Genomic DNA, 144,179 nt, shown 5'->3' with positions numbered 1-144,179 from the left:
AAGAAGACAAAGCTGCAAAGAGGAGGGCGTGTACGTTGCTCTCAGCCGGTGCACCAACGTCAACAACCTTTACCTCACCAACACTGATGGAGACTACCGATTCTACTACAGAGACGACAACATCGACAAGAACATGATTGACGAGTTTCGGCGCCTCGAGAACCACCGCCTATTCACTGTCACACAACAGTACTTGCGTGCCTTTGCCACCGGTGTGGACCCGGACGCGGAATTCCCTCTGGCGCTACTAAACACCAGATCACTCAACATAACGGCAACACAATGGAACCACACGGAACCCCCATGATGCTTCGCATCTTCATCAGGGTTCCCCACGGGAAGATGGTGTAATTTTTTCTGTATAGCCCGCCCAGAAGAACGATCCAAACTTCGTGGCGAGCTGTCGGGTGAAATGGGGCGGCGGTTTTGCTACGCGTGCTACATAAAAAAGCGCCGCCGAGACGGACGACTTAATTATGTAGCTCCGCTCTGCAAGGGAAAGCCTGAACTTTCCTGCAACTGCAAGACGCTGCTCCGCAGTCTCAAGGAGGCGCTTCCACGTACTACGCGCCACTTCACCCGAGGAATGGAAAACCACACCAAGTACTCGAACACCCGTCACCCATTCTACGTCGCCCACCAAGCCAGACGCAAATGTGCCGAAACGCACCGCCATAATTTTGGCCCTGCTTAGTCGAGCTCCAGACAGATCACCGTACTCATGAAATAGCCGCATAAACGCTTGGTAGCTGTCCTGGTCCCGAATGAACAGGGACACGTCGTCCGCATACGCGGACACTTTAACTTGGCCTATGCCTGGCAACGGCAACGGAATGCACGAGGAGAGCGAGTATAACTTCGTTGCCTTACAAATATTCCTGCTCTTCTTGCTTTTATAGCCAGCAGCGGAAAGTCCTCTGATAGAGTCAGTGGGCTTGTCTATTTTAGGGATAATTTTAGAATTATGCATTTTAATGTGAGCATATACAGTCAGCATGTGGATTTGCAAAAACTTAATCGTGATTTGGAGTGGGAAAAGTGCTGTAGTTATTATGTTAAATAATTCATAGAATTTTGTTACTCTCAGTGAAAGTCAGTATCAAACTAGCAGCAGTTACTAAGTGCACTGTCTAGACTAGTAACGATAGCATTTAGGTTCCATACTTAGTGGCAGGACCCACGTGCCGTTCTGGGGGTAGTAAAGTTCGCAATGAGTTAGTAAATGCAACCCGGTACTACCTTTTTACTGGCATTTTCGATAGTAGTGCTTGTACCCTTGGCAGCGCCGATTGTGAAGGTTACTGGGGGGAGGAGCGATCTCATCTCTTGATAGGCCTGCTTACTTGGCTGGAAGGGTGGCGTAGCGATGTGCCTAACTGTAAAGTCAATGCTGCGTCGACTCGTCCAAAGGTGCTGCGATAATAAGCAACTCGATCTTGGGTTAAACTTCATGTAAATGGAGGCTCGTTTCACATGAGTCCTGAAGTGAGTACGGAGAGATTACGAGTAAATAATAGACGAGTGTCAGTAGAAACTGTCATGTTATCGCGTAAGCCAAGGAATCCACACAGAATAGAAGACGTGAGCACAGTATAGGCTCATTTTGCGAATCAGCAAACTACCACGGCTCTTCCTGACTCAGATAACGGCCAACTCCGATTTTAACGAACAAATTCGAACATCCCCCCCCCCCTCCATCAAGCTTCCCATAGGATTAATGCTTTTTGGATTTTAGAAAGTTTCCTAATTATATAGTTAAGCTCGACGGTGAAGAGCCATCAAGTGACTGTTGTGATGGAGAAAGAAAGAGAGAGGGGTGGGGGAGGGAGGGTAGAGGAAGGGACAGAGAGAGGGAGAGAACGATCTTTAATGAAGATTGGCGGTGTTAGCAGGGCTTCAAAAATAGCGTTCGGTCTGGGAGCATTAGTTAACTAAAAAGGCCATCCCGCGTGTTCTTTTCGCTCTATTGTTTTTTTTTTCTTTTAAGGATGGGAGTGCGGGGGGAGCCAAGGGTGTACTTATATGCCTGTGTGAGTGTATGTGTGCGTGTTGGGGGGGGGGGGGGGGGGGGGCTTGTTACTATTCTGCAATTTTCTACATTTCTACATTTTGCGTAATATTGCTACATTTTATTTTTTGTGTGCGTGTAAGGGGTGTGCGGGCGAACGAAGTAGGTGCCGTGTTCATATCCTGTTTCTTTTTTAAATGCCTTACGGTCCCTTATTTTAAAGGAAAATGCGCTCATTGCGAATAATATGGATGAAAATTCTTACGCATTTGTCTTGAAGCAGAAAAACTCTGTTTTTCGGGAAAATTGATGGCGCAAGTAGCAGCTCAGAACCTCCCGTGATGTCTCACTAAATCAAAGCGTACACAGTGAACAGAGAGGGGGAGAACGATCTTTAATGAGGACTGGCGATGTTAGCCGGGCTAAAATGCCGAGCTTGCTAAGCCAGGCGAATATGGTGACAATGATAGAGATTATGGGGATGATGTTGAAAAAGTTGAATTGAACGAATGCGTTCAGTTATTACGGAGACTAGTCTAGGCCTGTGTGTTGCAGGTTCGCGATCGGAGTTTTTGTGGCCCGTGAAGCACGTTTGGGGCATGCCCACGGACTTAAAGGGGCACTGACACAAAATTTTGAAGGCGAGATAACTTCGGAGATAGATTGGTGGGAACACATATACATCATCTGCAAAATATCAGCGGCAAATACAGCCTAGAGCATATTTAAAATCAATTTTAAAGTGTGCGAAACGCAACCGAGCAACCAGCAGAGGACCACGCGCAATCGACATCCCGAGGATATTGTGTAAATAAACAACATGTAAACACGTCACGAGTTTGTGTTTGCCGCTTCCGCACTGCCGGCGTTTTTCGCCGGCTCGCCGCTCCAATCGGAGGGCCGGAGGGCGGGGCTTCTGCTACTCGAGAACGAACGACCCGATCGTTGGCGGCGGAGGCGCCGTGATTTCGTCAGCTCATCGGGCAGCTGGCCGCGACCAAAGTTCTACAGCTATTCCAGGCACTCTGTTTCTATTACTGTTTATTACCATTGGATGCGAAAACGCGCCGGAGGCACGAAAAGCCCACTGAGCTAGCCGCACGGTCGCTGTGCAGGCGGCGGCCACGGCCGCGAAGTGACCCCGGCCGGCGCAGGTAGCTCGAGTGATAGCTTGTTACCGCTGCACGAAATTGTCCCCAAGTCCCGACCATGGTGGCTTACATGAGAAAGGAGTTAATGATGCGATGGCGGGTTGCATTAAAAATTGTCATCTGCACCGCTTACGATAGCGGCACTCGAATATCCGCCTCAGTGCTAAGCCGAACACATCTGGCAGACCGGCCGGCTGCTCCCAGCGCGCGTCTTGCCACCCACCGTCTCGAGCGTCGCGCGTCGTTCTTTAGCCGCGGTAGCATTTGCACTCGCAGCGCCTGCGTCACATCTACGGTCGCTTTTTAATTAAGCGCCTCACGAGATCAGTACGTGGGGGCATTCGCAGAAACTGCCGTCGATGCGGATTCGACAGTGCTACGGCGGCTCTGCTCTGTGATATCCCTCCGACGGTCACGTGGTCAGCTTTGTTCACACAAAATCCACAAAATCCATCGTTTCGCGGCACTCGCTGAAACCGAAACTGCGACTGGCCGCATTGAAAATGCCTCTAATTAACCCTTTGTAGGGCAGGATATGTTTTTTTTTAAAAAACTAGAAAAAGGTTGTCTTATTTTACTAACCAAGCCAACAGAAGTAGTTTGCAAGAAATTTCAAGGCTGAACAATGAGTACTTTATTAAAAAAAACTGGGACGCATTCGTCCCACTCAAGCTAAATTGAAATTCAAAAAGTGGGACGCATTTGTCCCAATGCTCCTTGAGGGCTCGTGGGTTACATTCAGCCGCCATGAAAAGGTTCAAAACACGTTGAACAAAGGGGCACATTGCACACAGAACACATGAGGTTGGTGCGGGCTTCTTTCTTGGCAGTCGAGCACCAACGACACCGCCTCCTTTTTGCAATCTTCTGAGGGTGATGTCCAGCTCCCAGAAATCGGACTTCATCAGCAACCCCTACCATTTTCTGGCCATGTTTGGCACCTTTTTTGTTGACTCGATAAGGGCGATTGCTGGACCCTTTGAATGTTTGGCCGTTTATCAGCTGGCGACGGAGGACGAGCCGGAACCAAAGGTAGCTCATTTCACTGACTGCTTTCATTTGAAGAAAAGCATTTACTATTGCTGCGTCCAGCAGAAAGTAAAAAATTCGGTACCACGACTTCTTAGATCGTCGATCCACCGGGTATGCGTTCCTTCTTTGGTCAAACTTGTCGACTCCACCCATCCAGGTATTGTAGTCGGAGACTGCTTTTGGGCACTGGACGGATATGGATGAGCCATTGGAAAGCTTCCGATCAACGTCCTCAGTGTCGCTGGGGTGATGAAAGTTGGACAGCACGTGTACGTTTTTCGTGTCCCGCCACTGATAAGCTGTGATGCTCCCTTTCGCCCGCCAGATATACTCTCCCTTCTGTAGCTTGTTATCCCGTTTGATTTCGTCAGGTAAGTCCTTGCGGTTTGGGCGAACCGTTCCTGCGGCCAAAATGTTCTTTTCTTTCAAGGCCTCCATTAGGCGTGTGGACGTGAAAAAGTTATCGAAATATAGCTGCGTGCCAGCCTCTACTCCGTCAATGAGGGAGAGCACAACATGCTCGCCGAGACCTACGTTCGCAGGTCGGTCTGCACCTTTGCCTTCGTACACCTGAAATTCAATCAGGTAACCTGTCTGGGAGTCGGCTCTGCACCACACCTTGTATCCCCGCTTGATAGGTTTCATGGGAAGGTACTGCTTCAGTGAGGACCGGCCTTTGAATCGTATCATACTCTCATCAATGGCTTGGTGCGCTGATGGAGTGTATTGTCTCTTGAAACTTTCATTCAGTGCAAGGATGAGAGGACGCACTCTTGCTAATCTGTCGTACCCGTCTTCACCTTTCTTTTTTTCCTTGGTTAGGTCGGTGAGGTGCAAACAGTTCATAATGGCTTGAAAACGACGGAACGACATGACCTTTGATATTTCAGGACAATTGAAAAAAGTGTCACTGCTCCAGTACAGGTACATTTGATGCCTGGGGTTTGTGCTCATCAGCAGAAGTATGCCGAAGTATGCACGGAGTTCATCAATTGTAAGCTCTTCCCAAAGTTGTCGGCCTTTCTGTTTGGCAAAGCGGTTTGTCTCAGTCACCAGTGTCTGCATGATACCTTCGTCAAAAGAAAGAGCAAAAGCTTCACACGGCGTCGTCGGGAGGTTTGCACTGTATTGTGGGTCCCTTATTTTCGGAACACGAATGACGGCATCCGGTTCACTGCTATTCCATGCCCTAACCTCCTCCTCTTCGATTTCTGCTTCGTCGCAAATTCTAGGCACTTTCTTCTGCTTCCTTCTCTTTCTTTCATAGGTAGCCTTTCGCTTTTGTGGTTTGCTCGTTGATGCCGCCGCTTCGGCTTCACTGGTTTCCTCATCTGAATCGGGCGGAGCGAGCTCGGGTACGAAGTCTTCATCCGTATCTCTGTCGGAATCACTAGACGTTGGGTCGTCAGGAAGGCTAAAATATAATTCCAGCGCTTCCTCTCGCGTCAGCAATCGTTTACCTGCGTTTTTACGAGCAAACAGAAAACAAAAGAATCGGCGAAATGTTTCACTGCACATCGAATGCAGGCAGTGGTGGCACAAGGCTTAGCCCCTCGTCATGCAGTTTTTGCCCTGGCACCATTCGAAAACGCTTTTAGAAGTAAGTATTGCTTCTATTGTTGAAAACACCCGATTATTACAAGCTGGAACTACTTCTTTCAAAGCACAGAAAAGGGTACACTCACTTGTCATCTTGAATTATTCCTTTCCGGAGACTCACAATGCGGAAATTTGTGCCGCCGGTGAAACGGGAAACACAATTTTCAAAATAATGTTCACCTAACGCCACCTATTGTACAGCTTCTGAACCAGATTCAACGGAAGTGTAAAAACCTCAATGTAGATGGCAGCACAGAAAAAATGGGCTTGATGCGTCCCATTGCCTCTCACGAGCAATTTTGTGGGGAACAAAAAATGGGACAGATATTTCCCGTTGCCCTACAAGGGGTTAAACAACCGTCGCACGCTGAAGCAAACGAGGTTTCTACAGGTTATAAGTAGGTCACTAGCTACTTATCGCAACAACAAAAACAAGATGCAAAATTTTTGTGTCAGTGCCCTTAAAGGGACCCAGAAAAGCCTTCTGTAAAAGTTACAAAAGGCCTGTATTGTCACGTAGCACCAATATAGCGATGCAATGCCGTTGGAATTATTGATGTACATTCGGTATTAGCTGCGCCAGAAGCAATTAAATGCACCTCTCCCCACTTGCCGATCGACTCCTCCTCCCTCTCTGCCTCCTTCAAAGCAGCTAGCTACATTCCTGCGCCTAGGCTCGCGTCGCGTCAATCACTGCGGACCGCCTTTGCCGCCTTTGCCTCGGGATAGCGCATGGAAGGAGGAAGAGCAGCCGGAAGCCAATGGCAGTGACGCCGCCGGCGGCCGACCTTGCCGGCGATTGGGCGAATCAGGGGGCGCCTTCGCCGTTGCGTCAGCAGCGATCGCCGTTGCGTCCCCCGCGGTCGCCGTTGCGTCAGCCGCGGTCGGCTCGCTGCGGCGTCGCGCTCATCGGCTGAAGAGGCGATCTTCAAAAATTGTTTACAAATTATCTGTACAACGTATGGGGCTCACACTTGGCTCAAACATCCCCCGTTATGTGTTCTACCACCTGAATGCATTTGATTGCGACCTTCACAAAGCTTTTCTGGGTCCCTTTAAGAAGTCCTTGAGTTGAAAGTCCGCGGAAAGCGGCAGTCCCAAAGACACTGCGAGGGACACTCTTTGCGCACTAAATAGAGCACATTCGCAGAGCACTGTGCTGCAGGTTTTCTTGCAAATCAGAGTATCAAAGTGTCGTGAATAGAAGTATAGCGCCACAGCAGCCGCTCCTTATTAACGCAGGAAAAGCAAAATACGTGAAAACGGGTATCGCTGTCTGATCACTACGGAATTTTACGGTTATGCATAGCTTGGTGGAGCCTTCCTGAGGGTTTTTCTGAAACAAACACTGAGGCAGGGCCATGCAAATATAACAATGTGAATAAAAATACCGGTCCGCATTATTAAATTTTTACTTTAAATCTTCAAATCTTTAGTTACCTTATTTTCTCGTGCTCTTTCTTTGGAATTTTCTTGTTTCCACACACACACACACACACACACACATATATATATATATATATATATATATATATATATATATATATATATATATATATATATATATATATATATATATATATATATATATATATATATATATATATATATATATATATATATATATATATGCTGATTCACACGATGCGAACACACTGCACCACACCGTCCCACGAACTGCCTCACCGCCACACGGCTGGACGACTCGTGTCGTGGTGCGGCATGCACAATATGGTCAAGCGTGTGGCCCAAATAGTCCTTCAAGAGAATAGTTACAGACGGGCGGACAGATTTCAAGGGAAGTCGATAAGAGTGCTTACGCACTAAAAATACAGAGAGAGCAAAACAAAAGTAAAAATTTTTAAACAATCAACAATACCAAGAAATCAATTCCAACAATTCCAGAAAAAAAATAAGGGTGGCAAGCGCAAATATATATATATATATATATATATATATATATATATATATATATATGTATATATATGTGTGTGCGTGTGTGTTCGTGTGTGTGTGTGTATAAATTCCTGAAGAAGACCTGTCCCAAGTCGAAACTTTGGAAATAAAGTCTCGAAGAGCGTACTTTTACTTTGTGCGTATTCCTGCAGCAACTAAGGACTATACTTCACGACTATATATATATATATATATATATATATATATATATATATATATATATATATATATAGAAACTTTACAGTCGAAGTGAGCATTTTTGTGGTCGGGGTCTTCAGTCCAATACAACGTTGGTACGGCCGGCTGTCTTCGCCCTTTGTGCTAGCAAAAGCTGCGTTCAGGACATGAGCTTGCCAGTGTACTCCCTTACAGCTCGCGCGAGGGTTGCGGATGGGGGGAAGATCTAGGTTCAGTTGACATTCCCAGACAATATGGTTGTGATGTTATTGGTAATCACTAGACCTCGAGACTCGCGTTACACAACTGAGACAGGCGCTTGAGACGGAAGTGGTAGACGAAGACGAACAAATATCGGGACGAGACGAATAAACGAGATGGACATTACAGTTACAAATAGAAAGCTACAATGAACTCTACCCTAAGCACACAAAGTTTGGCTAGGGCGGGTAATATCAGTTCTCAGTTCCGATTAGACACTTGTCTGTAATAGATTAAAAGTTTCAGTGGCGCAGTCGATGCTGAGATGTTGAAGCCCGTAAGGCCCCTAAAGAAGCCCGTGGTTGTCAGTGCCCTCTTGGTAGTTGTCCCGGGGTGCTTCACTTTGGACAGCCGATGCCGGCGATTGAATGCGCGGCCAGCTAGAAGGCTGAAGTTCCGAGCCTCGTCCCAATGGCATCGGAAGATCCCGGCTACTGCATAGCGACAGTCTTGAAGGCAGCCTTCGGAAGCCTTACTCTCTTGATTTCCCTGTTCCTCCGTCACCAGCCTCGATTTTCTCCTTCTCTTCTTTCGACTTCCCTCTAATGCTTGAGCTATTTTGACGGTTCAGATGCAGCAACGTTCTTCATGACACATACCCCCCCCCCCCATGGGCGATTGTCCTTCTTCGGCCATCCCATGAAAATGGTACAGCGTGCCTGGGGCTTGACAGTGAGTACATAGTGGATGACAAAAAGTAGGATGGATGGCGTGCAGTCGTGTTGGGTGTGGGTAGATATTAGTCTGTAGTTGTCCCAGGATGACTTCCAGTTCTTTCGTGGGCTGATCAGGGACTGGTCGGTACAATTGCCTTGCTAGTCGGTAATGTTGAGTAATGTCGGCGTATGTGAAGAGTGGTTACCAGGTCCGCTCAGACTCTTCTTGCGGTGCTCGGTGGGCGAGTTCTCGGGCCAGGACGTGTGCCGTCTGGTTGCCGCGAAGAGCAGAGTGGGCCGGTGTCCATATGATCTTGGCTTGCTTCTGTGGGGGTCGTTGGAGAAGAACCCGAAGCGCTTGTCTCGAGATCCTACCTGCTTGGTATGCTCGGCAGGCGGCTTGACTATCCGTAATAATTACTTTGGCCTTTGTCTGGGAGAGGGCAAGGGCGATAGCCGTCTTTTCAGCCTGCTGGGTGTTTAATGACCGAAGCGTCAGACATGAAATAAGGTCGGTTCTGGAAGTAACGACCGCTGATCTTACCCCGTATCTCGCGTTTTCCTGCGCGTCTGTATAGACGACGTGGTCTTTGTCTCCATACTGTTTTTCTAACGCAGTAGCTCTTGCTAAGCGTCTTATCTCATGATGTTGAGGGGACATGGGGGCAGACTTTATTAACTTACTCGGGGAACTATACCGGGAGAACCAAGTGCAAATAGTGTGGGAGGGGGTAGCATACAATAGGCCTGTATACACCTACAAGGGTTTGAAACAAGGATGTCCTCTGTCCACTGCTGTTCATGATCACATGGCGGTGTTAGAAAGGAAGCTAGAGGGCTATACACTGGGATTCGACTTCATACATGAAAAAACGGGCAGGATGTGGAGCGAGTTCCAGGATTAATGCATGCAGACGATATACTGTTGATAGCGGACAACCGGACAGGTATGCACGGCTTGATGGCAATGCGGTGAAGAAGCGACGCACCTAGGGCTATCCTTCAGCAGAGAAAAATCGGGGGTCATGGTCTTTAACGATGACACGGAGTACAAAACAGTATCAGTGAAACAAGTAGAAATGCCACGGGTAAAAAAGTATAAATGTTATGAGTACGGCTTAACGATGGCGAAGATTACACGCATGCGCATGAGGCTCACCATAAGACGAAAGGAAGACGGAATGCGGCTATAAATGAAGCATAGGGCCCTGTGGGGCTACAACAAACACGAGGTGGTAAGGGAGTCTGGAAAGGGGTCATGACACCAGGAATGACTTTCGGAAATTAGGTTCTGTGCATAAAAATAGAGACACAAGCGGGCCTGGAGGTAAATCAGAGGGCGGTAGGCAGGCTGGCCTTAGGGCCCACAGCAAATCTACGAACGAAGCGGTACAAGGGCATCTGGGTTGGTCACCCTTTGAGGCAACGGAGGCGCAAAGCAAGGTAAAATTTGAGGAGCGATTTCCGGACATGGAGGACAAAAACTGGGCCGCGAGAGTGTTCAAGTACCTGTTTATGAAGAGCATGGACACGCGGTGGAGACGAAGGACCAGACAGCTAGCTGGCCAAACGGCATGAAAAGTCGGTAGGGAGAAGTGGACTGTACACAACAGTTAAAAAGCAGGTAAAGGCAGCAGAGATGACGAATTGAGTACAGAGGAAGAGGAGGAGGAGGACAAACATTTTATTGAGCCTTTAAAGGCCCCTTAGGGGGGTGTGGTGACCGGCGTACCGGTGACCGCAGCAGCCCTCGCCGTGACCACCCGTTGGGTAGACAGGTCGGAGCTGCCCAGCGCCTCAGCCCAGCCCACCGTCTGGTAAGGGGGGATAGGGGTTGTGGGGACAGTCACGGCCGCTGGATGAAAGGCGTACTGACACCTTGCGTGCGCTCTCATCCAGAGGCCGTGGGGCAGTTCCAAAGCAGATGGTCCAGTGTTTCCACTGCTCCGCAGGCCGGGCAGTATGAGGAGAAGTAGACGGAAGGATAAATACGGTGTAGGTAGTAGCGACAGGGGAGGGTATGGGTTTGCACCAGTCGCCATAGCCATTCTTCCCTGTTGGAGAGAGAGAGAGAGAAAGACGTACTTTATTTGAGGCCTGTGCGAGAGCACTCTTGCTGTCTGCATCAGTGCTGGCCTGTGAGGGTGGTTGAGTCGTCAGGGAGGGCGGGTGGGATGGTAGGAGTGTCTGTGGTAGGTACCCAATACGCCTCTTGGACCCTCGTCGGCATAGACAAACGCGGCAAGAGAGGTCCATAACAAAGTGAGCGTGGTGATGTTTCGTGTTAACGGTAGCACCCAGTCGAAGTACGTCGTCGGGCGAATGTTCTCGGGGAGTGTATGGAGCGTGCGAGCACGGAAGAGAGCGTAACACTGACAGTCCCACACCAAATGTTCGGCCGTTGCAGGCACGCAACACTGCAGACAGAGTCCTTCGCCGGGGTCATTGCCGTAGAATTTGTGGCGGAGCGCAGGTGAGAATGCGGTGTTGGTGGCAAGGCGGCGAACCAACGTCTGTGTGGCCCGCGGTAGCCTCTCCGGCATGGGAGGAACAGGGCGCTCATGCTCTTCGGTGCGGTCTTCCCTAACCTCACGAAGACACCGGAGTATCTATCGGCGTCGCTGTTGTGCGAGTGCTTTCCTGACAGTTACATCGGGCGGGCTTGCATTACTGATGGGCAATACTATCAGGGAGGTTCGCTGTCCAGCCGCAGCTCGCGCCTCTCTGCGAGTCCACTCATTGCCCTCAATACCCGAATGGGCGGGTACCCAAGCAATGGAGGCGGCTATGTTGAGGTTAGAATGTAACTCCAGGAAAAGTGAGACCAAGTCGGCGAGGATTCCCGGATATGAAGACGAAGCTTCGCTCACTCGCGTGCAGATTTTGTATGCGCGAGCCGGCATAGCGGTGACTTCGGTGCCTCCACGAAATGATACTGGTGAGGAGGACGAAAGAGAGCACGTTTGTGCGGTGACCTTGGGTTGACACCACCCATTGCGTTGCTAATGCGGGTCTCCTTACCAGTACCGCCAGCGCCGACACAACGTACCTTGCGTTACTTGCCCTCCTCCATGCTGCACAGTGGGCGAGGAATACTTTCGAACCGAGGGACGTACCCCACAAGCTTTTGCTCTTCACTGATTCCCTGTTGGATAAATCCGAGTGTGCGCGAGGGAGCTGGCGGCGTGAGAGGCAGAAATGTGCCGTAATGTCTTGGAAGGTTAAGAGACAGTCCCGAGCTGATAGGGCTCCGTGAAAGGGTTCGAGGCTAGGGCCTGCTCAGACGGTGAGCTCTCGGGCGGCTCTATGTGCTCCCTCATTTCCCCCCACGCTCGAGTGGGCCGGAGTCCAGATCAGCTCTATGGGTACGGTAGGAGGATTTTTGAGGAGAATTCCGGGCGCCAGGGGCGAGATCATGCCTCTGGCGTAATTTCTAATGGCCGTTTTTGAATCCAATATAGTGGTAGGGGGCGCCCTATCTGTAAGAGCTAGGGCGATTGCCACCTCTTCCGCCTCAGCGTGTAGGATGGTGCGGACTGTTCGGGAGTTAAGAGGAGGACTGTTGGGATGGTTGATTAGTGCGACAGCGTATGCGTCCTGCCGTCGATAGCAAGCTGCGTCCACGTAAACCGTAGTGGGGTGGACGGGGTATTTCTTTGTAAGCGCTCGTGCCCGTTGTTCTCTACGCTGCTTGTTGAAAACAGGGTGCATATTGCGCGGTAAAGGGCGAATGGAAGCGAAAAAAAAACCCTGGAGACATATAGGAGGCTTCTATGGCAATACGCGAGGCAGTATATTGCTCTTTGAAGCATCGAAGAAGTGTCTGAGAACCCGGGCATACACGGGTATGCTAGAACGTGGGCATAGCGCTTGACGACAGCTATGGCGCAGCGGCTGCGCGTTGGCGCACGACGCATGCGCCTGGAGTCGCGTCGAGTTTCCGTGGAGCATGTGTTGTGCCAGCTGTGGCGGTATTGGTTTCTGGGCAACATGAGGCGCTCCTAGGGGTTTTCGCAAGTATTTTTATTTTGCAAAAGCCACTGCACGAGCCGGGGACGCTCGGCGGTCACCGTGAGGCACGCGCTCACAAGCGCTCGGCATTTTTTTTTTGTAATTTTAATGCGTTACGTGCCACAAATTACAGCTAGCTACAACTGCTCCGCTGTAATTTGGCAAAAACTGGCGAAAACCCCGAGGAACGAGAAAATTCCGAGCGTGGCCGTGAGCGCGTGCTTCGCGGCGACTGCCGATCATCCAGTGGCTTTAGCAAGTGAGCGAGTGAGTGAATAAACTTTATTTAGACGAGCTTCTGGCGCTGATGGTTGGGCGCCCACCCGGTGGGGGGCCTCCTCTCGTCCGGGAAGCCCTGGTCCGCGCTGGCTGCCCCAGCCCTCTCCACCATGCTATACGCTGGAATAAGAGGTCGGAGCTGACCAGCTGGCCCGCCCACTGCTCGTACGCTAGGTGAGGATTAGGGGTAAGGGATGGGGTTTTCTGACACTCCCAATACCATGTGGTACAGGGTGCCAGGTTGGGGACAGAAATTACACGCAGCGTAGTAGAATGTGGGGTACATGACATGGAGGATAGTGGGGTGAGGATGGGAGTTTGTTTGAAGTCGGCGAAAGGCAGTCGCCTTTGCTCTGGATAAATGGGGATGTGGTGGCGGGAAGCGTCATCGTTCGTGACGGTAATAGGCGAGGATGTCCGGGCTCAAGAGAGCGAAGGGGCAGCGTGACTTCGCCTTCTTGAGAAACGGCCCGGTGGGTATGAACGCGGCAGCGGCGTGTGTCGCCTCGTTCCCCTCGAAGGACTCGTGTCCGAGGGTCCAGATGATGTGCATACCTGGGAGCTGGCGCACACTTTGAAGAATTTTTAAGGCCAAGGGTGTTATGCAACCTATCAGGAAGTTGCGGCAGGTGGCTTGTGAGTCTGTGATTATAGTGCGGTAGTCGTTTCCAGTGGTGGCGGCTAGAGCGACGGTAAGTAGTTCTGCTATACCTCAATAGATGTCGTGGGAGCTGTAGCGGCCGCCAGTTCTGCACTGTTGGCGCTGGTGACATTCACGGAATGGGCGGGTTGTTGGTGGTGCGGAGAGGAATCCGTGTAACGAGTACAGGGAGAGTTGGGGAAGCGTTTGCTAAGGGCTCGTATTCGGGCTTCTCGGCGTGCCTTGTTATAGATGGGGTGCATATTTCTATAGGAATGCATGGATGCGATTTTGATATACTGTCTGATGGCAAGATGGATGCGTTGTCTCTGTTCACATTTTGGGGGAAGCCTGTAGCCGAGCTTGCTAACTGGAGCCCTGCCGGTTGGCGTGAGCCTGAGTCGTGTGAATCGGGAGATGCGATGAGCTTCTTCCAGTTCCTCCCATGTATTAAAAAAAAAAAAAAAAAACTAGCGAAACCCCAAGGAGTGCGAGAAATTCGCTGTTCGCCCGAAGTCAAACACGATGGCTGTGTGGCTCCCGACATTGACTGGAGTGGATCGCCTGCAAATGCTCAAGTTCATAACGATCACACCTGAAGATGTGGTTCCCGTGCAAGTGTACCTAGTTGAAGGGTCTGACTTGCAACGCTACGTTGTGTACGGTGTTGACTGCAACGAAGACCAGGCGGTGCTCCAGCGTGAGCGTTACTGCCCTACATCGTATCATAGCAGCGCGCTACATGGGAAAAAAGGGCTCCTGCCTCGTAACGCTGCAAGGACCTCCTACACCCCCGCCTGCTTGTACTACTACGGGTGCATTTTGCGACCGCAACCCTACAAGCCTAGTGTTGTGTACTGTTACAAATGCTTTCGACCTGGCAACATGCAGAAGTCTTGCCCTTCCTCAGGTCAGGATGAGGAAATGGCTGACAGCAAGGCGTCTTACGAGTGTGGCCTTTGCAAAAGTAACGATCACCACATCACATCGCCTACGTGCCCGACCAAGGGGAAGGCTACCGAAACATTACGCCGCCGTCAAAAACACAGGCTCCAAGCAGTCAAAATGAACACATTTGCCGTACCGACAGCCAACCGTTTTTCGGCTCTTCAGTGGGATGAAGAAGACTGGCCAGACCTCCCTGATTTGTGTTCTGCACCTGAACAACCAGTATTGTACAGTGATGCTGCGCGCTGAGGAGGTCGTCACCGCCAAAAGAATTCCGTGCAGCATACACCTATGGCAGAACCCGATGATGTCGACACGGCGGCTGTTGATGAGCAAATTGCTCAACTCTTAGCAGAAGTCACTAAACTCCGGCGGCATCGAGAGATACTTTTACGCCGGAAGCGACCTGACCAACGCGCAGACCTGTCCTCAACACCCGAACCAACGATGCGCCAGCCGCCGCCCTTTTTCGGATCGCAAAACTCGTCCGCGATTCCCGACAACTAGACTTCGTCGCTCTTGCGTTTTATGGTAAACCAGTTATCGCACCTGACATCAGTACTCCTACAGCGCTTGGACTCTTAATCACCCTGGCGACTCCACCTGTGTCCGGCGTCTTACAGTGGAACTGCAGGGGCCTGTCATCGAAGATTGGTGAGCTAAAGGCTCGTATACTCAACAACAAGCTGCACGTCTGGGCTCTGCTTCTTCAGGAAACAAACGCTCTGCCTGCTATTTCGGGTTTCAGTGGTCATGTGTCCCCATCTATGGTCGATCGTCGTGTGCACGCTGTGGCGCCTCCGGGAAAGGCGGCCGGGTATGTGACGGCGTGTTACCCGCAAATTCAGCTCTCCCTTGAATGGTGGTGCAACTCTTATCAGGAGGTAGTGGCAGTTGCAGTTCAATTTACAAGGGCAACAGTGGTTGTCGTTTCTTGCTACGTGAGGCCCGCAGGTGGCTCACCCTCACGCATTAATTTGGGCTGGCTATTGGCTATTCGTCAGAAATACCCAGGGTGCCCAATTTTGGTGGGTGGGGACTTTAATGCACCCCATTTAGAGTGAGGTTACCCCGTATCAAGTCCCCGTGGCAGGCGTTTGCGGGATGCGTTTGCAGATGCGTCCTTTGTGCTGCTCAACCAGCCCGGCGCAGCGACACGAGCGGTGCAGTATTCCGCGGGGCGTCTTATGCACCGGACCTCACTTGGTGGTTGCGGCAAGGCACTCCTCTATGGCACCTGGAGCCCGATTGCTGGGGGAGTGATCACCACCCAATCATCATAGGACTACACCCGTCGCGGGCCCACCGGCTGCGTCGCAAGTGCTGCGTCGTGAGTTGGGACAGTTTCCGATCTAGGCTGGCTGCCCCGTCTGTGGAGGCGGCAACAGACATTGTCGACAGGATACGAAGTGCGCTCGTTAGTGCCACCACTACCACGTGGGTGGACGTGAATCGGCCTGAGCCAGACATCGGCCTCCTTAATCTGTGGGCTGCTCGCAGGCAAGCAGATCTTGCAGCATCTCGTGACCCTGCTTCTCCAAACGCCCGTGCGCGCTTGCAGTTCCTTACAGCGAAGGCACGCCGATACGAAGAAGACCTATCGCGTCGCCAATGGTATACTTGGTGTGAAGGGTTTTCCTCGAAGACCTCGAATGCCTCTCTATGGCGAACATTCCGGGCGATGAAACGTGGACGGCGCCCTCCAGATCCGGCTGCCCGTGCTTGCTTTGCGGCTGGGCTAGGTCCCGAAGATTTTGCTAAGGAAGCGGCCAGAGCGTTTTTTCCGTTCTATGATGCGACACCTGTCCGAAATCTATTGCTTCCCCTCGATTCCTCCCTGCACATGTGGACAAGCCTCCATTGCATTCTGCCATCGTAAAAGCCGTAGCAATACATCGAAGGTATTGCTACGGCTTTTACGATGGCAGAATTGCTTGCGGCAATAGACAGTTCTAAGCGGAAAACTGCGCCTGGTCCGGACTCTATTCCTTACGAAGCCTTCAAGAATTTGAACAATGATGTGCTCGCTCAGCTCCTCGATTCCATCAACGAGGTATAGCTTAGTTGAGTCGTCCCTGGCAGCTGGAAAGCAGCGCACGTCGTTCCCATACCAAAAACTGGCAAGCCAGCGATGGTGCTAGAAAACCTGCGTCCAATATCACTTATGGCGACGGTTTGCAAGCTTGCAGAGAAAATGCTAGCCACTCGCTCGTCGTGGTGGCTTGAACAGCATGGGTATTACCACCCCGCGCAAATCGGCTTTCGCCCATCACTTGGCACGGAGGACGGGCTTAGCGGTTTGGCGACATCAACACTGTCGTCAACCCGCAGTCATGCTGTTCGGACTATCCTAGCAATGGACATCCAAAAAGCGTATGACAACATCAGTCACGCTGCTATCCTGGACTCAGTTGATATGCTCCACCTTCCCATGCGGGTACGGCAGTTCGTCCAGTCATTCCTTCAAGACAGGACATTTGCCATACGCCTTCACGGACAAGCTGTTGGGTCCTTCGTTCCTGTACGTGGTGTGCCCCAAGGATCGGTATTGGCTCCGACCTTGTTTAATATGGCCTTGATACCACTGGCATGGCGCCTTCATGAGGTACCGCCTGTTAAATTTCTCCTTTACACCGATGGCATCACCGTGTGGAGCACTCACCATGACCTGGAAACTCAAGCGAGTTCGTTGCAGTCAGCCCTGGATGTCACCGCAGCCTTTGCTTCTTCGGTGGGCCTTCAGCTATAAACGAGTAAAACAACATACAGATCCGTTACCAACCACTGGGGCCGCCGAAAGCTTGCTGCTTGTCCCATCCGCCTTCATCTGTCTGGGCAACCACTGCAGGAGAGCCCAGCAATAAAAGTCCTGGGATTGCTGATACACCAGTCAGGAACGGCGACAGCTTGGCTTGCTCAGGCTAAACACCAAGCTGCTCAAACGCTGTCACTAGTACGCCGTATTGCTCCCAAAGCTGGTGGAGCCAGCTCACACGTGGCGCGACAAATAGTGAGAGCAGTTTTACAACCGCACTTGGTGTACTCTGCTCAGTTCCAGCATTTGACGGCAACACAGTGGGATCGACTGGAAGCGATTAACAGAGAGGCTATGAGAGCAATTACTGCGCTTCCACGCATCACCCCTATAGTTGCTCTCCAGGAACAAGCCCAACTGAACACGTTGGATGAACTTGTTCATCAACGTCGTGAAGCTCGGAAATTGAAGAATGCACTGTGTGATTCGGCGCGAGCATTAATAGCTTACGCAGTCTCTCATACGCTACCAGCCCTACCGCAGCGAGTACTTCCCCCGTGGCAGTTCGTGCAATTGAGTGGCAACAAACCAACTGACCTTCGTCGTCCAGATTCCAACATTTCGGCGTCTGCCCTCAAACAACGCATCGCCGACACGGATAGCCTCCTTCCACCCGGCTCTACCATATTATATACTGACGCCAGTTTACAAGAGACTGTGATTGTCACTGCCATTCATTGCACTAGCCATCCAGCCCTCAGCAAGACGTCCAGTAAGGTCCCGTAACCTTCATCATCGTTCTGTGCAGAACTTGTAGCCATTAGAGAGGCTCTGATTGCTGTAACCGGAATCACTTTGCAGCCCGGGGCGCGCATCGTAGTTCGCACCGATGCTCTACAAGCAGTCCGCCTACTACGGTTAGTTAGTCGTAGCCCTGTGCTGGCTCAGAGTATTCATCAACTTGCGGCAGGAATCGCTCACAAGATTCTGATTGAATGGGTTCCACGTGACCTACTCACAGAACACTGAAAGGCATACGTAGCAGCCCGACTGGCAGCATCCGTTCCATCTCCGACTTTTCCGTTAGAGCTGGATGATGCCACTCTCCTGGTGACGAGAAAAGAACACCTCCGGCGCCGCACACGTGCTCTCATTCCACCGTGTGCTGCCACCCTCCCCCCGGGTCTTACCCGTGCAGAGGAGGTTGCGCTCAGGAGGATTCGGGTGGGGGTGGCCTTAACTCCCGCCGTGACCCGCTACTGGCCTCAATACCGAGGTTCCTTTACAAACCCTGGTTGCCCAGTGTGCCAACGCAGCGACGTGATTGCCGACCTTCACCACTTGATGTGGTCCTGCCTCGCCTTGAGGCCGACGAGACTGCGGCACCTTGCGGCGACGGGCCTCCGCGTAGACGACGCCTCCGCATACGCCGCATGGATACATGGGCGCCACCATCGTTTACTCCTTGACTTCATCCGCGAAGAGAACATTTTCATTTTCATCTAATCACCATCACCTCATAATCCCATATATATGCCCTGTGGCAAAATAAACGTTCATAAAAAAAAACCGAGCGTGCCCGCGAGCGCATGCCTCGCGGCGGCCCCCGATCGTCCCTGGCTCGCGCAGTGGCTTTAGAAAAAAAGTTCTCGCGAAAGCCTGAAGGAGCGAGAAAATGCCGAGCGTGGCCGTGAGCGCATGCCGAGGCGACCGCCGATTGTTCCCGGCTCGTGCAGTGGCTTTGACAAAAAATACTGGCAAAACCCCGAGAAGCAAAATACCGAGCGTGACCGTGGGCGCGTGCCTCGCGGCGACCGCCGATCGTTCTCGGCTCGCGCAGTGGCTTTAGCAAAAAAAATTCTGGCAAAAACCCGCGGGAGCGAGAAAATTCCGAGCGTGCCCGCGAGCGTGTGCCGAGGCGACCGCCCATTGTTCCCGGCTCGTGCAGTGGCGCAAGAAATACTGACGAAAACCACTAGGAGCAAAATACCGAGCGTGCCCGTGCGACCGCCGATCGTCCCTGGCTCGCGCAGCGGCTTCAGCAAAAAAAATTCTGCCGAAAACCACCAAGGAGCGAGAACACGCCGAGCGTGCCCGTGCCGAGACGACCGCCGATTGTTCCCAGCTCGTGCAGTGGCTTTAGCAAAAAATATTGGTGAAAAACCCGAGGAGCAAAATACCGAGCGTGCCTGTGAGCGCGTGCCTCGCGGTGACCGCCGATCGTCCCTGGCTCGCGCAGTGGCTTTAGCAAAAAAAATTCTGGCGAAAACCCCCAGGATCGAGAAAATGCCGAACGTGCCCGTGCCTGGACGACCGCCGATTGTTCCCGGCTCGTGCAGTGGCTTTAGCAAAAAATATTGGTGAAAAACCCGAGGAGCAAAATACCGAGCGTGCCTGTGAGCGCGTGCCTCGCGGTGACCGCCGATCGTCCCTGGCTCGCGCAGTGGCTTTAGCAAAAAAAATTCTGGCGAAAACCCCCAGGATCGAGAAAATGCCGAACGTGCCCGTGCCTGGACGACCGCCGATTGTTCCCGGCTCGTGCAGTGGCTTTAGCAAAAAATACTGGCGAAAAACCCTAAGAGCAAAATACCGAGCGTGCCCGTGAGCGCATGCCTCGCGGCGACCGCCGATCGTCCCTGGCTCGCACAGTGGCTTTTAAAAAAAAATTGGCGAAAACCCCCAGGTGCGAGAAAATGCCGAGCGTGCCCGTGAGCGCATGCCTCACGGCGACCGCCGATCGTCCCTGGCTCGCGCAGTGGCTTTAAATAAAATTCTGGCGATAACCCCCAGGAGCGAGAAAATCCCGAGCGTGCCCGTGAGCGCGTGCCGAGACGGCCACCGATTGTTCCCGGCTCGTGCAGTGGCTTTAGCAACAAATACTGGCGAAAAACCCGAGGAGCAAAATACCGAGCGTGCCCGTGAGCGCATGCCTCGCGGCGACCGCCGATCGTCCCTGGCTCACGCAGTGGCTTTAAAAAAAAATTCTCGCGAAAACCCGCAGGAGCGAAAAAATACCGAGCGTGCCCGTGAGCGCGTGCGAGGCGACCACCGTTGTTCCCGGCTCGTGCAGTGGCGTTAGCAAAAAATACTGGCGAAAACCCCGAGGAGCAAAATACCGAGCGTGGCCATGAGCGCATGCCTCACGGCGACCGCCGATCGTCCCTGGCTCGCGCAGTGGCTTTAGCAAAAAAAATTCTGGCGAAAACCCCTAGGAGCGAGAAAATCCCGAGCGTGCCCGTGAGCGCGTGCCGAGATGGCCACCGATTGTTCCCGGCTCGTGCAGTGGCTTTAGCAAAAAATACTGGCGAAAAACCCGAGGAGCAAAATACCGAGCGTGTCCGTGAGCGCATGCCTCGCGGCGACCGCCGACCGTCCCTGGCTCGCACAGTGGCTTTTAAAAAATTCTGGCGAAAACCTCCAGGTGCGAGAAAATGCCGAGCGTGCCCGTGAGCGCATGCCTCACGGCAACCGCCGATCGTCCCTGGCTCGCGCAGTGGCTTTAAAAAAAATTCTGGCGAAAACCCCCAGGAGCGAGAAAATGCCGAGCGTGCCCGTGCCGAGACGGCCGCCGATTGTTCACGGCTCATCCAGTGGCTTTAGCAAAAAATACTGGCGAAAAACCCGAGAAGCAAAATACCGAGCGTGCCCGTGAGCGCATGCCTCACGGCGACCGCCGATCGTTACTGGCTCGCGCAGTGGCTTTAGCAAAAAAATTCTGGCGAAAACCCCCAGGAGCGAGAAAATGCCGAGCGTGCCCGTGCCGAGACGACCGCCGATTGTTCCCGGCTCGTGCAATGGCTTTAGCAAAAAATACTAGCGAAAAACCCGAGGAGCAAAATACCGAGCGTGCCCGTGAGCGCGTGCCTAGAAAAGCTGTTTTTTTTATCCCACTAGTTAAATAATAGACGTCTGTTAACCAAACGCTCATCCCCGTGACGTACGTTTTTCATTTTCTCTCTCTCTATATATATATATATATATACACCTGGGAGGCGGTGCTTTCTATTCAATCTAAGAAAAAAACAAATTTAGAGAAATTCATTTTTTACCATGAAAGGTCCGTATTGTTTTTTTTTAATTTCTCGCTATTTTTCAACGTATAAGGACATTTTCGAACTTGTTACCAGGGCCAGTGACGAAATTTGAGTTCTTGAAAGAATGTTTAGGTAGCACACGAATTATGCAGCACTTATAAATCAGGCACCGATTGTACGCTCCCGATTTATTTAAACGCCAGGATTAGCTTCCGTAGCGCTTTTCGCTACTCCCTGGCTGGTAGCAATGTGCTCGCAGCGTGGTCAGCCTCAAACCACATTGCCCCTTTCCTTTGAAAGCCTTTTTTGTGTGCACATACGAACTTGCCACGAGCTGTCGAAAAAAAGGAAATAAATACGTACAACGCTAACAGCAAGCTCGGGGGGCGCACTTTTGTTTATTTTGCCCGAGGCTACTGCCAAGAATAGCAGACGGGCAGCCCGCGCATGCGCAGACCGATACTGAAAAAGGTCCATACAAGGACTGACAAGAGTGAAATTTGGGGGTTCAAGGGGGGGGGGGGTCTACACACCCCCTAGGGGGGGTGTAGGGAAATCACTGGGCAGTACGAAGCCATTCAGAAGTGCCAAGGCTGATGGCAATGCAAAGCGTCTCAAGCGGTAGGATTACAATGCTCTTTGGCAATGCGAGGCAGAAGCAAGGCATTTCAAGTGTTCGACTGGACATTCCTGCTTTCGCATGAACAACCTATCAGAAGTGTTTAGTCGTCCTCAGACTTCTTTCTCGCCCCCGACTTGTAAGCACTGCTCAGCATGAGTGGCTAGGGCTAAGAGACAAGGCAGTAACAGCTAAGCATTTGAGGTCGTTGAACAAATATATGAATCCTGTTCGTGGTGCCAGCATGCATTTTTGAGGGGGGAAGGGGGGCATGTTCCCTTATTCATCAGATTCTGTGTCCTGGCCATTTTCTACCAAGAAGGAATACAAATTTTTTTCCTCTTAAAGGTTTTGTGAGAAATCGTGTAACTGGTGTCATATCTGTAGCAACCAACAAGGGGAAAGCAGAATGTGGCAACATCTTGATATAGGATCAGTGGAAAGAAGGGTGGGTGGAAAGAGGGAGGGGGGCACACAGTCTAGGCTAGACTGCTAATTCACAAGGTATCCGGGATGGGAAGGACGGTAGGAATGGGCCGGGGACCGCGCAGCCCAACAGAACGCTGGTCGACACACGGAGGGCTATACTTGACCGGACGGTAAATGACATGCATTGGACGAGAACATAACAGTGAACAACGTGACATACAGGGTTGTCTATGCGGAAGGCACAGTTCACAAATGAGCAGTTCGATGAAAGGTCCGGCAGTTCTAAAAGTTCGAGGATGGCTTGCGCAAGTGGCCAATGAGCAAATGGTCTCAAGTTCTGTTGGGACGCGTGTCTGCTTGGACATGTAAATGAACAGCGACGAAGCTTGGAGTCCGTGTATGCCGTGAACCCAGCCACATGAGGCCAGGAACTCCAGCCCCAACTAACAGGATCCGAGCCACAGGAGTCAGTGCACCAGTGCCACAATGACACGCCCAAACGCGCTCTCGAGCCTTGGCGGTGGGTAGCGACGGTCTCACCTCAAGGTGGCCTGTGGACTGTGCATCCAACGGGGTCTGCACAGCACCATGCCCTATTCGGCTGCCTGGCTCCTGCCCATCCACATCCGCGCTTCGTCGGTTGCTCCAAGTGGCGCACCTCTTCTTTGTCGTTTTTCGTGGGTCACTTGCACGACCAATCTTTTGCATGGCCATTCACCACAGAGGATAGACCCCTACACCCACCTCTGGGAAGAGGGAGGGGGCCCAACTTATGCAGTAGGCCAACAAATCCTTTAGATATTTTTCGTACAAGTCACAAAAAATTCACTTTAATAAAATGGGCGAACCCGATTACTGGATAATGTTAAACTGCACTGCTGGTATGGTGAATAAGCAAAAAGTATACAAACTTTAACAAGACCGAAACAATGCCTTTATTGGTTCCAAACAAATAACAAGCATCCAACATTGGCGAAAAACCATAACAATAACAAGGAAACAGCGTGGTGACCTTAATCTATTCATAAGATACATAACACTATTATGATGGAATGCAAAAACTCTACTTAGACACTTGCACTAACCCTTTCCAAGAGCAGCGTGGTAATATAAAAATACGCCAGGTAAAGTACGCCAGGTACTGATAAATACAGCGTGTATAAAAATATGGATAAAGCCCATGCTAAACGTAACTTACTTTGATGGTCAGCAGTAAGTTCCCTGGAGATACCTTGTTGAGTAACATTCCTGGAGCCATGGAGTAACATTCCTGGCCAACCCACATGAAATAGTACTGGGTACAGAACAACCATTTGGCGTTAGCCAGTAGAGTAGTATGGATGTGAAGCTACCTATAAGGTTTGGGTCTCACGAGTATATAGGTTAAAGAGTATTCGAAAAACTGCGAATTTTACGGTGTTTTTGCGACTGGTCTCAAGTGGGCGGTTTTTCATTTTATGTCCCACCTCGACAGAAGCACTGCAACTTCCAGATGTTAGATTCTACAGCAAACAACTGGCCTGGTAACTTTACACTCCTTCCTGTATTGCTACTTGCAGCATCCATGCTCACCTGGCCTTAAATTCTCTTTGAGACCAACCAATGTCCAGTACAGCCCAAACACACATTGGCCCAATGCCAAGACTGTACAGGTAAATGAGTATTGCAACCACATTTACGCAACGCTGAAGGATTTCCCAGAGCAAAAGCTCAGGCCTCCTTCCAAGGTTTTAACAGAGAACAGAGAATATGGAGGTCAAATGAAGTGCATGGCAGCTGTGTATTGCCTCAGATGAGCCAGCCATAAGCATTGCTACCATTGTGCAGCTGCAAAACCATTGACTATCTGGAAAGGGCATCTAAAATGACTTCCCCCCTGCTTTCAATCTGTATATTTTAACGTGAAGCTTTTTTATCATTTAGAAAGTCTTATATGTTTTTTTTTTAAATTTAGCAAGTTTTAAATGCAGCACAAACAGACTGACCACCGCACCATGTGATGAGCTTATGACCAGCATGATTTACATGTAGTTGGTGCAGTTTGGAATGCAAAGCTAGAAGTTGTAGGCAGGAAGTGGCTCTCGCAAATTTAAGGTCAACTTTCAAGCCCAATATTTATTTTCAGTTAAGAGAGCACTGTTAATTTACGCTAGGCACATATGCTTTGCCTCTGATGTGTCCAAGGTTTCTATAGCATTAAACAATGTCACCATATTAAACCATATTATAGCATTAAACCATATTATAGCATTAAATGTCACCATATTATAGCATGTCACCATATTATAGCATTAAACAATGTCACTCTCCACTGCTGCTTGTAAGGCAATCTGTCGGCCTATGTAGAAACTTTATGGGCAATCCTCGCTGCACTGATGATGAGGATCTCATCGGTGCCTGTCATCACGCAAGAGCAGCTCTCACTCGAGCTGCTTCGTCTTCATCAGTCTGCCATCTTGTAAAATAAAACACCACCGCATCACCAGGACGCCTTGGCCCTTGGTCTCTTCTCTTATTTTATAGCCTAAAAAAATGGCTCACTAGTAGGAAATAATGCTGGAAAAATATTGGCTGATATGTATGTGTATATATATATATATATGTTCATTGATATTGGCAGTTAGGTTATCTGTAGGCTTTTATGCTGTTGCACTGTATTGTGGGCATGAAATGGAAAAGTGTTGTGGGCACTCTGTGGCTACGGCTGCTGAGATATAGAGGAAGGTAGATAAGACGTATGAAAAGAGATTGAGGTAGACGATGAACAGGACTTTATGTGCACTGATGTGCACGCTGAATTGTGTAGACAAAAATTTTAATGGCTCCAAAGGCCATTGTCTCACGCAATATACACAGCTAGTTTGGTTTGTTGGAACTACCTGTTGTGCTGAGGTGCTTTTTAAACAGTGCCATGCTTTGTCCGTTCATGCATGACACCTCAGAGAAATGGCAGAGAGCTTTTGTTTTAAATTGAAGCATTGCAATTTTGTGTGCTTGATCGTTCGCTATTTGATGCCAGGTAAAATTACAAATTTCTAAGAACAAACTTAAGTGCAGAAATGTTTTAAAAGCAATTGCCACTTCAATTTGCCACTACAATTGAGACCGTCCACCGCCTCTATGTGTTTGTTGAATTAAGAGCACCTGCACTGTTTGCACAAGCATCTTAATGCAAAAGCATTAAATGGTGGCTATTGAGCACGGAAGCCGGCATTGGTGACGTGACTGCACCAGGTTACGCATCCACACACATAAAGGGGACTGCGTTGCAAGGCAACGGCTGGGTGCATGCAGAGTCACGGAGAGAATGGAGAGCGCATCAAGCATGCAGCGTCACAGGCCACAGCGAGTTAGGCCCCTCTGAACAGCAGCAGAATTCTCAGCAATATCGTCCAAATGATTATGGTCCACAGCCAACATGCTAACATTAAAACTCTAAAAAAATAACCTGCACCAATTTAATCGAAAAACTTGAAAACATAGCCTGAAGCAAAGCTACAAAGCACTACTCCCAAGTGAAAAACTCGAGAAATTACTCAGGTGTATTCAGTTGAACACCAATGCTTTTAAATTCACACTTCATACGACATGCCTTAGGCATACTCAGATACCTTGGCCAGAAGCCACATTTTAGCACATCTTATATGCCAACGAAATAGTAAGCTGAAAAATTTTCAGAGACAACTTCCATCTACTCTGAATCCAAATACAGGATAGGGTTTTAGTAGCTTGCAAGAGTGTGACTAGGAGTGGTTGCACTGCAAACTAGGAGTGTTACGGTAAACATGGCTTGACGGTAGCGTGAAAACCACTGTCGTGACCTTGAGCAGAAAAGTTGTGCCTTTTACAACAACCTTCAGTTTAAAGAACTATGAATACGAAAGGCTTAGTTGGCAACCTACTATAGCATACCTAGCAGAAACAGAAAGAAAAAAAAGCACAGGCTGGATGAAGTGCTCATGTAAAATTAGTCTGGTGTGACTCCTTCAGCTCTCCAGCAAGCTGCTTCTAATAAAAGACAAAGTTCAGAATTCAAGGCCTCCTCTTCTTCACTCCCAAGGTGATGTCCTCAGCAAGCAACAAGCCAAATGTTCTCATCATCTTCAATGGCACCTACGGAAAACAGAAAGAGAGTAGCATGCACCAAGGTCAGCATTCCAAAGGAGATTGTGAGAATCGTCTCATCATTTCTACAACTCAAGTATATCCACATCTGTGGAAAAACTTCCTTCACGTTGGCCTGCTAGTGTTGGTGTAAACGTGTTAGCATTTTTGTCAGCATTGTGCACCTGAAACAGCCTTAACACAGAAGTTTCCAAGCCAGTTGCATCATGATTAAGCTACAAGGGAACAGAACCGCATAAGGAAGAAGACGATTGAAAGACAAAACTGCAGTCAGCCATGCAAACATTTGTTCGTACGGGTCACAAGAAAACCATCCACAAGAACTAAAACAAATCGGAATCGTACGGTTTACCACCTGTGCTGCCTTTCTGGGTTCGCTTAATTAGGCAACCATACTCTCCCCCATGCATACCGTCCCTTCACATATCATCGTCACCTTGGAAGTCATTCTCTCCACCACCTTGGCCACTTCCACAGCCACGACAATTTTAAGGATAATACAGTGAACAAATAAAATGATGACAGCATTGAGAAGTTGATTTTAGTACAGCTTAGCACAAATTGGAGCAAACAATAAATTAGGCCTGAAACTTCCTGTAAGGGGACTTTCCAGGGCTGGGCAGAGATACTTCAAAACGTATTCTGGAATACAAATATTGCGATACATGCGTTGGGTGCCTAAAATACAGATACTAAGATACATTTAAGTTTGACACAATGGGATATTTCGGAGATACTTTTGCAGGCACAGAAAAAAAGTATTCCGGAATACAGAGAAAAGATAGAGATACAAATAGTGAAATGCTTTTTTCTATGTTGGCGGCCTCATGCTCTAAAATACATTTTTATGGAGCGTTACAAATTTCAAAACCAACACATGCACGAAATTGGATCACTAATGCAATTAGATCTTGAAGAGAATTAATTAACTTCACTAACCACACGAGAAAACAACATTAGTTGCACTTAAGCAAAAGTAGCTTCTCAAAAGAACCGTCTTCTAGACGATGTCGATTTGATCTGAGCGCATGGCTCGCAAATGAGAAAAGTCTCTCTACTGCAACAGCTGAGCGCAGGTTTGTGTTACAAAGAACAAACATCGCCTTGGTGGCTGGAAAGCCCTGCAGCATGGAGAAATCTCTCCTCGAGTCGTTGATGTATGAACAGACTTCCGCTTGAACATGCATCTGCTCTGACTGTCCTGATGTTGAAAGTATTCATCTTTAAAGTCGTAGAAGCCGCGGTTCATCCTTGCTGATGACAGCTCATCTCACATTGGTCCAAAACCAAAAAAGTTTATTTTTACAGTTATGATGGGGAAAACTGGGGGACTTATGCAGTTCTTCATTCTGATTGTAAATATAAAGTTTGTTTTTGTGTAAAACTACTTCATTCAAACTTATTCGGATTTCTATATTTGATTTTTTGACAGCTTTTGTAAACAACTGCTCTAGGGATGCAGCTGAACAAGGTACCAGTGAACTGTGCACAAATCAAGGAGTGCAATAAGAGTAAAATTATCATTCTATCTCATCTGTAGCAGAAGTTATCACCGCTCGAAGTTTGGGTCTGGAACGTGGGAACTACAAAAACCGGTTCTGCCTTCCAGGCTCAAACTTAAAATGGTTAAACGTCTACTACAGACCAGACAGATTGATAATTTTAGTCTCATTGCACTCTTTGATTTGTGCCCAGTTCACTGGTACCTTGTTCAGCTGTATCCCTCCTGCAGTCCTTTTACAAAAGCTGTCAGAAAATAAAATATAAAAATCAAAATAAATTTGAATATAGTCTTCTTGTGCAAAAACAAATTTTATAACTACATTCAGAATGAAAAACTACATACGTCCCCCAATTTTTATCGTCACAACTGTAAAAATAAACTTTTCGCCTCCGTTGCCAGTGTTGCAGAATTGCTAGTGTTGTCAAAATGCAGGCCCGCTGCATTTTAAAGAGTGGGTGCAAGTATGGTGCAATTACTACCTCTTCATTTCCCATTCTTAAGAGCACAGAAAACCGCTTCCGCAAACCCAAGAGGCAGCTGTCTAGCATGACTGATCTGTGCCGTACCTTGCCTTTCATCGTGATGAGCTTCTTTTCTACCATGCCCGACCGACGTGCATCCCATCGCGCTTCGGTGTAGCCGAATCCCTCGCTTTTTGTGTGTGCGACCGCCCGAACCAAGAAGAGCTAGAATACACACATGTGCCTTGTGATGGCAGTTATCTCTACCCGGCTGCCTTATCGGCACCGAGTCCAGCATTTCAAGCTAAGACTTCCGTCCACAGAAAGAAGTCAGGAGATGTAAAACTGAGAGAGGGTATAGGAAAGCAGGCGGTATGGCCCCAACCAAACCAAAAAAACATGCCCCTCTTCGTCAAACGACGATGCTGGTTGAATGCAAAGCTTTTTAGTGATGGATTATTTAGTTTTTGTCTAAGTTTTCCAAACCGCTTCGACCATGTCGAAATTGAGCAATCAGATAGACGCCAGCCTTATAACAGGTTTAATTCCCGCCACGGGAAGTGTTTTTTGTTTACTTCGTCATTTTCCCGTTACAGACGCCATCAGTGAGAACACTCTCGCTTCGCTTTAAAAAAAGGCGGATGTCTACTGTGCCACAAGAATAAAAGTAACACGATACTCATACGTGCCGGAGTATCGCGATATATTAGATACACTGTAAAAGTATTTCACTACTGAGATAGAAATACATCTCTCAAATGTATTTCGATACTGAAACACAGATACTCAGAAGTGTCTCTGAGATACTATTGCGATATCCTAGTATCGCGATACTGCCCAGCCCTGGGACTGTCTCATAATGCACACCACTCTTTGTAGGTTTCTGTAGGGCCCTCATGGCACAATTTGCCCGCCAGCGCATTTGCTTGCGTTCCAAGGCGTCATCTTCTGTAATGGTGCGGCATTTCTATTATACCAAGCATGAACAATTTGTGTGCACTGAAACCCAAGGGCACAATTAGCTCCCCCCTTTCGGGTGCCCCCTTTTCTGGTCTATTTTTGTAACAACCAATCAATGAGTATCTATTATTAAATGAACAGTGCTTGGTTATGTGCTTGTATTTTCCATTAAATGTGCCCAAAGCTGCTTGTGCCCTGTGCACGAAGCAATGTTGACATGCATCAGTTTTGCCACCAGGGTTGGTAGAGCAGTAGTTCGGAAAGGTTTTGCCTTTATGTATATGCTTCATCTTGGTGCTTGCAATTATGCAGGAAGTGTTCTATTAATGCCTCTACATTTATGCAAGCATTAATGTTCTGGTACCGGCATGCACATCGATAGCTCACAGCACAGAAAAAAGGAGAAATGCACAGGGGCAGGGAGCCAAAATTTCGGTCAATCGCCTAAAACCCTGAAAGTGGTTCTGTACCTTATAGGTCAATTTCAGCGGCGGGAACAGTCAATTGCCATGCCTAATTGCATGAAACACGTCTGATGCTCTGCAGCTCTGCCAAAACGGAAAATTTCTCACAACATGCACTGAGCTTCAGCACGTGTGTTTATACACACATGAAGAGGTGAGAAAGTGTGAGAAGGTGCACCAGCTTTTTCGTAGCCGAGCACCATCACTCTACCTGTGTGCCCTCCGTCCGCACGAATTCGAAATTGCGCACGGCGTGCACCAAGCAGAGCTTGACGACTTGCAGGGCGAACCTCATCCCAATACAGTTCCTGGGGCCGGCACCAAATGGCAGGTAGGAGTATGGCTTTATTGAGCCCACATTTTCGTCGCTGAACCTGCGTCGTTTAACACGAAAGGTAACTTTGTAGCGCAAAAGCACTATTGGCCTGCTATAGAAAATTGTTCGATCAGATAAGCCTCCTGTATTTACCAGTTTATAACTTGCCTCCACAAAGGGTAATGTGCAGCGGAGGGAAGGAGGCGACATGGGTATGTAATGGCGCAATGTTAGGCCCAACGTAATACTTTGAGGTCTAACATGGTCAACTGATACTCGCAGCTTGACGTACAATGAGCATTATGTTGTTTGGCTAATCGTCAGGCTCAACTTGAAGGTTATATAATGTACAGGTGCCATCACAAGAAATTGGAACAAGGATTTGTGAATATTGCAAAATTTTTGCCTTACTGGCTTTATGACAGCCATTACCGGTTTGCAGGAAGCTTTTTCTATTAGGAAGGACTCCTTTAAATGAACAGCAATGCAGTGAAGCAGTTTCCGGAGGAAGGAATTCCTATAAATTTGCGAGACCGTGTTGCAATTACGTTTGATGGCACCTGTACATATGCACTAGGCATAATGTACCTCCAGGTCGTGAGTCATTGGAAAAAGCACTCACTGTTTGTAAAGCTACCAGTGCTGGTTGATGTTGTAAGACCTCAAAGCTAAATGTTAGGCCTAAGCACTGGCACACATCTGTCAGTTGTTGCTGTTAGTCTAGCAAAGGGATACATATCCACTGAGTAACACATTCCCACTGTGGTGCATTGGAGAATTTTTCATACTACAGAATGCGTTACCCATCTAAAATTTACGATAGTCCAACTAACAACTTCTCAACCACCTGTACAGCTTGAAAGTAAAGCCCTGTAGTCGAGCACTTACCGAGTAAAACGCACCATACCACCGTAGTCATTTTTCCCGCTTACTCGATGGGACCCGGTTTGATACCCAGCACTGACTGCTTAGGTGTTATTTTTACCATCCAGTGTGGTGACATCTGTTCCATGCACGCAGTGAAGGCACACCTTGCCTGTGGTGAGCAGTGCTGGTCAAACATGATGCAACTGCCAGAGAACAACAGCGTCTCCGAAGAAAAACTAGGGAAGGTCGATTTCTCAATTCGTCATGAGCAATGTATGTAAAAATAAAAGTGGCAAGTTCCACAGCCCAGGCTAACATCGTGGTTGGCGTTCTGCTTAAAGGGCCAATGAAATCAATATACCGTATTTACCCGATTCTAACGCGCCCCCGATTCTAACGCGCACCCGATTTTCCTGGCAAGAAAACCGAAAAAACTTGCACCTGCGATTGTAACGCACACGGGACTTTTGTGACCCAGACAAACGAATGCGAGAAAAACGGGCGATTTATTTCCCGAAGTAATCTCACTCATCTCACTCCTCGTCGCTCTCCTCTGACCACAGCATCTCGGCCTCGGTGCCTTCAAGCGCGTTCGCGATGCCACACTTCTGAACGAACGTTCAACCATGGTCTATGAGATCATGGCCCACGCCTCGCACGCCCATCCCGAGAGCTTCTCCAGAGGTGCACGCTTCAGCCGACCGCTCGTTTTGAACGCGTGGGAGCCGCTGCTACCATTGCTGTTATCAAGCGCGCAAGTGAAACGATTTGATGATTTGTGTTAACTTCGATAGAAAAGCCTAGGCGCCTAGGCTTGCTGCGTCCGAAAAATTGTTGCTAAAAACTTTGGCGCCATCTTGAGATGGCGATGGCGATGGGTGGGACGAAATTTCCACTGTTTCGGCAGTTTCCGTTTTGTATCCGATTCTAACGCGCATGCGATTTTTCGGCCTATTTTTACGGAAAAAAAGTGCGCGTTAGAATCGGGTAAATACGGTACAAGTTGCTCTACATCAATAGATTAGCTCACCGAGAACACGAATATACCCCTATGATGTGTAGTTTCATTTAAAATAAGTTAAAAAATAGTGAGAATCTGAAGACAGCTGCTGCTGCCATTGGCAATACTGTGCAACATCTTCTCTAGCTCCTGCTGAATGGTGCTACTTGTCCACACTGGGGGCGGCGGTACCGCCCTTCGAGGAAGTGTGCGAGCTACGCACGAGCGAGTGGTTTGGCGCCAACAATCGCAGTACCTCAAAAGGACAATATGTTTTTCTTCACCAAGCATCAACAAATGTTCCTTCACGGTTCCCACGAAGGAACATTTTGCTTAGTGGTCCGGAGCTGCAAAGGATGTGGGAGTTTGGGCAAGCATGACTGATTTGACTGAAACTGATCAAACCACTCGTAGGTGGTAGAGTATTCGGTTGCTCCCATACCACTATACATCACCACTGCCTCGCTTGCTTCCGGTTCACCGTGACGCACACAGTGGCTGCACTAACTGTTTTCGCCACGTTTGATCAGTGTCTGATTAGCGATTTCTCAGCAACTAAGGCATCTTTCAGCACCAAATCAGCGCAAAAATGGCTATGGGAAGGTCACGCTCTCATTTGAAACCAACTTGCTGGTTGCCTTCAGTGTACCTTCAAAGACAAAATACATATTTGAGACATTCGAAAAATTTCCTCGTTTGAATAACACATATCACTTATAACGTAAGCTTGACTTGTATAAGTAACATAATGAGGAAAGCAGAGGATAGGCAGGCAACCCACCAGCTACTTTCCAACACTAGAGTAATGACGCATTATGGCCTGTGGGAGCAATTGGCTGAGGCTGAAAAAAATCAAACGCAAATTAAACAGATACTAAATTTTCGAAATGAGCTATTTGGGCTTAAAATTTCAGGCATATTCTTTTCATAGCAAAAAGAATAATGAGGTAAACAATACAAGTTCTGAATGAACGCACAAATATATTTGAACCACATACGAAACTACACCAGCTGACGCTTCGAAACACTTCCGTCGTACAGACAATTTCGGGCGGGATGGGTACGCCTGACACGACGCCAGCCAACCTGCATGAACGACACTGCCACCTACGTGATCCTGTCTGTTGAGTCATACCCAATGTTTCACGAAATGATTATAGTACTACATATTAAATGTAGCAAAATATGGCAGGTACAAGTAAGGTCAGAAGCAAAGTGAGTGCAAACAGTGGTCCTTGAGTGGTATCACTTTGCAATCTAGGAAGGCCGCCTGTCACCAAGTGGTTTTTGGCATTGCGATCTAGCAGTTTTCCGGTTCCTGTTGGACTACACCGTTTGGAGACAGTGTGGATTTAACATCCTAACTTTCCGTTCTAGTTACCTCCCTCGCATATGTCACTGCTGATGTCATAAATCATGCAATGCAGTGAGAGAATCGAAATTTCAGCTTTAATAGCTAAATTTCAATAAAGAATAGCTTGCTGCCGGACAAGTATACTGAGGGTATTATAAAACACCCAATATCTTAAATAAAGCAGAGTTGTATGTTGGCTTGTTTACTGCGATCTAGATGATTTCATTACACAGTTACCTTTCAGGATCAAACTTCTTTGGGTCTGGAAAGTTGTCCGGGTCATGATGCATGGCATAAACAGGGATGGTCACGACGGTGCCTTTCCGCAGCCGTAGTCCAGACTCTCCAAGGACGCAGTCTTCGCATGCTGTTCTCTCAACCCTTATTGGAAACCGTGATGGGAAAAAGGGCACAGTTTTCGTAGAGACGTCAACATGCCCCATCTGTTTCCCTGCAACTAATCTGTCGAACATGCTGTACAGAAAAAATAACAGCTGGGGCTGATGAGATATACTTGTTAACCTTGCTAATTGCTAACATCTGAAAGCCATCAGTGTACCTACTCAGAGCGAAACTTCTAACATACTGGTAAACTAAGAGGAAAAAGCAGAACAGCAGAAGCATATGTGGGGTAAATAGTGTCGTACTGCCACAGGGGGGGGCAAATAGTGAGAAGGTTCCACAACCAAAAACAATTTCTGTCCTAGGAATTTACAGTCGAGGAAAAAGTCTACAAAAAATTATAAATTATTCTCTGATTTCATGGGCCTTAAAACAGCCTGTTTTAACGTGTATGTGAAAACCTTGCAGTGCCACGCAGCTTGACTAAAAGGCACAGACAGAGTAAGCAGAGAACACCATCTATTTTTGGCTGTTTTTGATATGCTCATACAATCAAGAGCTGCCACTGTTACAGTGGCATCACTCACGGAATGTTCACCGATTGTTACAGTGCGTTCATATGTTTTAGTGCCCACTGGACTTACCGTATGGCTGGAGGGTAGAGCCTCAGGCTTTCTGATATGACGCAGTTCAGGTACTTCAACTTAGAAACAGCGTCGATACTTGGCTCTTCACCCTAAAAAGATAAAAGCAAAGCAACTGCCTTACTGTACGGCATTTACTGATGTGAATGTGTGGCAAAATGTGTATCAACAACTTTGAAAAATTCTGAAACTTAATGCACTACCCTGCAAGCACAACCAATGTTTCAGCAATTTTTTTTCACATTTCTCTATTAATGGGGGGACACTGGTCTTTGACAGCCAAAAATTTACGGAAAAGTCAATTTTCTGCATTAATTCTGCATTCATTCACGTCTGACAACACACTTGAGCAGTCAATGTACCTGGACTACATTGCAGCTATGTCTTAAAAGCATTTACAACACTAGTACTCCCTCCCCCCCACTTCCCAAAAAAAACACCATTTTTTGCCTGCTTTCTAACCATTGGGCCTGGTTTTCTCAGAACCAATCTTTTTTTTTGCATGAGGCCTACTGTTGGTAACAATACCTTGGAATATACTAAACAGGTTTGCATAATTCTTGCTGCATTTGATGGCCTATGAACTGAATAGTACAATCAAACCACACGTCTGCTGGCGCAAAATTTTGTTTAGTTCATCTTACTAAAATATTAGCATTTTGCTGACCTGATATTTGATTATTGCAGGGACATTGAAGGTAACCAACAAGTTGGTTTCAAACAAAAATCTGACCTTCCAATAGCCATTTTAGCACTGATTTGGTGCCAAAAGATGCCTTAATTGCTCAGACATCCCTAATCAAACGCTCATCAAACGTGACGCAAACAGTTTACGTCATGACAAGCCGGAAGCAAGCGAGGCAGCAGTGATATATACTGGTATAGAAGCAGCTGAATACAACGCTACCATGAATTGATCGGTTTGGTCAGTTTCAGTCAAATCAGTCGTGCTTGCCCGAACTCCCACATCCTTTGCAGCTCCAGACCACTAAGCGAAATGTACAGTCGTTGACAAAATTTTCTCGGCCAAGACTAAAGTTCACAGGCCACAACAAATTCAATGTGCAAGCTTACGCCTCGAGCGAGGCTACGACGTTTTATGCTGGATAGCTAGAGAAAACACCTTTCTTTCTTGCTCTCATAAATAATTTTGTCTAAGTTAAAGGTTAAGCTTATTCTTTAAATTCTTTGTGGTCCGGAAGGCGTAGGCTTGGCCTAAAAAATTTTGACAAAGATTGTACCTTCATGGGACCCATTATCAGAATTGACGCTTTGTTGAAGAAAATCACATTGTCATTTTTAGGCCCCGCGAATGTTGACGTCGAACTAACCGCTCGTGCGTAGCGCACACACTTCCTCGAAAAGCGGTCTTAGACAAGTAGTGCCATCCAGCAGCAGCCAGGAAAGACGTGCGGTGTAGCTAGTCACGGCGGCAGCTGTCTTCACGTTCTCACTATTTTCTAACTTAGTTTAAAAAAAAAAGCTGCACATCAGAGTGAAATATTAGTGTTCTCGGTGAGCTAATCTATCGACCTTGAGCAACTTGTGTCCCTTTTGCAGTAACAATGCTAAAACTACTGATGTGGCATAGTTGCACTTCCTGGTCCTTCTGGAGCACAAAAAGATGCAAGGTTGTCTGCTATTTAGAATGCAGAAAATAAAATATTTGGGTGAAAAATAATGGCATAGTGTGTTGAGCAGCTAAGAACTTAGGCAACACGTGGGTAAAAGCTGACTGCACATTTGTGCTCAGGATGCCAAAATACACTCAGTATATGAATTCCTAGTACTTTGGTACGTAACAAAAATGTCCTCAAGACCAGCGTCCCCCCTTAAAGTAACAACACCTGTTACCGGGCGTGTTAGTTACCATTTTAAATCATTATGGGGAGGTATGGGAAGTGTTTGCAAAACAAATATGACCCATGAAAGCAGAAGATAAGAACAAATGCATTTGTCCTCCCAAATTGATTTAAACTGTTTTGAAAACATACACAAGTTGCATCAATGCCTTTTATTGTATTGTATGTGATTGTTTCACGGTGCATACATTCAGAGAAATCTTTTTTTTTTTTTACAGTTGAGCAGCAAAAAGCTTGGATTGCAAAAGCAGTACTTCGCTATCAACAAGAACAGTCTTGGGAAGTAACTGTTACTAGAAATGCATTACCAGTAATTAGTTACTTTTTTCAGTAACTTGTAACTCTAACTAGTTACTTTTAATTTAAAGGAACTTGTAACTGTAACTGCTAATTTTTTACACAGTAACTGTGACACAAAATACCGTTACAGTTACTTCCTTTTTAATGAAAAAGTAACGCTCGTTGAAGGCTGACGTCCAGCACGTGCTTTCTACTTTTTCGAACTTTCTTCTTCCCATATCCTCCCCACCTTTTGCCTTTCCTTTGGAAAATAGCCCCATTTATAAATGTGTGTAACAGAACACAGCTGAGCAAGGGGTTGCCAAAAGGAAGTTTTTCTTCAGCCTGTTTGCAACATGGGACGGAGGAGACTTCAATTCCTGGATAGGGATGCCTTCCACACAGCGAAGCAAATAACATCAGCCTCTGCTCAACAAATAAATATTTATTCTCTCTTTCTCTCTTAAAGAGACACTGAAGTGAATTTGTCAAGCTCCCAGTTTTGCTTGCACTGTGTAGACTGGCTCAAATTACCACACTTTTGATAGTTTATCCGGTTGATAAGTCGGTAATTATTTTATAAAGCGGGAAAGAAGAAAAACTACCATGCGCGGTCTGTGGCGACCGCACCAACTAAAGGCTGTGACGTCGGGAGGAGGTGGCACCGTAATTGGATGATGTCCAAGGTTACCATTCAAACAAGTTTCGGTTTTGGTTCTGTAAAACAACATGCTTAACACCCGACGGCAGCGTTGGATGGGCATTCTCGATATCTCAGTAATCGTCGTACCGCGCTTCTGCCATGTTGTCGGCTGTAATATGCCTAAGATAAGCCTCCCAGGACGGCTTGGCATCGTAAAAATCACTAGCCGAGGCCTACGCAGTGGATGAATGCCCTCCGTGTCACCGCAGATGCTCAAATGCCGTGCGCTTTTCCCGCATATTCGGAGCTTGCCTCACTTCCGCCTGTATCGTAAAAAGCGTGTTCGCACGAGGCCAAGGGTCTGCTGATTCTGGCCTACTTATGGCAAAAAGCCAACGAGAACTCACCAACGAGAATTCAGTCTGCGCGCGTTCTGCGAACTCGCTCGTGGAGCAGTGAACGTTACGGCCCAAAAATGGCGAACTCAGTTTAGAAAACATCGGCTGCAAACGAAAAAATCAACTTACAAAAAAAAAAAAAAAAAAAAGCATGCACCCTCGGGGATTCGAACTTGCGACTTGCAAACCAAACATCTTGGCGCTTTAGACCACTCGGCCACGAGCTATTTTTTTTTTTTTTTCCTAACAAAACCAGGTTTATTTACATCATAAATATGTACAGGGCAAGACACGGGGCAAATATGTACTGGGCAAGACACACTACTATACATGCTGCTGCCTTTGTTACATTGTTGATGCCACGTTCCTGACTGGCGTGTTACGCCGTTCAATAGAAATCACACTCATACACTAAAGAGAGCGCATTTACGGGTAAAAAAGGAAAAAGGGGGAGTTGTGTTTCGTTGCAGCCTAGCCTGTTGCTGGCTTCATATCCACTTAAAGCGTTCCAGCTCCTTTGTTTTAAAAGCTACCGTCGCACGGCAGCAGCTCGCAAGGGCTTGTCCTAGTTCTGAGTCTGAGTCGGGTGCCCCGAGCGCACTGACGGTCCACTCCATCTTGTGGACGAAATGCCTCCACGCTGGCTTCGGGGTGGGGGTACACTCCACCGCATCCACTCGCGCACGCCACAGTGAGTGTAGGCCAAGTGTAATGACGCATTCGCACAGCTCCGAGTGTTCTATCGGTACGTCCAGGTAACGGAGACCTGCCCAGTCAATGTCCCAGTGGACGCCCAGAAAACACTGCACCTCGTCCCAGAAATAAAGTGCAGTGTTGCATTCTAGGAACACGTGCTCCGCCGTCTCCAACCTCCCGCACAGGAAGCAGCCCGCACCGCGCGGCAGAAAGAAGCCACGTTCTTCCTGTCGTGATCCCACCGGTAGCACCCCGAAGTGGAAACGGCAGAAAAAGTTTTTCGTCCCAGTCGGAATCGGCAGGCACATGATTCGCTTTAGTACGCCCCGCTTAGCCGCCTTGACTGGTGGCTGTCGGTACAGGGGTGGGGGAAGGAGCTTTGCGAGAAGGTCGCGGTATAGCCGGCGGGGCTTAACTGCTAGGAGGTAGTCCCATGAAAACTGCTGTTCCAGTAGGGTGATGGCGCCAGCGATTTCTCTATAGAAAGGGGCGGCTCGGGCGCCATGGTGCAGTTGGACAGTTGTGACCTGCCACTTTGATATGTGGGCAGAGCCGATTGACTGGAGGGCTCCACGGAGAAAAGGGTCGGACTGGTCTCGGAAATATATAAAACGTTGGACTGTCAGCTTAATCTCCACGTGGACCAGACCTAGGCCTCCGGCATCTAGTCCCCAAAAGAGATTTGTGCGTCTCATAGGCTCGTACGAGGAGCGCCAGACGAAGACCGCCCACTGTCGGTGCAACTTGTTCACCGATTTCTTGTCGATGGAGGTGACTCGCGCCGAGTATAGGGTAGCCGGGTACACTACGACGTTGCAGATGTGTGCTCTGGAGACCAAGGCGATGTGGCGTGTTCTCCATGGTTGCAACTTGGCCTCCGCTGCCGTTAGCCTAGGTCGCCATCTGGCTGCGTTGGCTTCCCATAGGGCCATGTTCACGCCCAGGTAGCGGTGTAATGAATCCTTCCAGCGAGCGCCGCAGAAGCTGGGGGGCTTGAGTTCCCATTCACCCAGCCAATACCCCTCCGATTTGGAGAGGTTTAGCTCCGCTCCAGAGAAGCGGCAGAAGCGACGTGCGAGCTCCGCGACCTCGCTCACCTGGGTTCGTGATGTGCAGACGACGGCGATGTCGTCCGCGTACGCTAGCACGCGGGGTTCTTCATTCCCGAGGACCAGTCCCCTGATCGAATTGGAAGTAGCGATCATTCGACAGAGCAGTTCCAGATAGAGCGCGAACAAGACAGGAGACATTGGACATCCCTGGCGGACCGACCTGCTGACCTCTATGGGTGGTCCGAGTGTTCCCCCCAACACCAAACTTGTTGTGATGTCTGCGTAACACGTTTCTAGCCATTTCATCATTGTTTCCCCTATCCCGCAGTGCTGAAGTAGAGCGAAGAGAAATGTCCGATCGACTTGATCGAAGGCCTTTCGAAGATCCAGTTGCAGTACCGCAATAGGCATCACGCCCATCTCTGCAGCCTCGCAGGCGGTCCTCATCCGATGTAAATTGGTGTTGATAGAGCGACCTTTGAACCCGCAGGTTTGATGCTCACCAACCACGCCTCGGAGGGCCATCTCGAGGCGTCGAGCTAGGATCCTAGCGAGTATCTTATAGTCGGTCGATAGGAGTGTGATTGGGCGGAAGTTGGTAACGGCCGGTAAAGCTTTGGAGCTGGTCTCTTTGGGGATCAGAACGAGGTGGCTTTGCCGCATGGAGGGAAGGAGCCGACCTTCCTGCCTGCATTTTTCAAAAACGGTCACTAGAATGGGGCCCAATTCTTTTCGAAACGCCCGATAGAATTCGGCGATGATGCCGTCCGGACCTGGAGACTTGTTCTTAGGCAGTTTTTTTATTTCGCGGTCTACCTCCCACGCGGTTATAGGCGCGTTGATTAGGTCTTTTGCGTCGTCCGGCACTGAGGGTAAGGAAGAGAGTACCTCGGTGGGCACGCCGTCTGGCGTCGGTCTAGACCGGAAAAGGTCTTTAAAATACGTAGTCGTAAAAGGCTGCCGCCACTTCCTTCTGCCCCTGCGCGACTCCGCCACCGTGGCTGACCTCGTTGATCTTTTTGCGGGCGATGCGCTCGCGCTCGAAAGCTCGGAAGATCTCGGCCACGAGCTAGCACTGCCGCTGTGGGATATATAAGGTATATAATGTACAACCAGTTTACACTTTTATTTAGTTTTAGCATTTTGAGTACGTTAGGTGACTATTTGTTGTATAGCGCTCGTGCAGTAAACGTCCCCCAAACTACCACAATATCTCACGTCTAGCAACTGCATTTCTTAGATGGAAAAGCGTTTGCAGATGTGTGGTCGTGCTGCTAACCGCAGTGCTTGTTCACCCAGCTCAAAAAAGTGCTTCCGGCTCTCTATTTTTGCGCTGTACGGTAAAAGTTTCAGTTGATTTTATTTCCTTAGTACCTATATTGACTTCGCTGACTCTTCTCCCGCCTTCAAGTGGCATTAGATTTTCCTACTAGCGTAAAGTCAGCGAAGCATCGCATGTGCACTTGTGCAGCGCTTGCGTGGAGCGACCCGGACTCGGAGCTTGATACAGTGTGCAAACTAACAAAGTGAAGAAAGGCACATTCTTCCATTCACAAACGTGTTGTGGCTTAGTTTCAACTGAGCGAGCGAATTGCGAGGACCCGTCGGCGGCCGGCGGACTAAATGCTGGGTCGACTGACTCGGTCGGAAGGTCGGCGAGCCGTGTAGTAGCGCAGCCATTTGCCAGCTCATCTCCTCCTGACGTCACATGAAAACTCCACAGAAAATGGGCGAGGGTGCAGAGAGGAGGACAGCATTTTCGACTTGATTTTTCTACTAAATAAATTCGCATAAACGCGCTCAGAGTGGTCGAAACATGGCCTATGGACTCCGGACTACAATTTGCGCTAGTAATCCCGCAATGTTTACAAATCACTTCAGTGTCCCTTTAAAATAAAACAAACCCAAGCTTTATTATAATATTGCCAGCCCCAGAAAATGCAACCTCTCTTTTCGAAATAGCCTGACCATCGTATGAAATTTTGTCCATATCCACGCATACTATATAGTAACAATACTAGGAATAAAATCGCTTTTTACCAGAAATTAAAATCAATGCAATATTGTGAGTCACTCGTTTTTTTTCATTTCTCAGTAAATAACTTTGCGAAAAGGCGCCCTTTCAACACAATTAAAGCATGTTAAGGTGCCGAAAAGTGTGGGAAGGCAAAAGTTATAATTGAGTTATAAGGTTTGCGACTACGGAAGCCCCATCCCGCAGTTTCTTCGTTTCTAGGGGGGCTGATTCCCCCTTCGTACTCCTTGTTTTGTGTGTGAAATTGTGGGTGAATGTTTTTCGGTACAGGCTTGATAATTTGGGATGATTTGGACATGTGCGTCTTTTCCACCCCTTCAAAGTTCTCCACTGAAGCCTCTTCTGACCGACAGAAGACAGTGAGGGTATAGTGTACTAGAAGGTAGAGGTTTGTTGCACGGGGGAAAAACCAATGGAGAGCATGGGTCCCTTTTGCAATAAAAAAATTGTATAGGGCGCAGGCATTCCTCAGAGAACTCCTGTTGTAGCCAGCACCCCCTAAAAGTTTTTAAATTAAACTAAACAGTTATTTGGTGGGTTTTATAAAACTTTATACCTAAAAAAAATAAGACTATTTAGGGCAATAAATAAGGTATAATTTAACAAACAAAACTTATACAACCAACTCGTAAGCAGCGGCCGCCAGGGACGCTGCTTACAACAGGAGCTCCTCAGCAGAAATTTTCATCGCAAAAGGGACCCCCCAATTGGCCCTGAATGACACACCTCTGTTCTAGTTCACTGCAGCGAGGGGGCCAGATGGAGAGGGGGAGGGAGTTCAGTGGAGATCGGCACCCCCTTCTCACTTGTGCCCTGTACGACAGCCCTGCTTGCCCACCCCTAAGACCGGCACTGTGCTTGGTGATATTCAGTGCATTATCCACATCAATTAAATTGTCAAAGTGATCGAAATAGCTTGCTTGTCATTGATAATGAAGTGCAATATGTTAAAAGCCCACATGAATTTTCAAAAGCTTGAGCCTGTTCCTGTTTTCACACAGAGGCGTCACATTAATAGATAATTTCAAGAGGAGCGAGAGAGTTGGATGGGGCGCTGCGCTCTTTGAGGGAAACCTTTACCATTGGTATGTAATGAACAACGCTGATCAAAGTGGCCACCAGTACAATCTGTGCAAGATTCTGCATAAAATTAATACATGCGTCACGAGACCCGTTCTAATCACAAGTGTAACTACTGTATTTACTCGCATAATGAACCCACTTGTGTAATGAACCCTCCCCCAACTTTTCTTTTTGAGAATTTACTTTTTTGTCAGTTTGAATAAAAAATGCAGCGGGGATGTTTTTATCTAAGCGTGGTTGCTGATGCTGTAGATGATCGCAGTAACTTGATATCACGCCACAGTACACGCAGAAATGCTAAAAACGCATTCCAACAAAAAGAAATCTCAACACTAGCCGGAGACGTGAATGGGAATGCTGTGGTTCACAATTTAAAAATTGCGCGCTTGCTCTGCGCCACCTGCTGAACACAAAACAAACCTTGCGCCATAAAAACATTTCGGCGGGCGAACAAAGCGCAAAACGCACTCCACACTCCTTCCCTGCTCTTCGCCGTTCCGGCTGGTTTTGGCGGCGTGCGAACAAAGCACTAAACATACTCCGCACTCCCCTGCTCTTGTTGTTCTGCGCTTTCGCCATGACGATCCGTGGTGTTCAACTGTGTTCCGACCTTTTTTTGTGCTCATGGTGCGTGCCGTACGATGGGCCAGTACATGAGCTGCACAGATGGTTTTAAACTGAAGGTGGTGGAGCATGCGTTGATGCACATGGAAACCGCGCGGCTGGGCGGCATTTCAGTGTTGACCCACTGCGTGTACGCTACGGGCGAAAACAAGGTTTTTGGTCGGTGAACAAGGATCGTCGTGTGTTTCGTGGGCCCAAAAAAGGAAAGTTTCGGGTGTGAGAAAATAAGTTTTGGAGTGCCTTGACGGCACAGAAGGCGGTGCAGTCCGCGGCATCTTAGCCTTCAACCCAGCGTCCCGGCTAATTGTGGTCGTAGCGCCATATCCTCCCCTGGCGAGCCTGGGCGGGCAAAAGTGAGTTCTAAATGCCATAGCAACGTCACCGCCATCTTGAGCTTGGAGGCGTACTAATTGTCATGGCAACACCACGAGGAGGCGCAAAATGGGGGAGGGTGCTGATGCTTTCCTCCTCTCCCTTCCCGCTGCTCTGCTGCTCGTCCCGCGCCCTTTGCGCCGCTCGCTAGGCCTCGCCGAGACCGGCGTGCAGTAAGACAGCAGCCGAAATCGCACTTCAACACTTTATTCATGTTACGAAAATACGACTGAGCACAAACGCAACGTGCCGCGATAAGCACTAGTGTACGACACGGCATAGCTTAAGTTGACATCAAACATGGTAGACGTTGTTGTACAGCTCTTTGCACACCAGCGCTATCGTTCAGATTAATGTCACGCTTTACGAACTAGTGTCTCACCTTTTGTTAACACGAAGCAAACTCACTTCTTGCTGCGCTTCGTCCCTGTGCATAGGGCATATAACCGCTCATCTGTGGTCTTCAGAACGCTGACACAATTTCTACTATGCCACAACGCGCACGCGAGCCCCGCGGCTTCTCAGCGCACCGCCGCCGCTGTTGCTCCGGCAGCTGCGGTGACCGTTATCCTGTTGCCGCGCATGCGGGCCTGAAGTCGCGCCGGGAAGAGGCAGAGTTGGAAAAACAGTGAGAGGAGGAGGAGTCTTTTGCTCGCCCAGCACCGCTGCGACTTGGAGCAGGTAAATCAAAGAGGAACTAGCAAAAAGACACCTCGGACTGGGCGGTGCGCTGTGGGCCGACTACGAATGTGAAGCCGCAAGCGACTTCAGTGAGGAGGACAGCTCTATGGCGAGTAGGGGGCCACTGGCATGTTCAGAATAAAAAAGAAATCCTGTTACATAATCACCCAGGTGTTTTTACGGAAATGGTAAGGCTCTGACGCGCTTCTCTTAGCAACTTTATTGTGTGGAATTTCATCTTTTAAAAAATCTGTTGCAATTTTTATCGCATAACGACAACCCTCCCCCCAAATTCATGCCGAATTTTCTGGGAAAAAAGTGGGTTCATTATGTGAGTAAATACGGTATGCTCAGCTCATGCTGGTTATGATCTCTGCCGGCATCAGTTCACAACCTGAAATTAGAGCAGTCTAGCTGAACTAACTGTTCAGAACCCTTCCTATCACTCTTACCATTGTGGTGCAAGCCTTCTTGAAGTGTAGCATCATGAATACAACACAATTATTTTTCAATAAAATGAACAATTGAACTTATTATTTGCTATTTATCTTGGTGGTCAAAGTGCTCACAAAACAGAAATGAAGGAGTAGCGCCATGTTGTCTTTCTTCCTTCGTCACCGTTCTGTGAGTGCCTTGACCACAAAGATAATTTTTTTTCAATGTCTAAATTAAATTAGAAATTAACAGAACCCGTTAAATTTAATGTCAAACCACAAGGAAGTTACACTTTTACTGCCATTAGCTTTACGTAGCAAGTACGTTTAAGCGGGTCCTAAATTTCAGTCTCCAGGCATAAGTGGCTCACATGTTCCTCAAAACAGGCGTCCACTTCGTCCCTCAGCCTCTGTTGTACGTCGGGGTGCAGAGCCAGCAGGTAGGTGGTGAAGGCAATCACCGACGAGGTGGTGTCTTGCCCACCGATGAAGAACACCACACACTGGGCCAAGGCCTCGTCTTCAGTCAGCGCTGCAGGGCACATGCAAGTGCGAAGCACATTGGTCAGTCTAGCCCACCAATGACTGAGTACTAGTTCCGTGCTACACAGTCTAGCAGCCCTGTGAAGCAAGCAAACACTGGCAAAGCTACAGCTGGCATCAGCCAATGAGGAGAGTGGGCACGTATGCACCACGCTCTTCCTAACCCCTGTATTGTGTGCTACCAAGAGCAAGGCAAGCAATGTGTAAAGAGAACACCTCTGCACGACTTCCATTAGCGATGCGCTGACGGAGTACAAAGCTCACAAAGTACAATTAAGAGTTCTCATTAAAATTAGATTAGAGAACGAAAAGGGTGTCCCATATTACAGCTTCAGTTGATGGTTAACGAGTCCCTCAGCGCCGAAGAGAATGCTGCAGCAAAGGAGAGTGGAGATCGCATGTTGGTGATGCTTAAAAGGGGACACTTAAAAATGCCCATTCTGTAGCCACCCTGAGAAATGTCGTCAAAAAAACTTCTTAATTCCGGACAATGCTTCACGGGTAAAATGAGAGTGACAGAGAGAAGGGAGGAATCCACGAACTGTGTTAAATAGAATTTACAACTAATAACTGTCCAAGGCAAGCACCATGCCCTGCCACTGTCTTTAACAGTCACAGTTGTATCCACATGCCAAGCGACTACATTTCTCGCAGAGAAGACAAGTGCTTCTGCAGTGTTTCAGAGCACTGAAGAACACAGAAAGCAGCAGGACCTGTAAGATTAGGGTAAGGATGTTCTGCCTTGGCATTGTTCTGCCTTGGCAAAAAAAAGGAAGGCTGCTACACTTAGTATCTGGATTGAAAGCAAGCAGTGCTGACCCAGCCAGCTGAGAATTTGGAGAAAATTTTGAAGAAGGAAGATGATTCGTGTAACATTAAAGGACAAGAAGAGGGCGGAGTGGGTCAGGGAACAAACGCGTGTTAAGGACATACTAGTAGAAATTAAGAAGAAGAAATGGATGGGGGCAGGGCATGTAATGCGAAGGCAAGATGACCACTGGTCATTAAGGGTAACAGAGTGGATCCCTAGAGAAGGCATGCGTGTCAGAGGGTGGCCGAAAGTTAGATGGGCAGATGAGATCAAGCAGTTTTCTGGGTTAAATTGGTCGCAGTTAGCACAGGACTGGGATAATTGGACATCTATGGAAGAGGCCTTTGCCCTGCTGTGGGCGTAGACAGGCTGATGATGATGATGAAGAAGAAGAAGCAGGATAACAGCAGTAGTTTGGAGCACAAAAAATATTTACGATAAGCAACAGGTGGGGCAGACTGGCCACTGCCTAAATGAAAGGTTGTGCAAACACAAAAATAATGTTCATAAAATGTTTCTATCCTAGCAAGTGCCATGTAGGCATTCACTTCCAGCAGTGCGGCTGTGTGTCTCAGTTCGAACAGTGCACAGTGATCAGCTGGAACAGAAACCAAACAAACTGTGAGGCCATAGAAGCGATAAATACATTAGGAGACCAGTGCAACACTATGGTGTCCATTACATAGTCATCAAAAGAACTCTACTATCTATCAGCTCATGGCTAACATGAGGAGTGTGCCACTGCGTTTCCCATCCTATCTTTTAAGTTCTTATTGTTTTGTTCCTGCTGATTACAGGGGTCATGCAAATGTTTAGACGCTGTGTGTTTTGGAATGAATACTTAGTTGTTAGTAATGCTCTGTGTTGTCATCTTCTTTCTGTTATCGTCGTTGTTAGTTCGTGCTTTGAAGAAGCTTGGAGAAGGTTGCTGGACCACAAACGAATGTATTCTAAGACAAGGGTCCCGGTACAGTCTTCGACTTTGGGACCCTTGTCTGAAAAATTTTGTACTGTTGTATTACTTGCCTACTGCATTTCAATAAACTTTCTTCTTCTTCTTCTTAAAACTTTCCAAGGACCTTAGCCCACTTTCGGTGCAGGTTAGGCACAGCAGGGGACAGGAAAATGGCATTGTAGTGACATCATGCAATTGGTGCAGCTGAATCATTACTAAAGCAGTAAATTAGTGACTGCAAAGAACTCGCTCGTTTTTCTATGCAAATGAATGCCTCCCCCTCCACCCCCAAATGGTTCAGTCAAGCAAGGCACTGCTCTCACAGCAAGCATTGTCAAGAGAGCTTATCCAGGTGAAGCCAGGAATCGCAAAATAATTCACCAAAAAAAACTGCTGGGGTTGTTCACAGCACAAGAGCGCATTTTAGTAATTTCAAGCAACCTTGTACCAGCTTAAGTCAAAGTACATATCTGGTGGGAAGAAAAAGACAAGAAGCTAAAGTGTTCCTGCACATTAGCAATTAGCAAGCACATTCAACAAATTCAAGCAATTTTTTTTACTGTGTTTAACTTTTGCCTAACTTAGTTTATCAGCACAAACAAAGTTTTGGTTACAAGCTGTAGCTTGCTCTACCTTTGTTTTGCGTAAAAGCAGGGAGTTACGCAGTGTTCCGAAGTGCCCTAAACTAAAGTGAGCTGTGAAACCCTCCCAAGATCCCAAATAATTAGTGTTCCCCACACAAAACCTATGCCTGGGCTATGAGTAGCGTGGCTGTGGGCTGGTTTTGATACTATAGACCGTTTACAGAGCAACGCCCTGGGTGCAGCCATCTTGACTAACATCACGTCATTCGCCATGGCTGGCCTTCTCGAATGCGTTTCTCACCCTGGCCTTCGGTGGTGCCCGTGGGCATCAGCAAGCGCCGGCGCCAGTGCATTCGCACGTTTCCATACATAGGACCGCTTCCGCGAACGTTCTGTTCCATGTCGCAGCGACATACATGAGCCACGACTGCATCAACAGTATTAAATTATGGCTCTTGTCATGTTTTACGAACGACACACTTCTCAGCAAACCATGGCAGTCTACAGCGGAAACCAAAACTCAAGTGCGCTGAAGGCCAGTATGGTGGCCGCGGTGCTACCACCATCTGATTCCGGCGGGCCTAACTGCTCACTGTAAATGGCCTATAGGTCGCGTGCACAGGTGAAAGTCGGTAAAGCTGCAGTAAGGGCCTTTGATGGACTACCCACACACGCAACAGCACTGCAGTGTCTGGTTGCAGTTCTAATCGTTTTTGAGATTTCCTCATATTTAAGGGGACACAACCATATAAACAATGAAAATTTAAAGTGAAAGCCCTAAAAAGAAAAAGAAAGAAAGAACTCTTGCAAGCACCTAAAGTCACCAAGCACTGCCCCAAATACAACACAATAGGTTTAGAAAATGATCAAATCAATGTAAATTAAAATACATTTTAACCAAGTTTCATTTTCATAATGAAAAAAAAAATTCCGGGGCCATCTCTACGAACATGAATTCTGGGGAGGGGCGAAGCATGCCATGTATAAGTGTATTCTTGGCGCTTTGGTGTTTTCACCAACGGAAATGAAACCGTTGGGGTTAGAAGTATACAGCTTTGCTGTAAAAGTCTCGTGTCTTTGAAGCACGGTATTTTTTATGCCGCGTTAAATTTTAGCGCAAGTCGTAAACAAGTGTCCCGGTGTTTTAGTACCACGACTACATGAGACAACGTTTACGGCGATGACATGAGACTCCAACAGCCCAAGCCCGTAAGGGGCTTAGCCCCTAAAACCCAAGCATTCCACAGCCCCACTTTTTCTTTAACCACACATGCATATTTCCTGTATCATTGCTCACTAAAATATGTGGGAGAGCTTTGCGCACACAGGAAATTCAACAAAGTGAATGGGATAAGGTGTGAGGACTGGCAAAGCAAGCACGTACTAAAAGGTTTCAACAAGAGCGCCCGCTCACCTTTTGCCACGGCAGTTTTTTCAACGGCCTGCTCTGTGCCCAGGTTGTACAACCTGTCCTCAGCATCCCGAGGTCCCTCAGTGCTTCCTCGCTGGAGTCCACAATCCTGAGCATCGACCATCAGCTGCAGGAAGTCTTGGTGTTTCTGTGGGCAGTCAAGGAGAGTCTTACTCAACCTGTGGTATTTTTCTTTCTAAACAATGTGACAGAGCTGTTAATCTAAAATTCTAATGCGAGTCTTGCATAGTGCAACTATTAAACTTGCACTAATGCTGCACTAAATGAATCGCCTTGAGCTGCTCACTTATGTTCCCATTCCTAGCCAATACGAAGTACGAAATGCTGAAATTTATACCAAGGCTTCTTTCTGCAAAGACCCAAGTACCTTTGATTGGAGTGTATGAAATAAAATTAATATAATGCCTGTAATGGGGCAACATGCCGATGGGGCAACATGCCGATGTTGAAATAACATACACCGACTTCAAAATTGTTATACTACATTGACAAAGTCAAGCAACCATTACCAACAGCTCTCAAGTCTTATAGTGCACCTTGTATTGTGAAGCTTGTGTTGTGCTAATAAGTTGATAGTTCGGAAACCGCGTTTAGTTTACGCTTCAGATTTTGCAAAAATCTGAAGCGCAAAAATGCAAGTGTAGCATTTCGAAAGCAAAGTGTAAGCATTCACATTGCTATGCAGATGATAGCTCCGAAATGAAACTCTGGCATCACATGTGTCTTCGTACGAAATGCAGTTTCGTAATGCAATTTTACACAGAGAAAATGATGGAGGGGCCACGAGCAGTGATATTTCTGATTACCTTTTTTTTTCAGAGGAAGCTCAAACACATTTAAATCATTCAGATAATTCCACTACAATGTTTAGTATGTTGCCTGTTTAGGTTCAGCTCTGCATTTATTAACACATTTGATTTGGGACCCCAAGCTGCTGGCATCCGTTCCCATGGACATACGGGGGTGCAAAAGGGGCACCTGCCCCTCCAACCCCCGCCACAACAGCACTTTCCCCCTCTACCTCTCCCCCTCCCCCCCAATGCTGCAGGGTTTACCTCCCTCAAGACAAAATCCTGTCACTGCCCATGTCCATGCCCTGTCCAAGAGCAGGAGAAAACAGAAACATTCCAATTCACAAGTGCTCCTTCCGGTACATCCTACACTTGCCCTGGTCTGCTTGGCTCGTTGGTGGCCCAAAAGAAAAAGGCTGCAAAATGCATGTGAAAACGCTGTCACTGCATTTCCTCGTGGCTATCATTATATTTGTCCCCTGGCTTTCATTCTAGGCTTGTGGGCGGCTTTTGCTAGATTCTAGTTGGCCGTGTGCTAAAGAGTCACGACCCAACGTGCGGCAGCCTAACATTAGGCCTAACACCAAGGCAGCGCATGCCCGCGTCCCCCCTCCCACTGCGTTGCCAGTAATTTGGCTGGCTTCTGAGCAACGACGACACCGTAGCACATGCGCTTTTTTGTGTTTTATTTTTATTTATCAGGGATGTCACCTGCTTGAAGTTCCAGGATGTATAGCAGCCAAAGGGAATTTTCTTGCCACTGCCTGGTCTTTCTTGCCACCAGTTGCTAACATTTCTTGCTCACTGAGCAGGAAAGCCATCATCAGCGATGGCACTGCCTAAGGCAGCGAAACAGCATCAAAATTCTCACAGGCTGCAGCGCGCATGGCTCATCGAGCACACGCCACTTGCAGTAGGAACAGGGAGGCCTCAGAAAAAAATACAAATAAAGGCACACAAATGCAAATGCTTCGTCACGGAAGCTGTGAAGCCAGCAGGTGCATAATGACTCCACAATGGGGAAGTGTGATGCCACCAACAGGGAGGGGGTGGTCGCGAGTATGTGCTGCCTCAGCCAGCAGCGCAGCAGTCATCAGCGAGACAGGGTGGCCTGTACGGCGCAGCCCCTCACTCACTGCTGGCGCTGTGGTCGCTTATACACCAAGGCGGTGCCCACAATACAGTTGGACCCTTTTATAAGAGACACGTGCCAGGGAGCAGTTTGTCTCTTATACGAGAGGTGTCTTATAAGCAAGGAACCATATTTCAACGTGGGCTCCGTGTGACTAAAATAAGCTCAAAAGAATGCTACAGCGTGTTGCAAAAGGTTTATTTTGTGTTTTGCCTCCAGAATTTATGAAATAGTTCTGAGTCTTTGTTTGCTTCATGCGCTTCATGACAGCTTCTACAAGCCTTCTCTCCTTCCACTGTTTGCATAAGATGAATCGTAGATGTTGAGTTCACAAGCCTGATGAATAGCCAGAGCGCACAGCTTGTTCTGTTGTCTGTTACCAGTGAGGTTGTTGACCAAAAGTCAAGGATAACTTGTCCTTTATAAACAACTATCTTCTACATTCGATGTCTGCTATAAAAGAGGTGAATTTAATGGGAAAGATAGGGTGGCCATTTATGCAGTTGAATAGTGTCTCTTATACTCGATTGTCTCTTACATCCATGCCTTTTATAACCAGGCTCAACTGTCCTGGCATATCCATTCTGCACCATGTCATCCATCCCCCAGCATGTTCAAATAGACATTAAAGGGACCCAGAAAAGCTTTGTGAAGGTGGCAATCAAATGCATTCAGGTGGTAGAACACATAACGGGGGATTTTTGAGCCAAGTGTGAGCCCCATACGTTGTACGGATAATTTGTAAACAATTTTCGGAGATAGCCTTTCTCAGCTAATGAGCGCGACGCCGCAGCGAGCCGATCGCTGCTGACGCAACGGTGATTGCAGCAGACGCAACGGCGAGCCGCCCCCTGATTCGCCCAATCGCCGGCAAGGTCGGCCGCCGGCAACGTCACTGCCATTGGCTTCCGGCTGCTCTTCCTCCTTCCTGTGCGATCCCGAGGCAAAGCAGCAAAGGCAGGTCCGCAGCGGTTGACGCGTGCCTAGGCGCAGGAATGTAGCTAGCGCCGAACGGAAGTCGAGCGTTGCGATGTCACATGGCTATTCCCAGTGTTTCCAGCTGCTTTGAAAGCAGTAGAGTGGGAGGTGGAATCGATCGGCAAGGGGGAAGAGGTGCACTTAATTGCTTCTGGCGCAGCTAATATTGAATGTAGATCAATAATTCCAACGGCATTGCATCGCTATATTGGTACTACGCGACAATAAAGGCCTTCTGTAACTTATACCAAAGGCTTTTCTGAGTCCCTTCAATGCTTCTGCAGTCACTACACGTAAAACACGTTGAGGTGTCCAAGCACTTTTTGGAAATACAGCTTGTGTTTGCATAAGTGAGTTCAGGGCTCAAAGGTTTACCATGTATTTCCTTTTTGCTGTCACATCATTTGCTTAGATCAATTCTTATTCTCTTATCAGTGTTATACCCCTGCTACACAGGCGTTTCGAAGGCTTTTGAATCAAATACCGTTGGACTCAAATGACACCAATGAGCTGCTACACGTTTTTTAAAGGCATTGGGTTGAAACGCCATTTGAGTAAAAGGAGCACCACCAACAACCTTTGAGGTTCTCAAAGGCCTTTGAAATGCAAACGTTTGTACTCTCGGGTGCAGTTCCTGCATGCTTAGAGCCCCTAGCTTTCCGCGATTCCGCAATTCCGCAAAAAATCGCGGAATTGAAGTTTTTCCGCGGAATTCCAAAAAAACTGTTAAAAGTGTGGCGCTACGTCCCCAAAACGATATATTTGGTGAAATGTGGCGGAAAAGTGGTGTTTTCTGTTAGCAATAGCAAAATAGTTTCTATTAATTGTCTGCAACGTTTTTACTGTTGAAATTTTAAATTTGCATCTGCGTATTCCAACCTTATCAAATAATAAAAGTGGCTAGGTGGCGCAGCCTCCACCCGAGTCAAGGGGCGTAGCCATAGCCACAGAAAGAGAACATTGCACACGACAAGGCCGGTCAGATTGCAAACAAATGAAGGATGCAATGAGTAAAGCGGCTAGCAAGGCGCTAGTATACTTGGAGAACTCTTGACACTTGGAAGTTCTTCAAGAGTGTGAGGTGCTTGGATCCCCAGCAAGTTGGGTGTCTCTCAGAGAAGAGATCAGAGTTTGGGGCCGTTCCTGGATTTATAGCCCTAGCTGCTGAATGGCAAGTGTCCTGAAGTCTGCCCAAGACCTCAAGTCTAGTGACTAGTGGCACAATTTCTAGTGGCAAAATTTCTTAATTTCTAAACAAGAAAAGCCAAGGGAAGATTTTTATGTCCTGGCTTTCTGGGCTGGGACGGAACACCTGACTCCAACACTTTCTTCCATTGCTCTTAAATACCTGTCGGTGCCAATCAACTCTGCTGACGCAGAAAAGTCATTCAGTCGCTATGGTGACATCGTGCCTCACAAGTACCATTCTCTTGGTGAAGAAAGCTCAAAGCATCACCAAATGCTCAGCCACAACAGCTTCCTTCAGTTGTAAATAAAATCTAGCATGTTAGGAGTCTGAAGTGTCTAATAAATGAACTGTTCCATGTACCTTATGCCGTTTCAATGTTATCGCGGAATTTTGCAGATTCCCCTATCTAGAATCGCAAAATTTGAAATCTTTCACCGCAAAAAGTGAGGGGCCCTATGCATGCTGCATAACAAAAATAATTATTCTCGAATAAACTTGGATCATAACCCTTCGCAGTCCATTGACCGGCCGTGTCCGACAACGCAAAATGGTTGTAGTGGTCTGTTGCCAGGATATGCCTGACATCGGTGTTCAAGGTTAAATTTCTCGTTTTCCCTTCACTGCGCTGTGCCCGCATTCTTTGTAAACATGATGCGCCATCTATTTGGGGATAAGTGAACTTTGTTTGTTGAGGGTTTCTTCATTTTGCACTACGGTGCAGCACAATGTTCAGCACAGACCTTCTGCATTCCGGGGCGTTTTCACATGCACGCTGAATGCTGAGAAGCATGGTCGCTTTCTTATCATGGGCGTTCTTTGGTGGAGCACATAGCAAAATTGATTGATTATAGGGTTTAACGCGCCGACACAGCGCACGCGATGAGGCACGCCGTAGTGGAGGGCTCCGGATTAATTTTGACCACCTGGGGATCTTTAACGTGCGCCGAAATCTCATACGCACGGGCCTTTTTGCTTTTCGCCTCCATCAGAAAAGCGGCCGCCGCGGCCGGGAAACGAACCCGCGACCTCGTGCTCAGCAGCGCAACGCCTTAGCCACTGAGCCACCGTGGCGGGTAGCACTTAGCAAAAGTGATGATGACTTCAGTGAGGAAGAGAATTACGTGGATCCATAAGTTAGTGATGACAGGGATTCGACAGAAGCGAGCGACAAAGACCACGACGGCAGTTGGGACAGCACCGAGCGGATCATTACTTTGTGAGCTACACAACTTGTCGAAAGACAATGAATAGGTGAGAAAAAATTTTTCCTGGCATCTAGAGGTTTCCATTGTCAGTAGTTTTATGTTGAGGCTTACAAAGCTGCAGAATCATGCGGAGAAAGAGCAGCGGAATCTGCACCACAGCCGCTACCTAATCCAACAACTGGTAGGTGATCTGAGGGCTCGAGACAAAACGCGGGGCCCGACAGCACGTATGAAGTGCAAGGAAAGGCTACTTGGGACAACCCATTTTATCTCCAAGCTTTCATGCCAGACTGTGCTGTTTGTGGCGATAGAAAAAGGAAAGGATGCAGGAGAGAAACTGCAATTTCCTGCAAAACCTGCAGTATCAACCCTGGCCAGTGCCCAGGAGAATGCTTTGAGCAGTTTCACACGCTGTTTAGATATCAACAAAGGAGATGCATCCAGAATGCCAGAGGAAAAATAAATATCCAATGAGTATTTCTTGCACAGCTTGTGTTTTTCTTCGTGGCGCCAGAAACTGCAAAAATGGTGGCGGGCCGGAACGGCTGGAAAGTTGGTAAGAGTTTGGGACTCGAAAGGGCTAGAGAGGGTGTTTTCAACCCCATCCCTTTCATTTGTTTAAAGTTTTGTGACACAAATACACAAGTGTTTCTCATTTTCTTTTAGTGGTAAGGGATTTTATACATAATAAAACTTTTAGAATACTTACCTCAGAAGATAGTTTCCTTTTTTCAACAATCTCCAGGCAAACATTCTTGAAGAACAAAAATATGTCAGAATTGAAGATGCGCACTCTCAGCACCTTCAGGATGACTGGAAACAATCCAGCGATGGTAACTGCAAAATAGGGGGACAAGAGTTAAAAAAATTAGCAGCTTTCACTTTTTTGCTTTCCTCCACTTTCAATCAATGTAAGTGCCTACAGAACAAGATCATGGGCAACGTTATCTTCACATTGAATCCTGCACGTGCTTTGGTCACGAACTGGTTCGCTTGGTCCGTGTGGGAGTCAAGCTTCGTTCCAAAGGCGCACCTTGCGATGACGTCCAAGGTGTAGTGTCCAAAAAACCTGAAGAGATAGTCGAGACAAGCAGACAGATAGTTAAGACACCTCGTAAATGTGCGAATTCTTGCCAAGGCAATAGAATGTGGGAATTATTACTCTTTGACATCCACGTCTTCTCCACGTTCTGCAACTTCCGAAAGGTGTTGTGTGGAAATCCGTGCACAGTCCTGAATGAGGCTGTCCATCTGCAGAATAGCAAGCATGCCCGCATAGTTCTATCTCAGATTGTTGATATTGCACTGACCTATTTATTTTTCTGCTCACACTAACCTTAAAGGCATGCTGAAAGGTGTTTATGCATAGTATAATAACTTCTGACCAGTTTAGGCAATTTTTAGAGGCGAAGCCCCTTCGGGGACCGGGCTGTCGGCATCTCATGTCGTTGTCGTCGTAACAATCGTCTCATGTAGTCACGGTACTAAAACACCGGGACACTCGTCCACGCCTCACGTTAGAAAATGTAACGTGTACTAAAAAAACACCGGGACATTCACTTATACCTCGCACTGGAACGCTCCGTAACACGCACTAAAAAAACAAACACCGGGACACTCGTTTACACCTCGCGCTAGAACACTTTGTGCTTCAAAGATAAGAGACTTTTACAGCAAAGCTGTATACCTCTACTCCCCAACGGTTTCATCTCCGAAGGCCAAAATGCCAAGGCGCCAAGAAACACATATACACTGCATGCTTCGCCCCTCTCCAGGTTTTACGTTAGTGAAGATGGCCCGGGATTTTTTTGTATAAGAAGGCATATAAAAGTACTGATGTCGGCAGTGAGAGTGCACTCATCCGATACACACACTTCTTGTTAGCAAGCAACATTAGGAAGCTGTAGGAATTTGCTGCTGAAATGCTTACCATTTTCAACTCACTCCTGTGTTGATGGCAGCTGTTTATTGGTGTCATCACAAGGATCCGCATAGTTTTAAAGCTATCGTTATTTGAAAGGCCATGTGCTACTGACACCCATTGCAACACACCTTTGAAATATCATGCTGCAAAATAGGCTTATGTAAATTGCTTCTTGACAAATACGGGGGTTAACACCTGCCATTTTTGATGACAGAGATAGCATCTAATTGCAGTACAAATCAACAATGTACTGATGCTAGTTCCCGAGAAAGTTCACTAGGTGTTTTTCCTTTTTTTAAGCTTTAGAAACAGTTTTCCTCTGCCCAGCAAAATAATACTGGACATCAATTCCGTTTTATGACAGGGTTACGAATCAGAAACCAGAAGTTTGCTTTAGTGCCCTGTTTGTTTCAGTTGCGCGAGATGCCCAAGAAAACAGAGCCCAAGCCCCACCTTGCGAAGTTTTCCGGTGGTAAAAGCTGGACTGGCTGCTGGGCGAATCTTCCTCCAGCGTTCAGCATGGACCATGTTCATCATGTTGTCCAGCATTGGGTCATTGAATTCAATATGCTGCAATGCAGAAGTGGCAGGGTATGTAATGATGATGGGCTGAGCGGGCGGGCTGTTTCACGATACACCAATACAACCCTGCTCTGGGAAGGGAATGGTCACACACATTACAAATTACTGACGGCAGCTCTGACTCGAAACTTGAGCCTGTCTGATTTAAAGCAGGAGGATCAGCATGAATGGCACTGCTGCCAAGGGGCCCTTTATCTAAGGAGTGCACTCCATCGTTTTTGGTTGTCAACTGCGGCGTATGTTATTTTATTTTGGCGAAGAATTAGTCCCTTGTGCCTTTTTTTTCCACCGGTAAACCAAAACTTGCCTTTGCTGTACTTAGGTGTCACATACTGAGCTTAAAAGTACTCGTAACAGGCACTACTCAGGTAGTGAAACTATTCAGAGGGTTTGAGAGCACGTGTTTGCATTTCATAAAAGGCATTCAGTATTGCGGAGGTGATGAAGATTATTGATTATGATTATGGGCCAAAACTACAAAGGTTATGAGGCGCAGCATAGTGGGGGGCTCCGGATTAATTTTGACCACCTCTGGATTTTTAACGTGCGCCGAAATTGCAAACACAAGGGCATTTCTGCTTTTCACCTCGATCAGAAAAGCGGCCACCGCGGCCGAGAATTGAACCTGTGTCCTTGGGCTCTGCAGTACACCTAGCCACTGAGCCATCGTGGTGGGTCAGCATCATGGAGGCATTGGTCTGTCAACTCCTTTTCCTCACATGGTGTCAAGAGTTTCAGACTCAGAGGCTATTCTATCACATTACCACTTCTTCTGACAGACACAGTAAAAAATACCTTACTGAGCAAGGCAGCAAGCAAATGAGTAAGTAGTCTACACAGACTACTTGCAGCAGTAAAAGAAGCAACAAAAATAATGCCACATAACACATTGCTAAAAAATTAACACTAATCTTCCTTTTTACAGCTCGGCTTGCGACTGAAGGAAATCCAACCAACTACTTTAAAAGCTTGTTTTCTTTCTGCTAATACAATTTCTATGAGTATTGTGACTGCAAATTCATAGGCTAAATGAATTGCTGGGTGGAAGTACATGGTTGCAGTGAGCACTTACTCTTCTGTCAGCAAACACCTGGAAATTCTTGACTAGCACAAGTTTGACCAAGTCAGGGTCGGCCGCAATGAGGGCGGGGTTAGGCCCTTCAAAGATGCTGCAAGTGAACACATTGAATGATAGAGCCTCCTATTAATTACAATTTTTAATATGCAGCACAATTCAGTAAACATTTTTTTCCCCGAAACTGGCTTTGAATATCGAGCTGAATACTTGGCAATTTCCAAAGAAATAAAGGGAACAGAGAACAGGTAAGTGAAGTCTTGATGACACCCACTCTTCAGTGTAGTTTGTGTACTGCATACATGGACACCCACATACACACATATGCACAGAAAGGAATGAGGGGGGAGGGGAAGATATTGACCTCCCTCCTGATGAGAAAGTCAGCAAGTGCATAAAATGCAGAGATGAACCTTTCAAGTGAGGAAGCAAGGAAGTGAATAAGCAAGCAAACGATCCAGCGTTCTCCTAACACAGCCCGCAGAGCTTTTATCTATGCACCATGTGTCGTATGTGGCTAAGGTCTGAGGCAGCCTTGTTTTTTTGAGCACAGATGTCCTTCCAGATCTTTTTGGTAACAGCCTATAACTTTACATCTTTTGATCCCCTTTGGGGTAAGGTCAAAAACCTATGACCCATTATTCCTCTGGCTCCTGGACGTTGTAAAAGCTAATTCAATCTGTATACACAACCGACAATTTTGGCTTTCTCAAGAGCTGGGCTGTGTGGCTACAATCCCGCTACAAAAATTGTGGGGCCAGAGTTTGATCCCAACTGATGAGAAATGTGCTTCAGTTTTCAAGTCCGCATTAATGCATTTATGCAAGCACATGCACAAAAATTTTCACGCGGATTGATCACTGCTAGCATGCGTTCTTTTTACATGCCATGCGGGTAGCTGTTAACTTGGAACCAAAGGAGCACACGCGTTGACTGTGCTCAAGGTCCTTCCGAAAGCATTGTCCAAAAAATTGAACCCAGTTCCACCCAGCGTGATATCTGTTGAAACAGCAAAGTTGTGGTTCTCTTAAGTCAGCTCGAACATCCTGAGAACGGAGGCACTTCGCCGTGCAAATTCAACTGTTCATGCAAAGGAATCAGCAACTAAAAGTCAGCAGCATGTAGCGAGAAGGAGAAGAACCCGCCCCTGCGAGACCACTGCGCCCTCTATCTGTGGGTCTGGGAACTGGTTTTTGCGAAGCCACTGGCAGGTCTGGGAACCTGCTCCTACCCTTGTGTGACACATGACGTCATCAGACTTACGAAAAAGCTCTACCTGCAGCAGCTTTTTTATTCAGTTTTTTTACGATCCCCATAGGAACACTGAGTGACTGGAACAAGGGCAGCAATAACACAAAATTAACAGAGGAAACTTACTATAAACATTGCAATGTGGTTATGTGGTTAACATGAAAAAAACGCTATAGTTACATACAGAGGTTTTTAGTATGAAAGCAAAGAAATGCAAGAGTGTTAGAAAGAAAGAGATGGTTCAGATAGCATGTAGAATATATGCACAATAGTGTACACAGCAACAGTTTGTAAAGAAAAAAAAAAAAAGGCAGCCAGGTGGCAACACGCACGTACATTTTCAGAGAGACAGTGCTACAGTATTAAGATAAATAATTCTGGAACATTTGGTGATGACCGATAATTGAAACAATTGTGTTGGGATGATCATTTCATAATATTATCGCTCTGGACGGGGTCGAAGAGTTGAATGCTTGGGTGCGGCCGTAGATGCGTTTGAAACAGTGGAGACTGTTTAATCGATTGGACGAGCAGGCCAGGACTTTGAAAGGTATAGGCGAAAGATAAGGGCTGTTAACATATTTCTGTAGCAGACAAGCAAGACCAACAGAACGACACGTGTTCAAGGATTCGAGGGTTATATCAGCTTTTTTTCAGCAACGTTTAGATGCCGGCTATATTTTCGAGAAATGAAACAGGCACCATGGTTTTGTATGGCTTCAATCATGGAAATTAAGCTCTGCTATTAAAACTTTGCTTCTCTTGGCCTACACGACTCAAGACGTTAAACATATTGAACTGCTAACCAAACATAAATTCAGGCCTGAACAGAAAATGCAGCTGCTAGTGTGCAAAACTCAAATACTTTGCTGCCAACACAACCCAAGAAAGAGGGTGAATAAGTTAGGTCTTCTTGACTCGCTCAACATTCTCAGGACTTGCACGTTCGATGCAGTCCCAAATAATCATTGATGACTGAATGTTGAAAAGTCACCAGTAAATTTTTTTCGAGTACAAAATACACCCAGAATAATGTACATTTATTATAATTTAGAACTTTGACCATTTACGGACACCTATGCTTCATTTCACTAGCTGTGTGCAGCACTGGTTGCAACAGGGCTCTTAAGAGATCCCAGCGATTCACAAGAACATGCTTAGAGATCCTCTGCAATCTTTTTGTGCCGTAACAGCTAAATACACAACTCAATATTAAAAGAATACCCCAAAAAACAGGCACAAGAACCACTTTCACAAGGGCGAACATGTAAGGTATTGCATATTTGCCACTACATACCCAAACACTTTCCCATACTTCTTCAGCCTATCCATGTCGATCTCTTCAATTGACTGGAAAACAATTTGCAAAAATAAAAGACTTAATTACGCCAAGTGTTTTTAACAATGCTGAAATATGACGCAAGCAGAAGAAACAATTTAAACATGCATACGAATCATACATTGAAATAGATAAAAGATTGCACTGAAACTTTTTAGGTCAACTGAAAGCTTACTGCCGCTACAGTTAAACTTGTCCAGAAAATGCGCACGTTTTCGTTTACATTTTTCAACATACCAGGAAATGTTTGTCCAATACGGCTAATATTACGCTGAATATCTATGTGCTCAGGCGTTGACCGCAGATCTTGCGCATGCGGCGTCTCACAGAACAGGGTGGGCGTCTCATCCAATCATCCCAGTTTTTGCTGCACTTACTTTTTTGAGCAAGGTTGATATAGGACGCCAAAAATATTCGAACTCTTCATAGGGAATATTTTGGTTCTTCCAGTAGTTCCTGTGCCTACGAAGATGTTTTCTGCAAAACAAACAAACAAAAAAAACAATAACGAAAAGAAGGTGCAATGCGGCTCTTTCTCCTGAAGACGGTAGGTGTCTAGCAGTCAAGCAAGACATGAATCGCCAGAGACTACAGCACACACGTATCGAGTTCTAGCGCGCAAATAGCAGACAAAGCTAACAGTAACAAAACTTTAGTGAATGAACGTAAACTTACGTGTAAAGAAGCAGAGCTACAAATATGGCGCAAAATATTCCTTCCCTCAGTCCAAAGTTTTCGACGATTGCAGTGATCATGTCACAGTTGTTGGGTAATTGCAAAATGCGCAGGCTGACGGACGGAGCGAGCTCACCAAATAACCCAAGACCGCGGTGCTGCGGCGTCTTCGAGGCACAACACTTGGTTCAAGGCTAGCAAAAGCGATGACAGCCGCACTACGGCAATGATGCTGCCAAGGACACCCTCTCCTTGAATCGCAAGTCTGCGGGAAAAGTTTTTTAAGCAGTCGGAAAACTCAGAAAAACTGAAAGCAAGCAATGCTCCAAAGGCAAACTACACCGCTGAAACGATACTGCCAATCGGTTAATAATCAGCACAATACGAACACGATCACGATCTCACAACGAAGTCAACTTCCCCTGACATCCACCAACTGTTGCCGCGCGGAGGTGAGGACACAGAATCAACAGAATGACAGAACGACAGAACCAAGAAAGATGACAGAACCGTAGACAGAGCATATAGATTGTTGGCATGGCAACGGAAAATACAAACATCTCCTCACCCCAAAACAACCGGCTGCAGCATTATCCACGGGATAGATTTCGTGCAAATGGAATCTATTTAAAACCTTTATGAAACCAACAAAAAGAACGATCACGTGACTACGTTTTTTAAGCGCGGGCAATTTGAAAAACACTTGTGCCGCGATCAAGGGTGATGTCAGTAATGGATTTGTCGGTGATGAATGCTAAGACATAAAGTTGTTGAAGACAAAAACTGGCATTTTTTCCTAGACGTGTTTATTCGCTCTTTCTAGCGACGCTGGTTACGCCGCGCGGAACTTGTCCGAAGCCGCGAGACGATGATCGGTGGCCGGCTGGAGCACTATCGCCCGTTGCAGGCAGCCGCGCGATCCGTGGGGCCTCGCAGAACCAAAGGAAAGTAGTAATCGCGAGTATAGTAATCGACAAGGCCGTAAAAATAATCAGAAAATATAGGCTAAACAAGCGTCACATTTCCTGAACTTCCTTGAAGCCACATAAACTGCGCCTAATGAAAAAGCTGCGGACCCCATCTGTGTCCGCTGTGGAAAAAAGCGCCAGTCTTTTGGAACCACCAGTGCGTACGTCGTTCTTTACTGAATTACGACTGTCATAATTAACAGTGCTTTTCTGGGAGGGCACCGCTTTTGTAGGCTTTTTGACCTTGTGATCTCCTCCTTCGGATGGTATTTAAATTTAATGTTTACTATTCATGTGTCAACATATCTCGGCTTATGTGTTGGTAAATTGGCTCAATTCCAACGCTTTCAAGCGTATAAGCAGCAGAGGCTGTCCAATGGATGAGCCTTTATTTTCAATGAAGAAACAAATGGAAACTTTTTGAAAGCGAATGCGCGGAGCAAATGTGGTGATGCGTTTATTGATTAATGACTGAATAGTATAATTAGTATAATTAATTATGTTGAAGCAAGATGTTTCAGCATTAACAATAACTTTGGTTCTGGTAGTTCAAACGCGAGCTCTGAGATGCATTTGGTAACCCCCGTTTTGGTTTTAGGTGATAAGCATCGACGCAGCTAAATCAACACAAAATAATTTCACCCAGGAGATTTCTCTTAAATTAATTATCACAAGCCAAAAACACAGCTGTGATGCAATTTATGTATAATAATGTACGCTTCAATATTACACCGCCAATGTATGCTACATGCATGCGTAAATACGTAGGCTTATAATATTTTCTGCATATAATGCTAACATAATAAGTTTGTTTACCACTTTATAAAACGTAATGAGAGCCTCGTTTTCGTGGTTTCACTGCACAAAGTCAAAATTAGGTTTCGCTACACAGTAATACGCACATATCGCCCGCGCATGGTGCGCATGGTCTTCTGCGTGTAGCATGCACACGGGAAAACAATAAACAAGCCTCAAGTAAAACGCACACTGCGATGACGTACAGTGCAATAATGTCCGAAAACTTAGCGTTGCACATCCTATAGCAGTTTGTTTGTTCAATGAGGCAGGGTTATTTTCAAATTCCTTCCGCGTGGCCTGAGCCGTGCACAGCGGATTGCCGCGCACGTGGCGCCTTTTACGCCGCCGCAGACACCTTGAAACGGTTCAAATGTTGCCTCGCATTCAGCAACTTATGTCTGCGTTTATTTTGCAAGAAAGGAATTCTTCCTACCGGAACTACGGGCTTTTAGGCCATTATTGATGCTGGCGCGCATGCTGCTACGGGGCTAGAGTGCATCCTTCTAGTACACTCTAAGCCCGTACTACATGGGGCGAATTTCGCCTGCGAATTCGCAGTTGCGGCGCCGCCCGTGCGCCAAAACGATTTATTTTCCTATTTTCACTGCTGTGACATGTTGCCAAATGCTAAGCGGTGTTCACAAGAGAAGTTCGACTCTTCCAAACATTTGGAAATTCGCCACAGCAACGAGAATATATCGTTTTGGTGCACGAGCGGCACCGCAGCTGCGTAAAATGTCAATATCAAGTCAAAGCTTCAAAGCGGAAGAGTCTATTTTATTTCTATAGGGCATGCTCTGAAACAACGATCAAAACATTTCGATGTGCATGGACATGTCTGTGTTCACCCGAATCTCTTCAATTTGAATGCGAAGCGCCCGTGGCGTTTTACTGCCTGTGAGGAATAAAAGATTGTGGCAAAATATTCTGAAATTAGGTTAACAGTGTTGTGCCAACAGTACGTAGAGCTCTGTTTACCTTCCTAATTCCATACATACTGTTCCATTCTTGATGTAATAAAAATATTATGCTACATAAACACAATGTCAATATCAAGAAGAAGCTTCAGATCGGAAGAAATGTTTCCAAGAAATCAATCCTTTTTTAATTCGTTGCACAGAAGCAATTGCCTTTTCCATATATGTGGTTCCATTCTTGGTTTAATAAAAATATCACGCTACATTCGCCATTGCCGTGTTCCGCAGCGCCACCTGTAGGGGTTGGAAAGAGCGGATAGCGTGCGTATGACGTTTGAGACTCGCGAGTCACAACGCATACGTTACTCGCAATAAAAACCATACCGCGTAACTGCACATTGCCGAGCACTCAAGCTGCAAGATACTAACCTCTCTCTCTCTCTCTCTCTCTCTCTCTCTCTCTCTCTAAGCAGGCTTTGCACCTCATCTTAGTCACCGTTGGAACCTCGTCAACCAAGCAAGTCCTTTCAATAAATTTTGCTGGCTCAACCTTGCAAACAATCAAATTTGCCCAAAATATTTCCCCTACTTTCATTACCGTATCGCTATTGTTCATGAGCAGTTTCGTCTGTGCGTGTACATATTCAATCTATGCCAACAGCAAGCTCCTTCTTTGTTGCCTTTAAACTCCCACCTATTTTTAATGTTTACTGAATCCTTACCGCACTCTGTCACCCACGTCGCTTGTTGCAGATAAACCAATTTCGGGAACTCGCCTGTTCGGTTTGCTCCCTCCTTGTTGACACTTCGATGTCTTTGTGTGTCTCGATAAGTTCCTTCGCTTTTGTCGGAGGTAGTTTGCCACCTTCTTTTCTAGGCTCTCGCCCTCCTGGTTGCGTTATTGTGGTAGCATCCCTTTCTGTAGTTAAGACCAGGAATTGGTTCGGAGGTGTGTTGTTCTACACTTATTTTTCCTGCCCCGCAATGACTGAAGTAATTTTTTTAATAGTTTCATTTTTTCCCCGCTCAGACCTAGCCTAACTCTGATATACACTCTCCTGTGATCACAGCTTAAACATCCCGCACAATGGGATCTGACACTTGGGTGGTGTCAGTTTCATGTTTTTCTTCTTATCGATGAGGCTTGTTCTTTTCCCATTCCTTCGTTAACGGGAGAAAGTATTCACTATCCTCAGTTTATTCCTATCAGCAAATTCAAGAAGGGAATCATTTCCATTATTCTGACGGCCTACTCCAACGTTTCTCACTCATACAAAGGAAGGAACAGCGCACATTTTGACAAAGGAGGGACAGAAATACGCGCCACAAGCGCTGACTATCAACTGATCGCCTTGTTACAAGTTGCGGAAAATAAATAGCACACTTGCAGGGAAAGATGCAACAAGCGCGTACAGAAGTGCCAGGAAAAGGTTGCCCAACCTGTCAAACCATTATGATGTCACTGAGTTTATCGTCCCATCCGCTTTTCCCTGGACTCCAAGAATGGGATTTCCTTTTGCGTGATAGCTATCGAGGGCACGCTGACACAGTTATCACCAGCTCTTTCAATCTTTGCAGCTTCAACAAGTTCCCTCGTACCCGCCGCGGTGGCTCAGTGACTAAGGCGTTATTGTGCTGCTGAGCACGAGGACGCGGGTTCGATTACCGGCCTCGGCGGACGCTTTTCTGATGGAGGCGAAAAGCAAAAACGCCCGTGTGTTCGAGATTTCGGCACACGTCAAGGATCCCCAGGTGGTCAAAATTAATCCGGAGCCCTCCACTACGGCGCGCCCCATCGCCTTCGTTGCGTCGGCGCATTAAACCCTACAATCAATCAATCAATCAATCAATCAATCAATCAATCAATCAATCAATCAATCAATCAATCAATCAATCAATCGATCGATCGATCGATCAATCAATCAATCGATCAATCAATCGATCAATCCATCAATCAACCAATCACGTTCGCTCGTGGTTTAGTTCATGCTGTTAAATATTACTGTTGTTTTTTAGAACTCGGGAGTACGACCAGCACAGGGCAGGCAGTCACGTACGTGCTACCCCACGTGGCCTTGTGTTATACCCAGCCCCTCCCCCTCCGGATGGGAAGCCGCTCTTTCCAGCTCAGCCTTGGACGACCAGCGCGGACTGATCGATCGGGCAAGACGGATCGCAGCAGCAAATGGGGTCCTGGACTAAGGGCACCACCCTCTGAGAGGTAAATAGTCTGACTTTATAATAAAGTTTTCTACTACTACTAGCCGACGGACATTGTAGTCATGTTCTTTTAGCCGACATTTAAGAATCGGCTTGTCTGGCCTATATATTCCTTACCACAGGCTATAGGGATCCAGTAAAAAACACCGTTTTTGCATTCAGTGAATTTTTTCTTATGCTTAGTACTGCACTTGGTTTTTACTTTGCAGACGGGGTTGCTTCTTTTGCTTAGGTGGGATAATTTGTACGGTGCCGAAAATACGACGTGGACGTTAACACGCCGACCAATCTTCTTAAGGTTGTGGGAGAGCTTTGGAAGTATGGGATGACCGCTATCTTTTATCCTGGGTGAGTTGTGCCTTCAAGCTTGTCGTGGCGGTTCATGCTGCATTTTTTTTATTTTATTAATCAGGCCTTCAGCCACTGACACAACAGTGGCCGGTGGTAGCCAGCGTTGCTGGGCCGGTCAATTTGCAAACGGAAACTTTCCATGGGTCATGCGTTCACCTGAGGCATTTGTGAGGCATTTGTGAGGCATGGGTGCGCTATGCTTCTTTTTACAAGTTTCGAATGGGCCGAATTAAATGCTAACAATGCTTTTTTTTGCACCAGGCTCATACAGCCAGCATGCACGATCACTGTGAAAATGGATGCGCAACTTTAAAAAAACGAATGCCATTATTCTCCGGTTCTTCGTGGGTTAAAATCAAGGGCTTAAACAATCATTGAAAGTCACTAAAATAGGTTCAACGCATGCATGGTTTCTTTCCCCAGTACATTAAAAAAAAATTAAAAATCATCAACAAATCTAAAAATCGTAAGAATACTTGAGCCTTCTAAAAAATGCTTAAATGAACGGCTAAAAGAACATGACTACAATGCCCGTCGGCTATCACAAGGCCACGCGCGGCAGCACGTACGTCACTGCCTGCTAGGTGCTGGTCGTATTCCCGAGTTCGAAAAAACAACAGTAATCTTTAAGAGCAGGGACGAAATTACGAGGAAACCTGTTTAAGCTGCAAGGTTTGAAAGAGCTGGTGCTAACTGTGTCCGTGTGCCCTCGATAGCTATTTATTTAACGATACTGCAGGCCAGTATTTTGGCCCTGGCAGGAGGGGCTACACAGTATACATACAATATAATGAAGATTAGTAACAACAATCAAGAGAACACGAAGACTATAGCAACGTTCAACCATCAAAATTTACAATGTGGGACTCAAGCTCTTTCATAAAATTCCCCCGCATTTCCCCGAGGGGGAGAATGTGAAAGTGCGAATGCACGGTTGTCGGCCCGTTTGCGGCGCTTGCGCTCGGCCCCCGCAGCCCACCGCCTCGCCGCCTTCTCTTCCATCTCTTCCATCGGGTTTGTATTATCACGTGTACACCACGCAGTTATCAAGCCGCTATAACGCCGCTGAGTCGCCAACGTACGCCGCTGACGACGTAGTTTGAATGCGTTAAAGATATAAGGCGCGTTACTAACACTCATATCAGCGTCGCGTCCGTGGCTTGGTCGGTAGAGCGTCGCGCTGCGGCCGCAAAGTCCTTTTTTTCTTCTTTATTGCCTGACTTGGCATAACACAAAATTTACATGCTCAACCAACAGGTTGATGTAATAACACCCTGCCATACTTTAAGCAGGCAGTTAACATTTGTGCACTTTCATCACACATAAATCGTTCATGATTCTCGCTACATCATCATCACACCCCTGTGCTGCATGCACTTCTCTAAGCTTACACACATTTTCAATGAAATAATTTACCACAGGCATAGCGTCCACGTCATTGTTACGTACAGCCATTCTGCTCCTCCATATGGCGTGGAGGCCGAGCAGGAAAAAAACATCGTATGGTATGACATCGTCATTTATGTCAAGGTAACGTATTCCATCTAGTGTTAGTGGCAGATCTTTGTGGAAGGTTCGTTGGAGGACATCCCAAAAAAACACCGCGTCCCAGCAATCCACAAAGACATGCTGTGCAAAGTCCTCGGATCGAAACCTGGCGCCGGATGCTGTTTTTTTTTTATATAGAGAGGAGGACTGCGGACGCCGCCGACGCCGCCGCCGCCGCCGCCGCCGCCGGCGGTGGAAGGTTTGGGGTCGCTTATAAAGTGCGCACTTAAAATCAGAAGATTCAAAAATTACGCCCATCTTCCGGCGAGGGAACCCTGATGTGATGCGACGCATCGGGGGGCTCAATTGGCGTTTCCATTGGGTTGATGCTCTAAATCGGGTGAAACGTGTTGTGAACGCGTATGACGCATTCCATCACATGCGGGTGTTCTCATACGCGGGAAGATGGGCGTAATTTTACTTTAGCGTGTGGAGTGACGCTGGTATTGGATTGTGTCACACTACTCGCTGAAGGGACCGTCGCTTCCATCACGTCTTCATCGGAAGAATCGAGTCAAGCCCGCAGTCGTCAAGCAAAGTGACGCGAAGTCGAACGAGAGCGAGCGCTGACTGAACCGCCGCAGAGCGCTACCGGCTTTATATTCACAGCGCCTGAAGGAGAGGAGATAGCGGAGGAAAGTCGCGCATGCGCGCACTTGCGCGACGGGAGCGGAGCGAAGCGAGCGAAGTGCGCGCACGCAGCTGTTGTTTATGATAATGAGACGGAGCGAGAGTGTTGCGCACAGCTGTCGGGGAGAAGAGCGGAGGAGAGTCGCGCATGCGCAGGTGGCGCGCGGACGCCGCCGACGCCGAGGCAGGAGGGACATGCCTCAGAGCAAGAGATGCGCCGCATCTAAAAACCTCTCGTGGCAAAGAATTCCATTTGTATCACGCAAAAGGAAATCGCAGTCTTGGAAGCCAGGGAAAAGCGGATGTGGCGATAAATTCAGTGACATCTAATTGGTTTGACAGGTTGGGCAACCTTCTCCTCTCTCTTCTGTACGCGCTTGTTGCATCTTTCCCTGCAAGTGTGCTATTAATTTCCCGCAACTTACCCGCCGCGGTGGCTCAGTGGCTAAGGCTTCACCACCACCACCATCATCATAATAATAATCATCACAAACATCATCATAACCATAATCATAAGCATCATACTCAGCATCGTAATCATAATCATCATCATAGTTGAATCATCATTGTCATCATCATCGCCACACCACAATCGCCCCCACCACCATCATCATCGTCATCATCATCCTATATACGCCCACTGCAGGGAAAAGGCCTCTCCCATTAATCTCCGATTATCCCGGTCCTGCGCTGAGACCAATTTATCCCCGCAAACTTCTTGATCTCATCTGCCCATCTAACTTTCTGCCGCCCCCTGCAACGCCTGCCATGGATACACTCCGTTACCCTTAATGACCAACGGTTATCTTGCCTTTGCATTACATGCCTGCCCACGTCCATTTCTTCTTCTTAATTTCTACTAATAGGTCCTTAACACGCCTTTGTTCCCTGACCCATTCCGCTCTTTTCTTGTCCCTTAATGTTGCGCCTATCATCTTCCGTTCCATTACTAAGCACAAGGACTCGGGTTCGATTTCCGGCTGCGGCGGCCGCTTTTCTGATGGAGGCGCACGTTAAAGATCCTGAGGTGGCCAAAATTAATCCGGAGCCCTCCACTACGGCGCACCTCATCGCCTGCGTCGCGTCGGCGTGTTAAGCCCTACAATCAATCAATCATTTTCCGCAACTTGCTATAAAGCGATCAGTTGATAGTCAGCGCTTGTGGTGTGTATTTCTGTCCGTCCTTCATCCAAATGTGCGCTGTTCCTTCATTTGTATCTGACCACCAACTAGCCCAACTTGGTATCCTTTTGGATTATGTTTCCCACTCCGCCTTCCCCACCTTCTTTTATGTTATTTTTGTGTTAAAGTCAACAGTCGAGTACTTATTTTATTCGGTGCCCCTTCGACGTCCTCGTAAAAACTGTAGAGAGTTTCATGCTCGCAGCTATAGACGTTGGCACGTAGACGTATACTCCTACCATTAACTTGAACCTCTGGTTTTTGCTTAGTCACATTAATGATAGCTACGCCAACACTGTAGAATCCCTGCAAATACCTTGCCGTTTATTTCTGGGTCAAGGATCGTACCAGAAGCTCCCTCTCTCCTTCGTGTCCTCAGCAGCAGAGAATATATATCCACCATTCAGCACTCTAAAACCCTTACCCGTACTTCTTCTTACTTTGTTTAATCCTATGACCGTTTAACCATTGGGGTCTGAGGGCTCCTCCAACTCCACGGCTAAGCTGCCTTCGCTCGAAGGAGTTCTGTCAAAGCAGCAATGTTTGTAGTTAGGCGAGTTGGAACAGGTTCGCCAATATATCCCACACTTCCTAATGGAATTAACAGTTGTTGGTCTGCGCTTGTGTACGCCACTTGTAGTGTTAGACGTAGCCAGGTTCGAATTTTAATGGAGACATCTCCAGATCCAGAGATTCTTAGCCCGCCTGTGCATTTCAAAAAGCCGAACATTGGAACATTCATCAGTGTCGATAGTACTGTGAAGCTTTTTTAAAGCTTTGCGTACAGACCTGTCATATTCAATTTCGACTTTATACTCGCCCTTTCATGTCAAGAAATTGCAAGCTAACCTCCGGTGCATGTCCTGGTGGCTCAGAGTTGGGGGCGCTAAATTTAATGTGTTGCTGGCTGGCCGAAAAAAAACAAATCGCCGTATTACCACAGAAATTGTAATATTTGGCTGGGCCTTTTGTGCGCATAACGAATTTTATGCAGCTGTGCTTCTATATTATTTATGTTGCACGCAGAACGGCATGTACTATTATGAGCAATATGAAAGGGAACACAGGAACCCGTAAAAACACCCCCAGACCCAGCTATGAGTGATACGCAGCGGCCGCTGTCGGAAACAAAGTGGAAAGGGTGACGCTGTTCTAACAACTGTTCCCAATCCCACCGTGCGTCTTATCGGCTGTCGGACGATACCATATTATCGGCGAAATGATGCAAGCTGCTGCTTTGTAGAAATGCCAGCGTGGTGGGAGTGCCAGCAGTGAGTGGAAGAGCGCCCTCCTTTCCCCATTTGTTTTTCACAGCGCCATCCGCGTATCGCTCCGAGTCTGTTTCGAGGCTGTTTTTCACGCGTCCCTGTGTTCCCTTTCATATTTCTCGTAATAGAACACACGTATTTTTATTTGCTCCAATCTGAGAGGCTGAATGCTCGTACGACGATTCATGATATCTTCGTGCTTTTTTGTTTCATAGCCTGTGCACTTGAACTGCACACTTCTTGCTGCCCTACCATGCACTGACCGGTTTGCACTGCAGGTTTTTCGCACTAAATATCTCATGCGGGAACGATTCCTTTTATTGATATTTAAAAAAACCCTCAAAGTGTCTGTGATCTCTCCTTTTTAAAGGACACGTGCAACCTTGAGGTTTACGGATCCGGGAGCTTTGCAAAATATACGATTGTCTAAAAAAGCCTTCGTTTTCATGTTGAGTAGGATGCTTCTTTAGTGTATCCCATGCGTATCCTAGCAGGGTTCATTTTCACAGCTTAGCATATCTGTGACCTCGGGAGTCCTTTAGATACACCTCAGGACTGTAGGGAATATCTTGAGACAAAGAAAAGGCCATGACAAATAACTATTTGCTTGCTTTCTTCGTTATACCCACTTTCCGACAGGTGCAGAACCAGTGGCGCAATTACGGAGGGGGGGGGGGGGGGGGGAGGGGCGTGGTTAACCCACCTCCTCCCCAGAGCTTCGTCGACCCAACCCCACTACCCCTCTTCCACCCGATCGACAACCGAAGTTGACTGAGCGAAGTTTGTAGTGTCGGAAGCTTCTATTGTTGGCCCTTAGTTAAATCTCGAAAAGAATATCGTTATACTGGTGTTAAAAATGAAATACGAAGAAAACAGAATCACAACTTGCGTATCACTTGAAGTATGAAGTAGTTTAAGAAAAAGAACGAGACAATTTCTTAGTCACAGAAACAGTGTCAGTTATCTTCGCGGGTTCCTTCCCCGGGGCTTCTTCTCCGAGCCGCCGCAGCGCCGAAGATCCAGGCCCCTGGGGTCTTCAACCGACCGACTAAATTGGCAATACAAACTGTGCATCTATTTACAATCAGGCGGCTAAAAACAAGTGCTCGGGTGGAACCCGAAGACGACGGGCCGAGAGCTCTGGCGCCCCGACCTCGTCTGTCCGTCTTCACTTCAGCTTTTCCTTCATGTTGCCGCTCCAGAAAGGATGGAAAGGGGAGAAGGCGAGCATCCTTCGTGGTCTCTAGCTGCCTCACATCAGGTGTGAGCAGGCACGGTCGTTTCTTAGACTGCGCGGCGTGTGAGGGCGCTGCGCGACACGCTGTTTCACGGTCCGTGCTGCTCTGCCGAGGGACTGCGCCAGTTAGTTCGCCTACATGTCCGACAGTGTCCCCGTCGGACACTGAATTTGTAAGAATCTCTGGGGTGTTTAAATGAATTCATAGCCCTTCCTCACCCCCCTTCCCCCTCCCTACGGCGTGCCTCGTATATGCCCACGTTAAACCCCAATTACAATTTTTGTAGGGCCACATTAAACCGCTTTCTGAACTTTTGTACGGAACTGCAGTCACGAGATTTGAATCATTTGTTGACTTCTAAACAAAAAGGACTCTGAAATTTCCCATAGGTTTGGACTCAGTATTGTCGAATTTGCCTTCCTACCTCAAATAAGATCTAATAAGATCTGATCGAAGTTATCTTAATTTTTTTGAAAGCTGAAACAACTGTTTTTTAATGCTAAGCAATATACGAGCTAAAATAAACCTCCCTTCGGTTTTACGTTATATATACCGTATATACCGTATATTCGTATGTACCGCCCCTGAATACATTCCGCACACCCGCTTTCACACCTCCGAAAAAAAAAAACATAATCATCGCGTGTTGCCCGCACATTTGATACAGGAAAGGCTGCACCAAAGCTACTGCTCAAGCAGCACATCACATACCATGTAGACAGAAAGAGCGTATATTTACCAAGTAGAATACACTGACTGCAAGGCGAAAGTCACAATTCACTCAGTGTCACTGCTCTCGCTAGAGCTATCACTTGAGCCGCATTCCTCACTGTTGTACACAGGGTCATCTTCGCGGCACAACGCGCATTGCCGTGAAGCTACACTAAAGAAGAAACCCCACGTATTATCCGCACCCCGACTTTGCCACTGAAATTTTCGATTTTTTAGTGCAGGTTATACGCGAAAAAATACGGTATCGCCTCAGTTTATAACATCCTAGCGAGGAAACCGGCAACGTTTCGTAAGCACTTGGGGAAACACGAATAAAAATGATGTCGTGCTGAAAAGGCTTCCCCAAATATGTGTTCATCTGACTCCTTAACGCAAATTGTGCCAACGTATGCTAACAGATTTCGTTCACTTGCGGTCAGATGGAATTTGAGTAAGCTTTTGCATTCAGACGCATTTCAAGTTTCGGCTCGATTTGTGTTTCTAAGAACTGGCTTGCGAGCGCCGCCCGGACCTTCGCAGTGCAAACCATATTTTAAAGTTGCAGGGCATGTTTACCAGCCTCTTTTAAGCCGGCATAGCCGTGAGTAATAGTAAACTGAACTAAAAATATGTTCTTCTTTCTGCATTTTTGCTAAGATAAAGGTCATGAGGAGACTGCGTGTGCTTGACTTCATCAGAAATGAAGGCATTCAGGATTGCTTTAGTTGTATTTCGTTCCCACCCTGATCTCCCATCATTCCTTCCTTCCCATTCTACTTCGAAACTCGGGACCAGGCTTCGGGCAAGGGCAAAAAGGATTCCCGTGTCTTTGTTTTGTTATGTGAAGGTGTGTACATTATTATATTCCCTCTGCAGGCGAATTTTATATTTCAAGACGTCTGCTTCAACGTTTAATTTTTTGTCTGAAAAATAAGAACTCGACAATTACTCTTTTATATTCTTTCTATACGTTTAGTCTTTATATCTATTTATGTTATTGATTTACATTTATATTTATTCTTTTATATTTTCATTTATATATTACTATATTTTATATTTGCTGTCAAATTTTCAACCCCCACCCCCCTCTAGACAGAAATTCTGGATGCGCTAACGTGCAGAACAATCAAGACGGCTGCGCATTCAACGCGTTCATAACGTCTTGTACCGCAGCGAACCAAGCGATTTCCACCGAGCTGCACACTCACACTACACCAGGGCATGACATGGTCAATAGACAGCAGGCTAAGTGACTAACCTAAGTACACGCTATTGGTCACGATACTGTATACTCTTGTACTGTCCAGAAGCTGTACATCAGCGCGGAACTGCCTACTATGTTTCACCGCAATCGCTTCCTTTCATTTTGAGTGGGTCTTTCGACTCCTGAATGACTTGATTACTCTTGCTGCCGTCATATATCAAAATCAACATCGTCTAGACGATGTACACTCTTAACAAAAAAGCTCGTAAAAGGGTAGTAACGGCTGTATTTACTAACTTTTTAGGCAGTTTACTACCCCAAAATACGGTACGTAGTTCCTACCAATAAGTGTGGAACCGTTACTAGTCTAGACCGTGTACTTAGTAACTGCTGCTGGTTTGATACTAACATTCACGGAAGTAACAAATTCTATGAATTATTGAACATAATAACTGCAGCTTTTTTCCACAACAAATCACGATTAAAAAGTTTTTGCAAATCCCCATGCTGTCTTGTATATGCTCACATTAAACTGCAAAATTCTGAAATTATCGCTAAAATATTTTATTTTTATGACCAGCCCACCGACTCTTTCGGGGGCTTTCCGCTGCTGGCTATAAAAGCAAAAAGATCAGATGTATTTCTAAGGTAACTAAGTAATACTCGCTCTCTTCGTGCATCCCGTTGACTTTCTTGTTCAATTCAGTTGTTGATTGTCCACGTGTGATATGTGCGTGATGAATGTGTCTATGTCACGCTGCGCACTCAGCAGATTCACATTGTCACGCGTAGTTTTTTACTAGGTCATGCATGACCAGTTAGTAAAAGCAACTACCTACCTAGTCAATGCTGGGACAAGTAACTGGTTAGTGTTCTGTTAGTAAGTGCGCCGACCTTTTTTTTAAAGAGTGTAGTTGCGCTTGTGGTTCTTTAATTGCCCACCGCAGGAGACTGGCCTCTCACACCGGGTTCAACCTGCTGCTTTGTCGGCTGAATCGCCCCATTTTTTCCCCAACATTTTCTAGTACCACGTCGCTCCAATTGGAAATTTCTACCTCCCGCATCATCCTGTGGTGGCCTTCCTACTCCATCATGCGAGCACGGCTAAGTTACTTTCACTGGAATCCTTGCAATGCGCATTTCCTGGGGCGGTATTCTCGTTTTTTGTGTCTTGTGTCCGTTTCGAAAGTGTCCGTTTTGAGCAAGCCCTCATTGGCTAAAAGCGAACACCCGTATGTGACGCCATGCAAGCACAGCGGAGTTATGAGCAGCGGCTTCCCGGAGCAGACGATTTGGAGCAGACGTTTTTTCGTCGCCTTGTTGTTGGTTCACTGGCGGAACAATAAACACATAAAATATAGTTTAAAATAGGTTCAGTCGTTTAAAATGCGTTTACAAGAACAGTTGCGCGAAAGTCAACCCAGAGCCCGCCTACAACTGGTAGTACGTCCCAATAAAACAGACGCAAAACGGACGTTTTCAAAACGGACAAACACGAGAATACCGCCCCTGGTTTGTGCTGTTCGTGCTCCCCTTGCGGTGGAAGACCCAATGAGAGGCATGTCGAGCCCCCTCTGGAAACAAAGATGCTTCTTTTTTTCTTTCACCAAACAAAACCAGCAGCTGCGGTTCGCAGTGTGCTAGCAGCATCTGAGACACTTACTATCTGCTGAACGTCGGTTGCAAACAAAGCGTGTTTGTTTGCCATGTGTTTTTCGAAACAACCTGATCTTCTAGCATGAGAGTTAGTGCTCGTGCAACAAATAAGAAAAACCGCAGTGGTGGCTCATTGGTTAAGAAGCGCTGGTTCAGTTCCCTTCGCCAAAAATAGGCAGCGTTTTTTTTTTCAGTTGTTACTGTGCGCACGTATTTGCCCCATATTTTGATCGTGTATCGTATGTTCTGGTCTATAGACAGACAGCCCACCCCCAAGACGCCTCCTGCTTACGACCAATAGCTATAAAAACGCACAGTCGAAGTGTTCGAGGTTATGTGCCGTTCAGTGCTTGCCGATATGGGTACATCGCCATTTTTTTGCATGCTCCGTATTAGAGTTTATGAAATGTTTATCGCTCTTTCTCTCTCTACCTGATGCCACACATATGTGGCAAAAAATACGGCTGACATTTTAATCAAAATCAAGCAATCAACGTTCTCAAAATTTTCCCGACGTCTGCATAAATTAAGCATACACGCTACATAAAAAAAAAAAAAAAAACACTTTACAATGTATCGAAACGGTACATTATGCATTTGAAACAGACATAACAAGGGATGGTGATTTTTTTATTAAACGACGAAAATATCTGTGCAGTGAAATAATTTGAGGTCTGACCCTGTACACGTTCGGCACAGAATTCTGCACAAAATCAACTTTGTGTTCTGTTGAGCGCCGCGGTGTGGACAGACGTTTATTCCGAGGTAGGGAAAGTAGTTGCTGAAATACCAACTTCGATGCGGGAGTATGCACTTGCGGCGCGAGGAAACTGCAAAGAGCGCAGGAATTACTGCAACGAGCCGAACATAAACAAATAAAGCCCCATTTGACAAAAATACTAATAAAGTAAAGCACGTATCTGAGGCACCGATGCTGATTGGCTGTTTACAGTGACCAGTTTATATATTTGGCGGTGACGTTCACGAGGGAGGGATTTTGGGGTCCGATTCGCTATCAGCAACGTAACTGCCCATAACCTACCCGTTTAGATATACCCTGCAGCGCAATCGTGTGATTAATAGTGTGTCACATTCTGGCCGCGGTCGTGTCTCATGCATGGTTTTTTAGTGCTCCGTTCTGTTAGGATTGCACATTTCTCATCTGAAGGATTTCTGTCTCTTCTTTCGTGTGGCATCAGAGAACATAAATATTCCTGTACGGTGTTTGAATGAAGTATTGTTTTTTGGTCTCAGATGGCATCCAAAAGAAACAAAGAACTAAAAAGAAAGCATACTGTCGCCCCGGCGAGGTTTAGACCCTCGAAGCGGCAAGAGGTGGGATAGAGCAAATCAGATAAGTTGTAAGGGCTTCCTTGCTGTCCGTAATGGTTAGTTCGCGTCTCTGTGGGGTAGGTAGGTGAATTCCCGAGAGAAGTGCATAAGACGACGTTTAAAAAGAGCGCATTTACAACATGGGCGCGAGGAAACGCTTTGCTTCGTGAGGGATCGTTTATAACCACCGAATTGGGCTCATTCGAATTAATGCATACGCGAACCGAGCACACAGCAACGAGAACACGCGCGTACGGTTCTACGCCCTTCCGACGCCCTCGTTTGATTGCGTGCTATCCGTTGTGGGCGGAGAGTGGTCGGTCAGCTCCTTAGTTCCCTGACACCCACGACAAGCCCGTTGGCCTGGAGGATGCCGAATCCTGGCTGGTACTCGAGAGGCACCTGCGAAGTTTGCGAAAATGTTGTATTAGGGTCGAGAGCCCTGAAACTGATTTATATGCGGTGGTCCTGCTTCTGGGAAAGTCCAGTGCGTGAAATGCGAATGCGAAGGTTTCGGAGGAGCATTCCAGTGAACAATTAGGTGATAGAGCACGCAACCAAGTTGTTTGCTCTGTCCTCCGCTTGCTTGCTCTATCCTTGCTCTATGCTCTAGCACCCGCCGCGGTGGCAGTGGATAAGGCGTTGTGCTGCTGAGCACGAGGTCGCGGCTTCGATTCCCGGCCGCGGCGGCGGCCGCTTTTCTGATGGAGGCGAAAAACAAAAAGCCCGTGTGTACGAGATTTCGGCGCACGTTAAAGATCCCCAGGTGGTCAAAATTAATCCGGAGCCCTCCACTACGGCGCGCCTCATCGCCTGCGTTGCGTCGGCACGCTAAACCCCACAATCAATAAAATCAACCAATCTATGCTCTACTCCTTCCTTCGGTGCGCGCACCATTTAATCACGCTTGGCCAAATCACCCGTGTTGGCACTTGCTTGGTATGTTCGTAAACGCCCGCTGCAGTTTAGTTCAATTAACATCAGATGGACCCTCCAGATATGTCTAGCAATCGATATGCCAATACGCTCTTGACCAGTCCCCCGCCCTAATATATGGTATATCGTGGAGCCGGCCCGGCCGCCTATTTCCGAACGCTTTGCTGGACAGTGCCCCGCGTGACCTATGTCATCGCTCGAAACAGAGCCTTAATTAAACGTGGTCATAGGCTGTGCCCCGAACCTGAAGCGACCTAAAACATACCAAATCACCAGCTTAGAAAAAAAAATCCAATAAAAAAAGATAAAAAGGAGACCACTGGGGCTCGAACCCAGGCCGTCAACGCCATTTCCCAGAACTTTACCTCGAGGCCCCAGCGCCCGAACGGCGGGCTGCTTTTAGCAGTTGCGCAATAGAATAGTGCGCGCAATGATATCACACAAGTTAAGTGGGGGAGGTGTGCAGCGAAGCGTTTGGATACATGCGGCAAGGCCAGGAACTGGTCTTTCCTTAATACCAGATCAACTCTCCAGATCTTTATCTGGGAACGTACTGAACTTTTCTGTTGCTCGTTAAAGTTGAAGCAATTGTACAGGTCATACAAAATTATTTCTTTCCCTCGTGGACTGTCAAAGTGATGTTTGCATGAGCCGCATAGAGTTTCAGTGAATCTTTGTGATTGTCCAGGGGGATGAAATACTGCATCAAACAATGTATGCACGGATACTGGAAGTTTTGCCATGTTAAATGATTGCCCTATAATTAACAATAAGTCATCTTTCTTCCACACTACTGGAGATGTTAAAATTTTGTTCCGCAGACTTTCATCCACATTATTGTTATGCCACGAAGAACACCTTCGATTGGCCTGCAATCGTCACTGTGCCACAGAGGACAAGTCGCGCATATTCCGGCCTTCTTACCTTTGTCTTGGAGCACCGCACGAACTCCACGCTGTGAACAGCATGAAGGAGGCAACTTTTTATGAGTTGGATGGCAAATCTCATTCCGATGCAATTGCGGGGACCGGCGCCGAAGGGAAGATACGTATACGGGCGGATAGTCTTGATGTTTTCCTCGTTGAACCTGGGTTTATGTTAAAACAAGTGCAAAAATTATATTATTGCACGAATATTTGCAGTAAGGTCATGATGATCAAGTTCGTACAAAATTACAATGGTTTACTTCGTTATGACGCTGTTACAATTCCTGTGCTACAGGTGGGAAGCCGGGAATAAAACGACCGGTAAACTTGAAAATATTTTAGGCTGGCCATGAGAGGTTTAGGCGGCGAATACATTATCAAAAATGCCGGCGCCACGTATTGTCTATTGGTTATAGAGGTCAGGTTGGCCTGAATATTTCTCTTTCTTTAACCGAATCTCGACCTCACTGGTGGGGCCTGATATTTAACCCATGTCGTCCATTTGAATTGTGGCGAGAAGTAGTCTGGGCGTGGCCTCAACGAACGATTGCGTGGGCACGCCATCAATGTGAGTTGCGGCACAACTGGACATTTGGCCTCCCACTGTCGTGATCAGGGTTGTACGCCTTTGATAAGAGCAGCATTATCTACAAACACAGGAGTCAGCGGTCTTGGGAGATTATTGAGGCACATGAGATCACACGTGTCGGTGATAATTGTGTGAGAATGCCCTCCCTCACGCTCAGGGAGAAAGAAATGTACTTTTGAATACATGATGCTTTGTAATGATAGTGTAAGCTGACGTGATGATTTGGTGTTTGTAAAAACGCGTTTCTTCCTAAAAAAGTTAGTTGCAAGTTGCGCATTGTCTCGTCTTCTCTCTTTCTTCGTCCTCGTGTAGTCCGAGCATTGAACGTTCAAGGACTGAGTGTCTAGCACTGAAAATGGACCGTTACTACCAAATTGCTTATTGTTATGGCACTATTGCCACTATTAATCTTATTGACAATGCCGTAGCGTCTAACGCCGTCTCCAGCCCCTCCAGCCTCCGATTCGTTTCGACCTGAAGTTAAGGGCCGTTGTATAAAACATGTGAGTATAACTGTCTGTCTTCGCGATTACTTGGGGGCGGTTTCCTTTGCGTTCTTCCATGGAGATCGCACCCTTAACTACGCGACAAAATATCTAGCAGGTTGGATGCGTGCTGGAGAGGGCGACGCGGCGGGTCATCCGGCTGCCAAACCGGTTTTCGGCGCGGAGACGCGTGCGGGAACGCGTGCTTTTCCGCCCATGTATTCGACTCTTTAGTCTTGCTTGTTCGCTTGCTCACTTGACTCTCCAATTCGGATGGCTCATTTGCGCGGTTCATGGCACTCGACGACTTACCCAGAGAATGCAAACTACTGTCACTGCTTAGTCCCTTAACTTCTCTCCTCTTACAACCCTGGAATGGCGAAGCCAACATTTTACGCCCCCCCCCCCCCCCCCCCTAAAAAAATAATTGAGAGGGTGAGGTCACTTGCCTGTCAGGGTTAAAGATTTCGGGTTCTGGAAAGAATTCGGGGTCCATGTGCATCGCATAAACTGGCACCGCTATGGCGCAGTCGCTGGGTACCTTGATCCCCGTGTCTCCGAGCACGTAGTCTTCCGCAGGGCACCTTTCCAATCTGTTGACAAAACAAATACAAGTTACATCACGAAGCCCGCACGGGCGGTATTTAGAACGGGTGGACGCGTCGCAGGCGTACAGGACCCATGCTTTACCTCGCTACTGGTGGCAAGATTCGCAACGTTTCATTCACGACACAATCTAGGTAAGGTAGCTTGGCGACTTCGTCGTATGACGGCGAGCTGCCCTGAAAAAAAGGGGGGAAAAAAACGTAAATGAGCAACATCTCGTACACAGGATAAAAATACCCGACTGGCCCGGAGAAGGTGATAAGAAGAGCAGTGCGTACGTGTTTGCGGAAGCACTCGTCGACTTCGGCGCGCAGCCTGTCCTGGACGTGCGGGTTGGTGGCCAGCAGGTAGGTGGCGAACGTGGAGGCCGTCGAGGCCGTGTCTTGGCCCGCCAGAAAGAAGAGCACGCACTGGGACAGCGCCTCCACTTCCGTCAGATCTGGACGAGCGAGCAGGCAGAGAGAAGCGGGAAAATTGAAACTAGTAGCACTACAATTCTGCTTAAGCGCTTGCACAGTGAGTATACGATGGATTATTGGTGGCGTTCGTGAGCGTTCATGTGGAGTAAAAGCCACGAAGCTTAGGTCGTAACAGGCTCGAGGGATAAGAACGGCAGTTTACTAGCTCGCTTTGAAAAGATCCCTCCGTACAAGCCCACAGGCAGACCACAACATTTACTGCTATTCTGGTTATATTTAATTTCACAAATTGGAACGACTAATGAATGCGGTCACAGAGCCAGAAGAGTAAGCTCAGGCTGTGGCTGAGCTCGTGTCTTTATTATAAGTTGGAGTGCATCAATCAGGACTCCGGAACGTTAAAGACATGGACAGTGTACGAACGCAGACTGACGCAACAATGGTTGTTGAACGCTCTCAGATAAACTACTTTGTTCAGTGCTTGGAATAAAAGACAGCACGTGACAGGAGCAGCGCTGCCAATCTATCGCCGACGGACAATCAGATAGGTCCTTCCTTTGTTGTAGCTTCTCGAAAACCTCCCTTTGGGATGCTATATTGTGAGCGCGACCTTGTTTCGGAGTAATTATCAAGCATTGACGCAATAACGGTGACAGGGTAAAGAGTGCATTCAGCGCTTAGAGCGATGTTTCACAAAAAGTGCGCTCCGCTTGTGAAGTAGTCAGCACCACCCCATAGATATATATTACGTCCCAGATATGTAATCAGCATGGCTACATTCTTTTAGTAGCTCTTTCCGTTAAACGGATCCGCGTAGGATACTCTATTGCGAGAGATATTTGGGAGTAGCTCTTATCAGTGATTCGACCAGAGGAATATGCGCGGAAAAACCATAAGCTAAACACCTTTTAATTTCAGATCGGCAGAGCTCAACTGCATTCTTTCTGGACATTTTCGGCCAAGCACAAATAATTTCTGAAGCCACCCGTTTCGTATTTTATTCTGCGCACGCACAAATCAGTCCCCAACGGCGACGTTAAGTGTTTTTATTGGAAACACGGTATAGTATTTTGCTGACATTTTTCTTCCCCTTCACCACTATACTTTCGTCCCTCAGCAATGACGGCAGAAATGGAGGCACCCACAGCAATGATGCGAAAGTATTGATACTACTATCGATATTGTCGTCAGCTTCGTCGCAATATTAATATCGACAGCGAAAAAAACTATCAACAGTACTATCCATAACCAACTGACGTAGAATTACTGATAGAGAAAAAATACCAATAGTACTATATATCATTGACCATCGGCAGATTCAGAACCCTATCGATAGTATTCCGCAGTGAACAGCCTATGTAAAATTCGTTAGTAGCCCACTAATGCCCCACTGCTGATATAGCTAGTACTATAGATTGTTGGCGGTGGCCAAATTGCAGATATAATATTACCGACAATTAAAATACCAAGATTGCAAATATTAGTATTTATAGGCTTGAAATACCGTCGAGCGAAGTACTGAGAGTTCTTATTTCATAGGAGCGAGAACATCCGCCACGTATAAAGGAACATCCTGAGTATCATTGAGCAGCTAGAGAAGTGATAAAGGTGTCGTTGCCAGACGATGTTCATAACATATCTTAAAATTATAGTCGCAGTTCTGGAATATTTTTTTATATATTAGAAATCTGTCTAGCTGTTTCTAGACCACATTAAAGTAGTTGGCTCATTGCTCCAATGAACGGAGGATGCCCAACAAAGTGAAACGTATTTCACCCTTTACAAATATCCTATTCATCACTGATACAGGATTGTTTCTCTGAATACAAAGCTAACCCCAGCCATAACAACTGACAACGACACCATCCTTGAGGACCTAAATTCTCTATCATGCTAAATCACTGGTCGTGTTTTTCATTTCAACACATTGGTGCGACATGTGAAAAAATATTTACTATCACACTTATGAAGGTAAGTTTCGCTTGTTGGGAACACAGAGACGGACACGGGAAAAAAAGTGTGCGCTTTCACGAGAAGACGGCGCACTAACAACTGATATATTCTGGACAAGACGAAAACATACATATAGAACAGCACATAATGCAACAACAGATTCCAGATAAATGGGGAAGGGAAGTCATGCGAGTGAAATATAAAGATAAAAAAGGTAGCGGTGGTCGAAGCCGGTCCACGTGCTGTCGTTAAAAAGAAGATCCTAAAAACTGAACCCCACGCTGGGTGAGCGTAATCGAAGGAGTGCTGAAGCATTCTCCCTCATGTCCTGATATCATGGAAAATGCTTCATAAATCTCACTGGACATTTTGTCTTTAGCGCGGAACAAAGTGGGGATTTTGTCAAACGCCACCTCACACTTGCACCTACCAAGGTGTGCCGATAGATTTCCTACTGTGCTGACTTGTTGGCAGGCATATCTATGTTCACGCAGTCTTTCGTTGATACACCGCCCTGATTGTCCGATGTAGAAACGACCGCAAGACAAAGGTATCTTACACACAGCTCCTTGCGCGCAATTCACAAATTTGCGCTCGTGCCGAACCTTCCATTTTGCCTTAGAAGGTCCCTTTTCTTTTCTTAACTGCGAAGCCTTTCAAAGGCCACCTAGCTTTAAATGTGCAGTGAAAACAACGGGTACTTTATGTTTTCGCCCGACTTCTTTTAACCTGTGGGAAACGCCGTGAACGTATTGCCAGACGGCAGGTCGCATGCGTTCTTTCCCACCTCCTACTTCTACACCTATTCCTTTGACAACCATTCTCAGGACTTTTTCTGCAAACAGAAACTGACAACGCGTCTCGATAACCACTTTTCTTTAGCCGGTTGACTTGGAAGTTAAGGCTTTCCGTCATACGGTGGGGGCAGGATTCTTTGACCGCGTTAGAAAGACACGAAAACTAGATTCCACGCTTGATTAACTTTGTATTGGTAGAGTAGAAAGGGAGTAAGCCCTTTTCTGGCCGGGTGCGATAGGACCAGCAAGTGGGTTCAGAACTTTTTTTGAGGCTAAGATCTAAAAATTGCAAGCAGTCATTGAGAGGAAGTTCATATGTCTTTTGGCTGGTCAAGCTGTTTACAACCTTTCAGACTGTGGTCTCTCTACCTCCCAATATGCACCACTCTAGCATTGCGCAAGGCATGCACTCACGCACACTGCGAGGAACCACCGTGGGTTCGAGCTATTTGAGCACGCTCACGAAACTGAGACGCGGTCGCCCCAGCTCAACACCGCCTCTGTTGGGCAGGTGGAGTAGGGGGCGACAAAGGAATATGCCCAGTGTACGTCAAAAGAAAGCGTTTATTTGCGCCAACCCATCCGGTTACATTTCAATATTCCCGTGGGTGGAAAGGGGCGATGGGCGATCTGGCGCCACGCGCAAGTGTGCGCGTCATCGGCGCGCTGAACCAGTGGGCAAAATCTGGGATGCTGGCCGATGGGCTCGCAAGAGAAAGACACTGTCCGTCCGTTCCCAAGCACGTACTGCACGGCGTGATCGTCGAGTGTCAGGTACGGCTAATATGTGAGCGAAGGGACTAAGGATCAACCTAAGGCATTGGCTTGCGGGCTTAGAGCCGGTGCAAAAGAGCTGCGACCGGGCGGTGAAAGAAATCGTTACGCACTTTTGGCTGTCCTGCTGAGCGCCTCCCCGAACGGACCCCCGCGCAGGGCGCGCGTCCCGCGTCCCGGCGAGAACAAGCCAATGAAATGAGGTTAAGCAAGAACCAGGGCGGGGCGGCTGTCGGGCTGACAGTGTTTTATCGCGCAACGCCCGCCGGCGCCTTCACCTCGTCAGGAATTTGAAGCTTTGGCTCGGACCAACGCAGTGGCGCAGGCGCGAGCTGGTCCTTCGGGAAGAGAGAAGGGGAAAGCGCCGCGCTGACGGCACCAAACGAGCGCTCACGCAATGGCTCGGACGCCGGGATCCCCACTTAAGAAAAAAACACACGATACTCACTTTTTACGTTGCGGGCCTTTAACTGAAAGGTTTCAGCTTCGGGGTTTAAAACAGACTGTTCAACAGAGGTTGTGAATCCTCCCGAAACTTCCGACGCTTCCTGAGCATTCATCATCATTTGCAGGAAGTCTTCATGCTTCTGTATTTTTAAAAGGCAGAAAAATAAAACGTAGGAAGGGATTAGTGAAATAGCCACGAATATAAGTTATGTTTGACATAGCGCGCGTGCTATCAGCTTAAACAAATTTTTATAGACTTCGTAATCGAGGTCAACAGCCCTGGAATCATTTGTTGATACGTTCAATACGAACTGCCAGCAGTTTTTCTTCAATTCACAGGGATGGAATACTTGGCGACGGGTCTTACTCAGAGATAACGTATTTGTAGCGGGGCGAATTGTGGCTAACACACTCGATGGGTGCTGGCCGACCAAAGGCTACTCCAGTGGGTGGCATTCATGTGCATTACTACTCATTATGTCCAAGAGCTAGAGCAACAAAAAAGGGTTATACATCTGCTTGATTTTATGGTGGGATTGTTGCCTTATGCGTGATGATATGCAAAATGATACCGAACAGTCAAATTTATACCGCACCAATAAGCGTCACCAATAAGCGTCAGCTACCCGTCAAGGCGTCAAGTATGGCACGTTATAACACGGCCTGTTTGGCTTTACTGCCACAGTGTGGTTCACATAGTTCAGTCAGTTCTGCTCATTCCTCATCGTACTCCAAACTCATTGATTACTGTTGTGACGGGATTCAAGATTTTTGTAGCGGAATACACTAAGCTACCTCGGTCAATCTTCCCGGTGTGACCAGTTTTGCCATTGAGCGCTGGAGGTCAAACCACACCCCCTTCCGCAAGCGCCCGGCACGGAGCAGCGGCTCGATTTCGGGGAGAGATAGGCGAGGAGGGAAAGGAGACGTGCGCGGGACCCGTTCGCGCGGGATGTGGCGGAGGAAGGCGAGGAGGCCGCCGCCGCAGCGATAAGAGCGGGTCACGAAGGATGGCCACGAGGCCACATGCGGCGCAGAACCGTGTGCGATAGAAACCTCGTACAGGGGCGCCGTTAGGCGAAAAACAAGAAAAACGCCCCCCCCCCCCCCCCCCCCCAAACGTGATCGGTCCCTGAAAAGGGGCCGCACCGAAGTTTCATTCCCACCTCTTCCAACAACTGTCTTTTCAACAACTGTGAATAACTATGCTCGTTTCCTTGTGGTAGAGTCGGCTGACTCAGCAAGGCCTGTCGCTTCCCTGTCTGTATTCCTGGTTTCGAAATTCCTGCAAAACACAATAGGTGGAAAGTATCAAGCTAAAGAGCTTAGGACGGGAGAAATCCTTATAGAAGTCCATGCCGAACAACAAGCCCGCACTCTTCTTGAACAAACCCGCATCCATGATCTGGACATCAGGGTCACCCCTCACCGGAGCCTCAACAGCTCCCAGGGTGTGATTTCTGAGGCGGATCTTCTTACGGAAACAGATGCCGACCTGCTTGAAGGTTTAAAGGATCAGGGCACCACAGCTGTGCGCCGCATCACGATGCGCAGGGATGATAACATAATCCCCACGAAACATATTATCCTGACCTTTAACCGGTCCTCACTTCCTCAACATATCAACGCAGGCTTCATTCGATGCTCCATTCGTCCTTACATTCCGAACCCGCGCCGTTGCTTCAAGTGCCAGCGGTTCGGGCACAGTACAATCTCTTGCCGCGGCAAAACAACGTGTGCGAAATGCGCCGCGCAGGACCACCCCACCGACAACTGTAATTCTGACATCCTCACTTGTGCAAACTGCAGGGGCCCACATGCGGCCTACTCCAGGAAATGAGAAGAGTTCCAAATAGAAAAGAAAATAATCAATCTCAAGGTAACAGAAAACATCGCCTTCGCAGAGGCGCGGAAGAGGTTCGCCTCTTTCCCTCTGGGGAGGTACGCCGACGCAGCTCGCCGGGGGGCGGAGCGGCGTCTGGTTTCCACAGGGACGCAGTTCAGCGAGTCTGACCTGGTCCCTCCCCCCCCCCCCCCCCCCTTCTGGGTTGCCTCTGGCAGCCCAAGCCGCCACCACGACGCTTGCTGAGGCAGCAGGGGTTGTGGTGGCAACCTCTTCCGTCGGGACCGGTGCCGCTCCCGTCCCTGCCTCCCCGTCCTCCAGTGCGTTGGAGAGTGCCATGGACACCACGGGCCCCGCACCGGCTTCCATCGCCACCGCACCGCCCGTGCCACTTCTGGTGCCCCCGACACCTGCGGCGGTGGCGGGTCAAACGAAGGGCCCCCGAAGGGGGGCCAAGTCCGGGGGGCCCGGTTCGACGGGCACACCCAGGACATCGGACGATGAGATGGACGTCGTGCCGTTCTTGCCTGCGGTGCACCGCAAGGAACGCGTCCCGACGCCAAAGCCTCCCGACAAGCCAAAAAAAAAAAGGCGAGAGTCACAGCCCCGAAAGACGACACATAAACAAACACACACACTCCAGTAGCTCTCACACTAAAGAATGGGAAGAGAAAACATAATTCAATGGAACTGTAGAGGCCTTCTTAAAAATCTTGACGATGTATATGAAATACTGCATACTAATCAGCCAAGTGTAATGTGTGTTCAGGAAACACATTTGAATTCCAAGCACACAAATTTCTTGAATAGTTACATGGTCTTCAGAAAGGACAGGGATGGCTGCACACACTCTTCTGGCGGTGTGGGCATGATCGTCCGGAAATCCTTAGCATGCCACCCTGTCACTTTAAACACTATCCTTGAGGCTGTAGCAATACGCTTAATAATATTTAATAGGTTGATAACGGTATGCTCCATATACATTCCTCCTGATGTTACACTTTCGAGCTCTGACATCGAGGCGCTGGTTGACCAGCTGCCCGAACCATACATTCTAACAGGCGACCTTAATGCTCACAATTCTCTTTGGGGCTCTTCTCGTAGAGATGCCCGGGGTCACCTGATAGAGAGGTTTCTTACATCCTCTGGAGCATGCCTTTTCAGCAATAAACAGCCTACATATCATAACATAGGACACAACACATACTCATGTCTTGACTTGGCTATTGGCTCCGCAGTTCTCTTTCCTCTTCTCGAGTGGGGTGTGGGAACTGACCCAAATGGCAGTGACCACTTCCCCACCTCACTTACATACATAGGCAAAGGCCCATGCAGTCCATCTTCCCATAATAGGTTCAATGAAGCACGAGCTAACTGGAATACATTTACAGAGACATCCAAACTACACCACACATCCATAGGACACCTACACGTTGAAGAAGCTACCCAACTCCTCACGGCGCACATCCTCGACGCCGCCGAAAAGTCCATTCCCCACGCCTCTGGTGCCCCGCGCAACCAGCGGAGGCCGTGGTGGAATGAGGACTGTAGGCGGGCGCGAGAGGCCCAGAACAAGGCGTGGGGTGTCCTTCGTCGGTACCCCACGTCGGGTAACCTCATTTTGTTCAAACGGGCCAAGGCGTTAGGAAAACGTGTGCGCCGTGAGTCAAAACGAGAGAGTTGGCGTTCCTTCATAACATCCATAAACTCCTACACAGACACACGGAAAGTATGGACGAGAATACGCAAACTCAAAAAACAACAAACTCGCAGCCTGCCTCTGGTCAGCACTACAGGGGACACACTCGAAGACCAGGCTGACACGCTCGCACAACACTTCCAACATGTGTCCAGTTCAGCACACTACACGAACACTTTCCTGAGGTATAAAGACTCTAGTGAAAAGAAGTCACTACACGACAACAACAAATCACAGACTTCTTACAACTCCCTGTTTTCACTACATGAGCTGAGGGCTGCCCTGAGCACGTGTAAACCCTCAGCTCCAGGCCCAGACAAGATTACATATACAATGATACAACACCTACACGCAGACACTCTTCTAACACTCTTACACCTATATAACAAGATATGGCTTTCGGGGCACATTCCAAACTCTTGGAAGGAGGCTATAGTTGTAGCTTTCCTGAAGGAGGGAAAGGACCCGTCATCCCCCTCAAGTTACCGTCCTATTGCCCTGACGAGCTGCCTGTGCAAGCTCTTCGAGAAGATGATAAATCGCAGGCTCGTGTACTTCTTTGAGCACAACGGTCTTCTCGAGAGCTGCCAGGCAGGCTTCAGGGTGGGGCGATCGACGAACGATCAACTGTTAGCTCTTGACTCGTACATCAAGGATGCCTTCGCGCACAAGCAGTATTGTTTAACTGTGTTTTTCGACCTTGAGAAGGCGTACGACACCGCTTGGCGTTATGGGATCCTTAGGGACCTCAAGTCATTCGTTGTTTCGGGTAACATGTTGAACGCTCTTGTCAGTTACTTGTCAGACAGAACGTTCCGAGTAAGAGTCGGTGGTGCACTCTCACAGGTTCACGAGCAAGAAAATGGCGTGCCACAAGGTGGCGTGTTGAGCTGCACTCTCTTCATAGTAAAAATGAACTCTCTTGGTAAGGCACTGCCACCTACAATCTCTTATTCCATGTATGTAGATGACGTCCAGATATCCTATAAATCATGCAATATGTCAATCTGCGAACGTCAAGTCCAGCTTGGTGTAAAGAAACTTGCCGGCTGGGCAGACAAGAATGGTTTTAAATTGAATCCTGTAAAAAGCTCCTGCGTTGTGTTCTCGAGGAAGCGCGGGGTCCATCCGGACCCAGACATTCATCTTAATGGCGTGTCGCTTCCTGTGAACAAGGAGCACAAGTTCTTAGGTGTTGTGTTTGATCACAAACTCACATTAATTCCCCACATCAAGGAACTTAAAAATAATAAATGTCTCAAAACAATGAATATACTTAAGGTTCTCTCCCACCAATCCTACGGTTCCGATAAAGAACTCCTGCTTCGCTTGTATACTGCATTGGTTGGGTCTCGTTTAGACTATGGCAGTGTGGTGTATGGGTCGGCGACTAAGACAGCCTTGCGAATTCTGGACCCAGTGCTACACTTGGAACTTCGTCTTGCTTCGGGTGCTTTTCGCACTAGCCCTGCCGAGAGTCTTTATGTCGAGTGTGATAAGTGGAGCCTTGAGAACCAACGAACGTACATGGACTTGCTTTATGCTTTTAAAATTTCGTCGCTGAATAATCATCCTTTTTATCCTGTCTTTAACGATACATCAACATCTCTGCTCTATGTAAATCGCCCATCCGTTCCTCTGCCCTTTTCACTTAGAGTGAGAGAGCGAGCCTCGGATCTCATTGCTTTGTTTTTAGATGTGTACAGGTCATCCTTTTCTAACAGTTTACCGCCTTGGCAAGTTCGCCCTGTGTCGTGCGAACTTTCTTTTATGAGACTTGACAAAAATCGTGTACCACGAGCTGCAATACTGCAGCACTTTCTGTCTTTGCAGTTTAAATACACATGTGCAGAATTTTATAGTGCCGCTTCTAAAACCTCCACTATGGTGTCGTGCGCTGCTCATGGTCCAAATTTCAATGCAGCCAGAACCATGAGCGTGCACACAACAATTTTTTCAGCAGAAGCGTATGGAATTTTACTGATTGTACGACACATTCTTGAAACTCAAAATCCCAATTCCATCATCTATACAGATTCTTTGAGTGTTGTTCGCGAACTGTCATCGCACAAGCCCCCCAAAAACCACATAGTTAATCCTGTATTCAACACTATCATGTCCGTGTATGCACAAAAGCATGAGCTGGTCCTCGCTGGGTCCCAGGACACGCAGGGATCGCTGGGAACGAGTTGGCAGACGAGAGGGCCGCTGCTGCTGCACTCAGGAACACTGTAGACATTACAACGATACCCTACACAGACCTCAAGCCACACATAAGACAACACCTGCGCAGAACATGGCACACACACTGGGATGAACAGACAGACAACAAACTACATGTAATAAAGCCACACTTGGGACGGTACACATCTGACTCGCACAACAGACACACGGAAGTCGCCTTGGGTAGGCTGCGGATAGGGCACACCCATGCAACGCACTCGTATCTGCTGACGGGATCTTCTAGACCCCAGTGCAGCAGGTGCGGAGAGGCCCTATCCGTGGTGCACATACTAATCTCATGCAAGGCACTTCACACAACACGACACAAACATTTCAGAGAACTCTACAGACAACATATATCCCACTACATCCATCGCTGTTTATAGGTGACGATGCCATAGTTTCCGTGAAACGTGTGTTTGAGTATTTGTCAGACGTAAAGTTTTTAAACCTCATTTCCTATCACGCATAATCAAATCTGTCCCTATACACCAGCCATCACCATTGCCAATAATTGATTTTATTGTTCTGGCTTTAGTAGCCACTATTTTCTTTTAGATACCTTTGTTTGGCGCTCTTTGCCCCAGATGGCCTTGCGCCAAAAAACTCCAACCATCATCATCATTCTTTACTGCTACATGCATTTTTTGTCTCTTTCTTTGCTTTCGTTCCTTCGTCTTTCCGTGCGAATTACTTCGATGGGCAGAGTGGTAACATACGCCAGAGCTTCCTCGCAACCAGTACTTTGCGCGGCTGCGGTGCACCTATTCCTCTCTCGTGAGCACGAGGTCGCGGGTTCGATTCCCGGCCGCGGCGGCCGCTTTTCTGATGGAGGCGAAAAGCAAAAACGCCCGTGTGTACGAGATTTCGGCGCACGTTAAAGATCCCCAGGTTGTCAAAATTAATCCGGAGCCCTCCACTACGGCGCGCCTCATCGCCTGCGTTGCGTCGGCGCGTTAAACCCTACAATCAATCAATATTCCTCTCTCGCGACGTCACGCTCGCTTTTTATGTGGCACGTACTGGTTTATCGTTTCTTCCACTGCTGAACTAAACAAGGGAACTGAGGCGGGTGAATTAATACATGATGCTACTTAGAAGCAGCGTTTGTCGTTTCTTCCTGTCCTATTGTTTTTAGTGCTGTTTTCTTAGGCCGCGTTCAGACTACAATCGCATCCGCCGTAAGTGGCGTATTTATCGCACTCTGCGCAACTGCTGGAACTTCCGTATACGCAGATAGCAACCGACTATGTTCACATTGAGCCCTTCGGTAAGATACGTATTTTACGACCAGCCAATCACCGCTCTGGGGCAACTGCGTTTCGCATTTTTCATCATGGCTTTTAGCGGAGGTCGAGGCTCTTAAAGCCCAAAATGAGCTTATCATCGTCTACGCGCTAACCGACGCAGACGCAGGCGTCGTAGAACAATATGGGTTCGTCAAATCTTCCTCGATAGAGCTTTTGACGGAGATTTCCACAATCTTTTTGCGAAGCTGCGGATTGGCGATACTGCGTTGTTCTACAACGTTGCATTGGCGGATGCCTGCGATGGCGTCCAAGGATGAAAAATCATCTGGGGAGGCCGGAAGGCCCGTGACCGGAAAGTGAAAACCGAAACTGCTCTGCCCATCAGCTCCGCCGTAATAGTCGCATCTGTTCTTGTCGTAAAAGTTGCGGACCCTCGAACATTTAGGCCCCTGCTGACAGCAAACGTTGCGTACATTATGTTTCATAAAGCGATAGTCTGAAAAAACTCATTGCGTTTTTATTTTCGCGTTTACGCTTACGATACGTACGAACGATGCGTACGTATGGCCTTAGTAGTTCCATGCTGGTAGTGTGCGGAGCCAGCGCATTGAAAACGCGCTGGACTACTACTGCGGAAACGCGGATTCAAATTTCGTGCGAACTGAAATCTGTTTTTTTTTCATTTACTCTTTACACCGGCGGCCATTTTCTTAACGGGACAGCCTCAGCAACAACGACCATGTTTTGCAAAATAGGATACTTGAGGAAAAAAGGGACTTGGGAAAAAAAGACCTTGCTTGAGGCAAGCATTACTTACGATGTTGTTTTTCTCTCGCTTTTGGATGATGTCCAGTGTGGCGTACTTGTAGAAATCAAACGCATCTTGGTTGAAGACTTTCTTGTGGAATGTTTCGCTGAGCTTCATTCGAAATGCTGAAAGGGACAGGAAGCTCAATAAGAATTCAACAACCCTCTTCTACTACGGGCATCATTTGAAATCGTAAGGGCCAGGAAACTTTTTTACATGCCCTTCGAAATGAAACGGTAACCACTGCTTACCGCTGAACACAACCGCCGGTGTTATTGGTGCGAAGAACGCATTCCTTGCTTTGCTAACGAAGGAGCTCGCTTCTGGTGAATATGTAGAAAGCTTGGCTCCAAAGGAACAGCTGGCGACCGCATCCAATGCATAATGGCCATAAAACCTACGTGAGGCGCATTGGAGAAAAGAGCGAGACAGGCACATTTTTAACCACTCAGGGCTGGAACCGCACACATTTCGCTTTTTACGCTATACGTAAATTAGGTTTGGAAAGGACGTTTCATAATATAGAGTAGTTTAAGCCTTCAATTAGATTTGGTGAAATTTGAGAATGTAGTAAGGGCATGGCGGACGATCTGGAAGCAGCAGAATTTCATAGATTAAAAGTGGAGGAATGTTCTCACCAACCATGTGTGTTAGGAAGAGAAATATGACATTAACAAATTTTCCTTGCAGAGTACCGATTTTTCAATCGCAAATCTAAACTTGTTCGCCTCCGCGATTGCAAATGCCATCGGACAACACTGGCTGGTACAATCGAGCCATTGCAAACTTGAAACAGTAATAAACAAGCAAATTAGATCAAAGTGACCCATTCCGTGCTTGATAACAGCGGCCACACTGATTGCTCAGTTTTTTGAGCGACTCTTCCGGCTTGGGCCGTTCTAGGTCAGCGTGCTGTTTCGCCGCGATTGGTTGACGTTTCACGCGTGCATGTCGACGTGCTTCGGCATAAGCGGCAGGCAACAGAACGTTTCCTAGCAAATAATGCGCATAATAGTGGCCCCAGTGCAATGTCTCACATTATTCTAGGTGCCTACCTGTACCGGTTCTTTGTCCCTCACGAAAGCAACCCAAAGAAAGTTATTGGACTGAGGACACTGAAATACGGGAACGAAACTGTGCTGTCGTTCAGTGCCTGTGCATGACGCTGCCGAGCCATTTGCTCAGAGCCAAAAGGGAAAAGTTCGCTGAATGCCCTCGCACACAACCTCATCTAAAGCAATCAGAGAAAGGCCAAATTTTTTTTTTTTGAGTCGCCTCGTCAGACTTTTTTACGGCTTCAAGTTCCATACTATAGTATGGAACTTGGCAGGGTTAGAACTAAAGTAAGTATACTTACTTTAATTCTAACCCTGCCACTTCACCCGCTCTTTCGGTACAGCTTCCCCTCAGCTAATGGCCTGTTCATATTACCGGAGAAATAGGAATATTGCGAGTTACAGACGCAAGAAACAGCGCTTTGCGTAATTTAGTTGACCACAACACAAGGTGTCGTCATGGTTTCGAAGGGCTGCGAATGCCTGCGCCAACCCTAAAATCAACGTAAGGCGTTGTACTCGTTGCAGGGTGTAGTAATTACGAATCCTGGTGGCAGGGGTGGCTACTTTTTAAGATATGAAAAACAACGAGAACTCTGGTTTCCAGGATAATTTAGTGTATGTTAAAGAAACCCAGGTGCACCCATAAGTAAACCTCCGCAACTTCGTGTCTTATGGTTTCTGCTGTATTTTTCTTTAAATGATATTTAATAATGTATGTTTGCGCTGAAGGACGCCTCCGAGCCCAAAGTTAATAACATTTCTGGACAGTTTCATTGATGAATTTGTCGCATTAGTGCACCGAAAAAAAAAAAACGAGTTCCTCTAAGCGATGTCACTGACTATATCTCTGCGCCTGGTACTGAAGCGGGCTTTCGGTTCCGCCGCTGCAGAAAGACTGTCTTACCCTTTCATGTCGATGTCTTGTGATTCCATGGCGGCTTCCTTCAAGCGCTGAGCCGTAAACATGGCACAGCTGTCTATGATTGCTTGCATCTGCAAGTAGATAAAGCGAAATAAGATTCACTTCAATTGTGCTTCTTTAGGTACAACACGCAACCTAAAATGACCACTTACAAAGCAGAGACGTTTCCAACAAAATCTGCAGCGAACAGGAACTGTCTAGCGCGGCTATAGGATGTCAGCAAATATACCCCGCCTAATTTATCGTCGACGTAATACGCACAAAGGCAGAACACTGAGAACAAGGCTGTATGTTCAGCAGAGCGCAGTACAGTCATCCACTGTCTTAGCTGTTGCAACGCATTACCCACTTATCACCTCCTTCTGACTCCGCGTGAGCTAATTAAGTCGCAACTGCTGAATTTCTCTGAAGTTTAAGGGGGCGCTTAGGGCCTTTGCATTTTATTGAACAGTTCTTGGTCAGAATTTGAGTTGCTCCACGTTAAGAGGAATTTGATGTTCAAGCTAAGCGTGTGGACGGCTGTACGAGTAAAAAGTAATGCATCAATTTGTTTCTTCATAGGAATGCAGACAGCCAGAGAAAAAAAATTACCTTTCGTAGCTTTCCTGTTGTGAAAGCAGGCGAAGTTGCGGACCGAAGCTTCTTCCATTGTTCGGGTTTAACATTGGTCATCAAGTTTTTCAGAATAGGGTCGTCCAACTCCACTAGCTGAAAAGAAGAAAGAAAGGCGTGTCTGCTAAGTAAGAAGATAGATTACTGCACACCCGTTATACAACCCATATATATATATAAGACAGAAAATAAGGGTTGGCAGTCAAGAAAACCTCGGAAAGCAAAGGGGAGGTTGTGGTGGGTCATAGAAAAAGATGAAGAATTTTTTGAGTCGAAAAGAAAGTGGTGAAAAAATGCCCGCCGGGTGGGATCCGAACCCACGATCTCCAGAATACCGGTCTGGTGCGATAACCACTACGCTACCGGCGGGGCTGTTTCCCCAGCACTTTCTCGGGTATTTATGTAAAGGTATTTTTGTTTCCTGCACTTGGGGGTGGTAGCCAGCGCCACTCGGACTACTCGGGGTGAAGGGGACCTTCTTTTTAACCCCCGGGCCATGACTCGAGTGTCTACGACATGTCGAGAGTGGTCGACCAGCGTTGAACCCTCTTAAGCTCCCTTTGGCACCAAGACTGCCAGAACAGAGGCCCTCGCTAGGCATGTAGCGAATCAGAAAAGGGGAAATGAGGGGCTCCGTGAAAATAAGACAGAAAATAAGGGTTGGCAGTCAAGAAAACCTCGGAAAGCAAAGGGGAGGTTGTGGTGGGTCATAGAAAGAGATGAAGAATTTTTTGAGTCGAAAAGAAAGTGGTGAAAAAATGCCCGCCGGGTGGGATCCGAACCGGCTGCTTCTTCTGTTAGAAGGGCTATCCTCCTTTTCAAACGATGGTTTAGGCGCTGTCGTTTCCAGCGTGGGATGAGGCTTCTTTTCGCTTCCCATAAGTGGAGGAGGTAAGGGTCTATACAGGGGTTGTAGTGGTTGTCCGAATTTTTCTTGGGAAACAATTCATATCCTTGAGGGGTTGGATGGTCCATTCCTCTAAAGTGAACAATGGGGCGGTTGCACTGTCAAGGCGGGCTTGTTCCCTTCGGTCACGAAATTTAGGCCAGTCTGTGAGGCTTCTTTCTTTCACGCGCCATCAACTTCTCAATCTCTCGCGCACTTTTACCTTTCAAATGAATCAAAACGCTCCGAACGCACGCTGTTATCATGGTCATGACATGGTGAAACTTTGATTATTTTGTTGGTTGGGTGGCTTTTTAACGCGCCGACGTTACACAAACAATGAGGTGCGCTGTAGTGGAGGGCTACTGACCCACTGAATAAAAGGTATTAAGTGGGCGGGGAGTTCGAACCCGTCTCCCCACCAACTGAATACCTTATTGTGTACATTTCTCTTCTTTTTGAAACCCCAATTGCCCACGCTTCCGCGGTGCCTGAACTTGCAGCCCACACCACGTGCGCTGCCATGTCGTTTTGAAATCTTGAGAGCTGCCTTGTTGATTCAACCCCTTCTCCCCCCCCTCTCTCTCTCTCTCTTGCTAGCTTGCTATCTTTTTGTACCACTGGTATAGCCCGACTATATTCATACTCTCTCTTTTCGAAACATCTTTCTCTCCTCCTCACAGTTTTCCGCAAAGTTATATAAGAAATGTGTTCCAACTTCCCCTTCAAGATGAAACGAGCTACGTCGCCGCTCTGCCCACACTGTGATGTGCGAGAAAGCCTCAAGCACCTGCTCTCTGAATGTGCTCGATTCAGTGCTCAAAGAGTGTCCCTCGCAGTGTCTTTTGGACAGCCGCTTTACGTGAACATTCAGCTAAAGGACGTTTTAGGACCATGGGCTTGTCCCAAACGGCTTTAGGGATAACAAAAGTTCTAATAGAGTACCTGCAACACACAAGTCTAGACATGTCGCTGTGAATAACTCACCGTTTCTGTGCGCATCAAGTTCTTGAACATCATCGGCATTTTATTCATCACGTCATCAACTGGCGTAACAGGTTAGACATTTTAGTCATTTTAGCCCGGATGACACCACCAGACTTCATTATAGATCGTTCTTTCTCTCTCTCTCTCTCTCTCTGTTCCAAATGTTTGTGGCAGCAACATAATGTAACTGTACTCGGATGAAGGCAAGTCCTATTGCTGCTACGTGAGTAAACCTTCTTTGTTGTTGTTCGTACTGTGTATCAGAACACAAGAAAAGAAAACTTCCAACAAGGTAGAAACCACGATTGTTGCCAACGTTTCAGCAAAGAGACTTACCTTCGTCAGGGCAACCTCTCACCTGGCTGGCACGCTTTATATAGGGGTAGGTCCCCAGGTGAGAGGAGAGAAGGAAGTGGAATTGAGAAAGTGGATTGGTTTGGGAGTATGTTGGGGGAGATATTGAGGGGGAAAGAAGGTTGAATAGTTTGAGCCGCGAAGTACGTCAGAGGGAAGTCAGCCGGGGGTTGATATTCCGGGAAATTCTTGGAGAGAAAGGATGAGAGGGTGTTTGTTGCCCCGCATACCGAAAGGTTCTCAGAAACGCCGGAAGCAGAACAGGCGGTGAAATGAGTCCTTATAAGAAACTATCTGCAGGCCTCAGGTCAAACGAAAAGGTAGAGAAGGGGGGAATAACTAGGTCCAGGAAAAAAGAAAAACAGGGAGGAAAACCACACAAACCTACACACAAAAGAAAAAATAGTTCACCTCACCCTGTGAATGGGGTTCGAAAGCAAAGTTGTAAACGGCACCCACAACAATTACCCATGCCACATCACTTAAATTCACTCACGTCGCTCTACAGATAGTGAAACCAGAAAAAAGTGAAATGCACTTAGCCACACCCTTTATTACTTCAAAGAGATATTCTTGGTAAGGTTAAATTAATGTATGATGCATGAACGGTAGGGGGTTGAGTTGTATTGGTGTAGCACATGAGTGGAAACTTTTTTTTTTATATAAAATTAAAGCTCAAACCCGGTGTTAGAAGATCTCACTTCTCCGCCTCTGCCGTCGCGGACGGAGGCGACGAGATCGGCGGCGGAGACGGTGGAGGAGCAAGAGGAACAGGAGGAGGAGGAGGAAATACATCTATTCAGATTTCTGAACGGCCCAGAGTGCGGCCCAGGGGAGTTGTTCCTTCTTCACTGTAGCCCATATTCAGTCCGCGCCGCCTGCGCTCTGTCCACCAGCTGAAGCTGGGTAGGCATAGAGGGGCTGTACAGCAGCATCTCCCATTGCCCTTGTTCGGTAGTCGACGGTAAGAGGGGAGGGTGCTCAAGGCTAAAGTCGCACACCCCGATTATGTGGCAGAGTGTTCCTACTCCTGAGCAAAATTTACATTCAGCGTTGGAGTGATGCGGGTGCTTTAAATGAAGACACGTGGGGTGTGGGAAGGAGCCGTAGGGTAGTGTGTTATTCTATGGAAAGGTCAAGGTAAGGCGAAGGTAGGGTCTGTCTCAAAAGGCGATAATTCTGTGTTATGTCCCTCAACGAGACAAGCGGGTGACTGTCTTCGTGCAGCTACATAGTCATCATCATCAGCATCATCATCATCACCAGCCTATCTACGCCCACTGCAGGGCAAAGGCCTCTCCCATTATTCTCCAACTACCTCGGTCCTGTGCCAACTGTGACCAATTTATCCCCGCAAACTTCTTGATCTCATCTTCCCATCTAACTTTCTGCCGCCCCCTGCAACGCTTGCCTTCTCTAGGGATACACTCTGTTACCCTTAATGACCAGCGGTTATCTTGCCTTCGCATTACATGCCCTGCCCACGTCTACTAATTCTATTAGTAGACGTGGTAGTAGACACGTCTACTAATGGTAGCAGACACGTCTACACGTCTACTACTGATAAGTAGACACGTCTACTAATTCGTTCTACTAATATGTCTTTAACACCAGTTTGCTCCCTGACCCACTCCGCTCTCTTCTTGTCCCTTAATGTTACACCTATCATTTTCCGCTCCATTGCCCGCTGAGTCGTTCTCAATTTCAGTTGAACCCTCTTAGTGACCCTCCAAGTTTCTGCCCCGTAGGTGAGTACCGGTAAGATGCAGCTGTCATACACTTTATTTTTCAGCGACAATGGTAGGCTGCTATTCATTATCTGAGAATGTCTGCTAAATGCACCCCACCCCATTTTGATCCTTCTAATTATCTCTGCCTCATGGTTGGGATCTGGGGTCACAACTTGGCCTAAGTATATATATTCGCTTACCACTTCCACTGCCTCACCATCTATCTCAAACTGCTGTGCTGTCCCGAGGTTATTGATCATTACTTTAGTTTTCTGCATATTAATTTTCAAGCCCATGGTTCTACTCTGTTCGGCCAGTGCGGAAAGCGTGCTTTGCAATTCGTCCCCCGAGTTACTTAGCAAGGCAACGTCATCAGCAAATCTGAGGTTACTGAGGTATTCTCCATTAGCCTTTACTCCCACCTGTTCCCAATCCAACGCTCTGAATACTTCTTGTAAGCATGCTGTGAATAACACTGGAGAGATTGTGTCTCCTTGTCTGACACCCTTCCTTATAGGTATTTTACTGCTCTCCCTATGGAGGATGATGGTAGCTGTAGACCCATTATAGATATCCTCTAATATTCTTACATAATGCTCATCTACCCCCTGGTTCCGTAATGCCTGAATGACTGCTAGGGTTTCGACCGAGTCAAATGCTTTCTCATAATCTATGAAGGCTATATATAGGGGTTCAGTATACTCAGCGCACTTCTCTATCACCTGATTGATCGTGTGAATATGGTCCATTGTTGAATAACCTTTGCGGAACCCTGCTTGTTCTTTAGGTTGACTGAAATCTAAGGTTGCAGAGATTCGGTTAGCGATTACCTTGGTAAATACCTTGTAGACGACTGACAGTAAGCTGATCGGCCTGTAATTTTTCAAGTCCTTCATGTCGCCTTTCTTATGGATTAGGATGATGTTCGCGTTCTTCCAAGATTCCGGTACCATTGCGGTCATTAGGCATTGCGTATACAGTTTTGCCAGTTTTTCAGGTACAATTTCTCCGCCATCCTTCAAGAGGTCTGCTGTTATCTGATCCTCACCAGGTGCTTTGCCCCCTTTCATTTCTTTCAAAGCCTTCCTTACTTCTTCGGTCGTTACTGGTGGGATGTCTATCTCCTCTGAACTACTGTCTCGTTCGGCATTATCCTGTATGTCCCGGCTACTGTACAGATCCCTACAGAGCTCCTCGGCCACCGTGACTATTTTATCCCTATTTGTGATGACATTGCCTTGCTTATCCTTAAGTGCATAATCTGATTTTTCCCCACGCCAAGACGTCTCTTCACTGCTTTCAGGCTACCTCCGTTCTTTACAGCGTATTCGATCCTCTCCATATTATACTTCCGTATGTCAGCTGTCTTACGCTTATTAATTAACTTCGAGAGCTCGGCTAGTTCTATTCTGTCAGCTGCGGTAGAGATTCTCATGTTTGCCGTTTCCTGATTAGATCTTTCGTCTCCTGAGAAAGTTTACCAGTATCCTGTCTGGCCATAGTGCCCCCGACTTCTGCTGCACACTCCGTGAGAATTCGTGCAAGGTTGTCGCTGTCTTCCTGTGTCGTAGGCTCGGCTTCCTCGTTAAGGGCGGAATATTGGTTCTGCAGCGTGATCCTGAATTCGTCTACTTTACGTCTTACTGTTAGCTCATTTATCGGCTTCTTTCGTACTAGCTTGTTACGGTCCCTCCTCAAATCTAGCCTAATTCGAGATCTTACCATACGGTGGTCACTACACCTTACCCTTCCGAGCACTTCCACATCCTGTACGACGCCAGGGTTATCGCATAATATGAAGTTTATTTCATTTTTGTGCTCCCCATTCGGGCTCCTCCAGGTCCACTTCCGACTCTCCCGTTTACAGAAGAAGGTATTCATTATGCGTAGGTTATTCCGTTCTGCAAACTCAACTAGTAGGTCCCCCCTGCTATTTCTACAGCCCAGACCATAGTTCCCAACTGCCTTGTCTCCAGCCTGATTCTTGCCTACTTTAGCATTGAAGTCCCCAATAACTACGGTATACTGCGATTTTACTTTAGCCATTGCCGATTCCACATCTTCATAGAAGCGTTCCACTACTTGGTCGTCGTGGCTAGATGTGGGCGCGTAGCCCTGCACCACCTTGAGCTTGTACCTCTTATTGAGCCTAATTACAACACCTGCTGCCCTTTCGTTAATGCTATAGTATTCCTCTATGCTGCCAGCTATGCTTTTATTGACTAGAAATCCCACTCCCAGTTCTCTTCTGTCCTCTAGACCACGGTAACATAGGACATGTCCATTTTTCAGCACCGTAAAGGCTTCGCCTGCCCTCCTAACCTCGCTAAGCCCTATTACATCCCATTTAATGCCCTCTAATTCCTCGAACAACACCTCGAGACTTGCTTCGCTAGATAAGGTTCGCACGTTAAACGTTGCCAGGTTCAGATTCCATTGGCGGCCTGTCCGGATCCAGGGATTCTTAGCACCCTCTGCTGCGTCACAGGTCTGACCGCCGCCGTGGTCAGTTGCTTCGCATCCGCTGGGGACTGAGGGCCGAGGGTTAATTGGCGTATTCATGAGAGGTTGGGGCAGTTACTACACCAAGGTGGCTAATCCTGCTCTGGTGAGGGAGTGCATTGGTCGCCGGGGTCAGGCCGCACCCCAAGCCCCTTTGTGCAATTCCATCAATACGCGGATTTTTTTTTTCTTTTTTTAATCCGGTGGGAATTGTCCGGCACCGGGATTCGAACCACGGTCCTTCTGCACGCGAGGCGGGTGTTCTACCTCTACGCCATCGCTGCAACCTAGTACAAAGTACGAGGGGTAAAAGTGCAGGCTTGGTGGGCGTATTCGTTGCCCTCCATGGAAGCGCGAGTGGTTGTCCAGATTTGCTGAATGGAACCATTTGGGGGGTGGTTTTTTAGCACACAGAGTGCAGGTCGGGACACCAAACCCGATTGGTAATTCCGGTAGGCTTGTTGGGTGACTACCTAACGAACCCCTGGTTGAGTGAGAGTCAAGGCGATAGCTGCCTCTTCTGCTGCCGCCATTTCTTGGGTCTTGAGTGAGGCACAATCAAGGAGGTTGGTTCTGGGGGTAGACAAGATGATGACGTATTGCTGCCCTCGATGTTGGGAGGCGTCTGTGTAGATAACTGCATGATCCCCGCCGAGGGTGGTGTTGAGCGGTTGAGCCCGTGCTTGTCGGCGACCCTAGTCGTGTTGGGGGTTTATGTTTCTAAACAAAAGGAGCATTTTTAGTTCTTGTCGCCAAACGTCCAGGAGTACATCAAGTGGAGTGACATTTTGTGCTGCCCAGCCAATCTGGTGAAGAATGCGGCGACCCGCCGCAATTATGCTTATTCGGAGCCTCTGGATAGAAAGATGGCCCTATATCAACTCTTCCACCGTGTTGTAGAGCCCCATGCTAAGCAGCCTCTCTGTGGACGCACTCATGGGAAGCACCTCTGTGGACGCACCAATGGCTTGCTCAACCGTCTTTGTAATAATTATACAAAGCATCTTTATGTCCTCCTTGCCGAGAAGAAGACAGGAGGTTGACGTAAGTGATTCTCGAGAGGAAGAAAGCTTGAATTAATCGAAATATACCGGATTCCTTGAGGGCTCGCTTGCTGGTGGCAACTCGCCTGATCATGTGTATGATTTGATTGATGCATTGTTTGAGGCGCTGCAAGGATACGTCACTCTTGGTGTTGGCCTGAAGATGTAGGCCCAGGATCTTGATGCTGGGGCTTGGAGTGATGGCCTGGCCATCAAAGAGTATTTGAATGTGTTCCTTGAGGTGTCGTTTGGGGTGAGGACGGACGACAAGGAGCTGAGATTTTTACGTGAACAGTGGAAGCCACAGGCCTTAGCACATTGGAGTACTAGAAGTGAGATGCCATGGGTTGGTGTTAGCTTCCTTTAATCTCTATCGCGTGGAATTGAGCGAGAATGCAAGGGTTAGACCTCTAGACGTGCTTGGTGAGTGCACCACTTGTCTTCCCTGTGTCCGCGTGGGCTCGTAGCTAAATCGGTAAGACAACGGGCTCTGTCTTTATTACTCTATTAGTTCCACGTTCGATTCCTGGCAGTGCCAGTAAATTCTTTTATTAAGTGCGAATGCACTTTATAAGCGACCCTGAATTCCGTTGACCGCCGTCCGTCCACATAGCAACAGCTGCGGGTGCGCGCGCTCCTCGTCTTCCTTGGCAACGGGGGGAGATGGGCGACATGGCACATACCCACGTGTGGGATTGGCCAGGAATCTCCTCGTCTTCCTTGGCAACGGGGGGAGATGGGCGCGCGCTGCCTGGCCGCTGACATGGCACATACCCACGTGGGGGATTGGCCAGGAATCGGGCGTGAGAAGGGCTAATGCACCCGCTTAAAGGAGTACTGACACGAAATTTCAAAGCTGAGATCCGCTCTAGCAATCAAGTACAAGGACAACACAAATAGGTGTCTGTGCATGGCACATACCCACGTGGGGGATTGGCCAGGAATCGGGCGTGAGAAGGGCTAATGCACCCGCTTAAAGGAGAACTGAAACGAAATTTCAAAGCTGAGATCCGCTCTAGCAATCAAGTACAACGACAACACAAATAGGTGTCTGTGAATAAATGCATCTTTCTTTCTTTGTAGTTGTTTGTGTGTGTGTGATCTCTCTTTCGCGAACATTACCGAACCGCGCAAATTCAACTCCTGCATTCGCACTTTCACATTCTTCCCCTCGGGGAAATGCGGGGAAATTTTTTTGTTCGCGGGAGTTTTCTGTTGACACCAACGGTCGCGAAAGAACACTTGGGGGGTAGAGGCAAAAAGCTTTGCTTTAAAAGCAATAACCCCACAACTGAAATGGCACGTGTCACCAACAGCAACATTCCTGGAACAGGCTTGTCCTGAAACTCAAAAACGAAAAGATAAAGTTAGAGTGACGTACGGAGCACAAGACAAAGCGGAGCAAAAAAAGAAAGAAAATAGAATTCCACAGAAAAGGTTGGAGGGATGCGAGCGCGCACTGAAACTGGAAGCTACGGAATGAAAACAAAAGGAATTAGGTGACCAAGTAAGGAGCAGAGGGAGGGGTTATAGTATTTGGATAAGGTATATGCAAGACAATGCCTAATGCTGTATTCCCTGTGATTATCGCAAGGATTCCAAGTTGCCCTTAGACGCATTAATTCCAGCAGGTTCCATGGAGTTGAATTCGTGAATTAAATAGGATTCTCGGTATTTTCTGTCCCTAGGAGACTTAAAGTTTGACTGAAGTATATACAACTTAAGGTCATGCAAATTGTGGCCTGGCTGGTTGAAATGCTGCGCTACAGCTATGGAGGATTTGCTAAGAGTATCTGCCCGGTGACCGTTAAGACGTAGGCTCATAGGTTGACTGGTTTCGCCTATATACTGTTTGTGGCACATTGAGCATTCCAACATATACACAATGTTGGATGAAGTGCACGTAAAACTTGAATTAATGTTGTGGGCATAATTACTGGCTGTGCTTTTTACAATGCAGTCTGTCTGCAGGGGCCTGCAAGTCTTGCATCTGGGACGGTGTCAGCTGGCTATGGCTGGTAGCTTGAAGACCCTTTTAGCATGCACTAAAATATCTTTTAGATTCCTGTTTCTCCGGAAGGTAACCCTTGGTGCTTCTGGGACCGTCTTTTTAAGTCGGTCGTTACTGCCTAAAATGGGGTAGTATTTCCGCAGTATATTGTTTACGTTTGGGAGGGCGTTTGAAAATTTAGGTATTAGGGCAGGCGGCCTGGCGCTTTCGTTTTGTCGCTGTTTGTTGAGCACGTCATCCCTTTTGAGATTAGATGCACGTTGGTACGCCTGATCGAGCGAGCTTTTGGGGTGGTTCCTGTTCATAAGGGTGGACTTGAGTTCTTCTAGATGCGTTACGTAGTCACTGTCATCACTGCATACTCTTCTAAGCCTGGTGGCTTGTCCTACAAAGATCCCTTGATTGCAGTGTCTCGGGTGATGGCTTTTATAATCTAGGTACTGCTGCCTGTCTGTTGGCTTTCTAAAAAGCGTGGTTTTAAGTTTACCGTTGTCTAGAATGACAGTAGTATCTAGGAAGTTCACTTGTTTTTCAGAATACTGGCAGGAGAATTTAATAGTCGGATGCGAAGAATTGAGATGGGATATAAACGTTTCTAGAGTCGGGCGACCGTGTTCCCAAATCATGGAGATGTCGTCTATGTAGCGGAGGTAAACCTGTGGTTTATGCGGAAAAGAGCTTAATAGGGTGGCTTCATGTTGCCCCATGAAAATATTGGCATAGATAGGCGCGAATGGAGTACCCATGCTGGTTCCAAAAACTTGCAAGAAGTAAGACGAGTCAAATTCAAAATAATTGACAGTTAAAACTAGTTTTAACAAAGTTATGTACACTTCTGGCGCACGTTGGTGCGGGTTCTCTGATAGAGCTTTTGAAATAGCTTCGATTCCTTCGACAAAAGGGATGTTCGTATACAATGCGGCAACGTCAAGAGTAACAAGGAGGGTTCCACTGGGTAGGCGCCCACCATTATTTATCTCTTCTATTATGCGGAGGAAGTGGGGGGTGTCCTGAACGAATGAAGGAAGAAGAGCCGGAATGTCGGATAGGTAATAATTCATAAACAGAGATAATGCTTTGGTTGGGGTATTGTTATTCGAAACTATGGGTCTGCCAGGAATGTCGGCAGTGAACAATAATTCTACGGGGACTTTGTGGACTTTTGGGAGGAGGTAAAAACGTCCTGCATGCTTATTATTCGGTTTCATGAAATTTAAGTCAGTAGTCGTTATGTTCTTTAGATCGCAGATCTGTGAGGCTCTGAAGGATTTTTAGGCTGTACTCCTGGCTCGGATCGTTATCTAAGGGCTTGAAGTGGCAAGGGTTATTGAGCTGCGTATAAGCCTCATCTTTGTATTTTCCCATAGGTAAAACAACTAGGCTGCCACCTTTGTCGGCTGGCTTTATGACTATGTCGGTTCTGGCTGATAGGCTATTCAGGGTAACTTCTTCCGACGGAGTTAGGTTCTTGCACTTGTTCGATCGCTTAGTTGTTGTCAATATTTCTCTTGATACTGATTTTAAATACAGATCTAATTCTGGAGACTGATCTATATCTGGACTCCATATGCTAGGAGGGTGGATGGTGCGTTTGTTAATGTCAGGTTGGTCCTGCTTTTCCGAAAAAAACTCACTTAGTCTCATTCCCCAAGAAAATTCAGTGAGATCTTTATGTAACTCGCATTCATTCACACGGTTATTTGTGGGACAGAAAGTTAGACCTCGTTCTAGGATACCTTTTTCGTCGGCCGTTAGTGTTTTGGAAATGTCAATAACGTTGCTGGGGCAGGTACCGAGGGAGCTCGTTTATTCTATAGGATAGGAGTATTGGCTGGGGCAGGAGGTTTTTCTAAAGCAATCTCTGTATCGAGGGGGGACATTACATGAACTAATACTCCATAGTCCGGACTATTGAGAGGCTTATTTTCTACAGTGCAAGCTTTATTTCACGAGGGAAGCTGTTCGCGTTGAAACTTAACCGCTTGCTTATTGATAAGATCAGTTTCCGTGCGATTTATAAAAATATTGAGATGTAGTTTCTCCTGCTCAGTTAGCGGAAGAGCATGCATCTGGCCGTTGAAGAGGCTGAGTTGGCTAGTACAGTGGTCTCTAAGAATTTCTAGGAGGGAAATCGAAGCATTATTCAGAATACCTTGCCACCTGGTAGCTAGTTCAGGAGGAAGCACACCATGGGAACAACCAACTTTTAGGTGGAGGCCTTTGGGGATCTTTTTGCTTTGGAGATACGAGGAGTACGTTTTGAGATGAAATCTGTAGTTGGTTTGTTTGTCGGGTAGTTTTCGAGCTTTAAAGGGACACTGAAGTGATATGTAAACATTGCGGGATTACTAGATTGTAGTCCGGAGTCCCCAGGCCATATTTCGACCACTCTGGGCGCGTTTACGCGATTTTATTTAGTAGAAAAATTAATTCGAAAATGCTGTCCTCCTCTCTTTACGCTCGCCCATTTTCTGTGGCGTTTTCGTGTTACGTCGGGAGGAGCCGAGCTCGCAATTGGCTGCGCTACTGCACGGCTCGTCGGCCTTCAGACAGAGTCAGTCGGCCCAGCGTTTCGTCCGCCGGCCGCCGACGGGTCGTCGCAATTTGTTCACTCAGTTGAAACGAAGCCAGGACACGTTTGTGAATGGAAGAATGTGCCTTTCTTCACTTGGTTAGTTTGTACACTGTATCTAGCTCCAAGTCAAGGTCGCTTCACACAAGCGCTGCACAAGCGCACATGCGACGCTTCGCTGACTGGTACGCCAGTAGGAAAATATAAGGCCTCTTGAAGGCGGGGAGAAGAGTGAGCGAAGTTAATATAGGTACTAAGCAAATAAAATCAACTGATATTTTTACCGTACAGCGTAAAACTAGGGCGCGGGAAGCACTTTTTTGCGCTGGGCGAACAAGCACAGCGGCCAGCAGCATGACCACGCATCTGCGAACGCTTTTCCGTCAAAGAAATGCAATTGCTAGACGTGAGATATTGTGGAAACTTGGGGGATGCTTACTGCACGAGCGCAAAACAACAAGTAGTCACCTAAGCTGCTTGGAATGCTAAAACTAAATAAAAGTGTAAGCTGGTTATACATTATGTACCTTATATTTCCAAGGCCGACAGCGCACGTTCCGTGGCCGAGTGGTTTGGAGTCGCATGGAGGAGCAGAATGGCAGTACGTAACAATGACGCGGACGCTATGCCTGTGGTAAATTATTTCATTGAAAATGTGTGTAAGCTTAGATAAGTGCACGCAGCACAGGGGTGTGATGATGTTGTAGCGAGAATCATGAACGATTTATGTGTGATGAAAGTGCACAAATGTTAACTGCCTGCTTAAAGTATTGCAGGGTGTCATTACATCAACCTTTTGGTTGAGCATGTAACTTTTGTGTTATGCCAAGTCAGGCAATAAAGAGAAAAAAAAAAGGGTTGGAGCGCTAGGTATGTCATTGTACGTGTTTTGCAAGTCACAAGTTCGAATCCCCGCGGGTACGTGCTTTTTTTTAATAAGTTAACCTTTTCGTTTTCCGCCGATGTTTTCTATACTGAGTTCACCTTTTTTTGGGCCGCAACGTTCATTGCTCCACGAACTAGTTCACAAAACGCGCGCAGGCTGGCACTGGCGCGCTAGGGAGTTCTCGTTGGCGTGCTGTTGCCATAAGCACTGACTGCTTGCGGGCAGTGGGCACAGGCCAGAATCAACAGACCCTTGGCCTGGTGCGAACACGCTTTTTACGATACAGGCATGAGTGAGGCTCCAAATATAGGGGAAAAGCGCATGGCTTTTGAGTGTCTGCGGGGACGCGGAGGGCGTTCATGCACTGCGTAGGCCTCGGCTAGTGAATGCTACGATTCCAAGCCGTCCTGGGAGGCTTATCTTATGCATTTTACAACCGACAACATGGCAGAAGCACGGTACGATGATTACTGAGATGTTGAGAATGCCCACCCAACAACGCCATTGGTTGTGTTTTATAGAACCGAAACCGAAACCGAAACTTGTTTGATTGCTAACCTTGGGCATCGTCCAATCACGGTGCCCCCTCTTCCCAACATCACAGCCTTAGTTGGTGCGGCCGCCGCAAACCGCGCATGGTAGTTTTAAATGCGGAGCAATTCTTAGGCTCGCGATGTCACTCGTCGATGTTGTCGGCGCCGTCCACACGCTCACTGCGCATGCGCGTCGCGTCGAGGCGCAGGTGCGCGTCTCTCCCCCGTACCCTCCTCGCTCTCAACAACAGGTGCGGCGGTGCGGGAGGAGCGCGTGTACCCCGTGCACTCCGTCGCTCTCAACAACAGCTGCGGCGGTGCGGGGGGAGCGCGTCTCTGCGCGCATGCGTCGTAGCTACCCGTGCGCTGCGTCGCGCTCAACAGTAACGGCGGCAGGGCGTGTACACGTGATAACGGCGGGATGGGTGCGTGGAAAGTTCGCGCGCTTGTGTACGGAAGTGTGCGCATGCGCGTCTCTCCCCCGAACTCCTCTCCCTCGAACGCGGGCGGTGTGTATATAAGCGGCGGAGCGCGCGTTCGGAATTCAGTCAAGGGCGTCTTTGCTTGGCTTTCGCTTGACTTGACGCTTTGCTTGACGGCACCAAGCAATAAAGACAGACTTTAACTTTACACTCCTTGCCTTCGCTTCTCCTTCATTCAATAAATAAGAATAATAAAGGCGAAATACCAATTAAGCATTCCCAAACCATACCCAATTACGCAACATTCACGCGATACCCCCACCACTCTGCGACGCATTTACTCGAGTTTCCCCCGTGGGAAGATGCGGGCGGGTTTTTTTCTTCTTTCGTGCTTTGTAAAATAATTACCGATTTGTCAACCGGATAAACGATGAAAAGTGTGCTAATTTGAGCCAGTCTACGCAGTGCAAGCAAAAACGGGAGCTTGACAAATTCCTTCAGTGTCCCTTTAAAGGGACACTGAAGTGAATTTGTCAAGCTCCCGTTTTTGCTTGCACTGTTTAGACTTGCTAAAATTAGCACACTTTTCATCGTTTTTACGATTGACAAATCGGTAATTATTTTACAAAGCGCGAAAGAAGAAAAACTACCATGCGCGGTTTGCGGCGGCCGCACCAACTAAAGCTGTGACGTTAGGAGGAGCGGGTACCGTGATTGGACGATGCCCAAGGTGAGCAACCAAACAAGTTTCGGTTTCGGTTCTGTAAAACACAACCAGTGGCGTTGTTAAATGGGCATTCTCAATGACTCAGTAATCATCGTACCGCGCTTCTGCCATGTTGTCAGCTGTAAAAATGCATAAAGATAAGCCTCCTAGGACGGCTTGGAATCGTAGCATTCACTAGCCGAAACCTACGCAATGCATGAACGCCCTCCGCGTACCCGTAGACGCCCAAATGTCATGCGCTTTTCCCCCATAATTGGAGCTTGCCTCCCTCATGCCTGTATCGTAAAAAGCGTGTTCGCACCAGGCCAAGGGTCTGTTCATTCTGGCCTGTGCCCACTGCCTGCAAGCAGTCGGTGCTTATGGCAACAGCACGCCAACGAGAACTCGCTAGCGCGCCATGCATGTGTCAGCCTGCGCGCGTTTTGTGAACTAGTTCGTGTAGCTATGAACGTTGCGGCCCAAAAAAAGGTGAACTCAATATAGAAAACATAGGCGAAAAACAAAAAAGTTAACTTACAAAAAAAAAAGCACGTACCTGCGGGGATTCGAACTCGTGACTTGCAAAACATTTGCGGTGACATACCCAGCGCCCCAGAGTACTGAGCCACGGAACGGGACGCGAAGGCCTTGCTAATATAGGGTATATATTGTACAACCGGTTTACACTTTTATTTAGTTTTGGCATTTCAAGCAGCTTAGGTGACTATTTGTTGTACTGCGATCGTGCAGTAAGCGTCACCCCAGTTTCCACAGTAGCTCACGTTTAGCAATTGCATTTCGTAGACGGAAAAGCGTTCGCAGATGCGTAGTCGTGCTGCTGACCGCTGTGCTTGTTCGCCCAGCACAAAAAAGTGCTTCCCGCGCCCTAGTTTTACGCTGTGCGGTAAAAATATCAGTTGATTTTATTTCCTTAGTACCTATATTGACTTCGCTGACTCTTCTCCCGCCTTCAAGAGGCCTTATATTTTCCTACTGGCATACCAGTCAGCGAAGCGTCGCATGTGCGCTTGTGCAGCACTTGTGTGAAGCGAACTTGACTTGGAGCTAGATACAGTGTACAAACAAACCAAGTAAAGAAAGGCACATTCTTCCATTCACAAACGTGTCCTGGCTTCGTTTCAACTAAGCGAACGAATGTCGACCAAGCAATTTTTTTTTAACCTCCTTGATTGCGACGACCTGCTGGCGGCCGGCGGACGAAACGCTGGGCCGACTGACTCTGTCGGCCGGGTAGCCGTGCAGTAGCGCAGCCGTGGCGCAGCTAATTGCCAGCTCATCCCCTCCTGACGTCACACGAAAACGCCACAGAAAATGGGCGAGCGTAAAGAGAGGAGGACAGCAGTTTCGAATTAGTTTTTCTACTAAATAAAATCGCGTAAACGCGCCTAGAGTGGTCGAAACATGGCCTGGGGACTCCGGACTACAATTTGCGCTAGTAATCCCGCAATGTTTACATATCACTTCAGTGTCCCTTTAAGGAAAGAGCGGGGTTTAGGGGTTGTAGCATTCGGTATATTCGGTGGTAGTCATTTGTGTTTGTTTCGAGCAGACCTCCGGGGTGACACTTTTTTGCTTGGAGTCAGTTGTTTAGGGGGGCTGGTAGGGGTGAGGTCCACATCGATGCTGTTTGGGTGCTTGTTTGCGTTATACTGCGTGTGGGGGTCTGCGTGAACCATGAGCGTGATGTATTCGGTGGGTCGGGTTGTTGTTCGCCTGCGTGCTGTACAGCTGGTATTGCGGCCACATCCACGGTTTGTGTGCTGGCGTCACATGTGCTGCTCTTCGGTGGACATGACATTGCGATATCCTTGCGATATTCACAGGAAATACAGCATTAGGCATTGTCTTGCATATACCTTATCCAAAGACTATGACCCCTCCCTCTGCTCCTTACTTGGTCACTTAATTCCTTTTGTTTTCATTCCCTAGATTCCGGTTTCAGTGCACGCCCGCATCCCTCCAACCTTTTCTGTGGAATTGCATTTTATTTCTATTTTTCTGCTCCGCTTTGTCTTGTGCCCCGTACGCCACTCTATCTTTTCGTTTTTGAGTTTCAGGACAAGCCTGTACCAGGAATGTTGCTGTTGGTGACACGTGCCATTTCAGTTGTGGGGTTATTGCTTTTTCTTCTGTGTGTGGGTTTGTGTGGTTTTCCTCCCTGTTTTTCTTTTTTCCTGGACCTAGTTTTCCCCCTTCTCTACCTTTTCTTTTGACCTGAGGCTTGCAGATAGTTTCTGATAAGGACTCCTTTCACCGCCTGTTCTGCTTCCGGCGTTTCTGAGGACCTTTCGGTATGCGGGGCAACAAACACACTCTCATCCTTTCTCTCCAAGAATTTCCCGGAATATCAACCCCCGGCTGACTTCCCTCTTGACCTTCTTCGCGGGTCAAACTATACAACCTTCTTTCCCCCTCAATATCTCCCCCGACATACTCCCAAACCAATACGCTTTCTCAATTCCACTTCCTTCTCTCCTCTCACCTAGGGACCTACCCCTATATAAAGCGTGCGAGCAAGGCGAGAGGTTGCCCTGACGAAGGCAGGTCTCTTTGCTGAAACGTTGGCAACAATCGTGGGTTCTACCTTGTTCGAAGTTTTCTTTTTTTGTATATATATATATATATATATATATATATATATATATATATATATAACGTTAGAATAAATATTGTTATGTTTTTCAGTGTGACTTCTCTATCGTACAGTTAACCTTATAGCCAGGAACCTAGGGTTTAGAAATGAGGGGCTCGCTAGGAAATACAGAAAGAAATGCCGGCAGTCTACAACGCCAAAGGAGGCATAGGGGAATGGTTAAACTATTTTTTTACCGTTAGTTACATTACATTATTTTTGTTATTATTAATTACGTGAAAAAGAAAGAAAGAAAAACACGCGCCCAGAGTGGGGACCGAACCCACGCCTTTCGATTAGATCTCGAATGCCTTACCAATTCGGCTATCTGGGCGACTGTGATCTCCTTCACTTTCTGGCGTATTTATATTTACTACAACTGTATCTGACGCTTGAGGGTGGTAGCCAGCACCACTCAGACTACACGGGGAGAAGGGGACCTTCTTTTACACCCTTGGGGCGTGACGCGAACGTTTACAGCCTGTCCTAAGCGGGTAACTGGCAGGAAACCCTCTTATGCTACCTTGGCATCAAGGCTGCCCGAACCGAGGCCCTCGCTAAGCTTTCGCGTTGTAGACTGCCGGCATTTCTTTCTGTATTTCCTAACGAGCCCCTCATTTCCAAACCTTTTATTGTGCGAAAGCTTATCGAGGGCCTCGGTTCTGGCAGCCTTGATGCCAAGGTAGCATAAGAGGGTTTCCTGCCAGTTACCCGCTTAGGACAGGCTGTAGACGTTCGCGTCACGCCCCGGGGGTGTAAAAGAAGGTCCCCTTCTCCCCGTGTAGTCTGAGTGGCGCTGGCTACCACCCTCAAGCGTCAGATACAGTTGTAGTAAATATAAATACCCCAGAAAGTGAAGGAGATCACAGTCGCCCAGATAGCCGGATTGGTAAGGCATTCGAGATCTAATCGAAAGGCGTGGGTTCGGTCCCCACTCTGGGCACGTGTTTTTCTTTCTTTCTTTCTCACGAAATTATAATGAAAAAAATAATGTAACGTAACTAACGGTAAAAAAATAGTTTAACCATTCCCCTATGCCTCCATTGGCGTTGTAGACTGCCGGCATTTCTTTCTGTATATATATACATATATATATATATATATATATATATATATATATATATATATATATATATATATATATATATATATATATATATATATATATATATATATATATATATATATATATATATATATATATATATATATATATATACATACACATATATACATACATGCACATATAGATATATTATAGAGAGACAGACAGAGAGAGAGTTATTATATTCGTATATCCAAACAACCGACGGAAGTAACGAGAGAAAGGGACAGCATGAAATGAGTAAAGAAACCCGCAAGACAACAAAAAATCGAACGCGAGAAATTTACACAATCTGAAAATACTTACTTTTAGTTGAAGTCGTACTCCACATAGCTTTCCTATTGTTCTATTCATTTTTAGTTTACTGAAATTGCAAAAGGGCTGATCTAGACAGTGAAAACATACATAGAACACGCATGTGGCTGCTGCGGAGCTTATCCACCCACAGAAAACAATTATCGGTAGTCATCATTTGTTGTCAGGCAGGGTTGTTATCATCTTTCGCCCCCACCTCCCCCCTCACAATAGTGGGGAGAGCGCACGCACCTTTCTTTGCGTCTGGGAGGCGTCCTTGACTAAAAGTAACCTCAGGAGCTCCGGTTCGGCAACGAAGAGCACCGGCTTTCCGTCTTCAAACGTTCTGTTTTGAAGCAGGGAGGGTAGGCGCATTTGGAATAGTTATGCAAGGCGTCAATAGTTTTCGAAGCGAATACTGTCGCTGCTTGAAGAACAACAAAGAGCAGACGTACCCAAAAAGCCGCCCGTGCTTCTTGTAAAGTTCTTGGTCTACCTTTTGAAAAGGCTGCAGAAGTGGGAAATAAGGCGTCATTTGGTGCAAAATGAGAGAGAGAGAGAGAAAAAAAGAACAGATGAAAGCTCACCTTGTACAGATGTTTCATCTGTGGGCCAAAGAAGAGGGAGAACTTCTCGTGCACCACGTTCTGGTCCCTCCAGTAGTTGCGATACCGGGCGGCTCGGCTGTCGTCGAAATAGAGAGTACAGAACCCTGATTAGTAATCAGTGTCTACTGAAACACTTGGCATCAATATTACGCTACCAATGTATTAGTGCAGCATGATGAAATGAGGTTGATGAATGGATGAAATTATTTTTGATGTAACTGGAAACTCTCGAAGAAGTCTGTTGCTACCCCTTTCATTAACCTTCCGCCCCCCTACCCAAATACAAACATACATGACGACAAGTCCCTGCACGGGATTAACGAAAAAAAACTAACATGAGAAAGTTTACTGGCACGATTTAATTGGTGAAATGTGTTTCATTTGCGACAACTAAACTCCTTACGCGTAGCCCTGCGCTACGGCTCCCTGTATCACCTGGTGATGGAGATCACAGAAAAATTCCATTAAAGCCAGCACAGCTGGCCATGACATAATATTCCAGTGACTTCCAGCTCTCTGCGGCGGAGGAAGAGAAAAGCGAACAGAAGCCGAGGGGTTATCCAGGTTTAGAGCCCGGATTGCTCCTCGGCACGGCAAGGGTGTACAGGGGATGAAAGAGAGGGCCGGCGAAAAAGAAGGTGTAGGAGCGGGGCCGGCAAACACTTTAGTCCCTTTGTTGGCACTATGGAATCGTCAGTAATGTACTGGGGGATGACGCTGCCGTAGAGGCCACGAGAGCGAACGCATTATCCTGCTTCCGCTTTCAAGGACCGATGCCGCGGGGATGCTTCGTTCCGTTGCACGCAGGATTACCATGCAGCAATGGAACACACCTGACTTTTCGAATCTCCGTCTCTATTTTCAAGGTCCTCTTCTTCAGCGGCGTCTTCCGCATGGGCTGTCTCGACCCCAGTCGACTTTACTTTGTTGACTGTGGTTGGAAGTGGCCTTCACTAAACCCTACTCCTTCCTCATCGGTATGGCCAGCAGTACCCACTGTGACGCCTGTGGGGCGGAAGAGACTGCAGAGCAGGTGCTGTGTCGCTGCCCCGAATACTCGTCTGAGGGAAGCGTGCTTGGCACCACGCTCAGCAGATTGGACAATCGACCATTTGCAGTAGAGACTACCCTAGGTCTTCGGTCGCTACCATCGACATCACAAAAGGCGACGAAAGTCCTCCTACGTGTTCCGAGCGAAACGAATTGGCATGAACGACTGTAGTGCCAAAGATGGGAGTAGAGTGCACTCCTTGACGCTTACAATTCGCCCTCTTCTCCCGCCCTCTCTTTTATCCCCTGAACCCCACTCCCCCAGTACAGGGTAACAAACCGGGCACTACACCTGGCTAACCTCCCGGCCTTTCCGTCCTTTCTGCCTCCTCCTGAGGGAGATGCGCGAGAGGTACGGGGGCCACTCAAGCCTAGGTTGTTTCAAGAATGGTTCCATCCCCTCTCGCGGTACAAATGGCGCGGCGATATTTCGAAGCGACCTTGTAGACTCCTCAGACCTAATAACATACTTCTCTTCTCTGCTCCTCCTTCTTTCCCAACCCGCCAGAACCGCACGGTGGAAGCTGGGGTGAGGTGTAAAACGTTTCAACTAGGCGAAGAAAGTTAGAAGAGCAGAGTTACTGATGAACCACCGAGTGTTCTCAAACTACTATTTCTATTCGAACACGCAATAGCAGAAGCGTGTTTATCCAATTACGCAACGCAGTGACGGTAGCACAATTCATGGTGGTAACACATTTAATCGATTATGGCGTAAATGGAGATAATCGGTTGAACGTAATTTTGAAAAGCCGATAAAAAATAGGAGGGAGGATGAAGAGGTATAAACTTTTATTAAACAGCAAGGTGCTGGTGTCAGGGGCACTCGCCCCGTGAGAGGAGTCCTCAGTCTAGGACCCCTTGGAAAAATAAAAATTTTACAAAAATTAACTGACGAAATCAAAGAAATGGGGTTCGGTCGGCACCAGAATCCCGGGACGCTCGGCGCCGAGTACAAAGCAGCCGCGTCGGCGGATTGCCTCGAAAGCGCGTCATCCCTATTTCATATTTGCCGCGCTTTCGAGGCGCTTTTTTTTTCCAAAGAAAGTGCTACGAGTTGTGCCGCGCCTCCGCCAGATGGCGCGACGGCTCCCGCGACCGAGAGAAGACGCAATGAAACATCCCTCTCGCGAGGGGCAGATCAAATGCAGATCATTTTCGGGGGCGCATGACGTTAAGTAGTTTGCGTTACGTTAATGTTGTTGCACTTGTGGCAACTGCTGACGAGAGAGCGCTCGTCAGCATTAATTTGAATGAGTCAACGATATAAGGCGCGTTGGTAGAGTCCCATTCTGTGTCGGCTTTGTGGCGCAGTGGATAGAGCACCATGTACAGTGCGTTCCGCCCGCAGGGTCGAGGAATCAAAACCTGGCGCCGGATAGTATTTTCTTTTTTATATAGTAGGGAGGGGTGCGGTGCGGACTACGGACGTCAACGCGGGTGACATCGTGAGTTACTGAAATGCTCTGCATTTAAAATATGCATCCTGTACATCTCCTCCCACAAAACGAAGAATAAACTAAGAAAGGCCGGAAAGGAACCTAGCAAATACGAATGAACAAGATCGCCAAAAATGAACCAATTTTGTACTTTGCATCTGCAGAAAAATGCACAAGTGGCAGAGTTGAAGCCATCCCCTGCTATATAGGTGCAAATTTACATCATTGGCGAAAAGAAAGAAATGAAAACTGGAAAACAATAAAATAACCCAACGTATTTGGTGACTCATAGCCAAATGTACCTGTGAAGAAATCACGATACAGACAAGTGACGTAAGAATTCCACGCATAATATTCGAGTACAACTTAAGAAAGGCAACGGATGTTGCCTCTCTGCTACATCCCCGCAGCCGGATGTTACTCCGCGCGCGCAAGTAGTGCGTTACTGGGAATACTATGAACATGTCACGAACCGTTTCCGTGATTTTTTGGACTTAATATGCTTATAAACTACTGCAGCGAAGACAAAAAAAAAAAAAAAAAAACTACGTGAGAAAAGGCAGACGATATCACGCATTCATAGCAACCTCCTTTCAAAACTTGCGTGCCCGTTGACATCCGGGTGCGTCGCTTCGGCGGAGTGATACCTTATGTGAGCTATTGCCGTTGTTAACTTGTTCCCGAGTATAGTAGACGATTCTCTGAATTTCTGCAGAGTGTTTTCGCTTCCTGCCATAGTTCTATCATAACTGCGGTTTGTGGATAATACGTGCGTTCCTATTACTATCAAAATCAAAACAATTTTGAGCAGCATGGCCCGGAATCCTCTCGTATTGTGACGACATTTTATGCTACTCGCACTCAGATGTGACAGCTGGCGCTCGCAAAGCGTTCGGTAACAGATTATACATCACAGCATTAACCCCTACAGAACGTAATTAATACAACGAATATCCGAACCTCTGAGTCCCAGTCGGCTAACGCCATTTCTTTTTAGTACATCGGCACCTTTCCTGCACCGTTTTATACCTAATGATGGGGCACTTACCTATGTCGTAACCATTTTTTGTTGCATTGCTCAGGCTCGTAACTTCAAGAACAGCGATATTGTTTCTTATTTTATTAGAAGGCGTACGGAAGAATAAAATGCAGAGAAAATCTACTTACAGGTATAAAAGAAGGCAAATGATGATCGCTAGTATCAGCCAGTCGTTAAAAACTAGGAAGCCAAGGAGTGACTTGTCCATCTTTGGACCTTAGGATTTGTGCTCGGTGAATGAGTGTCCCCAGCGCTCAAAACGCCGCCTCTTTAAGGGCCGAGTTGTTTGTTGTTCGCGGCTTCGATAATGTGAGCGTATTGTATCAGCAAGAGCATGATAGCGGGGTCACGCGGAGTGCGCACGACTGATAAAAAGTGCACTCACTCACAGGCAATGAGCTACCTGCTCCATATCTACCGGCTATCAGTTTTCGTCCTCGTAGCCTATGGCTTGGGTTGCTCAACGCTAAAGGCATCGGCGTACCGATGTATTCTGGTTGAAGTGGGGTTCTCTGGCAGGCCATGTTCGAATTCTCCGAGACGCCTTGACGCACATCGGTGCTTATCGGTAACCTTGGCCGCACAGGACGGGCAGCCGACCAACTTCTGGCATTTATCTTTCATTAATCTGAAAGAGACTATGCAACACACTTCCGATAAACACTTTCACTGTTTCCTTTGCGTCTGGAAGCATTATCAAAGCTATAGTTATCAACAGCACAGAGCAGAACTGCGTGATAGGCTCGTCGCAGCATAACTATCCGCCTTCCATTTCTGCTTCGCTTTCTTGGCTTTTTTTCTAAAGTGGCTATCGGATGCGTCTATTGTTGCAGCAGAAAGGAAGCGGCCCATAACCGATACATTGCTGTAATGACGTAATTCGAGCCCTAAAAGAAGGCCAAGACTAGGGAAAGACAGAAAAAATGTTTTGAGCAATTTTCCAAGTTATCTTGTAGGCATCGAGCACTACTTTTGGCTGAAGAACTTTGTGACTCCCTTTGTTGGCAGTCTTTGTTGGCTGCGTACTGAAGGCATTTAAGGTTTAGAAAAAAGTTCCAAAATATGTTGCAGGGTTCCTTGAAAAGTTTAGGGGCGAAAGAATGGGATGTAGCGGGTGCTCAACTACACGGTTAGGGGTACACCTGCTAGTAAGGCGGTCACATCGTCTAGCTTGGCCGAAATTCTAGCGAGCACAGCGAATGGGTGCTGTTTTCCTAGCCGGGGACACTCGCGATCACGTTTCTCCTTTTTCAGGACCCAGCTCTAGGAAACCCCCGGAAGTAGGTGTCTAGCTTGGCAACGGAATACCCTCACTTGCTATATTTATAGCGGGTCGCATAGTTCAACCAGTGGGACGCTCGTCAAAAGCAGCGTCAGGTTTATTACTCGCTCGAACATGGTGCAAGGACGTGGTTCGAGTACCGCGAGGCGAGGTTGTCTACGTGGGAAGAATTCCGGCAGGAGCTTCTGGGAAGTTTCGCCAACACAGACCATCGGGACCATGCACAGCGGCTGTTGGAGTCGCGGATCCAGAAACCCAATGAAACCGTGACTATGTTTACGGAGGACATGGCGCGGTTGTTCAAGAGGGCTGACACTGAAATGTCGGAACCGAGGAAGCTGCACTACCTGATCATAATCATCATCACCAACATCATCATCAACAACATCATCATCATCATCACCAGCCTATCTACGCCCACTGCAGGGCAAAGGCCTCTCCCATTAACTTCCAATTACCGCGGTCCTGTGCTAACTGCGACCAATTTATCCCCGCAATCTTCTTAATCCCATCTGCCCATGTAACTTTCTGCCGCCCCTCTCTAGGGATCCGCTCTGTTGCCCTTAATGACCAGCGGCTATCTTGCCTTCGCTATACATGCCCTGCCCATGTCCATTTCTTCTTCTTAATCTCTACTAATATGTCCTTAACACGTGTTTGTTCCCTGACCCACTCCGCTCTCTTCTTGTCCCTTAATGTTACACCTATCATTTTCCGCTCCATTGCCCGCTGAGTCGTTCTCAATTTAAGTTGAACCCTCTTAGTTAGCCTCGAAGTTTCTGCCCGTAGGTGACTACCGGTAAGATGCAGCTGTCATACACTTTCTTCTTCAGCGACAATCGTAGGCTGCTATTCATTATCTGAGAATGTCTGCCATATGCATCCCACCCCATTCTGATCCTTCTAATTATCTCTGTCTCATGTTGGGATCTGGGGTAACAACTTGGCCTAAGTAGATATATTCGCTTACCACTTCCACTGCCTCGCCACCTATCTCAAACCGCTGTGCTGTCCCGAGGTGATTGATCATTACTTTAGTTGTCTGCATATTAATTTTCAGGCCCACAGTTCTACTCTGTTTGCACAGTGCGGAAAGCATGCTTTGCAATTCGTCCCACGAGTTACTTAGCAAGACAACTTCATCAGCAAATCTGAGGTTACTGAGGTATTCGCCATTAACCCTTACTCCCACCTGCTCCCAATTCAACGTTCTAAATGCTTCTTGTAAACATGCTGTGAATAACATTTGAGAGATTGTGTCTCCGTGTCTGACGCCCTTCCTTATAAGTATTTTACTGGCCTCCTTATGGAGGATGATGGTAGCTGTGGACCAATTGTAGATATCCTCTAGTATTCTTACATAATGCTCATCTACCCCCTGGTTCCGCAATGCCTGAATGATTGCTGAGGTTTCGACCGAGTCAAAAGCGTTCTCATAATCTATGAAGGCTAAATATAGGGGTTCAGTATACTCAGCGCACTTCTCTATCACCTGATTGATTGTGTGAATATGGTCCATTGTTGAATAACCTTTACGGAACCCTGCTTGTTCTTTAGGTTGACTGAAATCTAAGGTTGCAGAAATTCTGTTAGCGATTACCTTGGTAAGTGACTTGTAGACGACTGACAGTAAGCTAATCGGCCTGTGATTTTTCAGGTCCTTCAAGTCACGTTTCTTATGGATTAGGATGATGTTCGCGTTCTTCCAAGATTCCGGTACACTTGCGGTCATTGGAAATTACGTATACACGTTTGCCAGTTTTTCAAGTACAATTTCACCGCCATCCTTCAAGAGGTCTGCTGTTATCTGAACCTCACCAGGCGCTTTTCCCCCTTTCATTTCTTTCAAAGCTTTCCTTACTTCGTCGGTCGTTACTGGCGGGATGCCTATCTCCTCTGAACTACTTTCTCATTCGGCATTATCCTGGATGTCCCGGGTACTGTACAGATCCCTATAGGACTCCTCGGCTACTGTGACTATTTTATCCCTATTTGTGATGATATTGCTTTGCTTGTCTTTAAGTGCATACATCTGATTTTCCCCCACGCCAAGACACCACTTAACTGCTTTCAATCTACCTCCGTTTTTTACAGCGTATTCGATCCTCTCCATATTATACATCCGTATGTCAGCTGTCTTACGCTTATTGATTAATTTCGAAAGCTCCGCTAGTTCTATTCTGTCAGCTGGGGTTGAAATTGTCATGGTTTGCCGTTTCCTAATTAGATCTTTCGTCTCCTGGGAAAGCTTACCAGTACCCTGTCTAGCCATCGTGCCCCAGTCTTCTACTGCACACTCTGTGATAATGCGTGTAAGGTTGTCGCAGGCTTCCTGTGTCGTAAACTCTGCTTCCTCGGTAAGGGCTGAATATCGGTTCTGCAGCGCGTTCCTGAATTTTCCTACTTTACGTCTTACTGTGAGCTCATTAATCGGCTTTTTTCGTACTAGCTTTTTACGGTCACTCTTCAAATCTAGCTTTATTCGATATCTTACCATACGGTGGTCACTGCACCTTACCTTTCCGAACACTTCGACATCTTGCACGACGCCAGGGTTATCGCATAATATGAAGTCTATTTCGTTTTTATGCTCCCCATTCTGGCTCCTCCACGTCCACATTCGGCTCTCCCGTTTGCAGAAGGAGGTGTTCATGATGCATAGATTATTCCTTTCTGCGAACTCGACTAGTAGATCCCCCATGATATTTCTACAGCACAGACCACAGTTCCCAACTGCCTTGTCTCCAGCCTGATTCTTGCCTACTTTAGCATTGAAGTCCCCAATAACTATGGAATACTGTGTTTTTACTTTAGCTATTGCCAATTCCACATCTTCATAGAAGCGTTCCACTACCTGGTCGTCGTGGCTGGATGTAGGCGCATAGTCCTGTACCACCTTGAGTTTGTACTTCTTATTAAGCGAGCACGAGGTCGCGGGTTCGATTCCCGGCCGCGGCGGCCGCTTTTCTGATGGAGGCGAAAAGCAAAAACGCCCGTGTGTACGAGATTTCGGCGCACGTTAAAGATCCCCAGGTGGTCAAAATTAATCCGGAGCCCTCCACTACGGCGTGCTTCATCGCCTGCGTTGCGTCGGCGCGTTAAACCCCACAATCAATCAACGTCTTATTAAGCCTAATTACAAGACCTGCTGCCCTTTCACTAATGCTATCGTATTCTTCTATGTTGCCAGCTATGCGTTTATTCACGAGAAATCCCACTCCCAGTTCTCTTGTGTCCACTAGACCACGGTAACATAGGACGTGTCCATTTTTCAGCACCGTAAGGGCTTCACCTGTCCTCCTAACCTCACTAAGCTCTAAGACATCCCATTTAATGTCTTCTAATTCCTCGAACAACACCTCTAGACTCGCTTCACTAGATAAAGTTCTAGTTTTAAACGTTGCCAGGTTCAGATTCCAACGGTGGCCTCTCCGGCTTCAGGGATTCTTAGCACTCTCTGCTGTGTCACAGGAGTGACCGCCGCCGTGGTCAGTTACTTAGCAGCCACTGGAGGCTGAGTGCCATGGGTTAATTGGCGTATTCATGGGAGGTTTGTGTATACATACTCAGAAATCACGAAATATAGATATTGGTGGTTTGTAAATAGTAACTATAGTTTAATAAAGACAAGATTTGCTTAGCAGAAATCTTTTTCCTGCTTGGTCGTAGCTCGGAAAAACGCAAAAAAGTTGAAATATGGACATGAAAAACCAAAGGATTCTGCTCATCTTGCAGCGTGCTTCCATTCAGCAGCAACATTACGAAAGCGCATGTGGAATGCTCTGCTATAGGCACCAGACACTTGAATTTGCGTGCGACTGCAGCGCCGCCTCTCGCCGCCGCTTAGCAACTCTGGGTCAGTGGATGTCGCGACCGGCCGTTCAGCGCACGTAAACACACGCGCGCTGCGTGCGGTTCGACCTTGAGTGGCGAAAGTTTTTTAAGAAACAAAGTTATAATTGCAAGTTGCAGGGTCCGAAAGGATCAAAATGCTGCAGGAAAGAATTAGTAGCCGTGCCGGTACTGCTGCGTGAAGGACTGCCACAATCGTGATAGACAGTCTGTCATCGTTCTGTACAGGTTTCTCGGGCAGCCGAGGAACATAAGAGTCGCAAGAAATAGATTTTAGCAGTAAGAAAGCCATGACATTTTTTTTGTCAGTGGAAGGAGTATAATTATGGGTACGATGACGGTGCGCAGAGAGGAGGGGCCGTAAAACTAAAACGTTTGCTTCCAGTGTTCCATACACATCGCGCGCTGCGATGAATCGCACGCAGTCGTATTATTTGCATAGCACAAGGTATTACAGCTTCCGCCACTATTGTTTTATCAGCAGTAACCTTTTTTATCGACATTCACGTCACCGAATGGATGCAAAACGCGGCACAAGAATATGTTCACAGCACTTCGCGGGTGATGCCAAAACCAATGTCAAGACGGTCAATACGCATCCCGCTTACTGCCCTACTTTGTTCTCCGAAATGTATAGAGTTCGGCCGCTCATTCCAAGCGATAGCGTGGCAAGCTATCGAAGGCAAGGTTGCATTCACTCGTGCTGACTTCTTTAAAATGCGTTTTGCGTACTCTGAAAGTTGAGGTTATCCTTGTTTAAACAGAGGATGGGGAGGAGCGGTAAATACTTTTTCGGAGAATTCTGAATTGCCTGAACAAAGTGTATCACAATTAGCCGCTAAGACGACTATAACGTTACTCACAAGAGACGCCGAAACTAAACGGAATCTTCGTAAAGACAACCGCAGCCCCGCAGCAGATTTCCAGCTGTGTGGAACTGCATTTACTTTATCATCAGCTAATAGAGTTTGGAATCCGTTGTTAATTAGTGACAACACCAGACTAGCTGAAGGGCAGCCGAAAAAGTAACTGTAGTGTGGTTGCGCGAACACAGCAAACAACACAAACACGCTTTTGTCGTGGAGCGCCGTTGTATACGCTGGGGTCAGTTTATTAGGCTGTGACACAAGAAAAAATTAATACTGACCAGAATTGGCGCTGTAAATAAGCTTCCCTTGCTGAGAATGGGACTTCGCAACGATGTCTGTCCCATCAATTTCTTTCACGGCGTACACGCGCGCGGGAACGTAGAATCTCTGTAACTTCTCGCTCACGCGAGGCCGACAGTAGAAGTTCAGCCCCGTAATTGCCCGGAGACGCGGGGAAACTATTTGCCAGAACAATTTTCAAGCACGAGACAACTTTCAAAAACAATCGCAGAATCGCAAAAAACAAACAACCGAGAGGTGCCGAGTATATAAACGGGTGCCCGCCGTCTGGTTCTCACCGACCCAAAGTTAGCTCAAGCTTCCTCAAGGCGGCGCTGGGTGTACTTATTCGTCGCGCCCTCTGAGCAGTGACCGGTCCCTATAGTCGCTAGGCGTAATTAGTGACCCGTACACAATGACGCGAGCTTTGTCACTAAGCAACAGTGCTGAGAACGTGAAATAAAAAGTGGGACGTATATGTTTTGCTGTCCCACAAAGGGTTACAGTGGGAAATAAAAAGAAAGAAAGAACTCTTGCAAACCCCTAAAGCCACCAAGCACTGCCCCAAACCAACGCCGCCTGTGTAAACACTGCCTAACGCGTCACTCGCTTTCCAATGAGAACGGTAGGGACGGTTAGTTCAGGCATTCATCCGCTATGTGGCGCGTGCCGGCGGACGTCCCGTGACTGCAGCGATCCTAACGTTTGGGGGCTGTACTACATACGAGCATAAATGAACGTTGTTGTTGCATTTTATATGTATTACCCGGTTACTTATTAGTTACGCAGTTTTTAACATGCAAGTGAACTTAAAAGTGTCATTCGAGATGGCGAAAATGCGAGCGCCACCCGGAGTGCAAAACGGGAACCGCGCCTTTCTACTTCGCACCGCTGAAGAGGGGCGTTTCTTGTCGCGGCCACAGGTATGATCCACGCGTGCTCCGAAGGCCGTTTTTACCACCGCAAAGTTCGTTTAATCGAAACAGACGCTTGAATGGATTCGAGCTGTCATCACATATCGTGCTGTACTGAGTGGTGTCAAAATTCTTCGCGCCAGGCCGGCATAAAATTCTTTTGGATCCCGGCGGACGAAAGGTACGATCTACATGCTGCTTGTTTTGCTTTTCTACGCTTGCACGACATAACAGGATGGGTTTGCAGCAGTGGCTTTATAATTGAAGTGAGCATACACGTGCAATATTTATTTATTACATTCTGATTGTCTCCTTTGACTCTTGAATTACGCATGAAATGCGCGGCACAGCATCTGGAAATTAATTCAATGTCTACATTAGCTACATACGTTTGTTCATACGTGCGTTATTGATTTAATGCGTTTCGATCCTGGGTTTTCCATTTTAGGGCAAGGGAATGCCCGGTATGCAGCGGAATGTATATAAGGAAACCTATACGATAACTAATGGAACAGTGTGAGCTATCCGCACTCTTTTTTTTTTAGCTTTTGATTGCCTGCGTTTAGTTTGCTTTCGTAATGCGTTGTTGTTGTAACTAATTATTAATAGTATTGTGATTATTATAATTATTATCAGTATTATTGTTATCGTCATTATTATCAGCCTACTTATGTCTACCGCTGGAGGAAGCCATCTCCCATACACTTATGGCTCAAAGGGTGGGTCCGTAGGTTCATACCTTGTTAGCACTTAGTGACTGCATAAATTATTTTATTGCGTTTCAGTTGTGTGTTCCGCATCTTATCTTCACGTGAATCAACGGAACATAGCAGAATGAATTTGTAGCAATAAATAACAAACTAAGCAATTACTGTACATGTTTATAATACAATCAACTATATTTCCGCCACTTATAATTTATAATTTACGCTTCAGTTCCATGCTTCGAGTTTCAGCTTTAAAGGAGTGCTGACACGAAATTTCTCGCTTTCAGTTTTTATGCTGTAAAGAATGCCTATCGGCCCAGTAATTACGAAAATCGAACCAAAAGCCGTCAGCCGCCAACACAGAATTAATTATAGCACGTTTATTGCAACCAATTTCAAATTTGGTCGCCGCGCGGGAAAATGGCCGTTCGAAGGCCAGCCTGCAAGCGGGCCAGCCTTACGTCATGGTCTCACCCGTGACGTCAGGGACGTTTTTCTTTCCTCCATGCGTTCGCCGCATCGTCTGCTACGGTGGCACATGGTCCGCACTCGCCCGCGCAGTCGACATGTCGTCTGAATCGTCAGACTCGGATGAGTCGCTGCCACCCGACAGACATAACAACTTTATTTGGCCAGGCGATTAGGCCAGCGATGTCTTCGCCGTCGTCCGTTTTTTAATATCACTGCGGCTCGAACCGGCGCAGACCGTGATAGCAACAGCTTGTCGCCACTCTTCTAATCAATCTGTTCGCGAAAAAGAAGTTCCACATGCGAGAAATTAGATGTTAGTGTGTTGAAAAATTGTGCTAGGGGTTGTTATCAGCGCTGAATTTAAAAGTGGCGTTCAGATATTTGCCGCGATGGTAAGCCTACGCTGATCGGAAGCGGAGGTTCGGCTAGAGTGCACTAGAAGGTTTAGAGTGGCCCGAGCGGCGGCCTCTCCCACTGCTCCGTCGGGTCGACTTTCGCGCAGAAAATAAAACCGGTATAGCGGCGGCGCTGCTGTCGTCGACAACTGAACAGCCGGCGCTCCCAGGCACGAGCTCCCAGTTCTGTGCTCCCAGCCTGCGCGCGGCAATATTTGCGTTGCTCGCGGCGGTGTTTTGCGCTTGCGAAGCTGATTTATTTTGGATTATGAAGTCTAACGCGCTGGCGCTACACAGGCGATGAGGCAAGCGGTACTGGGGGGCTTCGGATTAATTTTAACCACCTGGAGATCTTTAACGTGTGCCGAAATCTCGAAGACACGGGTGTTTTTCGCGTTTATCCTCCACACAAAAGCGGCCCCGCCGCGGCCGGGAATCGAACCTGCGGCTTTGGTCAGTTGATTTAGAAAGGAAACGCAGAAACGTTATGACTCCAATTGAGCAAACTTTAAACTAGTACGATGCGACAGAAAATTATTGACCCCCCCCCCCCCCCCCAACGATACTTTCTCATTTTTATGCGTTTTCTGGAAACGTTAATTGTTGATATACAGTAACCTCTCGTTTACTCAAAGTCGTAAAATTAGATGAAAATTTTGAGATAAGCGCAGAGTTTCGAGTTAAGTCAAATGCAGAAAATTTGTCGCCAGGTCCCTGAAATAACAGCTAGTGATGCTAACAAAAGCACTATTGCACAGGGGATATTTCGTAATAAAGGCAAAATAATTCGCAGGAAAAATAAAATTTTATTATTGCAGAAGAAAGAACTGTGTTGCGCTCGGCTGTTCGCATCAGCACCTCCGAAAAGCGTACCCGAGCTTCTCAATGCATCGCATGGATTGGTGGTCGCCACCGCTACGTTTTACCTTGTTACAAAGCAGACGCAGCATGTATGTTGTTTCTGCCGTTGTACGCACGCACTTCTGGAAGCTCCTCCTCGTCTACATGATCAGTAGCTGCGTCGTCCACAGCAATGATGTACGCGCCAGACAGCAATCCAGTAACGAGGACGCGTAGTCCGCGTAAACTTGCACTTCACGACCGCGTTCGGCGGGAGTAATCATTCGAACGGGGACCTTATCAGCTGCCAGCAGCGGACTTTGCCTTGTGTCCTCTCTGCCAGGATTTCGAGACATCCGTGGTCCTCCGAAAAAACGTTTCGAGATAAAGCGTGCAAATGCGTAGCGCCTATGGGAGGTAAACACACGGCGAGAAAAAGTTTCGAGAAGATATTTTGAGGTAGCAGAGTTCGAGTTAACCAGGGATTAATTTGACGGACAGGCACCAGGAATGTTTTTCCCTGCCTCTTCTTGATTCTGCACATGAAGCAAAAGCGGCGGGCGCACATTCTATATAGGCTGCAAAAAGTTTACTGTTTTTTTACGTTCCTATTTGGAACGAAAATACCAAGAGCCTTCTTCTGGGCTACCTACCTCAGCCGTTGATGCTTGTAGTATCGTTAGTGTGGGCTTTCTTATGCAATAGTGCCTGCAATATGCGACATAGCAGGTTAATAACCTTCTATGTCGCATATTGCCGGCACTTGGTAAGGAAGTGTGTACTGAAAATGAAGTGCCAAGTCTGCATGACCAATCCTGCATGCCAGGGGAACATGCCGCTGTGTTTACCACCTCTTGTATTTTTTTGGGGGGCATCTGAATCCTTCCATGCATTTTTGAACGTTTATTAGCGATCTCTAGGACGTTTTTACCAGTTGCTTCAGCGACAAGGAGCTCCACCATGACAGCGTTATGGATGTGCCGCAGCCCTTATTAACAGCAAACACCTTAACGGCGTTGGTTGCGACCAGCATGTGAGACCTCGACAGCAAATGTGGTTCGGTTTAAATCGGTTATGTATGCATTGTGACACGGATTCATTTCTATATAAAAGGTTTAATCAAGTTCCGTGAATACATGCGAAGGTGGGAGCAACACCCTAAACTTAGCCGTCGCTAATGATCGAGGGCGAGTTATGAAAATACGTTGGCCGAAAACGTCAATTTAAACCTCCATGTTAGCGTTATTCCTAAACCTTTGCCTGTGTAGACTTTGTGCATAATTTCCCGGGTTACATTTCATTTTCTGGGCTATTGAAAATGAAAACAAAATGTGTATTTCATTCCAGTTCCGTTTATTTGAACCTCCATGTCAGCGTTCTTGAAGCTTTACTTCTATAGTAGACCTGGTATATTTCATTTTTGTCACGGTCAATATATTTTCTTATCTATGTTTTGCATTTGTTTTATGTGCTTGTAATTGTACCATCAGCATACTTTTGAATTAAATTTGCGTTAATTTGATTCAACTCCTTTCTTGACCTAATCAGGTAAAAGGTGGTGCAATTAATAGAACGTTGCGGGAATAGTTCTATGAAAGACGGTCATTGAGACAACTGGGCTAACCCTTTTTATTTAAAAGAATACCTCGCTTGCGCCTGTCATTTTATGATCGGCCACCACGGTCACCCGTAATTATCCCAAGCGGGCCACTGCTTAAATACTGCTATAATAACAACTCACGCAATAAAAAACAAACGCAACTTATGATATTAACCCACATAACTGCATTCCGAGCGTAAATTGTAAGACAATAAATAAAAAATTCTTCTGAGAAGCTATCATCCCAGCCCTCATATATTTTTTCATGTCATTTGCGTCGACCAACTATGTCCATCAAGCAGCACAATAAGGACACAATCATAAAGCAGTCATGAACTGGTTCATACCAGGCAATATCACGCAAAATACTTTTTTATGGGAAATTGGAACAGAGAAAATGTCGCTGCAATTACTTTATTTACAATGCGCTACGAATAATGCAAAGGAAAATCCGCAATTTTCCTTGTTGTTGTCGAGCGGGAAAGGCAAAATTAAAGCAAAATGAGCTGCAGCGTTTATTTAGTATATTTAAGCAATTGGACGACCCGCAGAACAAATTTCGATCGCTCCGCGCGTAAAGAAGCAGCGTTTCCTGGCCCGCGCGCGGCCGTGCGCGCAGCCAGCCGCCGATTTCGCTTTCAGTTGTCGTTGACTGCAGCGCCGCCGCTATTTTCTGCACGAAACAAGCACCTCTCCGGGCGGCCGGTCGGGCCACTCTAAAACTTCTAGTACACTCTAGTTCGGCGCTCCGACCCAGCACTGCCGGCACCGCGGTGCGGCGAGCGGCCGAAAGATGGCGCCACCTGCGCGCTAGAATCAAAACAGGCCGCGGCAGATGTCTTGGTCACCGATCGCTGAAACGGAAATTATTGCGAAAATTAAGCTCCCTATGCGAAAAAGAGGATGATAGTTTGGTGAAAAGTTGACTAAGGGATGGTCATTCGCAGTTGTACAGATACCGGTGATCAAATATTCGCCACGATTCTAAGCCTAAAGTTCCCAACACCCAAGCTGAACCGAGAAACGCCGAGCCCGCTGGCTTGGGCGACAGTTCTTGCGGCCGCCGCCGCGCACAAACTCAGTCCACGTTTAGCACTGAATGTCGTCGCGTGGAAAATAATGCATCTTGGCGTCGTCGACGATTTGCTCGGAGAGGCTTCCACGAGCAGTACTTCGCCTTCCGCGAGCTTGCCATAGCACAACTTGGGTGAGCTCGGCGACGCGCACCGCCGCCGCGGCGCGGTGCGCGTCGACATCGCGCACCGCGCAGTGCCGGCACCGCGCAGTTTTCGGCATTAATGCAAGGCAACACCATGCGCCGGCCACGAACTGAAGAGCAAAGACGTCGAACACGCAACGTTTACAAGCATTGCTCACACAGCTACGCCCACGTCTCCTGCCCAAACGAATACCACCGACAACAGCAGCACAGGATATCGTTTCCGGTTCCGAAAACGACTATATGACGTCACCCTGAACCGGCCATACACGCAGGCCGATGTTTTGTCACGCCGAAAGCGATTTCGCTAGTGCTGCCGATTTGTGGAAGCTCGCGGCCTGGACAATCAAAATCGATTTTAGATGTGATTCCGGCCTCAGATCGCTGCAAAAATTTGTGTGAGGCATCTGTACAAACTACTGAAGCCAGTTATATCATTTTTTAGGAGTCAAAATTTGGTGTCAGTACTCCTTTAAGTACAAGAACGATATATTCACGAGAACGCACTTACACCTCTAAGCCGATAAATAATTAGACAATGCAGGCTTAACCTTTGCTAGTTACTTTATTAGAGGTTTTTAAGGTTTTTATAGCCGGTTTACTTCAGGGCCCGAGCAATACCTGAGGAATACATAGTGCGCGAAAGATGAATAGTTGCTTAGCGATTCTGCAGTCGGTTGGTTGCTTTTGTCTGCAGAAATGTATTTTGGATTAGGAGGAAAGGTGGGTCGTTGCCACCGAACATTATGATCGCACAAATAGAAAAACGTATCCGCGTGTCTTAATAATAAAGGCTGATTTTAATTTGAAATTTGCCTTTACGATTGGGTTTGTCAAAGTCGTCTTTGTAGCCAAAATAATTAAATAAAGATTCCTAATATATCAGATAACGTTTATTTCGAACACAGATGCAAGTTTTTACTCAAAACCATGTGTGCCTGAAATTGGCATTAAAGCTATATTCATTTTAACCCAAATTGATGTTCCAGATCCCGCGTTTGGCTCCAGTTTGCGAGAAGGCAGGACCTGGCTCATTTACCACCTCGACAGATCTACAGCAGCTACCGGCTGTGTCCTGCCCATTTCACCAGCAGAGACTACGCGGACCTTGGACAGACAAGGCACTGGACACATATGCTCTGGCTGGATACATAATTATTAGCATGCGGCCATGTGCCACACACTTTTATATGCGACTAAAAGGGCAAAATATCCAAGTTGTGTTTTTACTGTATGAATGGTACATTTAGGCAATAAAAGTTAAAATAACTGTACTCTTTATTCTTGTCTAGATTAGCTGTACTAATAAACCAAAACAACGTCGTTCTAGAATAAGTGGTGCAAAAAAAGTGGACGCGCAAAACTTCATCAATCAGAACAAAACAATTGCCCTTTTGAAAATGTGGCGGGTTGCGCAACAGGAACACGGTCGTGCGCTGGCCATCTGAATATCTTCCACTCGCTTAATTTACCTTGCATGTGCGTCCCAATTGAATTCAGCGCTACATTGCCCCCCCCCCCCCCCCCCCGCCTCCGCTGGGCTTTTCAGTCCTCATTAAGACGGCGTCTCCCAGTGCATGTCTGCACCACGCCGCCATGTTTTTAGTACCACCCCCAAACACCAGCGGTTTGTCCGGCGCTGCGAGCGAATTTCGCGTCCCACGCAAGGTATGGGAAGTTTCACACCCCTGACGCTGCACCCACTTCTACGACGTATGTCTGTCAGATTACCTGTTGGATTTCAAGAGCCGAAACTCGCTCGCATATTAGCCGCGACGAGGCGATAGTTCTGGGGCGCACCGGGGATCTCGTTTAACGTGTCGCTCGCTTCATAGCTGCTGCATGTTTCCAAAGATGTCTGATGCAGGCGGAACTGAAATAGTGTAAGAACATATTAGTTGTCGGGTCGACAAATAGCAAACAGAAAAACGATATTTTTGTATGGTACAGCCAATATTTTACTGAGGATTTATTGAAGAAAAAATTGCGTGCACAGTTTTTGTTCGAGCCCTCACTTGCATGCCATTACTTGAGTGTACTTCTAGTACACTCTACCATTATTTTCCAAAAATATCACGTGCTTGTAAATTTCAGGGGATTGTAGAAAACAAAAGGATAAGCAGCTGAGGGGCTGGCCACGCTGTCCGGGCGCTTCTACAGTACAGATGGTACAGTCCTCAATCTGAAAACTGCGCACCGATGCGGAGTGCGAACAGCGTGGACAAAACAAGACCGACACACGCACAGGGGACAGACGGGGGATGCCCCACTCAGAAAATTTCGAGACCCGTGATCCCAGTACGTAACCAAGGCGTTTGACTGGGCCAGTTCGTACATGTTTGAACGGAATAATAACCAGCGGAAAACACAGGACACAGAAGAAAACGGTGGGGCAAGCTAACGTTAGTGCGTAAAGCCAGCATCAGCCTGGGGCAGCACAAGTGCGTGGTTTTGCTGGTTTTGCGTCCGCCGTGGCGCAGGTGGTTTTATCAGCGACAGACCACGACAGACAGGCATGGTGATAAAGAAGGCGTAGGAGCACCGCCTGGGGAGCGCTAGACAAACTGTCAGCTATTTTGCATATTTTCCGAGAAGCGGCGCTGGCTGGCGGACATGAAAGCACGCAGAAAGGCTACGGAGGGGGAAAGGGTAGGAGAGAGCAACAGGAGAGTGACTGTTTGGCCATTTTTCGCTCCCGCGTTAGGCAATGTTTATACAGGCGGCGTTGCCCAAACAGAACGCAACGGGCTTAGAAAGTGATCAAAGCAATGTGGATTAAAATACAGTTTCACAAAGTTCATTTTCCTCTTTTCACTAATCCAATGAAAAAAAAAAAACAAGCATTCCGGGGAAAATGTGCAGGGAAAATAACCACATGTCACCTTCTTTTCGTGGCTTTTTTATTGTTTTGCAGAAAACATGCTCGTAGGCACAGGAACTACTGGAAGAACCAAAATGTTCCCCATGAAGAGTTTGAATATTTTTGGGGTCCTATATCAACCTTGCTCAAAAAAGGAAGTGCAGCCTGATTTGGATGAGACGCGGCATGCGCAAGATCTGCGGTCAACACCTGATCACATAGATATTCATTGTAATATTAGTCATATTGGACAAAAATTTCCTGGTATGTTCAAAAATGTAAACGAAAACGTGCGCGTTTTCTGGAAAAATTTAACTGTAGCAGTAGTATTAACTTCGGCCTACAAAGTTACAGTGACATCTTTTATCTATTTCAATGTATGGCTATATCTGTGTATATAATATGAATACTTTTTCGTATGCATGCTGTAATTGTTTCTTCTGCTTGCGTCAGATTTCAGCATTGTTAAAAAAACTGTGGCATTAAGTTTTTTACGTTTATAATTTTTTTTCCAGTCAATTGAAGAGATCGACATGGATAGGCTGAAGAAGTATGGGAAAGTGTTTTGGTATGTAGTGGGAAATATTCAACACCTTACACGTTCGTCCTTGTGAAAGTGGTTCCTTTGCCTGTTTTGTGTATTTTTTTAAATTGAGCTGTGCATTTAGCTGTTACGGCATAAAAAGATTGTAGAGGAGCTCTAAGCATGCTCTTGTGAGGTAAGAACGCGAAAGCTTGTAAACGATTGAACTTATGATGGAGATTCCATAGTGCCAATTCCTATAATACCTCAGGTTCAAACTGCGTACCTTAGGACAGGTTGCACCATCTATGTAGCGAATCGCCTTGTTTACAACGCCTATTGCCATTTTCCTTTGGCCAGCCTCCATAGGATGTCGTAGTGATTTAGATGCACTCGTAAGTCACATCAGTTGAGAGACGTGTTGCAACCACAGTGCTGCACACAGCTAGTGAAATAAACCATAGGTGTCCGTAAATGGTCAGAGTTCTAAATTATGATAAATTTTCGTTACTCTGTATATGTTTTCTACCCGAAAAAAAAATTACTGGTGACATTTCAACATTCAGTCAACAATGATTATTTGCGACTGCATCTAAGTGCAAGTCCTGAGAATGGGGAGTTAGCCAAAAAGACCTAACTTATTCACATCCTTTCTTGGGTTGTGTTGGGAGCAAAGTATTTGAGCTGTGCACCGTAGCAGCTGCATTTTCTGTTCAGGTCTGAATTTGTTTGTTTAGCAGTCCGATGTGTTTAACGTCTTGAGTTGTGTTTATGGAGAGAAGCAAAGTTTTAACAGCAGAGCTTTATTTCTATGATTGAAGCCACACAAAGCCGTGCTGCATGTTTCTTTGCTCAAAAATACGGCCGACATCTAAGTGTAATTCAAATAAACGGTGATATAACCCTCGAATCCTTGGACCCTCATCGGCCTGTTGCTATTGTTTGTCTATTGCACAAATGTGTTAACTGCCCTTATCTTTCACCATCACCCCTCGAAGTCTGGGCCCACACGTCCAATCGATTAAACAATCTTCGCTCTTTCAAATGCATCTATGGCCGCACCCAAGCATTCAAGTCCTTGACACTGTTCAGAGCAATAATAATATGGAATGATCTCCCAACACAATTGTTTAAATAATCGATCATGCGTCATTCTACCACCAAGTGTTCCAAAATTATTTATCTTAATACTGTATCATTGTCTCTATGAAAATGTGCGTGCGTGTTGCCACCTGGCTGCCTTCTTTTCCTTTTTTGCTTTACAAACTATTGCTGTGTACACTATTGTGCATGTATTCTACATGCTATCTGAGCCATTTCTTTTGTGTAGCATTCTTTCATGTCTTTGCTTTTATACTAAAAACCTCTCTATGTAACTACAGCAATTTTTCCCATGTTACCTGTTGTGTTTATTTATACTACGTAACCACATTGAAATGTTCATAGTAAGTTGCTTCTGTTAATTTTGCGTTAATGCTGCCCTTGCCACCTTTACTGAGGGTTCCTACAGGGACCTGTAAAAAACCTGAAAAAAGAATTACACCATCTTGCCGAGGGGAACCATGGGGTGATGCGGAGCGAGTACTGCTGCTAGCTCAGGTACTGCTGCTCGACGTTGTCTTTTCGAAGCAGCTTCTCGTTGTCGTAGTTCAGGTTCCGCTGCTCGACGTTCACGAACCGCCGCTGCTTCACGTTGTCGTAGTTCAGCATCCACCGCTCAACGTTCACGAACCAACGCTGCTTCACGTGCTCGAAGTTCAGGTACTGCTGCTCGGCGTTGTCGTTTCGAAGCGGCTTCTCGTTGTCGTAGTTCAGGGTCTGCCGCTCGCTTCAAACGTTTACGTTCAGCGTCGCGTGCCGTTCGCTTCGCAGCTTTGTCTTGATTGGAAGTAACGTTGTTGTGTGCGTTTTTGCTGATGCTAGTATGTGGTTGCGTCAGCCCACTCGCAGACGGGGCTGTTGCTTCCATCACACTACATCTGAAGTGAACGGAGTCAAGCGGAGTCAACTGACGTCAACCGAAGCAAGCGCTGCACTGACGCGCGCAGCGCTACCGCTGCTTATATTCACACTTGAAGGAGAGGAGATTAGAGGAGGAGAGATGCGCAAGCGCCGAGCATGCGCGGTGTGAGTAGAAGCGAACGCACGCGAAGCGCACGCAGCTGGTAGAGAAAGCGGAGAAAGTGACGCGCAGCTGTTGGAGAGAGGGAAGGAGGAGAGTTGCGCATGCGCAGTGTGAGTGCGGACACCGACGACGCCGACGCGGGACAGGCCACCGCTATAAGATGCTCCGCATCTAAAAAGCTGTTGTAGGCCGAGTCTTTTCGCAGGTATGCTGAAGGTTATGCGTCATGCAGGGTTCCCAGACCTGCCAGTGACCTCGCAGAAACCAGTTCCCAGACCCACAGATAGAGGGCGCAGTGGTCTCGCAGGGGCGGGTTCCTCTTCTTCTCGCTAGGGAAGGAAGAGGGGAGGGACCCTCCAGCTGCCGACTTTCAGTTGCCGATTCCTTCACGTGAACAGTTGAATTTGCACGGCGACAGAAGTACCATTCTCAGGATGTTTTCAAGACGTTCGAGTTGACATAAGAGAACCAGAACTTCGCTGTATCAACAGATATCACGCTGGGTGGAACTGGGTTTAACTTTTTGGACAATGCTTGTGGAAGGACCTTGAGCACATTCAACGCTTGTACTCCTGTTCCAAGTTAGCAGCTACCCGCATGACATGTAAAAAGCACGCATGGTAGCACTGCAGTGACCAATCCACGTGAAAATTTTTGTGCACGTGTGTGTATGAATGCATTGATGCATACTTGAAAAAAATGAAGCACACTTCTCTTCAGTTGGGATCAAACTCGAGCCCCACAAGTTTTGCAGCAGGATTGTAGCTACATAGCTCCGATTTTCTAAAAACCGAAATTGTCTGTTGTGGATACAGATTTCATTAGTTTTTACGAAGTCCAGGAGGCAGAGGAATAATTAGTCATGCGTTTTTGACCTCACCCAAAAGGGTATAAAAAGAAGTAATGTTATAGGCTATTACCAAAAAGATCCGAAAAGACACCTGGTCTCGATAACAAGGCTGCCTCAGGACATGGCCGCATACGACAAATGATGCATAGATTAAAACTATGCGGGATGTGCTAGGAGACTGCTGGATCATTTGCTTGCTTGTTCATTTCCTCGCTTTCTCACTTGAAAAGTTCATCTCTACATTTCATGCACTCGCCGACTTTCTCAACAAAAGGGAGGTCAATGTCTTCCGTTTGCCCTCACTCATTTCTGTGAATGTGTATGTGTGCGTGTATCCATGTATGCAGTACACAAACTGCACTGAAAAGTGGGGGACATCAAAATTTCGCTTATCTGTTCACTCTTCCCATTATTTCTTTAGAAATTGCCAGGTATTCAGCTCAATATTCAAAGCCGGTTCCAAGAAAAATTGATACTGAATTTGATCTAAGTATGTGGATTGGGCTGCATATCAACAATTGTAATTAATAGGAGGCTCTACCATTCGTTGTGTTCACTTGCAGCACCTTTGAAGGGCCTAATCCCATGCTCATTGCGGCCGATCCTGACTTGGCCAAACTTGTGCTGGTCAAGAATTTCCAGGTGTTTGCTGACAGAAGAGCAAGTGCTGGCCGCAACCATGTACTTTTTTACCAGGCAGTTCATTCAGCCTAAGAATATGCAGTCACAATAGTCATAGAAGTGATATCAGCAAAAAGAAAAGAGGCTTTTAAAGTAGTTGGTTCGATTTCCTTAAGTCACAAGCCGAGCTGTAAAAACAAAGTTTAGTGTGTCATTTTTTTAACATTGGGTTATGTGGTATTCTTTTCGTTGCTTCTTTTACTGCTGCAGGTAGTCTGTGTAGTCTACTTATTCATGTGCTCGACACCTTGCTCTAGCAGGCATTTTTTACTGTCTGTCAGAAGAAGTGGGGATGTGATAGAATAGCCCGTGAGTCTGAAGCCCTTCAGTAGACCTACTGGTATGTCCTCAAAGCTACTAGGAAAAAAACACCATGAGAGGAAAAAAAAGTTTACAGGCCAATGCCTCCCTGATACTACCCGCCGCGGTGTCTCAGTGGCTAGGGCGTTCTGCTGCAGAGCACAAGGACGTGAGTTCGATTTCCAGCCACGGTGGCTGCTTTTCTGATCGAGGTGAAAAGCAGAAAGCTCTTGTGTTTGCAACTTTGGCACACGTTAAAAATCCACAGGTGGTCAAAATTATTCCGGATCCCTACACTACGCCACACATCATAACCTGTGTAGTTTCAGCGTATTAAACACCATAATCTTATTCAATCATCATAATCATCTCCACGATACTGATTGCCTATCATGCAAGACAAACACGTGGTCTCAAACCCTCTCAATAATTTCGATACCTCAGTAGTGCCTGTTACGAGTGATTTTCACTGCACTATGTGGTACCTAAGTACAGCAAAGGCAAGTTTAGGTTTACCGGTGGCAAAAAAAGCATAAGGGACTAATTCTTGAAATAAAAACGTACACCAAAATTGACAACCAAAAACGATGGAGCACACTCCTTAGATCAGGGTTCCTTGGAAGCACTGGCGTCCATGCTGGTCCTCCTGCCTTAAGTCATACGGGCTCAAATTTCGCATCAGAGCAGCCGTCAGTAATTTGTAATATCTGTGACCATTTCCTTCCCAGAGCAGGATTGTATCGGTGTGCGTATTGTGAAACAGCCCGCCCACTCAGCCCATCACTATTACGTACCCTGCCACTTCTGCATTGCAGCATGTTGCATTCAATGACCCAAAACTGGACAACATGATGAGCACGGTCCATGCCGAACGGTGGTGGAAGATTCGCCCAGCGGCCAGTTCGGCTTTTACCACTGGAAAACTTTGCCAGGAGGGGCTTGGCCTGCATCTAGCGCAACTGAAACAAACAGGGCAGTAAAGAAAAAGTTGTGGTTTCTGGTTTGTAGCCTTGTAATGAAACCGAATCGATGTCAAGTTTTATTTCAGTGTGAAGAGGAAAACTGTTTCTAAAGCGCAAAAAAAAGAAAACATCTGATGACTAACAGTTTTTTCAGGAACTTGCATTGGTGCATTGTTGATTTATTCTTCGGCTAGATGCAATGTCTGTCATGAAAAATGGCTGGTGGTAACCCCGTATTTGTCAGGAAGCAATTTATATAAACATATTTTGCAGCATGATGTTGCAAAGTTGTGTGGCAATGGGTGGTGGTAGCACAAGGCCTTTGAAACAACGATAGCTTTAAAACTACAAGGATTCTGGTGATGACACCAGTAAACAGCTGCCATCAAGACAGCAGAGGGTTGAAAATGGTAGGCATTTCAGCAGCAAATGCCTGCAGCTTCCCGATGTTGCTTACAAATGCAAAGTGTGTGTATTGGATGAGTGCTCTGTCACTACCAACATCAGTACTTTTGTATGCCTTCTTATACAAAACATCACAGGCCATCTTCACTAACTTAACACCTGGGGAGGGGCGACGCATGCAGTGTATAAGTGTTTCTTGGCCCCTTGGCATTTTTGCCTTCAGAGATGAAACTGTTGGAGGTAGAGGTATACAGCTTTGCTGTAGAAGTCTGTTGTCTTTGAAGCACAAAGTGTTCTAGCGTGAGGTATAGTGTCCCAGTGTTTTTTAATTGCACGTTACGTTCTAGCACGAGGCGTAGACGAGTGTCCCGGTGTTTTAGTACCGTGACTACATGAGACAATGGTTACACGACTACGACATGAGATGCAAACAGCCCGAGCCCCTGAGGGGCTTAGCCCCTAAAAATTGCCTAAACTGGTCAGAAGTGATTAGACTATGCATAAACACCGTTCAGCGTGCCTTTAAGGTTAGTGTGAGCAGAAAAATAAATAGGTCAGCGCAATATCAACATTCTGCTATAGAACTACACGGATATGCTTGCTATGCTGCAGATGGACAGCCTCATTCAGGACTGCGCACGGATTTCCACACAACACTTTTCGGAAGTTGCACAACATGGGGAGGACGTTGTTGTTGCCTTTTGCCTTGCGAGAGTTCGCACATTTACGAGATGTCTTAACTATTCGTCTGCTCTTCTCGCCTATCTCTTCAGGTTTTTCGGGCACTACACCTTGGGTGTCATTGCAAGGTGTGCCTTTGGAACGAAGCTTGACTCCCACACGGACCAAGCGAATCAGTGTGTGGCTAAAGCACGTGCAGGATTCAATGTGAAGATAACGTTGCCCAGGATCTTGTTCTGTAGGTACTTACATTGATTGAAATTGGACTAAAGCAAAGGAAGTGAAAGCTGCTAAAGTGAAAACTCTTGTCCCACTATCTTGCAGTTACCGTCGCTGGATTGTTTCCAGTAATCCTGAAGGTGCTGAGACTGCGCTTCTTCAATTCTGACATATTTTTGTTCTTCAAGAATGTTTGCCTGGAGATTGTTGAAAAAAGGAAACTATCCTTTGAGGTAAGTGTTGAAAATGTGTGTCATTATGCAAAAAATTTCTTGCCACTAAAAAAATAAAAAAAACACTTGCATATTTGCGTCCTAAAACTTCAAACAAATGAAAGGGGTGGTGTTGAAAACACCCTCTTTAAGATCCAAGTTTATTCAAAAATAAATATTGTTGTAATACAGCATGCAGAAACTTCACCCAAGAGTACGAACATTCACGTTTTAATGGCCTTTGAGAAACTCAAATGGCAATTTAACCCAATACCTTTAAAAAACGTGCAGAAGCTCATTGGTGGCATTTGAGTCCAACGGAATTTGGTTCAAAAGCCTTCAAAACGCCCATGAGCGTGGGTATAACACTGATAAGAGAATAAAAATCGATCTAAGCAAATGATGGTATCACAAAAAGAAAATACATGGTAAACCTTTGAGTCCTGAACTTATCATTGCAAACACAAGCTGTATTTTCAAAAAATGGGGCAACACCTAAGCACGTTTTACGAGTTGTGACTGCAAAAACAATAATGTCTATTTGAACATGCTGGGGGATGGATGACATGGTGCAGAATGGATATGCCAGTACAGTTGGGCCTCGTTATAAGAGGCATGGATGTAAGAGACAATCGGGTATAAGAGACACCATTCAACCACATGAATGGCCACCCTATATTTCCCATTAAATTTACTTCTTTTATAACAGGCATCGAATGTAGAAGATAGTCGGTTATAAAGGACACGTTATTATTGAATTTTGGTCAACAATCTCGCCCATAACAGAAATTTAAACCTTAGGTGCAGTGCCACCAGTCACTAACTGCAGTTGCGTCGGTGACAAGAAGCCCTGCCAATGGAAATGAAACGTACAGAAGTGGTTACAGCGTACCGCACAAGCTACCCAGTTCACAAGGCTGATGAATGGCCAGAGTGCACAGCTTCTTCCGCTGTCTGCTCCAGCTCTTCATCACGCTTGCAGGACTCATCATATGCGATGCTTCCTGACAGGGAGCTACGCGATTGGAAGTGCACAGTGGGCTTTCCAAATCCCGTAGCTCCCTATCAGGAAGCATCGCAAATGTTGAGTCCGGAAAGCATGATGAAGAGCCGGAGAACACAGAGGAAGAAGGTGTGCACTCTGGCCATTCATCAGGCTTGTGAACTCGACATCTACGATTCATCTTATGCAAACAGTGGAAGAAAAGAAAGCTTGTAGAAGCTGTTGTAAAAACCAGTATAAATACAGTCATGAAGCAAACAAAGATCCAGAACTGTTTCATAAATTCTTGGGGCAAAACATAAAATAAACCTTTCGCAACACGCTGTAGCGTTATTTTGAGCTTATTTTAGTCACACGATGCCCACATTGAACTAGGGGTTGATCAATTAGTGAAAACATGGTTCCTTGCTTATAAGAGACAGAAACTGCTCCCTGGTACGTGTCTCTAATAAAAGTGTTCAATCGTATTGTGGGCACCGTTTTGGTGTATAAGCGAAGACAGAGCCAGGAGTGAGTGAGGGGCTGCATGGTACACGCCACCCTGTCTCGCTGATAACTGCTGCACTGCTGGGTGAGGCAGCACATACTCGCGACCGCCCCCTCCCATCTTTCTTTAGCGTGTAGCTCCCTGGTGGTGGCATCACACTTACCCGTTGTGCAAATATTAAGCACCCTCTGGCTTCACAGCTTTTGTGACGAAGCATTTGCATTTGTGTGCCTTTATTTGTATTTTTTTCTGAGGCGTCCGTGTTCCTACTGTAAGTGGCGTGTGCTCGATGAGCCATGCGCACTGCAGCCTGTGAGAATTTTGACGCTGTTTCGCTGCCTTAGGCAATGCCGTCGCTGATGATGGCTTTCCTGCTCAGTGAGCATGAAATGTTAGCAACTGGTGGCAAGAAAGACCAGGCAGGGGCAAGGTATTTCCCTTTGGCTGCTATACATCCTGGAACTTCAAGCAGGTAACATCCCTGATAAATAAAAATAAAACAGAAAAAGTGCATGTGCTACGGTGTCATTGTTGCTGAGGGGCCAGCCAAATTACTGGCAACGCAGCGGGAGGGAGGGGCGCGGGCATGCGCTGTCTTGTCGTTAGTCCGAATGTTAGGCGTCCAGCGTCCAGTTAGGCGTCAGGCGTCACGGTAGGCCTCCAGCACACAGCGAGAATCTAGCAAAAGCTGCCCAGAACCCTAGAATCAAAGCCAGAGGAAAAATATAATAGCCACTGGGAAATGCAATGAAAGCGTTTTCACATGCATTTCGCACCTATTTCTTTTTATTTTCCTTTTGGGCCACCAACGAACCTAGCAGACCAGGGAAAATGTGGGATGTACCAGAATAAGCACTTGTGAATTGGAGTGTTTCTCTTTTTTCCTGCTGTTGGACAGGGCTTGGACACGGGCAGTAACAGGATTTTGTCTCGAGGGAGGCAAATTCATTGTGGGCGGGAGAGGGAGGGAGAGAGGGGGCAAGTCTGGTGTGGATGGGGTGGGGGGCAAGTGCCCCTTTTCTAAGGCGTTGCGCTGCTGAGCACGAGGTCGCGGGTTCGATTCCCGGCCGCGGCGGCCGCTTTTCTGATGGAGGCGAAAAGCAAAAACGCCCCTGTGTACGAGATTTCGGCGCACGTTAAATATCCCCAGGTGGTCAAAATTAATCCGGAGCCCTCCACTACGGCGCGCCTCATCGCCTGCGTTGCGTCGGCGCGTTAAACCCTACAATCAATCAAATCAATCAATCAAGTGCCCCTTTTGCACATCCCTGCTGATGCCCATGGGTACGAATGCCAGCAGCTTGGGGCCCCAAATCAAATGTGTTAATATGTGCAGAGCTGAACCTATGCAAGCTACATGCCAAGCATTGTGGTGGAATTATCTGAATGATTTAAATAAGTTTGAGCTTCCCCTGAAGGAAACGGTAGTCAGAAATATCACTGCTCCTAGCCCCTCCGTCATTTTCTGTGTGTAAAATTGCATTGAGTATCTACATTTTGTACGAAGACACATTAGTGATGCCCGAGTTTGATTTCAGAGCTATCATCTGCATAGCAATGGGGCTCTTCGATTTAGTCTCGGACTCACCGCGGATAGTCAGCGGGTAGACCGAGGATTCTCCGAAGCCATAGGGATACATGGGAAAATCGAATGCCGGACTGCTTCTCGGGGAGTCCGCGGTGAGTCCGAGACTGTAAATCGAAGAGCCCCAATGTGGGCGCTTACACTTTGCTTACGAAATGCTACGCTTGCGTTTAGTTTATGTTTCAGATTTTTGCAAAATCAGAAGCGTAAACTAAATTCAATTTCTGAGCTATCAACTTGACAGCACAACACAAGCTTCACACTATAGGTCAACTATAAGACTTAAGAGCTGTTGGTAATTGTCGCTTGACTCTGTCAACCTAGTATGACAGTTTTGATGTCAGTGTTTATTATTTAGACATTGGCCCCATTTATTCCATTGCAGCGCAGTTTCTACTGACCAATGCAAAGGGGAAATTAGCAGGCATTATATTAATTTTATTTCGTACAC

At 47.0% G+C, this 144,179-nt stretch overlaps 1 protein-coding gene across 1 annotated transcript; it reads right to left on the bottom strand.

Annotated features, from left to right (window-relative positions):
• Nucleotides 1-23,466: 23,466 nt before the first annotated feature.
• On the bottom strand, nucleotides 23,467-118,709 carry LOC144179523 (uncharacterized). The gene is made up of 28 exons (XM_077707914.1): nucleotides 118,536-118,709; nucleotides 114,859-114,955; nucleotides 114,727-114,779; nucleotides 114,524-114,617; nucleotides 95,567-95,683; nucleotides 94,958-95,046; nucleotides 93,247-93,392; nucleotides 93,005-93,120; nucleotides 85,174-85,312; nucleotides 81,061-81,221; nucleotides 80,867-80,958; nucleotides 80,626-80,769; nucleotides 79,101-79,263; nucleotides 77,567-77,642; nucleotides 61,218-61,407; nucleotides 60,920-61,019; nucleotides 60,501-60,553; nucleotides 57,950-58,046; nucleotides 56,749-56,865; nucleotides 55,534-55,622; nucleotides 55,295-55,440; nucleotides 55,081-55,208; nucleotides 49,059-49,203; nucleotides 45,123-45,283; nucleotides 34,593-34,684; nucleotides 33,844-33,987; nucleotides 30,281-30,443; nucleotides 23,467-26,668 (listed from the first exon to the last, which is right to left on the bottom strand). Exons 1-28 carry the CDS (start codon nucleotides 118,613-118,615, stop codon nucleotides 26,588-26,590), a joined length of 3,273 nt encoding a protein of 1,090 aa, XP_077564040.1. The 5' UTR covers nucleotides 118,616-118,709; the 3' UTR covers nucleotides 23,467-26,587.
• Nucleotides 118,710-144,179: the final 25,470 nt, after the last annotated feature.

Source organism: Haemaphysalis longicornis, unplaced genomic scaffold, assembly GCF_048455015.1.
Source record: "Haemaphysalis longicornis isolate Haplotype H1 unplaced genomic scaffold, Haemaphysalis longicornis Haplotype H1 scaffold_4, whole genome shotgun sequence".
Taxonomy (NCBI): Eukaryota; Metazoa; Arthropoda; class Arachnida; order Ixodida; family Ixodidae; genus Haemaphysalis; species Haemaphysalis longicornis.
Note: the sequence above shows the minus strand (reverse complement) of the source record. Positions and strands in the feature narration are given on the sequence as shown.

What these genes read in the sequence shown, in the direction of transcription:
- LOC144179523 (XM_077707914.1), bottom strand. Translation starts at nt 118,615, where the DNA reads ATGGACAAGTCACTCCTTGGCTTCCTAGTTTTTAACGACTGGCTGATA. An exon ending in AAAGGAAACTATCTTCTGAG is followed by an intron (nt 49,204 to 55,080) that starts GTAAGTATTCTA and finishes GACTGCCCACAG; the next exon opens with AAACACCAAGACTTCCTGCA. An exon ending in TGCGGACGGAGGGCACACAG is followed by an intron (nt 26,669 to 30,280) that starts GTAGAGTGATGG and finishes TGTTTTCCGTAG; the next exon opens with GTGCCATTGAAGATGATGAG.